This window comes from Scyliorhinus canicula, chromosome 13 (assembly GCF_902713615.1).
Source record: "Scyliorhinus canicula chromosome 13, sScyCan1.1, whole genome shotgun sequence".
In the NCBI taxonomy this organism is placed as follows: Eukaryota; Metazoa; Chordata; class Chondrichthyes; order Carcharhiniformes; family Scyliorhinidae; genus Scyliorhinus; species Scyliorhinus canicula.
Window position 1 is genome coordinate 144,486,067 of NC_052158.1, and position 121,758 is coordinate 144,607,824.

The 121,758-nt window shown below is 48.8% G+C and overlaps 2 protein-coding genes across 3 annotated transcripts; one reads left to right on the forward strand and one right to left on the reverse strand.

The window, feature by feature from the left end:
- Positions 1-6,905: 6,905 nt before the first annotated feature.
- Positions 6,906-83,043, reverse strand: LOC119975655 (glutathione hydrolase-like YwrD proenzyme). Its single transcript, XM_038815437.1, has 13 exons — positions 82,971-83,043; positions 79,988-80,067; positions 73,872-74,005; positions 63,307-63,459; positions 44,020-44,023; positions 35,550-35,702; positions 32,819-32,911; positions 27,354-27,366; positions 23,764-23,928; positions 20,531-20,703; positions 14,392-14,488; positions 11,718-11,958; positions 6,906-6,909 (listed from the first exon to the last, which is right to left on the reverse strand). The coding sequence occupies exons 2-13, from the start codon at positions 80,030-80,032 to the stop codon at positions 6,906-6,908; spliced, it is 1,275 nt and encodes a 424-aa protein (XP_038671365.1). The 5' UTR covers positions 80,033-80,067; positions 82,971-83,043.
- Positions 83,044-83,284: 241 nt separating this feature from the next.
- Positions 83,285-117,186, forward strand: LOC119976777 (transmembrane 4 L6 family member 4-like). 2 transcript variants are annotated; one of them, XM_038817545.1, is made up of 5 exons: positions 83,285-83,656; positions 95,786-96,637; positions 107,316-107,452; positions 107,719-107,899; positions 116,941-117,186. In XM_038817545.1, the coding sequence occupies exons 1-5, from the start codon at positions 83,477-83,479 to the stop codon at positions 116,956-116,958; spliced, it is 1,368 nt and encodes a 455-aa protein (XP_038673473.1). In that variant the 5' UTR covers positions 83,285-83,476; the 3' UTR covers positions 116,959-117,186. The 2 variants fall into 2 exon arrangements, with proteins under 2 accessions (XP_038673473.1, XP_038673474.1); XM_038817546.1 differs by lacking the exon at positions 95,786-96,637 and having other exon boundaries at positions 83,287-83,656.
- Positions 117,187-121,758: the final 4,572 nt, after the last annotated feature.

The following is a 121,758-nucleotide window of genomic DNA, read 5'->3' on the forward strand; positions in this document are numbered from 1 at the left end:
GATGAAATTAAATTAAATTAAAATCACTTATTGTCACGAGTAGGCTTCAATGAAGTTACTGTGAAAAGCCCCTAGTCACCACATTCCGGCGCCTGTCCGGGGAGGCTGGTACGGGAATCGAACCGTGCTGCTGGCCTGCTTGGTCTGATTTAAAAGTCAGCAATTTAGCCCAGTGAGCTAAACCAGCCCCTATTACTGTGAAAAGCCCCTAGTCGCCACATCCCGGCGCCTGTTCGGGGAGGCTGGTACGGGAATCGAACCATGCTGCTGGCCTGCCTTGGTCTGCTTTAAAAGCCAGCGATTTAGCCCGGTGTGCTAAACCAGCCCCTGGAGATGTTGCAGCCTTCGCCTCGTTCATCGCCCGAAGGCGGATACTGTTGGGATGGAGAACAACCTCTCCACCCTGTGCCCTGGCGTGTTGGGGGGACCTGTTGGAATTCTTAACTCTTGAGAAGGTTAAGTTTGAACTGAGGAACGATGGAAGGGTTCTACAATTCATAGGCATTATTCATTATGCACTTTCAAGAATTGGATTACATTGAACATTAGGGGTGGGATAGGGGCGGTTGGGGGGAAGGGGGACTGTATGCGTTAATGGTGACTATGGGTGTTTCCTGATTCCTTCTTGTTTTTTGTGTTTATGTTAACATGTGGAATGTTGTTTGGGGGAAGTGTGGGAGGATGGGATTGTTGTTGTTGATAAGGAGGTTGGCAATGTATTCGTTACTGATTATTGTTCGTTGGTGGGTGTAAATTTGAAAGAAAATGTGAAAAAGGGGAGTATAAAAATATTTTTTTTAAAAGAAAGGAATATGGGATACTTGCCTTTATTGGCCAAGGCATAGAATACAAGAATAGGGAGGTTATGATGGTGCTCATTAGGCCATAGCTGGAGTACTGTGTACAGTTCTGGTCGCTACACTATAGGAAGGATGTGATTGCACTAGAGAGGGTGCAGAGGAGATTGACCTGGATGTTGCCTGGGCTGGAGCGTTTCAGCTATGAAGAGAGGCTGGTTAGGCTGTGATTGTTCTCCTTAGAGAAGAGAAGGCCGAGGGGGGGAACCTAATTGAGGTGTATAAAATTATGCGGGACAGAATTATGAGGGTGGACAGGAGGATACCTATCCCCTTAGCAGAGGGGTCAATGACCAGGGGGCGTGGATTTAAGGTTCTACAATTAGCAGGAGATTTAGAGGTGATTTGAGGAAAAACTTTTTCACCCAAAGGATGGTGAGAATCTGGAACTCATTGCCTGAAAGGTCGGTAGAGACAGGAACCCTCACTTAAGAAGCATTCTGAGGGAGTACATAAAATGCCAGAGCAAACAAGGCTATGGACCAAGTGCTGGAAAATGGGAATAGGTTTCCTCCCATAGTCCAGAGATGTGGAGGTTCGGTGGATTGGCCTTGCTAAATTGCCTCTTAGTGTCCAAAGGATAGGTAGGGTTATAGGGTTAGGGCAGCAGGACAGTGGGCCTAGGCGGGGGTGATCTTTCCGAGGGTTGGAGCAGACTCGATGGTCAAATAGCCTCCTTCTGCACTAAGGGGATTCTGTTCTATTCCATCCTTGGTGCTTGACGGCTGGCACAAATACAATGGGCAGAAGTGCCTCTTGCTGTGCTGTAAAACCCTATTACCGGGATTCTCCCTTTTGGGGGCTAAGTCACCACGCCCGCCGGAAAACGGGCGAGAATCACTCTGGAATTTTTCCTCGAAAGTCCAGGGTGATTCTCCGTTTTCCAGGGGGCTGGCAGGGCCCCAGCATGTGTCTCGCGGTCTGGCTGCCGGCGGGGCCCTGCTGTCCTGACCGCGCGTCCGCACATCCGCGCTTGTGCACAACAGCTGCAAGCGGGTCCGCAGGTGCGCGCGGTGGCCTACCTCGGCGCGGGCGGCTCCGACATAGCGAAGCCACACAGCGGGCCTGCGTGGAGTAAGGTAGGTCCTCCCCAGAATGCGATGGCCCGCCGATCGGTGGCCCCCGATCGCGGGCCTGGCCACCGCTGAGAACTTCCCCTGGAGTCAGAATTCCCCCCCCCCCCCCACCACCACCACCAGCACCAGGACCGCCACCGTGGCCGCGGGTCCCAGCTCCCACCAGGTGGTATCAGATGTAAACTACACCGGCGGGAGTTCAGCCTGTCGCAGATTTTGGCTTCATACGACAACAACTTGCAAGTAGACCAAAGCATTTCACGGGAGCGTAATCTGTCAAATTTTGAAACTAAGCTATCTTGGGGAATATTGCGATACATTACTAAAATCTTGGCCAGGGAAGTGGGCCTTAACACATGTCTCAAAGCAGGAGAAAACGAGAGAAAGGGGCAGAGAGAAAGAGAGATAGAGAAATTCAGAATTAAATTCCAGGGAAAAGCGCTGAACTCACGGTCATCCATGGTGGAGCGATGGAAATCAGGAATGCACAAGAAGTCGGAATTAAAGGAGCGCAGAGATGCTGGGACAATAGAGGAAGTCGTGTGGATTCACTAGAATTCTGTCTGGAATGCGGAAATGTACATGTGAAAAGTGACCTGGAGTTTTTCATTAGACAAGAGGACATTGAAGGATATTTTGATAGAGGTGTTTAAAATTATATAGAGGCGGGACAAAGTATAGCGACCAGCTGCCTTCAGCGACTAAGAGTTCCAGAACATGATGGCATCGATATAAAAACAGAAAGCAGGAGGAACTGCTTTTGATAGAGCTCTCATGCTAAAAAAATGCACTACTTGAGGTAGAGATTGAAGCAATAACAAAGTCAACATTCATAAATTGGTTGAAAAAAGTGGGAATAAAGGCTCAACAAATGGAATCGGACAGCTACTAATGTGAAAATTAAATACCAACTCGGTCATTTAGACTGAAGAATCTTTTACCATATAGTAATTTTGATATAATTCTATATGAGCTATGCTAACAAAACCATCAAGCTGTAGGGGATTGAAACTGTAGAGGACTACATCACTGTCAATTCTGTGATCTCTGAAAAGCCAATAGTTAAATAATTAATGGACTGTAGCCAGATTCTTCGCAGAATAGGCTTTTTCTTTTAATTTGCTTCATCGGGATTGGTTTAACGTAGGACAATTTGAATCATTGCTGTGTATTGGGACTTCTCCTCACTGAGGACACTTCCTTAGTGAGTAATGTGATAGCCACTTTACAGTGAAGATTAGGTCAGATGGATCACAAGTAACTCCGAATGAACTACTCCACCAAGATAACTCAGGACCTTATAATTAGACTCTTATTGTCTGTCACATGATATAATCTAATTAATTTATTTCCTGAACCACTTATGCAGCACTCTGGAGCTTATTTATAGTTATTGAAAGACTGCAGTGTGTAGAATATTTACTAAGCTGCTGATAACTCGTGCTTTGTTCAGTGCCGTGGACCCTTCGCAAAAGTGTTAATGTCACATGATAGAGTAGTGCTGAAGGCTATCAAACTGATTGTTCTCACTCGCTGTCTATTCTTGTCAATAGTCAGATTTTTTTTGTTGGGATTGCCTTCCTGTGCGAGCTCGGTAAGGAAACGGCCATCAAACAACATTCTTACTGTACTGAACGTATTATTCTTACCATTCTCATTAGAACAAAAAACATTACAGCATAGGAACTGGACTGTCTGCTCCCCAAGCCTGCTTCGATCCAGATTCCTTATTTGGACCTATTACTTATTGCCTAACCGATTTATATCCTCCATTCCCCGCCCACTCATGTGTCTATCAAGATACATTTTAAACGTTGCTATCGTGCCTGCCTCCACCACTGGCAATGCGTTCCGGGCACCCGCCACCCTCTGTGTGAAAAACTTTCCCCGCACATCTCCCCTAAACGTTCCCCCTCTCACCTTGAAACTGTGCCCCCTTGTAATTGAGTCTTCCACCCTGGGAAAAAGCTTCTGGCTACTCACCCTGTAATTTTGTAGACCTCTATCAGGTCTCCCTTCAGCCTCTATCTTTCCAACTAAAACAATTTGAGTTTATTCCACTTCTCCTCATAGCTAACACCCTCCAGACCAGGCAACGTCCTGACAAACATTCTTTGCTCTCCCTCCAAAGCATCCACGTCCTTCTGGTAATGTGGTGACCAGAACTGCACAAAATATTCCAAATGTGGCCTAACTAAAGTTTTATAGAACTGTAACATTACCTTGCCAACTCTTGCACTCAATGCCCTGGCCGATGAAGGCAAGCATGCTGTATGTCTTCTAGGCCACATTATCCATCTGCATTGCCACTTTCATGGAACTATGGAGATGAATGCCCAGACATTCTATATTCTTCAAAAGCTTTGTATGTTTTTAATTGCCTAGACCTTATGTATGCTTCCTTTTTCTTTTTGACTAGTCTCACAATCCACATTCTCTAGCTCTTGCCAAATTCTGTTGTAGTTAGCTTTTCCACAATTTAGCACCCTCACTCAAGGACCACACTTGTCCTTATCCACGAGTATTCGAAAATTTATAGAATTATGATCACTATTCCAAAAATGTGCCTCGCCTGAAACTTTTGTCACTGGGTCAGGCTGAATCCCCAATACTAGGTCCAGTAATACCCCCTCCCTGATTGGACTATGAACATACTGTTTCAAAAAACCCTCTTGGACACACCTAACAAATTGCTTTCCATCCGAACCTCTCTCACTATGGGATTCCCAGTCAATATCGGGGAAATTAAAATCACCCACCACAACAACTCTGCTATTTTCTCATCTTTCTAGAATCTGACTACACATCTGTTCCTCTGTATCCCACTGGTTGTTGGAAGGCCTGGAGTACAACCCCAAAAATTGTGATTACATCCCTTCCTATTTGTCAGCTCTACCCATAATGCCTCATTGCAGGATCCCTCCAAGATATCCTCCCTTATGTTCCCTAACCAGTAATGCAACTCTCCCACCCTTTCTGCTACCACCTCTCTCTCGTCTAAAACACTGATATCCCAGAACGTAAGCGGCCAGTCCTGTCCCTCCTTTAACCATGTTTCTGTAATAGTAACACTATCGTAATACCCACATTAATCCAAGCTCTAAGTTCATCTGTTTTACCTGTTAATCTTCTTGCGTTGAAGCAAATGCACTCCAGACTCCTGTGATCAGTGACTTCCCTCTTAGCTATATTTGTCTTAGTCTCAAGCTCTTCCCCAGTCTCTACACTTGCTGGCCTGCTGCTCCGGTTCCCAGCCCCTTGCCATATGTGTTTAAACCCTCCGGAAACACATTAGCAAATCTCCTGGCCAAGTCATTGGTGCCCCTCCAGTTTAGGTGCAGCCCCCCCCCCCCCCCCCCCCTGCTTGTTTCGGTCCCACCTTTCTTGGAAGACATCCCGATGATCCACATATCTGAAGCCCCCTCCCCCCCCCACCCCCCACCAGCTCTTTAGCCACATGTTCAAGTGTAGCATCTCTCTGTTCCTAACCTCACTAGTGCATGGCGCGGGGAGTAACGCTAAAATGACTACCCAGGAGGTCCTGCTTTGTAGCTAGCTACCTAACTCCCTGTAATGTCTTTGCAGGACCTTGCTGCTCTTCCTGCCTATGTCATTTGTAATCAGGTGGACAATGACATCTGCCTGTTTGCCCTCCCTTTTCAGGATATACTGTAGCCACTCAGATTGATGATTGTGTGTGGGGGCAAATAATTCACGATTTATATCATATATTTCATGATGAACTGTGTTGTGGTGCTAAAGAATGATTACATTTGTGTCTACATCATTTTTACCTAATTGAAAACCTGAGAACAACCAGAAAACAGTCCATTCAGTTAATGAAATACAAAACGGTTGCTTTGGTAGAAATTATTTATTTTATGTCAAAAAAGCTTCAATGTACAGAATAAACCATCAAGTAGCATAGTGAAGGCAATAACGCCAGCTAATCATGCTTTCATGGGGAATGGGATGTTTGGATAACTCTGGGTGGATGAATTAAAATGGGCTGCATGGCATTCCAGATGAAAATCGCTTATTGTCACAAGTAGGCTGCAAATGAAGTTACTGTGAGAAGCCCCTAGTCACCACATTTCGGCACCTGTTCGGGGAGGCTGGTACGGGAATTGAACCATGCTGCTGGCTTGCCTTGGTCTGCTTTCAAAGCCAGCGATTTAGCCCTGTGCTAAACAGCCCGGAACATTGTTACAATCCCTGTGGAAAGTGATAACTTCTAAGAGATTTGAATTCCCCACCGACCGATGTAAAAAAAAAATCACATGACAAGAGTTCATGGTTTAAGACTTTTACTGTAACAAGCAATCTAAAATCAACAGAGGCTAAACAATACTTAGCTGTCAACTAATATATAAAACTAATGAAAAGATACTTCCCAACTAATCAATTCAATCAAAAATACCTTTTGAACCATTTGAACATTACATATCTGCTGAGACTGTGGTGTAGCTATGTAAGCTAAGTCCCACACTCCTCTTGGATTTTCTGCAGGCTCCCTCCTCCCTGTTACACCTAGGCCAGTCTTCCAGTGTCCTTTGAAAATCCATTCACTCAGTCTTGAGTATCCCTGAACTGACTTCCAGCAGCAAGGCCCACACCAGTGACCCCTCGGTCCTTAAATCTCCACAAGTCCCCAAGTCTTTGAAAGGAAAATCGGTTCTGCTTGGCATCCTACTAGATAGCGAACCCAAGAAAGCATTTTCTCTGCTCTGCACAACAGAAGCTGTTTTTATTCTCGCTGTCTCCCTCTCTCCTTTGAATCTGATGTCCAGAAAGACCAGGACAAAGGGAGACACAGAGAAAGAAACAGCTTTTCTGTCTAGGTGCGAAAACTGCCATTTGATTGTCTCGAGATTTCAGGCTGGGCCTCTTTCCCCATGGCAACTAAATCACATGGACCTGTCTCTAGGCAAAATTAGTAGATCACACCATCCCCCATCCAGAACATTCCGTTCTACCTAAAATTAAAAGAAAAAGTTTACAACATAACCATCTTACAAAGCCTCTCATTTTTAACTATGCTAATGAATTTGAAAACAAAAAGCTTTGACAAAGAGTCATCCAGATCTCTCTACAGATGCTGTCAGACCTGCTGAAATTATCCAGTATTTTCTGCTTTTGCTGCTGAAGAATTTGTACTGACTCTTAGTAACACTGATATCAAACCTACATTATGTTTTATGCAGTGTATCTATATTTGTGTACGTGTGTGCTGTGTATATTCTGATCAATGAAATTAACCACTGCAGCCAAAAATGGATAAGATTAAAAATGGCTTTTTTGCACTTAAATGTGCTGTTTGATTTCCAATGAAAAGGAGCTTAAGATCAAGATTTGTGTGTATATATTGTGCTTCACTAAACAATTGTTTAATCTCACATCGTTTGCGGATTAGTCACTATCCCAGTATGCGATTTGTGATACAAACAAAATTCCAACCTTATTGTGTCAAATTATCTTGGAGACAACATTTGTATGTTTTTTAAGCCACATAAGTGCTTTATAGGTAAACATTTACCACATATTGTAATCTGCTTTTTTATTAGTCTTGCACAACACTGCGCCCATTACAGGCTCTTTGTAAAGGCTTTGAGGACAGAGGGATGGAATTTTCCTTTGTGCTCTTTTCATACCTTTAGTTTTTATTTATGGTGGTGGCAGCTGAAAATATAGCTCTGTGCAACACAGAGTGAACTGTAACAAAGGAGGTTAACCTCGAGATCAAACCTTTCTCTAACATGCTAACACTGACAGAAAATGTGTTTTTCTTTTCAATCTTCTCAGATTGTTGAGTGGGTAAATCCATTATTTCACACAATATGTAGTCATGGAAGACCCCCTGCCGGGTCGGAGAATTGCCGGTGGGCAGCGTGAATCCCACCTCCGCCGGCTGCCGAATTCTCCGACGCCGGAGATTTGGCAGGGGCGGGAATCGCGTCAGTCGGCGGGCCCCCCACCCCAGCGATTCTCCAGCCCGTGATGCAGGTCCCGCCGGCGTAAATTGGAGTTGGCCCCTTAGCAGCGGGACCCAGCGGCGCAGGCGGGCTCCGGGGTCCTGGGGGGGGCGCGGGGCGATCTGGCCCCGGGGGGGGGGGGGGGGAGGGGGGTCTGGCCTGCCATCGGGGCCCACCGATCCGCGGGCGGGCCTATGCCGTGGGGGCACTCCATTCATCCGCGCCAGCCGTGTAAGCCTCCGCAATGGCCGACACGAAGGTGAACCCCCCCCTGCACATGGGCGGGGATCACGTCATCAGCCGCTGACCCTCCCTCGCGGAGTCCCTTCAGACGCGGCGCCAAAGACCTCCCATGCCGGCCGGCAGAGCGCAAACCACTCCGGCCTAGCCCCTGAAGGTGTGAAGGATTCCGCACCTTTGGGGAAGCCCGATGCCGGAGTGGTTCCCGCCACTCCACTGCGCCATTCCCGCCCCTCATATTCCATCTTCAGTCCATGCTGAGTTAAACAACCTCATCCAACTTCAAGTTTGGGAAAATAGGCTCCATAGGCTGTGAAAATGTAGAAGTGCCAGCTCAGTCCCCAACTTCAACTTGATCGTCTACCACAAGGTACCTCAGCAATTATGCCCCCTTTAGGCAACTCCCAGTTCAAAGGGCAGTACATTGACCATGGTTGTCGATTGTATATTAATTGTTCTTAATCCTGTGTAGGCAGTGTGCATTGACTGAGCATTCACTTTAGCCCACATAAAGGGACACAGACTAAACATTGGCTGCTGGATTAGGAGGCATATCCTTATAATAAATATAAAAGTACGTAAAGATTGGTTCCAGTTCTCTCCACCAAAAGATTTGCTGGAGTCAAATAATGGTTAAAGAGAATGGTTGCCCAGAGATGAAGGTTGGAAGCTAAGAAAAAGATTTTTGTAAAAAAATAATAATTTCTGGTGAGCCATGAGTTTACAATGACAACATAAAAATAATGAAAACAGCATTTAGCAGATTCAATTTGGCACAGTTGGAAATTCATCTAACTATCTTAAAAATACTAAGAATATCGAACTATCAGTCCACATGATGTGATTATATTACCATCATGAGGACTATCTATTGTCATCAGCGGATAGTCTGACATGACACATGAACCTTACACATCCCCTCCCGCACACAGGTTCCAGTACTGACAGACCGGAATGTAAGGGCAAACTGGATAAAATGAGCAAGGTGATAGTGCCGTACAACACGATGAAGGGTATCCTCAATGTGAAGATGGGACTTTGCCTCCAGAAGGACTGTGAGGCGGTGGTCACTTCTACCGATAGTGTCATGGACAGATGCACCTGCAGCAGGCAGGTTGGTGAGGATGAAGTTAAGTACGTTTTTTCCCTCTTATTGGTTCTCTCACCACTGCAGTCCCAGTCTCACAGCTATGTCCTTTAGGACAGCTCGGTCTGTGGTGGTACCACCGAGCCACTCTTGGTGATGGACATTGAAGTCCCCACCCAGAGTACATTTTACGCCTTTGCCACCCTCAGTACTTCCTCCAAGTGGTGTTCACCATGGAGGAGTACCGATTCATCAATTGACAGTATGTGGCAATCAGCAGGAGGTTGCCCCACTTTGGTGCAAGCCCCCAGATGTTAGTAAGGAGGACTTTGCAGGGTCGACAGGGCTGGGTTTGCCATTGTTGTGTCCGATACCAGGGTTGATGCCGGTGGTCCATCCACCCTATTTTGTGTTTTAGTAGCGGTTGAATCCAACTTTGTGGCTTGCAAGGCCGTTTCAGAAGGCGCTTGAGAGTCTGGAGTCACATGTAGGCCTGACCAGGTAAGGATGACAGATTTCCTTCCCTTATTAGTGAACCAGATGGGTTTTTGCGACAATTGACAATGGTTATGATTAGTCTTTTAAGTCCAGATATTTTATTGAGTTTAAATTCCACCTCCTACCCTGGTGGGATTCGAAGCCGGGTACCTTACCCTGGGTCTCTGGACAATACCACTGTGCCATCTCATCTCCCAAAAGTAAATGGTTTGTTTTGGATAAATTGACCTCCGCTTTCCATACCTGTTATTTGCCAGCAATCTTTAAAAAGGCTACTAGATCGCTGCTAATATTGACAATCACTATCAATGCTGCGTTACGTTGCAATGTTTGTAAAGACCACAGCAAAAAAAGAAAATGTTCACGAAATTACTGAACTCAAAAGTGAATGGCTCGTTGCCGAAAACTGAAATCTGTCTTGCCAAGGAGGGGAAAGGACTTAAATTTTGCTGAAAAATGCAAAACTGAACCTCAGGAATTCTAATATTGCAGTAGGTTAGCTGCAGTCAAAGCTAATGAATGCAAGATAGTAAAGCAAACATTGATCAGGATTTTATGGGCAGCGGCGTAGGAAAGCGCTCGCTGTTCATTATAGAACATAGATCAGTACAGCACAGAACAGGCCCTTCGGCCCTCGATGTTGTGCCGACTTTTGAGTGGCAACATGCTGTCATCGGACATCTGATCTGATCCAACGCAGAGCCCTCTACTGTGGCATGGCAAGCCACAGCTTTGCACGTCACTTGATCAGATTGAAATATCCGCACTGATACATGCAGAGTCTAAACCAGGATAAATTAGATTTAATTCATTGTAAAATCATCTCGAGAAACAAAGAAAGGGAAGGATAGACTAGAGAAAGTTAAGAAACTGCAAAACAATATTTTTAATTTTTATTTTCATAAAATCTCCAACATTAATTTAATTCTAAAGGACTGAGAGTTGTATGGCAATAATCATCACTGATAACACTGATAAAAATTCACAACTTTTCCTCGTGTATATATATATATCTTGGGCAACCAGAGGGCAACTTCACATCCTTATGCGGATTTCAATCCCTCTTCTACCAGCGAGGTTCTGATATAGGGCTGAGTGTGGAGGAACAGAGCAGCATCTTCCAGATGTCCAAGTTTAACTGCGCATGTACAGACTCCGGAACTTTCTGTTCAACTTGCACCACACCAACAGTGAGCACAGCTAGCCTCACCATTATTATCAATGCAAGAAATCTAGCCCAGTATCTATCAGAACATAAGGCTCACACAGCATGATTACATTTGATTCTCCAGTGCCTGTGACTGGGAAGGTACTGAAGTCAAGGCTCTGTGCACCGTCTCCATCCCACTCGAGCTCATTCTTTCTGAAGACCTTAGAACTCCTCGCCTCTTCACCCTTACCAGCCTTTTCGAACGAAAGTTGATATCACGTAAGCACTCCTTCTCCATATACTTCTTCTCAAACCAGCATTCTTCTGAATAGTTCTCGGGCTTTCAACCTCAGCTTTTCACTAAATTAATTTGTTCTGAGTGCTCTTTGCTGTATTCGTAGCTGGAGCCTCTCTTCACAATAGTCCTTGGGCTTCTATTTTGAAAATCAAAACATATTCTGGATCATAACATTTAAAATCAAATCAGAAATATTAAATACAATCTTGAGTGTTTTGTGCTGAAACTACCTTATTTTGTTTCTTAAATACCCTAAGTGCCAAAAATGGCTGCTGCGTTTTAGCAGTTACATCACTTTAAAGCAATTCATTCAAGGCAATGCACTTTGAGATGTTTCTTTGAGACACAATAAAGAGCTATGCCATTGTTATGCTCACTCTCTTTCTTCCCAAAGCTTAATTCCACATTATGCACAACTTTGAAGATAGTGAGGAGCACACAAACAATAACATTTCATGAGGTAAACCTGGGACCGGTTGTCTAAACATTACAATACCAATCCTAAATTCATCCTAAATCTTGTTTGCAGAATAACCTACAATCCAATTGCACAACCATCTGCTCGAGGATCAGATCCAGCCCATAATACTGCCTGGTTATCCTGAGCAATAAGGGCACGCTGTGAATTCCACCATGTTCCCTTAGTAATAATCTGGCCCCGTCCAAACAGAGACCTGTCATGGCCACTAACTGGCCAATGGACATTGTGACCTCTTGTTATCAGGTCTTGCATAGCAGGCTGGGAGATCCCCTCTTCCAACAAGAGCTTCCAGGTACGATCTGCATAGAAACAGACATTCTTTTACCTCTTGATTTTTATGATTTGCGTGTAACTGCGTACTTTCTTCAACCCTTATGGATGATTAGCACAATATTCACTTCATGCATTATATGGGCGACACCATAGCATAGTGGTTAGCATTGTTGCTTCACAGTGCCAGGAACCCGGGTTCGATTCCCGGCTTGGGTCACTGTCTGCACGTTCTCCCTTTGTCTGCGTGGGTTTCCTCCGGGTGCTCCGGTTTCCTCCCACAGGTCCCGAAAGGAATGCTCGTTAGGTGAATTGGACATTCTGAATTCTCCCTTTGTGTACCCGAATGTGGCGACTAGGGGATTTTCGCAGTAACTTCATTGCAATGTTAATGTCAGCCTATTTGTGGCACTAATAAACATGATGATGATGTGTATGTTATGCATCTATTTGGAGGGGCACTGATTGTTTGAGAAAGCTCATGAAATGGCAAAATATAACTACAACTAACTGACATTGGGGGCGATTCCTGGACTGGACATGTTGAAGAGTATCTGAAAGTTGTTACATGATTGAAATATACTCAGCTGCCTGGGGAAGAAAGAGAGGCACCTGTAAGCAAAGATTTCCTTTTTAACAAATAATTTGTTCATGAAATGTGGATATCGCAGGCAAGGCCAGCATTTGAAAAGCTTTTTTACCCAGAGGGTGCTGATGGTCTGGAATGCACTGCCCGAGAGGATGGTAGAGGCGGATTGCCTCACATCCTTTAAAAAGTACCCGTACCAGCCTCCCCGAACAGGCGCCGGAATGTGGCGACTAGGGGCTTTTCACAGTAACTTCATTTGAAGCCTACTCGTGACAATAAGTGATTTTCATTTCATTTCATTTTCAAGTACCTGGATGAGAGCAGCACGGTGGGCGCAGTGGGTTAGCACTGCTGTCTCACGGCACCCAGGTCCCAGGTTCGATCCCGGCTCTGGGTCACTGCCCATGTGGAGTTTACATATTCTCCCCGTGTTTGCATGGGTTTCGCCCCCACAACCCAAAGATGTGCAGCGTAGGTGGGTTGGCCATGCTAAATCGCCCCTTAATTGGAAAAAACAAATTGGGTACTCTAAATTAATTTTTTTAAAGTACCTGGATGAGCACTTGGCATGCCGTAACATTCAAGGCTATGGGCCGGATGCTGGCAAATGGGATTAGATAGGCAGGTCAGATGTTCTTCATGCATCGGTGCAGACTCGATGGGCTGAAGGGCCTCTTCTGCACTCTATTATTCTGTGATTCTGATTCTCCCAGCCCTCAGTTGCCCTCGAGAAGGTGGTGTTGGGAGCCACCATCTTGAACTTCTGCGTGGTTTAGGTACACCGCCGCACTTTTGGGGAGGGAGTCCCAGGATTTCGACTCACCATCAGTGTAGAAGTAGCGATATAATTCCACGCCTGGACAGTGTGTGGCCTAGCTGCTGAACCTATTTGTTAAATTGAAAATTTAAGGCAAGTTGAAGAGTATAACCTCCATGTTGAAGAATCCTCTCTGTTACTTACATTCCCTTACAGCCTGCTGCTCCTTTCAAGTTGTAAGGCCTCTGATTAGCTCTCCAGTTTCACGAGACCGCTGTCCTTAATTGGGCAGCGTGCCTACTGCCTGGCCGCTAAGTGGGAAAATCACAAGTGAGTGACATAGAATCATCATGGAATTGTAGTAGGAGGCCATTCGGCCCACTGAGTCTGCACCGACCCTCGGAAAGAGCACCCTACCTAGGCTCACCCCCCCCCCCCCCCCCCTCCCATCTATCCCCGTAAACCCACCTAACGTTTTGGATACTAATGGGACAATTTAGCTCGGCCAATCCACCTAATCTGCACACCTTTGGACCGTGGGAGGAAACCGGAGCAGCCGGAGGAAACACACGCAGACACGGGTAGAAAATGCAAACTCCACACAGACAGTCACCCAAAGCCAGAATTGAACCCGGATCCCTGGTGCAGTGAGGCAACAGTGCTAACCACTGCTCCACTCTGCCATCCTGCGGCATATTATCTGGTCATTATCAGATCGTTGTGTGTAGGATCTTACGATGTGTAAATTAGCTGCCACCTTTCATACGTTGCAACAGTAGCTCCACTTCCAAAAATTATTTCATTGGCAGTGAAGTGCTTTGAGACGTCCCGAGGAAAGGTGGTAAACCAATATTGACGAGGTGCTTTTCTTTCATTGGGAGGGCATATTGAAACCTGAAATTGGCTCTCCTGGCAGCCAATCAGAGAGAGGTGAAAATAGGCAGGTGGCAGTCGACCTCCTCTGTCCATTCAAATGGCACCAAATAAAAAGTTGGTGGAGGTCGGACTGAAGATCACGCTCCCCTCTGCCTCAGGAGGAGGCCAGGGCAATCAGCTCAAACAAAAACAGGTTGAAGATTTTGTTTTTATTGGCATTTATGCATTTCAGAGACACACCGTTGTCTCCCATGTAAATGTCAGATTCTGAAAGGTATTTCTCAACTTGTCTTGTTCCTACTGAGTCTGCCGGATGCCACAGATAGTGAATCAGACTCTGGACAGTCAACAACACACCTACACTCAGAAACACAACAGTTTAGTATAACAGGCGCAGTCGCTAGCACTCTCACGTCTTGGCTAGGAGGTTGTGGATTAAAATCCCACTCCAGGGACTTGAGCACAAAAATCAAAGCCAGCAGTCCAATATAATAGTCAGGGAATGCAAGCATTGCTGGAGGCGCAGTCATTCACAAGAGATGTTAAACCATCGCCCTCCCTCTCTGCCCTCAGGTGGGGGCAATAGGTTCGATTGAACTATTTCAAAGAAGGAGCAGGGAATTATCCTGGCCAATACTGATCCTCAATCAACGTGACAAAAAAACATTGTCAGATGGCTGCTTGTGGGATCTTCCTGTGCAGCATTTCCTGCATTACAACAGTGACCACATTTCAAAAGTACTTCGCTAGCGGTCAAGTGATTTGGGACGTGCTGCGATTGGGAAAGGCGCCACATAAATGCAAATCTTTCTTCTTTCAAAGTTTTTATTATTTTCTGTCCTGCAAGGAACAATAACCAAGGCTGTGAGGTCCGCCTGTGACATTGCTGCCAATCATTTATCTGTTCATTTGTACAGCAGATGCTAGTCCAAGTCTGGCAGAGTGCTTATCCTACATGTGCTCGAATCAGGATTGTTCTGTGTGGTATTATCATTACTGTAAGAACTGCAAAGGTTAATGAAATGTCTAGAGTAGCCACAAGAGGGAGCTACAGAGACAACTACATAAGGCATTGATGCTCAACCGTCTGGGGGACAGAGTAGTCCAGGAGGTGGCTGGAGACTGACAGGTATTGATAGTGTGTGTAAAAGCAGATAATAGTGTATAACAGATTAGTTGTAGATGAGTGTAGTTTATATGTTAACAATAAACTGTGTATTATTTAGAAGTATGTGTCGAATCCATATTAGTAGTGTTAAATTCATGGGCGAAAATCCCGCCCCCGCTGTGGCAGAAATTCTCTGCCACCCGGGAATTGACGGGGGCGGGAATCGCGCCACGCTGAGGTTTGAACCACCTCTGGTGGCGGCGGGATCGGCGGCGCGAGCGGACCCCTGGGGTCCTGGGGGGGCGCGGGGCGATCGGACCCCAGGGGATGCCCCCACAGTGGCCAGGCCCGCGATCGGGGCCCACCGATCGGCGGGCGGGCCAGTGCCGTAGGGGCACTCTTTTCTTCCACCGCCGCCACGGCGGAGGTGGAAGAGAATCCCCCAGTGCGCATGCGCCGGTGGTGACGTCAGCGGCTCCACCCAGTAGGCAGAGTATAAATGTGTGTGCTCTCCGAACTGCAGCCATTTCGGCAGCAGCTGTAGGAGGCTACACATCTCAGTGTAATAAAGCCTCGATTACATTCTACTCTGGTCTCGTCGTAATTGATAGTGCACCACAATGTCAGGCCTGCTGGCGTTGCCCAGGCCTGGGGCAGTAGCGGGGAACAACTTGGTGCCAAGACTTGGGGTGTCCTCCTGGGGATTGGCGTGACCTAGCTCAGATTACTATTGCTGTAGTATATGTTTTAAACGCTCTCCCACTGGTGCTACTTACAGGCTCCTGGCCGCTCACACTGCTCAGTGCTGCCTGTGTCTTTTGAATGCTCAGAGACCCCCTGGTCATCTGGGGGCCCATCTAGGCCGCCTCTCAATTCGCGCCGGCAGAGTGCTGGCACATTTGCATGTCCTGACAAGCTTACCGAATAGCGTCCCCAACGGAAGTGCGAACCAAAAGCAATTCCGTTCCAGCGGTAACACTTATGTTGGAAGAATGGTTATTGATGAAGCAGCTGAAGATGTTTGGGCCTAGGACTGTAGCCATGCTGGCCACGCAAAATGGACACTGAGCCAAAGTAAAATGGAAGACAGAAGGAAAAAGCCTGTTTAGTGAGAGCAGACAGTCTGCTCTCAGCTAATTAGCATTTTGCAAGCAGCAAACCAGTTTCTGGCCAGGTGCAAGATCTCCAAGCCAAAGGTGTTAATGGCAAAGCGCTTAGCATTCTGATGAGGCAGCCCAGATCCAGGCACGAACAATGGCAACATTTCCATCTCAATGTAACACTTAATTGGTTGAGCAGACAGGATGGCACCAGAGTAAAGAATATCGAAACCACCCCCCAACATCGAGGAAGGCCCTCGCATTGGAGGATTTCGAAGGTAGCCGTTTGGAAACGCTCCAATCGGTACCGAAAGGTAGAGCCCGCCCAGAAGGGGGCAAGGACATTAGAGAGGGGTATAAAGGCAAATTCCCCACGTAGCCCGGTCTGTTAAACCCGTGCTCCGGCTCTGACTGATATCTTGCATCCTGACTCCAGCCGTTGAGCACCAGCCGCCGAAACCGTAAGTTCAACGCTCGCTACGCGATCCAAGCCCACTAGACCCCCAGTACCAGAACGCTTGCTGAAGGCTGCAGTACAAGACCAGGACGAAGGCCTCGTTCTCTGACCTTGCCTGTTCCTGTTAGATAAGTATTCTGTTCGCTTAAGTTTAGTTATAGCTTAGTCTCTTAGTGTGTGCATGAGTATTTATTATAACTGTATAATAAATATTGATCGTTTGAACCTAACTAATCGGTGTATCGTCTTTATTACTTTGAACTTGACCTTGGAATACTTGTGACGGTGTCTATACGGCACCTGGCGACTCCAGAGCTGAATAAATACATAGAACAGAGCCTAGTAGTGTTAAGCACACGTCGAATTCGGAGGCGTGTTAATACACTCCAATAAACGCGTTTTACAACCACAGTAAAACGTGCAACAGGACACTACCCTGAGGAACTCCTGCAGTGATGTCCTGGAGTTGAGATGATTGACCTCCAACCACCACAACCATCTTCCTTTCTGCCAGGTATGGCTCCATCCAGCAGAGAGTTTTCCCCTTGATTCTCATTGACTCCAGTTAGCTGTGGCTCCTTGATGCCACACTCGGTCAAATGTCGCCTTGATGTCAAGTGCAAGGTTGTCACGGTGATGCAGTGGGTTAGCCCTGCAGCATTAGGTGGTGAGGACCCGGGGTCGATCCCAGCCCTGGGTCACTGTCCGCGTGGAGTTTGCACATTCTCCCCGTGTCTGAGTGAGTTTCACCCCCACAACCTAAAGATGTGCAGGTTAGGTGGATTGACCATGCTAAATGGCCACTTAATTGGAAAAAAATAATTGGGTACTCTAAATTTAATAAATAAATTGATGTCAAGGGCAGTCATTCTCACCTCACCTCTGGCATTCAGCTCTTTTGTCCATGCTTGAACCAAGGCTGTAATGAGGTTAAGAGCTAAGTGACCCTGGCAGAACCCAAACTGAGCATCCGTGAGCAGGTTATTGGTCGGCAAGTTTTGCTAGATAGCACTGCTGATGACCCCTTCCATCACTTTACTGATGACTGAGAATAGACTGGTAGGACGGTAATTGGCTGGGTTGGATTTGTCCTGTTTCTTGTGTCGTGGACACACCTGGGCAATTTTCCACATTGTGGGGTAGGTACCAGTGTTGTAGCTGTACTGGAACAGCTGGGTTTGAGTCGCAGCAAATTAGAATCATAGAATTTGCAGTGCAGAAGGAGGCCATTCGGCCATCGAGTCTGCACCGGCCCTTGGAAAGAGCACCCCATGTAAGCCCACCCCTCAACCCAATAACCCCGCAACCCCACCTACCCTATTTGGACACTAAGGGCAATTTATCATGGCCTATCCAACTAAACTGCACATCTTTGGACTGTGGGAGGAAACCGGAGCACCCGGAGGAAACCCACAGACACGGGGAGAACGTGAGGACTCCGTACAGACAGGGACCCAAGCCGGGAATTGAACCTGGGTCCCTGGAGCTGTGAAGCAACAATGCTAACCACTGTGCTACCTTGCTGCCCTGGAAATTCTGGAGAACAGGTCTTCAGGACTATTGCTGGAATATTGTCAGGGCCCATAGCTTTTACAGAATCCAGTGCCTTCAATGGAGTGAATCTAATTGGCTGAAGATTGGCATCAATGATGCTGGGGACCTCTGGAGGAGACCAAATTGGATCATCCACTCGGTAATTCTGGTTGTTTGAAATACTTCAATCTTCCTTATCTTTTGCTCTGATGTGCTGGCTCCTCCATCATTGTGGTCGGGGTTATTTGTGGAGTTTCCTCCTCCAGTGAGTTGTTTAATTGTCCAACTTAATGAACAAATTAAGGTTTTGCCGAATTAAACTGGTTTAGTTGTGTTCTGTCTTTCTGTTTATTATACAATTCTTAAATTCCATTAAACCTGGCTGATAAGGAAAGCTGATGTCTTTGTCAAGAGAAATGATTGACGTTGGTGCGCAATCCATCAATCCAACAAGGTTCAAATCCAATGCAATCCCTCTCCGGGGCAGATTTACAATGAAATACACTGTGCATAGGCACAGGACACCATTAATTAAATCTGTCTCAGATCCCTCTGACATCTCCTTTGAACCACGTGTGGCAATTGCAAAACTGAAGTGGCAAACCCCTGATTTCACCAGCAGATGGAGCTGTGTACCATTTGTTTCCTCCTACTGACCGAACATGAGTGGAAGTTCTCTCTCGGTGCATAAATGACCTAATCTGGGCGGAAAGTACAGTGTTCAGTCAGATTTCTATGTTTTAAAACATTTGTGATTGATCAACCTTTGAGACAGTCAACACCAACATCAAGGGATGTATAGTACAGGCAGCTAAATGCAATTGAGGGAAAGATCTGTCATGGTGGAACTGACTGGCAGAGATGGTTACTTGCCACTTGCAGGTGGGACGTCCTGCCGCCCACCCATCCCCCCCTCTGGGGAAAAAGGGCTGGGTGCGGAGATGACACCTGGAAGCTGGCAAAGCTGGCCTGAAGCGGAAAATCTACGCACTTGCCCACCTCCATGCCCCCATTGGGCCCCAACACCACAGCCCCACAGCCTCCAACTTCCCTTCCCAAGTCACACACCATCCTCAATTGGAATTATATCAGCCGTTCCTTCACTGTTGCTGGGTGAAAATTCTGAACTCCCTCGCTAACGGGTGTGATAATAATCTTTATTGGCTTACATTAACAGTGCAATGAAGTTACTGTGAAAATCCCCTAGCCGTCACACTCCAGCGCCCTGTTGGGGTACACGGAGGGAGACTTATAATGTCCAATTCACCTAACAAGCACGTCTTTCGAGACTTGTGGGAGGAAACCGGAGCACCCGGAGGAAACCCACGCAGCCACAGGGAGAACGTGCAGACTCTGCACAGACGGTGACCCAAGTGGGAATCGAACCTGGGACCATAGTGCTGTGAAGCAACAGTGCTAACCACTGTGCTACCGTGCCGCCCACATACACATCAACCACAGAACCTCAGGAAGGCACCTTATCATCACCTTCTCAAGGGCAATTAGGAATGGGAAAATGCCTTGCCGACAAAAACGACTTATATTTATTCAGCACGTTAATGAAACATCTCATTGACACACAGGAGCATTGTAAAACAAAGTATTGGGGGGCCGGTTTAGCTCACTTGGCCAGACAGCTGGTTCATGATGCAGAGCGAGGCCAGCAGCGTGGGCTCAATCCCCTTCCTGGCTGAGGTTATTCATGAAGGCCCCGCCTTCTCAAACTTGCCCCTTACCTGAGGTGTGGTGATCCTCAGGTTAAATCACCACCAGTCAGCTCTCCCCCTCAAAGGGGAAAGCAGCGTGTAGTCATCTGGGACTATAGCGACTATACACACAAAGGATGACACCGAGCTGCATAAAGAGATATTAGGACAGATGATTAAAAGGGAGGCATTCTTAAGTGTCTTACAGGTTTAACATGAGGCAGAGGCAAAGAGGTGTCTGAAGATAATTCCAGAGTTAGGGGGAAGACAACTGAAGACATGGCCACTAATGATAGAGCAATGTCAACTGAGAATGCAAAAGATGCCAGAATTAGAGGATCACCGATATCTCAGGGGTTTGCAGAGATAGGGAGGAACATGAAATAGTGCCACCTAAAGTAATGCTAGACAAAGCAAGTCACATAAAAGTAGAGCGACAAGTACCGATCACAGCACGGTATAAACTGGCCTTTACCTGCACAAGACCTTGAGGTTGCATGAACCCACCCATCACTCCAAAGCTACACAGAAGTTGTCCAGTGGCAGCAGATGTGGCAAGAGCGCGGATGATGGTGTGGTAGGGCCGCTTTCCTGATGCTAGGCAGTTTGGGTGCTCTGAGCTCAGTGGCAAATTGGCGCCTCTGTTCTAAAACAATGAGTGAAAATAGAACAATGTACCAATTCTAAAAGAGAAATTATATGGCGCCATTCACAAATCTTAAGATTTTCAGCCAGTGAGGTACATTTTGACCGTGCAGCCATGCAGTGGCCATTTTATGCACAGCAAGATCCCCACAAACTGCAATGGGACATTAATCAGATCACCTGTTTCTTTATGCATGCTGATTGAGGGACAGATGTCAGCCAGGACACCGTGGAGAACTTCTTTGGCTTTTCTTCGGATTATGGCCATGAGATTTTTTACACCCCCTTGAGGGGGTGGGGGGGGGGGGGGGGGGTCACAGAGAGACTTGATTTAATACAAGGTTGTAGCCCCTCAGTGCGGCTTTGGGAGCACCCTACCTGAATAAGGCTCTGCACACCCAATTGTCTGAATTGTGTGTGCGCTATAAATCCTGTGTGATTATTGCGAATAAAAGCAGCCGCCAAGAGATGCAAGCGTGTGAAAGAAACATTTGCTGGCCAATAAATATTTGATATCGGTTCCACAACCCTCCTCTGGTTTAGATAACTCTGGTATCGCCAACCCCTTACTGTGCAATCCTGCTTCTGCTGCCAAGGTTCAATAGAATAACAAGCCAAATAAAATAGATTAAGGAGTGATCATTAGGCAATAATAGGTGTAGCACAGGAAGGAAAAGTAGATAATGAAGTCCATGGCTTTATGGTCTTGAGGGGCAAACTCACATACACAGAGGTTACCATGATCAGTGGATATCTTAAAGCACTCTACAGACAACGGGGTACCTTTTGAAATGTAGTCACTGTTGCAATGTATCAGATGTGGAAGCCAATTGGCCAGAGAAAGCTGCCACAAGCGGTAATGTGACAATAGCCAGATAAATCCATTTTTGTGATGTTTACTGCGGGATGGATGTTGGCCAGGACATCGCTGACAGTGCAACCCTCCCTCCGCACTCTGTGAGACTCCAGTCCTGGAGTGGGAACTGAACATCATGTTTTTAGATTTGGAGGCAATAGCGCTACCAACTGAGCCGCAGCGAACACAAATTGGTTTAGCACACTGGGCTAAATCGCTGGCTTTTAAAGCAGAACAAGGCAGGCCAGCAGCACGGTTCAATTCCCGTACCAGCCTCCCCAAACAGGCGCCGGAATGTGGCGACTAGGGGCTTTTCACAGTCACTTCATCGAAGCCTACTCGTGACAATAAGCGATTTCCCCCCCCCCCCCCCCCCATTAACCCTTTCATGAATCTGGGCTGTTCTCTCGGTGTGGAGTCAGTAACTATACAGGATGGGCTTCCATTGGGACCTCCACCATGAAATGGCCGCCTGTCACTACCATGCAGGAACCTAAAGAAAAGGTGACTGTTTAATTGGGATGAAAGAGGCCCGAAGACCATGAGAGAGAGGTTTTTTATTTGTCTTTAGATCTCAGATTGTGCCAAGCCTGAGAAAGGATATGTGTTTGTGGCTTGAAGTGAGGCACCAGTAGCTTCACTATCACTGCTCCAGCCTCCTCCACCCACCCCCCCCCCCCCCTCACCCTCCTCCTTCTAATCCTTCTCCTGAGGCTCTGGTATCAATAAAGAAAGACAGGAAAATGGGTCAGTTCACTGGCCCCAACTGGGACACCGGGGGCGGGATTCTCCGACCTCCCCCCCAACCGGGTCGGAGAATCCACGGGTGGCGGCGTGAATCCCGCCCCACCCCTCCGATGCCAGCTGCCGTATTCTCCGCCGCCAGTTTTCGGGCGGTGGCGGGGACCACGCCGTGGCCGGTCGGGGGCCGTTGGCAATGCCCCCCCCCCCCCCCAGCAATTCTCCGGGCCCCAATGGGCTGAGCGGATGTCGGTTACTGGCCAGTCCTGCTGGCGTGAAATGGACATGGCCCCACACGGCAGGACCTGCGGTCCTCGGGGGGGGGGGGGGGGTATCCGGCCCCGGTTTGGGGGGGGGGGGTATCCGGCCCCGGGAGGGGGCCCATGGTGGCCTGGCCCACAATCGGGGCCCACCAATTTGCAGGTGGGCCTGTGTCGTGGGGGCACTCCTTCCTTCCGCGCCGGCCTCTGTAGGGCTCTGCCATGGCCGGCACGGAGAAGACACCCCCGTGCATGCACCAGAACACGCCGACCAGTCCGCGCATGCGTGGGACCACGACGGCCTTTCGGCGCCGGCCTAGCCCCGGAAGTGCTGAGGATTCCACAACTTCCAGATTGACGCCGGAGTGGTTGGCGCCATTTATCTACGCCGGCATCGGACCATCGGGGGATTCGGGAGAATCCCGCCCCGGGAATAATTCCCCTGCCCTTCTTCCTGATGGAGCCATGGGATCTTTCACATCCACCCAAGCAGGCAGATGGGGCCTCCGTTTTAAATTCTCACCTGAAAGATGGTGCCTCTGTCAGTGCAGCACTCTGTCAGTGTCGGCCTTGACTGCAGGCCCCTTTGTCAGCTCGCTCCCTGCATTTTGAACCCCGCTGATTTAGTGTCAAATAATGAAAGGAAAATCAAACCTTCAGAATAGAAATGAGGACGGTGCACCAAACTGATGTTTCCATGACTGGGAAGGGCTGGGGGTGGGGGTGGTGGTGGTGTACTAAACGCTGTGAATATAAATAGTCACAACTAAATCCAACAAGGCACTCAGTGGAAACTTTCAATTTGGAACGTGCTACCAGCTGATGTAGTTGAGGCGAATAGTATAGTTGTATTTATGTAGAAGTTAAATAAACATATGATAAGAATGGAATGGAAGAAATGTTGATAGAATGTGAGGAGGCTTGCGTGGAGCTTAAACTCTGACAGTGGGCCAAATAGTCAGCTAGTGTAATGTAATTTCTATGTAATATTGGGATTTCTACTCAAGCACCATCGGTCACACCCATTAACACCGTCTGTGAGTTATCAGGCTCACTGTTACTGTATGGGCCATTTAGTTCCCTGGGCCGCTATTCCCTAGAATGCTCTCCATGTATAGTCTAAGCAGGACCTCATGTTAGAGTATAACTTCCCGTTGCTAAGTGAAAAGTGTGTGCGCGCTGTTTGATTTTTGTTTTTGCTCATAGGTAAGGCAAATCCGCAGCCTTCTGGTACAAGTCCAGTGCCAAAGTCCGAGTCGTTGCTATTGGTGAAAGAGCTGGCATTTCCCTCCGTATCCACTGCTGTAAAGTAAACAGTGTCACCACCAGCCCCGCAGGGGTTGCCATGGATACCCTGACTGTTTCTCCTAACTATCCACAAGGGGCAAAGGAAACAAAAAAAAAAGCAAGAAGATGGCACACCATGAGCCCTGAAGCGAAAAATTCATTATCTATTTATTTTTGAAGATTGTTACCAGTAAACTAAAAACAAGAGCACATCCAGTCATTTGGAAAAAAACAGTGAATCATGTTTAAGCCAAGAGAAACCCAAGTAGTAAGCAATCCGATTAGGACCTGAAGCAGACCCAAAGTTCAACATTATTTACAATTAGTTTCTATTGGACCATCGCATCATTTCCACTGCATATCTCTTTGACTTGGCATCAGTATTGTCACCCCTCCAGGTAGTAAGGCTTTGAACTAATTTAAGTGCATACACTCTTATCTAAGGCAAGCAAAGGACCCTGGCATTCGCCAGCACCTCATCGAAATACCCAGCTGCAGAAAGATTAGTCCGTAAATAACCTCTTTTTGTAAAATGAGGTCGTGGTTTAATTTTGATCCAAATATTTGAAAATGGGACACAAGCAGAGGGATTTGCGGGGGGTTCTCTCGGATGTACAGGAACAGGAGTAGGCCACTCAGTCCCTGTTCTGCCATTCGAGTGGCTGATTCGGATCGTGCTTTGACCAGCTTTGCTCCACATCCCGTACACCCTTTACTTTACTTCACAAAATGTCTATCGATGGCAGTCTGGAAATGTTCTCACCCTCAGTGTCCCCACACTTTAAAGGAGGGAGGTCCAGATTTTCTAAAACTTATTCTTCCCTCCTTTTATTCTTCCACGGGCTGTGGATGGTGCTGGCAAAAACCTGCATTTGCTGCCCATCCCTATAGGTGTGAACTGAGTGGCTTTTCTGGGCCATTTCAGAGGGCAAGTCATCCACACTACCACAGATCTGGACAAGGTATGGAAGGCGAACCCGGATGAGTTTTTTAAAAATATTTTTATTAAGGTATTTGAAAATCCTTATAAAAATAACATAGACAATGACATCAACATGGTATAATAAACATTTCCCCCCCCCCCATATCAATCTTCACACACCCCAACCACACACCAAAATCCGGCCCTCTCCCCACACCCCCCCCCCCCCCCCTTTGGAATACTGCATCTGCTGACATTTTAATTTTCCCCGAGAAAGTCGACGAACTCCCGCAACCTACAGGTGAACCCGACCATGGACTCTTTTAAGGCGCACATTATTTTCTCAAGACTGAGAAACCCAGCCATTAACCCAGGTCTCTACACTCGGGGGCTTTGTGTCCCTCCACATTAACAAGATCCGTCTCCAGGCTGCCAGGGAGGCAAAGGCCAAGATGTCAGCCTCTTTTGCCCTCTGAACTCCCGGCTCTTCCGACACTCCAAAGATCGCTACCTCCGGACTCAGCACCCCCACCCGTGTTTTTAGCACCGTGGACATTGCCTCAGCAAAACCCTGCCAAAACCCTCTGTGCTTCGGGCATGCCCAAAACATGTGGACATGATTTGCTGGGCTTCCCGCGCACCTCGCACACCTGTCCTCTACCCCGAAAAACCCGCTCATCCTAGCCGCTGTCATGTGTGCCCGTTGGACTACCTTGAATTGTATCAGGCTGAGCCTGGCACATGAGGATGTATTAACCCTGCTTAGGGCATCCGCCCATAGACCCGCCTCTCCTCCTAGCTCGTCCTCCCAGTTGCCCTGAAGCTCCTCCACCGGAGTTTCCTCCGCCCCCAAAAGCTCCTGGTAAATATCTGATACCTTCCCCTCTCCCACCCAGGTACTGGAGACCACTCTGTCCTGTATCCCCCATGGCGGCAGCAGCGGGAAGGCCAGAACCTGTTTTCTCAGGAAGTCTCGCACCTGCAAATACCTAAACCCGTTGCCTGCTGGGAATTCAAATTTATCCTCCAAAGCTTTCAAGCTGGGAAAGCTCCCATCGATAAATAGATCCCCCATCCTCCTAATTCCTGCCCTTTGCCATCTCCGGAACCCACCATCCAGCATTCCCGGTACAAACCGATGATTATTATAAATCGGGGTCCAAACCGATGCTCCCTTCACTCTCTTCTATCTCCTCCATTGCCCCCAGATTCTCAGAGCCGCCACCACCACCGGACTTGTGGAGTGTCGGGCCAACGAGAATGGAAGAGGCGCCGATATCAGTGCTCCCAAACTGGTGTCTTTACATGACGCTGCCTCCATCCGCTCCGATGCCAACCCCTGCCCAATACCCACTTCCTGATCATGGCTATATTAGCCGCCCAGTAGTAATTGCAGAAGTTCGGCAGCGCCAACCCACCGTCCCCCCGACTGCGCTCCAGCAACATTTTCTTCACTTGCGGGGTTTTACCCGCCCACACAAAGCCAAAAATAATCTTATTCACATGCTTTAAACAGGCCTTTGGGATGAAGGCGGGGAGGCACTGAAAGACAAACAAATATCAGGGGAGGACCGTCATTTTCACGGTCTGTACCCTCCCCGCCAGTGATAGCGGGAGCATGTCCCATCTCTTAAAGTCCCCTTCCATTTGTTCTACGAACTGGGATAGGTTTAATTTGTGTAGTGCCTCCCATTCCCGGGCCACCTGGATTCCCAGATACCGAAAGCTCCTCCCTACCATTCTAAGCGGCAGCTCTCCCAGTCTCCTCTCCTGCCCTCTTGCCTGGATCGCGAACATCTCGCTTTTCCCCATGTTCAATTTATACCCCGAAAAATTGCCAAATTCCACCACGGTTCATATTACTTCCCCCATCCCCTCCAATGGGTAGAGAAATCGGCCTGTATGACCCGCATTGCTCCGGATCCTTCTCCCGTTTCAGCATCAATGAAATCGAGGCCTGCGACATTGTTGAGGGGAGGACTCCCTTCTCTCTTGCTTCGTTAAATGTCCTCACCAGCAGTGGGCTCAATACCTCTGAAAACGTCTTATAGAATTCAACCGGGTAGCTGTCAGGCCTCGGACTACACGCCCTCCAGCCCCTTGATTATTCACTCAATCTTAATTGGGACTCCCAGCCCTTCCACCAGATCCTCATCTACCCTCAGGAGCCTCAACTGATCCAAAAACAGCCTCAGCCCCTCCAGCCCAGCCGGGGGTTCTGACTCATATAATTTACTATAGGAGTTTACTATAAACACCTCGTTCACCCCCGCTGGGTCCAGGACGTATTCCCGCCTCTACTCGTTACTTTACTTATCTCCCTGGCCGCTTCCCTTTTCCTGCGCTGGTGTGCTAACATTCTGCTAGCGTTTTCCCCATACTCATAAATTACCCCACTTGCCTTCCTCAACTGTTCTACCACTTTCCCTGTGGTCAACGGCCCAAACTCTACTTGTCAGCCCAAACTCCACCCGGCGCTCCCTCAGTAGCCCCGTTTCCAGGGCCTCCGAGTATCTCCTGTCCACCTGGAGTATCTCCTCCACTAGTCTATCCCTCTCAGCCCGTTCCGCCTTTTCTCTGTGGGCACGTATCGAGATTAATTCCGCTCTGACCACTGCCTTCAAAGCTTCCCAAACCGTCGCTGCGCAGACCTCCCTGTATCATTTGTTTCCAGGTAGTTCCGGATGGACTTGTTAACCCGCCCACAGATCGCTTTGTCTGCTAGCAACCCCACATCCAGTCTCCACAGCGGGCATTGTCCTCTCTCCACACTAACCCGTAGATCCACCCAATGAAGGGCATGATCCGACACTGCAGTTGCCGAGTACTCAGTATCCACCACCTCCGGTATTAGCGCCCTGTTCAGAACAAAAAAGTTGTTGCAAGAGTATACCTTGTGGATATGTGAGAAAAAGGATAACCCCTTTGCCCTTGACCCTGCAAACCTCCATGGGTCTACTTCCCCATCTGTTCCATAAAATCCTTCAATTCCTTTGCCGTAGCCGGCCTCCTTCCTGTCCTGGATTTTGACCGGTCCAATTCCGGATCAATGACTGTGTTAATGTCTCCTCCCATGATCAGGTTATGTGACTCTAAGTCAGGGATCTTACCTAAAACCCACCTCATAAATTCCACATTGTCCCAATTCAGAGCATATATGTTCATAAGTACCACCCGCACCCCCTCCAGCTTCCCACTCACCATTATGTACCTATCCCCCATGTCTGACATGATTCTCCCTGCCTCGAATGCCACTCGTTTATTGATCAAGATCGCTACCCCCCTGGTCTTTGAATACAGCCCTTAGTGGAACACTTGGCTGACCCACCCCTTTCTCAATCTCGTCTGGCCTGTAACCTTTAGGTGTGTCTCTTGTAGCATTGCCACGTCTGCCTTCAGCCCCCTCAAAAGCGCAAACACACGAGCCCTTTTGACTGGCCCATTCAACCCTCTGATGTTCCATGCAATCAGCCTGGTCAGGGGGCTTCCAACTTTCCCCCCACTCCCGCCGGCTAGCCATCCCCCTTTTTAGGCCAGCCTCTAACTCGTGCCCGCCGCCTCCTTGAGACCCCATCGGGCAGTCACCATTCCCGACCTCCCATTTGTCTCCTAGTAACAGTTCCTCCTCTGTCAGCAAAGCAGCTCCCCCCCCCCCCCCCCCAGCAACAACACTAGAAATCCAACCCCACAAGTTAAGCACCAGCTTATCACCTGCTCACCCCCCATTGCGCTTCCGAGAGTCAGCTGACCCATGCTGACTTGATAGCGCCCGCCCCTGGCACCAAGCAGTCTGTCTCCCCATTGCCCAGATGAGTTTTTAACAACACTCGATGATAGATGTCTGGAAAAAAAGAAAAAGAATACAACATAATGTTGTATACTTTGTCTTTTCTACCAGAATAACCTGATGTAGTGTGGACAAAGAATATACCTATCAAAAGATTGAAACAAAACTAATTTATCATTACACTACTAATTAAATGAAGTTCACACACTCTACTGAGTTATAGATGATAACAAATGATATTGCATTTGTATTACAGTATTCAATATTCTATCAATACACTATGACTTGACCTTGTGCTATATATCTCTAACTAACTTCACTTTGCTGTCCATGTTCACTTCAGCTTCTCCTCTCAGCTTCTCCCAGAATTCCCTTGAGAGGCTGTCTTAAAAACAGTGAATTAGTGACGCTCTCTAGTGTTTGATTTACACATAGATGTGATTATTAACCCTTCACTATCCTGACAATATACATATCATTGCAGAGGGGACACGAGGAAGAATGGTTTTACACAGAGGGTAGTGGGTGTCTGGAAATCGCTGCCCGGGTTGGTGGTGGAGGCAGAGGACCTAAACGCTTTTCAAAAGTACTGGACCTGCACCTTAAGTTCCCTAAGCTACAGGACTATGGGCCGGGTGCAGGAAGGTGGGATTATAAAGGCACCGGGGCGTTCACGGGCTGGCATGGACAAGATGTGCCAAATGGCCTCGGTCTGTGCTGTAGCGTTTCTATACTCGTATAATACTGAGTTTCATAACAAGAGGCATATATTATTAAAAAATTGACATGTAATGGTGAATCTATATAGCGCTTCAGTGAAACCCCACCAGTTCTGGAAGGCAAGAGAAAATACAAATTAAAACTTGGAAAACTGGGGCTGTTTTTATTAGGACGGGGTAAAGGGATGATTTATTTGAGGTCTTTAAAATTGTGAAAGGGGTGGGACAGAGGAAATAGTTGATATGCAGCTGAGAGTCTAGAAGAAGCAAACCCTAATACATGAGTTGAAATGATTAAATAATATAGAATGCGTAATGTCAGGCTGGTCCTTGCAGGCAGATTAGGGGTAAAGGCCTGTCACTGGGGTGCAACCAGAGAGGTGAAATGGTTGTGTTGTAAAGAGTTTCAGAATTTTCATGTGATGACCTTCAGATTAAAAGAAGCACAGCTACCTGCACAGTGGCACAGCGGTTAGCACAGCTGCCTCACCGTGCCAGAGACCCAGGCTTGATTCCAACCTGGGCTGGTTTAGCTCAGTGGGCTAGACAGCTGGTTTGTAATGCAGAACAAGGCCAGCACCGCGGGTTCAATTCCCGGGCCAGCTTACCTGAACAGGCGCTGGAAAGTGGTGACTAGGGGCTCTTCACAGTAACTTCATACTTGTGACAATAAAATATTATTATTATTAACCTTGGGTGACTATCTGTGTGGAGTTTGTACGTTCTCCCTGTCATAATATACACCAGTATATCATGGTGCAGACACACACTGATGGACACACACAGGGACCAATCAACATGTACAAACATCGCAGCCAATCACCAGTTAGAATACACACACTATAAAGGCAGAGGGCACCACGGTTCCCGTTCATTCTGGGTGCTGCCTCTGAGTGTAACAAGAACTCATCCAGCCCAGCACAGACTCACGCCACGTGCTGAGAGAATCAACTGGTTCGGACAAGGCTAAGGTCTCTAGTTTAAGTTAGCATCATTTAGACCCACAGTCATCGTGTGTTAGTTAGTTAGAAGTAACTAATAAAATTGAGTTGAACCTTCATCAGTGTTGGAAGTGTCTGTTCATCTCTCAAGTCTACAGTAGCCAACACTTCAATAACCTGCACAACCCTGGACACTTTGGAGGATATTTAACATGGCCAATCCACCTAATCTTCTCATCTGTGGACATCTTTGATTCTTGAAGACGATACGAAGATTGGTGGAGTTGTGGATAGTGAGGAGGGCTGTTGTCAGCTGCAAAGAGACATAGATAGGATTCAGAGCTGGGCTGAGAAGTGGCAGATGGAGTTTAACCCTGAAAAGTGTGAGGTTGTCCATTTTGGAAGGACAAATATGAATGTGGAATACAGGGTTAAAGGTAGGGTTCTTGCAATGTGGAGGAGCAGAGAGATCTTGGGGTCTATCTTCATAGATCTTTGAAAGTTGCCACTCAAGTGGGTAGAGCTGAGAAGAAGGCCTGTGGTCTGCTAGTGTTCATTAGCAGAGGGATTGAATTTATGTGCCGTGAGGTGATGATGCAGCTGTACAAAACCTTGGTAAGGCCGCATTTGGAGTACTGTGTGCAGTTCTGGTCGCCTCATTTCAGGAAGGATGTGGAATCTTTGGAAAATGTGCAAAGGAGATTTACCAAGATGTCGCCTGGAATGGAGAGCAGGTCTTACGAGGAAAGGTTGAGGGTGCTAGGCCTTTTCTCATTAGAACGGAGAAGGATGAGGGGAGACTTGATAGAGGTTTATAACATGATCAGGGGAATAGATAGAGTAGACAGTCAGAGACTTTTTCCCCAGGTGGAACAAACCATTACAAATTTAAGGTGAATGGTGGAAGATATAGGGGGGATGTCAGAGGGTAGGTTCTTGTAGCCACCTGGGGTGACCACTGCCCAACACAAAATGGAAGATTGCAAGGAATGCAGGGAAAATGGACATGTTGTAAAAGCAAGCAGCTTGCAAAGCGCTTGTATATACAAACTACTGCAGAAACCAGTTTTGACTGCTGCAGAAACCAGACAGCACTGGAAACAAGTTAAACACAAATCGATACATTGAATGGAAGGCCAGACTTTTCGGCGCCAAAGAAGTCCAAACCAATAAGTCCCAAGAACCGCCCCAGTGATCGAGCGACTGCCCCGTTATTGGGGAATTCAAATCAATCGATTGGGAAGAGACCCAATTGATTGCGAGAGTATAGAGGGTCCGCCCAGGTGGGCGCAAGACCCTGAGAGGAGTATAAGACAGAGACCGCGACGCCAGCTCTCTCTCTCTGCCAGCCTCTCCTTGACCAGCCAGCCCTCCCAGCAGAACACCGTTGCAGCAGAAGAACCGTGAGGAGGAGAGGTCTGGACAGCAGCCGCCAAAAAGTAAGTCACAACGCACGCTACGAGAGTAGACACTCCTGACCCCCTGTAGTCCATAACTACTGGAAGCCTGCAGACCCAGGACAAAGCTAGAGGCTGTTGTTCCCTGATCCGGCAGTCCCCTTATCCAGAAAAGTATTTGGCCTATTAGTGGTAGGATTAGCCTAGTCTTATAGTTGTATATGCATGATTAGTAGATTACTGTAATATAATAAACATGTCTTGTTTGAACTTACTAATTGGTGTATGGATTTATTGCTTTGAACTTGACCTTGAAACTTGTGGCGGTATCTTAACGATACCTGGCGACTCCAAAGCTAAGGAACGAAACAGAGCCAAATTGAGTGTTAAGCACACTCACCCAGAACGAGCAACATTCTTTACCCAGAGAGTAGTGGGGGCATGGAATGCTCGGCCTGTGGAAGTAGTTGAGTCGGAAACATTAGGGACCTTCAAGCAGCTATTGGATAGGTACATGGATTATGGTAGAATAATGGAGTGTAGATTAATTAGTTCTTAAGGGCAGCACGGTAGCATTGTGGATAGCACAATTGCTTCACAGCTCCAGGGTCCCAGGTTCGATTCCGGCTTGGGTCACTGTCTGTGCGGAGTATGCACATCCGTGGGTTTCCTCCGGGTGCTCCGGTTTCCTCCCACAGTCCAAAGATGTGCAGGTTAGGTGGATTGGCCATGATAAATTGCCCTTAGTGTCCAAAATTGCCCTTAGTGTTGGGTGGGGTTACTGGGTTATGGAGATGGGGTGAAGGTGTTGACCTTGGGTAGGGTGTTCTTTCCAAGAGTCGGTGCAGACTCGATGGGCCGAATGGCCTCCTTCTGCATTGTAAATTCTATGATAATCTATGATTAATCTAGGACAAAGGTTCGGCACAACATCGTGGGCTGAAGGACCTGCTCTGTGCTGTATTTTTCTATGTTCTATGTTCTATGTTCAGGTACTAACTTCTTCCAAATCCAAACCCCTTTCTGCATCATAGTCTCCTAGACACCACTTGCTCTCCATTTCATATCACATAATAATATTTCATTGTGAACATTTTAAGATTTATTTTGCAACTGGGTGCAGGCAAAGAGGATTAGTTCTGGCAGAGAGATCAGGTCACCAGCATCTGCAGGCTTCGGGCCTCAGTCACTCTCAAAGTCCTTTAGTTTCTATCTTTGATGTTAAAGTTCTCCAGTATGTTTAAGACCATCAGAGCAGTGAACCCCTTTCCATTTGGAGGAAGCTCCCAGGCCATTAAACCCTGAAAGTCAGAGGGAAAGCAGTCGAGGATAATAACCTTTTGCAGCTTATCTTTTTAAAAAAACAATTCCAATTAAGGGGCAACTTACCGTGACCAATCCACCTACCCTACACATCTTTGGGTTGTGGGGGTGAGACCCACACAGACACGGGGAGAATGTGCAAACTCCACGCGGACAGTAACCCGGGGTTGGGGACGAACCCGGGTCCTCGGTGCTGTGAAGCACCAGTGCTGACTACTGCGCCACTGTGCCACCCTAACTTACCATCTTTTCTTGTTAATCATCCAAGTAAAATCTCTTAACACAGCCAATAAAGCTTTTTTTCTTAAAACTACAAAATTATAGAATAATAGAGCACAAAGAAGGCCACTTTGTTTTCGCATATTTTCACATCTGTACCCCTTTTTTGAGATTAGAGATTAGTGAGGGGTATTTGGGGGGGGGGGGGGGGGGGGGGGGGGGGGAGGTGGCAGAATTCCCGAACTGAGTTTAAGCCTGTTGTTCCACATAATGAACATTCCTTCCTTGGTCAACAAGTCCTGGGATTGGAATTGAACCCAAAGCTTCTTGTCCAATGGTAGAACAAGGCTATAGGGCCTCCTGGAGACCAACTGGCTCATTCTTCCGAGCCCCAGAGAACACGGACCCAATTTACTCAGCTTCTCTTCATATTACAACCCGACTAGGGACTTTCACAATGACATCATTGCAGTGTTAAGTAAGCCTACTTGTGGCAATAATAAAGATTAGATTAGAATGAGAGGTGATCACACAGGAACACGCACGTTTATGAAGGACTTGGCAGGATAGATACTGAGATGGTGTTTCCCATGACTGGAGAATCTAAAACGATGCAGCAGCATTTCAGGATAAGGGGGTGATCAATAAGGACTGAGATGAGGAACAATTACTTCACTCGAAGGGTCATCGAACCTTGGAATGCTCTAATCCCCCATCATTGAATATATTGAAGGCTGAGACGGATAAATGTTTGGTCTCTCAGGAAATCGGGGGATATGGGGAGCAGGTTTCAACTTGGGCTGAACCCAAGATCAGTGTTCCGAAGGTGTATTTTGTTTTTAGATATTAGTGAACGTTTGCAGGAACAGTGAGAACTCAAATCTCTCTTTCATTGATAAAAACTTTTTACGTTTCGTTTAAGGTAGAAGAAATTAAATACGACAAAGAACTATCTTATACTTCAGCAAATTAACAATAAGCCCTTAGTCCCTCAAAAACTGGAAACCCAGAAGCATCTGATTCCCCTGTAATCCTGAACTTTACCGAGGCCTGTTTCCCAAATAACACCCATAAACCTGCTGGTCAAAGCTAGCCAGTGACGACCACACCATGGTCTTTGGTTCAGCGAGGAAAAATGATCTTTTCAGGAACAGGCTTCAGCCTTCAGCTCATGCATGTCGAACATGAGGTGTTTCGAGGATGACTGCCCCTCTCTCTTCTGCTGTTGCCTCTTTAGCACCTCATCTGGGTCTGTCACCTGTCTCTCAGCTCAGAGCCCTCTATGACTACTGAAATTTTTCAATTGTGAGGAACACCCGGTTTCTTCGCTTTGCTCTTAATTGCGGCCCAGACATGGTTACAAAATGCATGGCAGTTTGATTTTATTTGTGCAAAAAGCAATGGGCTGGATTCTCCACCCTCACAGCCATGTGTTTCTTGGTGGCGGGAGTGATGTGCCGGACGTTTGCGATGGGATTCTCTTCTCCCGCCGCTGTCAATGGGAATTTCCCCAGCCAACATGGCTTACACAAACAATGCCATCTTCCCTAGCCCCCCTTCCTCTGGTTCTCCTGCCCATACTCGCCACCCCCTTTGGCTCCATTTCTCCCCCTGCTGACAGCCCAATTTTGCTCGAAGAAGTTGATGAACGGCTGCCACCTCCGGGCAAAGCCCTGCAGCGATCCCCTCAAGACGAATTTAATTTTCTCGAGTCTGAGAAAACCCGCCATATCGCTAACCCATACCCCCGACCTCGGAGGTTCCGTGTAACCTCCAACCCAGTAAGATCTGTCTCCGGGCCAACAGAGGGGCAAAGGCCAGGCCATCGGCCACTCTCACCTCCTGGGCTCCCGGATCTTCCGACACACAAAGATCGCTCCCTATGGACTCGGCACCACCCTCAGCTTTAATACCTCTGACATGATGTCACATGGTTCGCAGGACCCCCCCCCCCCCCCCACCCCCCCCCCTGCAGAGTGCCCACACCTATCCTCCACCCCCTCAAAGAACTTGCTCCTCTGGGCCACCGTCATGTGGACCCTGTGGACCACCTTGAATTGTCGGCCGGAAAATTCTGACTAACATATTCATTTTACTATCATCTAGCATTTTAGGACACCAGCTATGGTTGTGCTGAATAGCAGAATGGCTCATCGGGCAGTTTGGTCTTCACCGACTCTTACTTCTTTACATTCTAAAATGGTTTCTCTCTCTCTAGATGCTGCCTGACCCGCACAGTATTTACAGCATTCTCTGTTTATATATTAACTTTCTGTTTGATCTGTGCTAATGTGCTAAGCCACCCTGAGCACAGTTCACCACAGAAACTCTCCAGTTATTCCTCGACTTGATTATCATTAAATGAGCAGATCATCAAACATAAATTGAGACACTTACTTTATAGTCTGTGAAGGATGGTGTAACCTGAGTGATGGTGTGCTCCTTTAGATCATCAAGATGCATCACCCCACCTTTCTGCTGAATGCCGTCTACGATGGCTCTTGCCGAGCGCCCCTCGTAGAACCCTCTCTTGCCAGACTGAGCAAGTTCCTTCATGAGAAACACAATGCACACCTACTTCAGAAATCTTCCGCAGTCCATAAAGTAGAGAGGTTCCTGACTGAGTGGGAAGGCCATCAACATTGCCAACACTGCATCCAAGGACTGTCGCTCAAATGGATGCCTGGCTTGAAAGCATCTCTCAGAAACAATGCAACAAGGATTTAGGGCAGCACTGTAGCACAAGCGGATAGCACTGTGGCTTCACAACACCAGGGTCCCAGGTTCGATTCCCCGCTGGATCACTGTCTGTGCGGAGTCAGCACGTTCTCCCAGTGTCTGCGTGGGTTTCCTCCGGGTGCTCCGGTTTCCTCCCACAGTCCAAAGACGTGCAGGTTAGGTGGATTAACCATGATAAATTGCCCCTAGTGACCAAAATGGTCAGGAGGGGTTATTGGGTTACAGAGATAGGGTGGAAGTGAGGGCTTATGTGGGTCGGTGCAGACTCGATGGGCCGAATAGCCTCTTTCTGCACCGTATGTTCTATGCATGCATGTTCAATGATATGACAATCAACCATGGGTCAAACCTGATGATGCTCCATATGGTGAGTTTCTGACATCAATCATAAGAAACAGGATCATGATTAGGTCATTTGGTCCCTTCAGAATTCTCTGCCAGTCAGTAAAGATGATGGCTGCTCTGAGAGTGGCCATAACTCTAATTTTATTTAAACATTCTTCATAGGGTGCGGACATCACTGGCAAGGCCAGCATTTGTGCCAATCCCTAATTGCCTTTGAATTGACTGGCTTCTTCAGCTGGTTGAGAGGGAAATTAAGAGTCAATACCATTGCTGTGGGTGTGGAGTCACAATATAGGCCAGACCAGGTAAGTGTAGCAGATTTCCATCCTTAAAGGACAAACATTTTGCAACGATTGATGATAGATTAATGATCACCATTATACTCTGAATTTATCAATTGAATTTTAATTCCAGCAGCTGTCAAGGTGGATTTAAACCTATTTCCCCAGGACATTATCCCAGGCTCTGGAGTACTAGTCAATATTACCAATACACCACCATCTTCACTTGCCTGCCTCTCTAGCCCAGGGGTGGGCAAACTTTTCCGTGCAAGGGCCACATTCAGAAATTCACAATTTTAAAGGGCCGCATAGTATATTAAGTAAAATAATTAATATTTTAAATAGCCAAAGTAAAAGGTCTTTAAAGAAAAAAAAGCACATTTATTTGAAAAACAAAGTAACTCAGTAAGTAACAGAACAATGTCAATGAGAATGATGCATCTGACTGCAGTCATTTACCAGTTTGTTGAAATCAGGTGTCAAGTTGCTTGTGCTGATCCTTAACACTGACAGAAACACAGCCTAGCCGAGTCAACAATAAAAACGCACGTAGTGGGGTGGATGAGTGGGGCTGCCTTATTGGTCGGTTTAGTTGGGTGTGCGACCAATAGGAGTCCAGGTTACAAACAATAATAAGGCTTATTGTTTGTAACCTGGACTCCTATTGGTCGCACACCCAACTAAACCGACCAATGAGACAGCCCCACTCATCCACCCCACTACGCGCGTTTTTATGCGGCCCGCCAATGAGGTGCCCGGAATCATAACCGGCATTTTTGAAAAGCCGCCGAGGAAAAGCTGCTGAAGTAAATGCGCTTATTCAATAAGCGCATTTACTTCAGCAGCTTTTCCTCGGCGGCTTTTCAAAAATGCCGGTTATGATTCCGGGCACCTCATTGGCGGGCCGCATAAAAACCTTTGTCGGATCGCATGCGGCCCGCGGGCCGTAGTTTGCCCACCCCTGCTCTAGCCTGTGACTCCTTTGTAGATCAAAAATCTACCTATCTTAGCCGTGAATATATTCAATGGCGCAGCCTCCACTGCGCTCTGGAGAAGACCATAATGTCCATAAGAGCAGAAGTAGGCCATTCAGCCCTTGAAGTCTGTTCCGCCATTCAATGAGATCATGACTGATATGATAATCCCGAAATCCACTTTCCCGCCTTATCCTATAACCCTTGATTTCTGATTTTAAAGAGAATTCCAAAGTCTAACAATCCTCGGAGGAAGAAAATAGAGTAGGCAAGAAGAAACATTTCCCCCTGGTGGAGGGATCAATGACCAAAAGGCAGAGATTTAAGGTAAGGGGCAGGAGGTTTAGAGGGGATGTGAGGGGAAACTTTTTTTACCCAGAAGTAGATGTGAGTTTGGAACTCGCTGCCTGAAAGGGTGGTGGAGGGAGAGAACCTTATAACATTTAAGAAGTATTTAGATGTGCACTTGCGATCCCAGGGCAAACAAGGCTATGGGCCAAGTGCTAGAAAGTGGGATTAGAATAGTTAGGTGGTTGGGCCAAGTGCTAGAAAGCGGGATTAGAATAGTTAGGTGGTTGTTCCTGACCAGCGCAGACTAGATGGGCCAAAGGGCCTTTTCTGCGCTGAATGATTCCATGACTAATCTTTCTCTTTTTTAATTTAATTATGGCAAATGAGAGCAGAGAAGATGGTGGTGAGCCACCTCCTTAATTCACTGCAGTCCATGTGGTGTAGGTACACCCACAGTGCTGTTAGGAAGGGAGTTCCAGGATTTTGACCCAGTGACAGTGTTCCAAGTCAGGATGGTGAGTGACTTGGAAGAGAACGTGTACTTGGTGGTGTTCCAATGTGTCTACTTGTTCTTCCATTGGTTGCTGTTTTGGAAGGCGCAGTCGAAGAGGATTGGCAAGTGATTGTAGTCAACCTTTTCTCCATGTTTCGACCATTTTGTAATGAGGCCCAAAGTCCAAGTGGCCCAAACAGAACCCAACTGAGCTTTGGTGAGCAGAATGCCACTGTTGACAACGCCTTGCATTAGTTTGCTGATGAGAGTGATGGGGTGGTCACTGGCTGGATGGATTTGTCCTGCTTGTTATCTGCGCCATTTTCCACATGTTGTATAGATGCCAGTCTTGTAGCTCTCCTGGAACAGCTTGACTAATTCTGGGACACAAGTTTAATATTAAATGGAATGAATGGAATTGGCTGAAGACTGGCATTAGTAATGCTGGGGACCTTGTCGTCTCTTTGAAGTGGTTGATGGTTGTAAACATTGTGGTTACAGCACTTTTAATAAAAATTTTTATTATTATCACAAGTAGGCTTGCATTAACACTGCAATGACGTTACTGTGAAAATCCCCTAGTCGCCACACTCCGGCGCCCGTTCGGGTACACAGAGGGAGAATTCAGAATGTCCAATTCACCTAACCAGCACGTCTTTCGGGACTTGTGGGAGGAAACCGGAGCACCCGGGGGAAACCCACGCAGACACGGGGAGAACGTGCAGACTCGGCACAGACAGTGACCCAAGCCGGGAATCGAACCTGGGACCCTGGCACTGCAAAGCAACAGTGCTAACCACTGTGCTACCGTGCCGCCCCAACTTAAAGTTATTCATCCATGAAGGAAGATTAATGAAGCAAGGCTGACACCTGTGTTTGTGGAAGCTGTCAATCACAGCCCACTAAGAGAAATGAATGAATGGATTGCAGCTAAAGGACCTGAGGGGTTTAAACGGAGGTCGGTGCTTTTCTCTTTCCAGGAATGGACACGTGGTGCTCCGTCTGGCTGAGCCAGCAGGTGTGTGCCCAGGTGAGTGCTACAACAATGATTTTTTTTTCACTGCCCCTGTCTGGACTGCTCTCTCGCTTCCAGACGGGGGTCTCTTTTTTGGAGGGGTCTGTGGGGGGGTTCCTTTGTTAAGGGGTCTCTAAAGGGCAACCCTTTAGTTTGGGGATCTCTGTGGGGGGTCCCTTTAATTATGGGATCTCTTGGGGGGATCCCTTTAATTAAAGGGGTCCCTCTACCCAGGGTATCTATGGGGAGCCCCCTATTCAGGAGGTCTTGGGAGGAGCCCCTATCTAGGGGGTCTCTGCGGGTGTCTCCCATTTTAGGAGGTTTCTGGGGGGCGGGTGGTGGGGGGGGGGTGGCCTGATTGTGCATTATAGAGGGGTGGGTAGGACCCAGATCGTCTTTGGGGGAAACTCCCTTAAGGGGTTACCCTCTTGGCTCACCGCAAGGTCTACCACATTGGGGCCAGGCTGGTAAATATCAGTAGTAATCTGATTCCCGGCCCAGAGGATGGGAGAATTAAGAGGGTTCCGAAGACTTTGGTGCCCGCCCACAAAGTGGATGCAAATGGGTCATTAGGCCCCATTTGCATCCATTAGTAGCCTCCTGCTGCCGCCCAGGCGCGAACTCTGATTCCACTGGCAGCGGGTGTCCGGAGCATAGCGGTCGGTTCGGTGCCCGGAGCAAACCGCGATTTCGGCCGGGGATGCCCGATTCTCCACCCAATCGCGATCTGCACTGTCGGTGTCGCGGGTGGAGAATCCAGCCCTATATAAATAGAAAGTTGTTATTCAATTTAACGAACTTAGTAATTAATGTATTCAAATAATTTGTCAACACTACTCCAGTCCTATCACCGCACTGCTACCCCACCCAAGTACAAAAGATGTGCCAGATCCCCAAAATAAACTCTCTTTACTCATCTTAACATGATTATTGTCTGTCTCATTCATTCTGAACTTTCTTTTTCCTGTCTTGTGGGCCTTGTCAATCCTCCAATGGAGGAGGCAGTGGCGTAGCAGTATTCTCACTGGACTAGTAATCACAGAGAACCAAGGTATTGACCTGGGGACCAGGGTTTGAATCCCACCACAGGAAATTTGAATTAAATCAAATAAAAATCTAGAATGAAAGAAGTCTAATGTGAACCATGAAGTTTGAGTATCAAGTCGTGGATGACTCTCTCCTCTGGGGCTCACATTCATAATCAAAACTGGGTAGGATTGTTTCATTTAGAACTCTCACAATCTGCAGATATGGGGCGAAATTCTCTGCAGACCGTCGTAACGCCGATTTCCGGCGAGCAAAATTGGAGTAGATGACTCCGGCGTGGGGGCCTTCTTTTAGGCGGCGATTTTCCGTTCCCGGAGGGGCCAGCAGCTGACTAGTTTCACCAGCTGCGGAAGTGGTGAGACCCGGCGTTTTTTGGAGGAGGAGGAGGAGAGAGACTGACCCGGCGTTTGGGGGGGGGGGGGGGGGGGTTGCGGCATCGGGGGTGGGTTGCGGCATCGGGGGGTGGGTTCCGGCATCGGGGGGGCATCGGGGGGGGGGTTGCGGCATCGGGGGGGTTGCGGCATCGGGGGGTGGGTTGCGGCATCGGGGGGTGGGTTGCGGCATCGGGGGGTGGGTTGCGGCATCGGGGGTGGGTTGCGGCATCGGGGGGTGGGTTGCGGCATCCGGGGGGGGTTGCGGCATCCGGGGGGGGTTTGCAGCATCCGGGGGGGGTTGCGGCATCCGGGGGGGTTGCGGCATCGGGGGGTGGGTTGCGGCATCCGGGGGGGGGTTGCGGCATCCGGGGGGGGTTGCGGCATCGGGGGGGGTTGCGGCATTGGGGGGGGGGGGTTTGCGGCATCGGGGGGGGGTTTGGGGGCAGCGGCGTGCAGAAAGGGGGGGGCGACGGATGCCCGGGGCCAACGCACCGTCGCCCCCCCCCTCTGTACGCCGCTGCCCCCTGCCGCAAACCCCCCCCCGATGCCGCAAACCCCCCCCCCCCAATGCCGCAACCCCCCCCGATGCCGCAACCCCCCCCGGATGCCGCAACCCCCCCCGGATGCCGGATCTCTTGGGGGATCCCTTTAATTAAAGGGGTCCCTCTACCCAGGGCATCTATGGGGAGCCCCCTATTCAGGAGGTCTTGGGAGGAGCCCCTATCTAGGGGGTCTCTGCGGGTGTCTCCCATTTTAAGAGGTTTCTGGGGGGCGGGCGGTGTGGGGGGGGGGGCCTGATTGTGCATTATAGAGGGGTGGGTAGGACCCAGATCGTCTTTGGGGGAAACTCCCTTAAGGGGTTACCCTCTTGGCTCACCACAAGGTCTACCACAATGGGGCCAGGCTGGTAAATATCAGTCGTAATCTGATTCCCGGCCCAGAGGATGGGAGAATTAAGAGGGTTCCAAAGACTTTGGTGCCCGCCCACAAAGTGGATGCAAATGGGTCATTAGGCCCCATTTGCATCCATTAGTAGCCTCCTGCTGGCGCCCAGGCGCGAACTCTGATTCCACCGGCAGCGGCTGCCCCCTACCCCAACCACCCCCCCTCACCACCCCTACCCCCTTCACCACCCCTACCCCCCTCCAACGCCGCACCCCCCCACCTCCCACCCCCCACCCCCCACTAACGCCGCACCCCCCCCCCACTAACGGAGGAAGGAAGGGGGGGAGGAGGAAGGAGGGGAGACGGAGGAAGGAAGGGGGGAGGAGGAAGAAGGGGGGGAGGAGGAAGGAAGGGGGGGAGGAGGAGAGAGGGGCGGGTGTGTGGGTACCGGCCTTCAGAGGGAGGGGGACGGAGTGTGGGTACCGGCGTTGAGGGGGGGGGGACCCGGCGTTGAGGGGGGGGACCCGGCGTTGAGAGGGGGGGGACCCGGCGTTGAGAGGGGGGGGACCCGGCGTTGAGAGGGGGGGGGGACCCGGCGTTGAGAGGGGGGGGAACCCGGCGTTGAGAGGGGGGGGGACCCGGCGTTGAGAAGGGGGGGACCCGGCGTTGAGAGGGGGGGGACACGGCGTTGAGAGGGGGGGGACCCGGCGTTGAGAGGGGGGACCCGGCGTTGAGAGGGGGGGGTTGCGGCGATGAGGGGGTTTCCCCCGATGCCGCAACCCACCCCCGATGCCGGAACCCCCCCCCGACACTGAACGGCGTCAACCATCATCAATGGTTGACGCCGTTTTAAAGCAACTGTGATTTTCGCCGCCGTGACCCGTGGCCACGTCGGCGGGACTTCGGCCCATCTGGGCCGGAGATTTGTGGCAACTAAAAAAAAAATGAAATCCCGCCGGCGCCAGCTGTTTTCAGAGGCTGCCGGCGGGATTTGCACAGCGCCGGTTTTTGGCCGGTCAGAGATTTAAAAACCCTGCGGGAGCGGGAATAACGCCGCTGCCGGCCGATTCTCCGACCCTGCGTGGGGTCGGAGAATTTCGCCCATGATGTGGAGATGCTGGGGTGAGCACAGTAAGATGTCTTACAATATCAGGTTAAAGTCCAACATGTTTGTTTCAAACACTAGCTTTCGGAGCACTTGAAACAAACATGTTGGACTTTAACCTGGTGTTGTAAGACTTCTTAATCTGCAGATATGAAGGGGATTTCCAACCCCTTCGGTCTGGTTTTGGCTGTTAGTATCTCCAGTGACGAAAGGCTGGTACATATTCTCACTGCTACGCCCAGATCTGAAATATGTTTCTAATTAGCTGTTACAATAATGAAGCAAGAACAATGAGGTGTAATTCGACACAGGTTGACACAAACACACCTTAAGAGACAAGTTACAGGCTGGTACTACCCCTGTAAAAAGGTTAATCATTGTCAAATTACACAGAGGGAAACTAATTGGACATAGTTTCAGTTTTTTCATTGTAAATGATTTATCAAGTTCAATATGACAATAAAAAGCTCATTCAGATAATATACCTTCACTGCTAAAGGTTCCCTTTATTTTCTGTAATTATTGGAACTGGAATGTTTTGGGTTGTGCATTTCAACCTCCGGGAAACACATTCGCAGTTTAAGTGTTGCCAAAGTGACAGTGAAAGGTCACTGAGTTACAGAAAGGAACAATCTTCCCATTGATTAGACTTCAAAAATGAACTGACACGACAGTTGGGCCAATCACCCATGTGAGAACCAGAAAACGGAGCAGAATCTGGTTCCACCAGTTTGCACATTTGTTCATTTTTCACTCAAACATCATCAGTAAAACAGATGATCTGGCCTTGGTCACCTTGCTGTTTGCGGGTGCTGGCTGGGTGTAAAGGGGCCCGTTTCCCACATTACAAGAGTGACTACCCATCACAGGTACTTAATTGGTTGTAAAGTGCTTTGGGGTGTTCTAATCTAAAGTCTTGAAAAGTGCCAAATGAATGAAAGTTCATTCTGCTCTTCAATTCGGTCCAGGCAGTATGGAAACAATTCAAAGTAAAATACTTAAAGGCATTTTACAAGGAGACTGGTTGATATGCCATCAATGAACACACGACGAGTGGTGAACGTAACTGAGGCTTTAATAAACTAAACAGAAAGCCTTCTGGCCTCGGATCCCGAACTGAGGCAGCGGCGGAGACTAGCCACCTTTTTACCGAGCCCGAGGGGAGGCTGAGCCAGCAGGCAGTGGGTTTACCATATTACATATAATACAGTGTCAGTTTACTACAATACACATATTATATACTACAGTGGTTCGGACCCAGCAGGGACAAGCCCAGGCATGTAACAGTGCAACAGTACAATACGATACAGTGGTTTACCACACTGGTGGAATAGAAACAAAACTTGAGATAGAGTTGACAAACAGCATGGTCAAGGTGGCAAGGCCTGAGAAAGTATGCTAATGAAGGGGAGCAAAGTAGCAAGCGGCTTGGCGAGAGAGCTCGGGAATGCAGGAATGTAGGTGTAAGATCCAAGCAAGCAACCACAAGTGAACGACGTTGGATTGGAACAAAAAGTTTAATAAGACTTAGGACTTAATAAGCCGAAGGGTCTCCCCTGCCCGGCCTACCGAGGTGTTTATTCGCAGGGCCCTCCTGGTTAAGGTTTTCACCCCACTCTCTTCATCGGGGAAGATCGTATTCAGGTGCAGCCATGGGAGCCTAATGGTCCAAACCCCATGGCGTCTGGTGGGTTATACCCCCCCGCACCCTGCCCCAAGTCTGACACGTCGTCCATTTTGACGGCTGGAGGAGCCTGGTCCTGAGACCATTTTGCCCTGGGCTGCCTTTCCGATGTCCACTGTGCTGGGTCTGGAAGCACATGACGCCCTGGAGAGCGATGTTTTGGTGCCGAGCTGCGGAGTAGCAACGCCCCTCTGGGACCAGTCACTGCCACTGGATCCGCGCTGATTTTGGTCGGCTGTGTCTCCATGTCGGATTCCGGGTCCGAGGAATCGACTTCCTGTATCTCCAAGTCGTGGGGTATGCACACCGCAGGAGGTGGTAACTGTTGCTGTGTCGGAGGAGGAGACACCACTGGCCTCGGAACCTCCGGGTGACGTTCAAGTGTCACTTGGGCGCCGCCTTGGAGGTGGTCCACGTGCCTGTTTGATTCTTGCCCCGGTGCTCGCACCGAGAGCAGTCCGCACTGTTTCACCACAATCCCCAGGATCCATAGGGCACATTCAGCAAAACTTTGCACGTAGACCGTATTGCCCGCCGCGAATTCCCGGACAGGCCTGGTTCGTCTCGAGTCCGACCTACATTCCTACGGTGGATTTTTTTACGCCAATATCAGGCAGTACGAGGCTCAGTCTAGTGCGCAGCCGTTGCCCCATCAGCCGCACGGAAGGTGCTACCCCAGGGGTGGCATGCGGGCGTGGTACTGTAATAAAACAATAACGGGCCAAATGGGTCTGCGGAGAACCGAAGGGCTGCTTCCGAAAACCCGACTTGAAAGTTGGTACCGCCCGCTCGGCCAACCCACCCGAGGCCTTTTCGAAGTGGACCAAATCCTGAGGAATTAGCATCTCTTGCAGCGCCCAGTGTAAGATCCAGGCAAGCGGCCATGAAGGAGCGATGTTGGATTAGAACAAAAGGGTTAATAAGACTTTCTTAACTACACATACTACTCCCCAAAGGGTCTCCCACACCCGGACACAGTCGGACTGGAGTGTTTATTCCCAGGGACCTCCTGGTTAAAGGCTTCACACCCTCCTCAACGGGGAAGATCGTGTTCAGATGGGGCCACGGGGGAACCTAATGATCCAAACCCCATGGCCTCCAGTTAGGTTATGAGAATAGGGATTGAATGGCCTAATACCCAATGGTGAGACATAAAAGCAGAGGGAGAGGGACCGTCAGCCAGAATCAGAAGATTGTACGGGCTGGCCTGTAGTATTGGATGAGATTCCAGAGGTAGGGAGGAGAAGAATTTGATTAAGAAAGATGAGAACTTCAGAACCAATATTTTGGTCAGCAGGGAGACAATGTCAGCTCGTGAAGGCAGGCGTGGCAAGTGAGGAAATAATTGCGTGGGGTATTCAGAGCGTTCTGGATGATTTGTTTAGAATAGTGCTGGAAGAAACTGAGTCATGAGGTGACTCAGTGCTAAAGGAAACAATTACCCTATTTTTTGAACTGATTTAGAATAGACGGATCTAATTTATTGTTGTTCAATATGATTCACGTGGAAATGATCGACAACATTAATTACCTTGCATTTTAACAACAGCATTGATCTAAGGAACAACGGCCTTTTTTTACTGTTAGCGTAACAGCTCTTTGATAAGAAGAATTTTATTATCCAGCAACAAATCTGACGGTAAATCCTCCATGGAGTCTTTCTGTGCTCCAGTGCCACTGAACATTGCAGTTCTCATTTTTTTCAGATTTCCGTGTTGCCAGGACTCCACTATACGCCCATCTCTCCCCCAGCCCTCTGTACATCTCACACCCAGCCCTCTATACACCCAGTCCACTATACGCCCATCTCTCCCCCAGCCCTCTGAGATATACCCATCTCACACCCAGTCCACTATCCGCCCATCTCTCCCCCAGCCCTCTCTGTACATCTCACACCCAGTCCACTATACACCCATCTCTCCCCCAGCCCTCTGTACATCTCACACCCAGCCCTCTATACACCCAGTCCACTATACACCCATCTCTCCCCCAGCCCTCTGAGATATACCCATCTCACACCCAGCCCTCTATACACCCAGTCCACTATACACCCATCTCTCCCCAGCCCTCTGAGATATACCCATCTCACACCCAGCCCTCTATACGCCCATCTCTCCCCCAGCCCTCTGTACATCTCACACCCAGCCCTCTATACACCAGTCCACTATACGCCCATCTCTCCCCCAGCCCTCTGAGATATACCCATCTCACACCCAGCCCTCTATACACCCATCTCTCCCCCAACCCTCTGTACATCTCACACCCAGCCCTCTATACACCCAGCGACCTATACACCCAGTCCACTATCCGCCCATCTCTCCCCCAGGCCTCTGTACATCTCACACCCAGCCCTCTATACACCCAGACCTCTATACACCCATCTCTCCCCCAGCCCTCTGTACATCTCACACCCAGCCCTCTATACAACAGTCCACTATACACCCATCTCTCCCCCAGCCCTCTGTACATCTCATACCCAGTCCTCTACACACCCATCTCACACCCAACCTTCTATATAAACAGTCCTCTATACACCCATCTCACACCCAGCCCTCTGTACATCTCACACCCAGCCCTCTATCCACCCATCTCACACCCAACCCTCTATACACCCATCTCACACCCAGCCCTCTATGCACCCAGTCCACTACACACCCATCTCACACCCAGCCTTCTATATACCCAGAACTCTACACACCCATCTCACACCCAGCCCTCTATACACCCAGCCCTCTGTACACCCTCTCACACCCAGCCCTCTGTACACCCATCTCACACCCAGCCCTCTGTACACCCATCTCACACCCAGCCCTCAATACACCCAGTCCTCTACACACCCATCTCACACCCAGCCCTCAATATACCCAGTCCACTACACACCCATCTCACACCCAGCCCTCTGTACACCCATCTCACACCCAGTCCACTATACACCCAACCCTCTATACACCCATCTCACACCCAGCCCTCTATAGACCCAGCCCTCTATACACCCAGCCCTCTATAGACCCAGCCCTCTATACACCCAGCCCTCTATAGACCCAGCCCTCTATAGACCCAGCCCTCTATACACCCAGCCCTCTATACACCCAGCCCTCTATACACCCAGCCCTCTGTACATCTCACACCCAGCCCTCTATACAACAGTCCACTATACACCCATCTCTCCCCCAGCCCTCTGTACATCTCATACCCAGTCCTCTACACACCCATCTCACACCCAACCTTCTATATAAACAGTCCTCTATACACCCATCTCACACCCAGCCCTCTGTACATCTCACACCCAGCCCTCTATCCACCCATCTCACACCCAACCCTCTATACACCCATCTCACACCCAGCCCTCTATGCACCCAGTCCACTACACACCCATCTCACACCCAGCCTTCTATATACCCAGAACTCTACACACCCATCTCACACCCAGCCCTCTATAAACCCAGCCCTCTGTACACCCATCTCACACCCAGCCCTCTGTACACCCATCTCACACCCAGCCCTCTGTACACCCATCTCACACCCAGCCCTCAATACACCCAGTCCTCTACACACCCATCTCACACCCAGCCCTCAATATACCCAGTCCACTACACACCCATCTCACACCCAGCCCTCTGTACACCCATCTCACACCCAGTCCACTATACACCCAACCCTCTATACACCCATCTCACACCCAGCCCTCTATAGACCCAGCCCTCTATACACCCAGCCCTCTATAGACCCAGCCCTCTATACACCCAGCCCTCTATAGACCCAGCCCTCTATAGACCCAGCCCTCTATACACCCAGCCCTCTATACACCCAGCCCTCTATACACCCAGCCCTCTATACACCCAGCCCTCTGTACACCCAGCCCTCTATAGACCCAGCCCTCTATACACCCAACCCTCTATAGACCCAGCCCTCTATACATCCAGCCCTCTATAGACCCAGCCCTCTATAGACCCAGCCCTCTATACACCCAGCCCTCTATATACCCAGCCCTCTATAGACCCAGTCCTCTATACACCCAGCCCTCTATACACCCAGCCCTCTATACACCCAACCCTCTATACACCCAACCCTCTATAGACCGAGCCCTCTATACACCCAGCCCTCTATACATCCAGCCCTCTATACATCCAGCCCTCTATAGACCCAACCCTCTATAGACCCAGCCCTCTATACACCCAGCCCTCTATACACCCAGCCCTCTATACACCCAGCCCTCTATACACGCAGCCCCCTATAGACCCAGCCCTCTATAGACCCAGCCCTCTATACACCCAGCCCTCTATAGACCCAGCCCTCTATATACCCAGCCCTCTATACACCCAGCCCTCTATAGACCCAGCCCTCTATAGACCCAGCCCTCTATATACCCAGCCCCCTTTTCACCCAGCCCTCTATACACGCAGCCCTCTATACACCCAGCCCTCTATACACCCAGCCCTCTATACACCCAGCCCTCTGTACACCCAGCCCTCTGTACACCCAGCCCTCTGTACACCCAGCCCTCCATACACCCAGCCCTCTATACACCCAGCCCTCTGTACACCCAGCCCTCTATAGACCCAGCCCTCTATATACCCAGCCCTCTATACACCCAGCCCTCTATAGACCCAGCCCTCTATACACCCAGCCCTCTATATACCCAGCCCTCTATCCACCCATCTCACACCCAGCCCTCTACACACCCATCTCACACCCAGCCCTCTATAGACCCAGACGTCTATACACCCATCTCACACCCAGCCCTCTGTACATCTCACATCCAGCCCTCTATATACCGAGCCCTCTATATACCCAGCCCTATATATACCCAGCCCTCTATATACCCAGCCCTCTATAGACCCAGCCCTCCATAGACCGAGCCCTCCATAGACCGAGCCCTCTATAGACCCAGCCCTCTATATACCCAGCCCTCTATACACCCAGCCCTCTATACACCCAGCCGTCTATACCCCAACACTCTATACACCCAGCCCTCTATAGACCCAGCCCTCTATAGACCCAGCCCTCTATACACCCAGCCCTCTATACACCCAGCCCTCTATAGACCCAGCCCTCTATACATCCAGCCCTCTATACACCCAGCCCTCTATACACGCAGCCCTCGATTGACCCAGCCCTCTATAGACCCAGCCCTCTATACACCCAGCCCTCTATAGACCCAGCCCTCTATAGACCCATCTCACATCCATCCCTCTGTACACCCATCTCACACCCAGCCCTCTGTACACCCATCTCACACCCAGCCCTCTATATACCCAGCTATCTATATACCCAGCCCTACATAGACCCAGCCCTCTATATACCCAGCCCTCTATACACCCAGCCCTCTATACACCCAGCCCTCTATAGACCCAGCCCTCTATACACCCAGCCCTCTATAGACCCAGCCCTCTATACACCCAGCCCGCTATATACCCAGCCCTCTATTGACCCATACACCCAGCCTTCTAGAGACCCAGTCCTCTATATAGCAGTCCTCTATAGACCCAGCCCTCTATAGACCCAGCCCTCTATATACCCAGCCCTCTATACACCCAGCCCTCTATAGACCCAACCCTCTGTATACCCAGCCCTCTATACACCCAGCCCTCTATACACACAGCCCTCTATACACCCAGCCCTCTGTACACCCAGCCCTCTATACACCCAGCCCTCTATACACCCAGCCCTCTGTACACCCAGCCCTCTATAGACCCAGCCCTCTATACACCCAGCCCTCTGTACACCCAGCCCTCTATAGACCCAGCCCTCTATACACCCAGCCCTCTATATACCCAGCCCTCTATCCACCCATCTCACACCCAGCCCTCTACACACCCATCTCACACCCAGCCTATAGACCCAGACCTCTATACACCCATCTCACACCCAGCCCTCTGTACATCTCACATCCAGCCCTCTATATACCGAGCCCTCTATAGACCCAGCCCTCTATATACCCAGCCCTCTATATACCCAGCCTTCTATATACCCAGCCCTCTATAGACCCAGCCCTCCAAAGACCGAGCCCTCTATAGACCCAGCCCTCTATATACCCAGCCCTATATACACCCAGCCCTCTATACACCCAGCCCTCTATACACCCAGCCCTCTATACACCCAGCCCTCTATAGACCCAGCCCTCTATACACCCAGCCCTCTATACCCCAACACTCTATACACCCAGCCCTCTATACACCCAACACTCTATACAACCAGCCCTCTATAGACCCAGCCCTCTGTACACCCAGCCCTCTATACATCCAGCCCTCTATACACCCAGCCCTCTATACACCCAGCCCTCGATTGACCCAGCCCTCCATAGACCCAGCCCTCTATACACCCAGCCCTCTATAGACCCATCTCACATCCATCCCTCTGTACACCCATCTCACACCCAGCCCTCTGTACACCCATCTCACACCAGCCCTCTATAGACCCAGCCCTCTATAGACCCATCTCACATCCATCCCTCTGTACACCCATCTCACACCCAGCCCTCTGTACACCCATCTCACACCCAGGCCTCTATATACCCAGCTATCTATATACCCAGCCCTACATAGACCCAGCCCTCTATATACCCAGCCCTCTATACACCCAGCCCTCTATACACCCGGCCCTCTATAGACCCAGCCCTCTATACACCCAGCCCTCTATAGACCCAACCCTCTATACACCCAGCCCTCTATAGACCCAGCCCTCTATACACCCAGCCCTCTATAGACCCAGCCCTCTATACACCCAGCCCTCTATACACCCAGCCCTCTATAGACCCAACCCTCTATACACCCAGCCCTCGATACACCCAGCCCTCTATAGACCCAGCCCTCTATACACCCAGCCCTCTATACACCCAGCCCTCTATACAACTAGCCCTCTATAGACCCAGCCCTTTATACACCCAGCCCGCTATATACCCAGCCCTCTATAGACCCAGCCCGCTATAGACCCAGCCATCTCTAGACCCAGCCATCTATACACCCAGCCCTCCATAGACTCAGCCCTCTACACACCCAGCCCTCTGTACACTCAACCCTCTATACACCCATCTCACACCCAGCCCTCTATACACCCAGCCCTCTATACACCCAGCCCTCTGTACACCCAGCCCTCTATACACCCAGCCCTCTATAGACCCAGTCCTCTATAGACCCAGCCCTCTATAGACCCAGCCCTCTATAGACCCAGCCCTCTATAGACCCAGCCCTCTATAGACCCATCTCACATCCATCCCTCTGTACACCCATATCACACCCAGCCCTCTGTACACCCATCTCACACCCAGCCCTCTATATACCCAGCTATCTATATACCCAGCCCTACATAGACCCAGCCCTCTATATACCCAGCCCTCTATACACCCAGCCCTCTATACACCCAGCCCTCTATAGACCCAGCCCTCTATACACCCAGCCAACTATACACTCAGCCCTCTATACACCCAGCCCTCTATATACCCAGCCCTCTATAGACCCATACACCCAGCCTTCTAGAGACCCAGTCCTCTATATAGCAGTCCTCTATAGACCCAGCCCTCTATAGACCCAGCCATCTATACACCCAGCCCTCTATATACCCAGCCCTCTATATACCCAGCCCTCTATACACCCAACCCTCTACACACCCAGCCCTCTATAGACCCAGCCCTCGATAGACCCAGCCCTCTATACACCCAGCCCTCTATAGACCCAGCCCTCTAGAGACCCAGCCCTCTATACACCCAACCCTCTATACACCCAGCCCTCTATATACCCAGCCCTTTATACACCCAGCCCTCTATAGACCCAACCCTCTACACACCCAGCCCTCTATAGACCCAGCCCTCTATACACCCAGTCCTCTATAGACCCAGCCCTCTATAGACCCAGCCCTCAAAAACCCAGCCCTCTATACACCCAGCCCTCTATACACCCAGCCCTCTATGCACCCAGCCCTCTGTCCACCCAGCCCTCTATACACCCAGCCCTCTATACACCCAGCCCTCTGTACACCCAGCCCTCTATACACCCAGCCTTCTATACACCCAGCCCTCTGTACACCCAGCCCTCTATAGACCCAGCCCTCTATAGACCCAGCCCTCGATAGACCCAGCCCTCTATACACCCAGCCCTCTATAGACCCAGCCCTCTAGAGACCCAGCCCTCTATACACCCAACCCTCTATACACCCAGCCCTCTATATACCCAGCCCTTTATACACCCAGCCCTCTATAGACCCAACCCTCTACACACCCAGCCCTCTATAGACCCAGCCCTCTATACACCCAGTCCTCTATAGACCCAGCCCTCTATAGACCCAGCCCTCAAAAACCCAGCCCTCTATACACCCAGCCCTCTATACACCCAGCCCTCTATGCACCCAGCCCTCTGTCCACCCAGCCCTCTATACACCCAGCCCTCTATACACCCAGCCCTCTGTACACCCAGCCCTCTATACACCCAGCCTTCTATACACCCAGCCCTCTGTACACCCAGCCCTCTATAGACCCAGCCCTCTATACACCCAGCCCTCTATACACCCAGCCCTCTATAGACCCAGCCCTCTATACACCCAGCCCTCTGTACACCCATCTCACACCCAGCCCTCTACACACCCATCTCACACCCAGCCCTCTATAGACCCAGACCTCTATACACCCATCTCACACCCAGCCCTCTGTACATCTCACATCCAGCCCTCTATATACCGAGCCCTCTATAGACCCAGCCCTCTATATACCCAGCCCTCTATATACCCAGCCGTCTATAGACCCAGCCCTCCAAAGACCGAGCCCTCTATAGACCCAGCCCTCTATATACCCAGCCCTATATACACCCAGCCCTCTATACACCCAGCCCTCTATACACCTAGCCCTCTATACACCCAGCCCTCTATAGACCCAGCCCTCTATACACCCAGCCGTCTATACCCCAACACTCTATACACCCAGCCCTCTATACACCCAACACTCTATACAACCAGCCCTCTATAGACCCAGCCCTCTGTACACCCAGCCCTCTATAGACCCAGTCCTCTATACATCCAGCCCTCTATACACCCAGCCCTCTATACACCCAGCCCTCGATTGACCCAGCCCTCTATAGACCCAGCCCTCTATACACCCAGCCCTCTATAGACCCAGCCCTCTATAGACCCATCTCACATCCATCCCTCTGTACACCCATCTCACACCCAGCCCTCTGTACACCCATCTCACACCCAGCCCTCTATATACCCAGCTATCTATTTACCCAACCCTACATAGACCCAGCCCTCTATATACCCAGCCCTCTATACACCCAGCCCTCTATACACCCAGCCCTCTATAGACCCAGCCCTCTATACACCCAGCCAACTATACACTCAGCCCTCTATACACCCAGCCCTCTATATACCCAGCCCTCTATAGACCCATACACCCAGCCTTCTAGAGACCCAGTCCTCTATATAGCAGTCCTCTTTAGACCCAGCCCTCTATAGACCCAGCCATCTATACACCCAGCCCTCTATATACCCAGCCCTCTATATACCCAGCCCTCTATACACCCAACCCTCTACACACCCAGCCCTCTATAGACCCAGCCCTCGATAGACCCAGCCCTCTATACACCCAGCCCGCTATATACCCAGCCCTCTATACACCCAGCCCGCTATATACCCAGCCCTCTATAGACCCATACACCCAGCCTTCTAGAGACCCAGTCCTCTATATAGCAGTCCTCTATAGACCCAGCCCTCTATAGACCCAGCCCTCTATACACCCAGCCCTCTATAGACCCAGCCCTCTATAGACCCAGCCCTCTATACACCCAGCCCTCTATAGACCCAGCCCTCTATACACCCAGCCCTCTATACACCCATCTCACACCCAGCCCTCTATAGACCCAGCCCTCTATACACCCAGCCCTCTATAGACCCAGCCCTCTATACACCCAGCCCTCTATAGACCAAGCCCTCTATACACCCAGCCCTCTATACACCCATCTCACACCCAGCCCTCTATACACCCAGCCCTCTATACACCCAGCCCTCTATATACCCAGCCCTCTATAGACCCAGCCCTCTATACACCCATCCCTCTATAGACCCAGCCCTCTATACACCCATCCCTCTATAGACCCAGCCCTCTATACACCCATCTCATACCCAGCCCTCTATACACCCAGCTCTCTATACACCCAGCCCGCTATAGACCCAGCCCTCTATAGACCCAGCCCTCTATAGACCCAGCTATCTATACACCCATCCCTCTATACACCCAGTCCTCTACACACCCATCCCTCTATAGACCCAGCCCTCTATACACCCATCTCATACCCAGCCCTCTATACACCCAGCCCTCTATAGACCCAGCCCTCTATACACCCAGTCCTCAATACACCCAACCCTCTACACATCCATCTCATACCCAGCCCTCTATACACCCAGCCCTCTATACACCCAGCCCTCTATACACCCAGCCCTCTATAGACCCAGCCCTCTATAGACCCAACCCTCTATACACCCAGCCCTCTATACACCCAGCCCTCTATACACCCAGCCCTCTATAGACCCAGCCCTCTATACACCCAGCCCTCTATATACCCATCTCATACCCAGCCCTCTATACACGCAGCCCTCTATAGACCCAGCCCTCTATAGACCCAGCCCTCTATACACCCAGTCCTCATTACACCCAACCCTCTACACATCCATCTCATACCCAGCCCTCTATACACCCAGCCCTCTATACACCAAGCCCTCTATATACCCAGCCCTCTATAGACCCAGCCCTCTATACACCCATCCCTCTATAGACCCAGCCCTCTATACACCCATCCCTCTATAGACCCAGCCCTCTATACACCCATCTCATACCCAGCCCTCTATACACCCAGCTCTCTATACACCCAGCCCTCTATAGACCCAGCCCTCTATAGACCCAGCCCTCTATAGACCTAGCTATCTATACACCCAGCCCTCTATACACCCAGTCCTCTACACACCCATCCCTCTATAGACCCAGCCCTCTATACACCCATCTCATACCCAGCCCTCTATACACCAAGCCCTCTATAGACCCAGCCCTCTATACACCCAGTCCTCAATACACCCAACCCTCTACACATCCATCTCATACCCAGCCCTCTATACACCCAGCCCTCTATACACCCAGCCCTCTATACACCCAGCCCTCTATAGACCCAGCCCTCTATAGACCCAACCCTCTATACACCCAGCCCTCTATACACCCAGCCCTCTATACACCCAGCCCTCTATACACCCAGCCCTCTATAGACCCAGCCCTCTATACACCCAGCCCTCTATATACCCATCTCATACCCAGCCCTCTATACACCCAGCCCTCTATAGACCCAGCCCTCTATAGACCCAGCCCTCTATACACCCAGTCCTCAATACACCCAACCCTCTACACATCCATCTCATACCCAGCCCTCTATACACCCAGCCCTCTATAGACCCAACCCTTTATACACCCAGCCCTCTATACACCCAGCCCTCTATAGACCCAGCCCTCTATACACCCAGCCCTCTATACACCCAGCCCTCTATATACCCAGCCCTCTATACACCCAGCCTCTATAGACCCAGCCCTCTATACACCCAGCCCTCTATACACCCAGCCCTCTATACACCCAGCCCTCTATACACCCAGCCCTCTATACACCCAGCCCTCTATACACCCAGCCTCTGGTGACAGACTAGCAATCTGTTGCAGGAATAACTAACTATGGAAACCAGTGCCAAGAAAAGTGACAAAAACACCATGGCAGGAATTCTCCGGATTTTGGGATTCTCTTTTCTCGCTTGCAGCGCTCCGCCGCCCATGAGTTTCCCGGCGGGGTGGGGTGGCTCCAATGGGAAATCCCATGGACAAGCGGCGGGAGTAGAGAATCCCCACTGCCAGTGAACAGGACACCGCCAAAATACACATGGGCTGGGGAATCGGAGAATCCCACCCCATTTCTCTCTCCTTTCTTCAACCATTAACCGTGGCGCATTCAAGACAGTAACTCCTATTTCACTGTTCTCAGTATAACTGATTTGATTATTCCCATTCTTTAAATAGCAACAATGGGAAATAAAAACTGAGGTATTAAGGTTCATCAAACACAAAACCCACAGGATTAGGTGGAAGTTTGGGTTTTACAGACCACTTAATGTCACTGCCCATTGGCTTGACTTGGAAAAGGCGTGAAGCTAGCAAGCCACCCTGATCTATCAGTTTTCCAATGGGCAAGGCAAAGCAGGTTAAAATTGCCCCAAAACCTTTGATAAACGTTGCTTCATTCCCTATTCATCTTATCAGAAAGTCAACTGAATAATTACAGAATGTTTAATGGGTTTCTAATAAATCCTGTGAGTCCAATCCCTCTAGGATTCGAAAGATTGAAATTATTGCAAATTGTATAATTTTGCAAATGTGTGCTCATATCAAATCCACCATTTTAGATGTAAAGGGCCCACTTATTTTACACAGGATAACACTATTAAATAGTCAGGTGATGTTATTACACACATGCTTTTGTACAAGAACACTGCTGACACAATTAATGGGCTGGTTTAGCACACTGGGCTAAATCGCTGGCTTTTAAAGCAGACTAAGGCAGGCCAGCAGCACGGTTCAATTACTGTACCAGCTTCCCTGAACAGGCGCCGGAATGTGGCGACTAGGGGTTTTTCACAGTAACTTCATTGAAGCCTACTTGTGACAATAAGCCATTTTCATTCCATTTTATGTCTTTCCTCCCATAATAAAATTTATATCTCCTGCAGAAGTTCCAGCTGTGGCAACAACAATAGCTTGCATCCATATAGCAGCTTTAATGTGTAAAGCATCCCAAGGCGCATTGCCACGGGGAACGAGGGCAGCGGGAGCCATTTATGAGATCAGGTTAAAGACTTCCCTGCAAATTAATATCACAATTATTATGGGGCAGCACGGTAGCATGGTGGTTAGCATAAATGCTTCACAGCTCCAGGGTCCCAGGTTCGATTCCCGGCTGGGTCACTGTCTGTGTGGAGTCTGCACGTCCTCCCTGTGTGTGCGTGGGTTTCCTCCGGGTGCTCCGGTTTCCTCCCACAGTCCAAAGATGTGTGGGTTAGGTGGATTGGCCATGCTAAATTGCCCGTAGTGTCCTAAAGAGTAAGGTTAAGGGGGGGTTGTTGGGTTATGGGTATAGGGTGGATACGTGGGCTTGAGTAGGGTGATCATTGCTTGGCACAACATCGAGGCCCCCCCCCACTATTTCCCAAACGGTAAAAATCATTAAAAAGAAAATGACTATCACAGACAGACAGCAGTTTTGTTTGGACAACAAGGAAAAGAGGTTGCTTGGCTTTGTAAACTATCACAGCTTGGGGGATATGGGACGGAGGGAGGGTGTCTCTAGTTGAAGAGATGCATCCCACAGATACCTAAGGATTCTGAGAGATTCATCCCAGCATGACCAGAGAGAAAGTCTCATCGGAACAGGATTTACTGCTGGAAGTGAATTTAAGAAATTCTCTATAAGTGAAAGGAAGCGCCTGGAGATAGTTCCCCGAAATTACTGTGTGGCAAAATGGGGAAACATGAACTCACTGGAAGCAATTGTGGAATGTTGGTTAGAAGGACTATGGCTCCATGGAGAGTGTGACGTGTGATAAGCATAAAAGGGGAAATGTTCCTTTCTGCAGTTTATAGTGTACAGTCCAAAAAGAACAGAGGCTTTAGCCATTTTTTTCAGTCATTTGTCCCAGTAAAAGTTTTAAAACATGAAATCTGGTTGTGTCATTGTTTTTCATAGAATCACAGAATTTACAGTGCAGAAGGAGGCCATTCGGCCCATCAAGTCCGCACTGGCCCTTGGAAAGAGCTATGGATCCACCTATTGTGTGGGTTTTGCAATCTTTTTTTGAAAAATCAATTGATCCCCATGGAGATTGTAACATTAAGATTGGCCAGGACACTGGAAATAACCATTCTGCCTTTCTCCCAAACAAGCAGAGGAGGCCTCAGTTGTAAATGTCACCTGAAAGACTTCACCTCTGACAGTGCAGTGCTGCCTCAGTACTGTACCACTGGAGTGTCGACTTGAATTTTGTCCTCAAGCTCCGAAGTGGGACTGCACGCGGGGCCTTATGGTTTAAGAGGCAGGTGTGCCACCAGCTGACCACTGCTAACACAAAAGGCCAACAAGGACTTTGGTAACAAGGGTGACTTACTGGAGAGGAACAAATGCAAGTCAGCAAACAACGGCATTATTGCACTGCGATCTTCAGTGTTGTCCAGTTTGTATTCAAAGCATTTTGAAGCGCAAGAGATGGCCTTCTGCCCTCTATGCTAATCTTTAGTGAAAGAAGGAGACACACCATAGAGAGAAGAACACTGCGGGAAGTTTGCTAAAGCCGTTACTTCACCTTCTTACTATCAAAGAGATGGACTGTGTCGCACCTGTCATGTGAGAGTACCTTTAGTAAATGGGTGTTTATAAATGAGTGTGTATATAAATATCTGTAGTGAGAGTATCGTTAAGAAATGGGTGTTTATTACTGCAGTGATGTCAGAGAGTGGGTGGAGCTGGGCTGTCTGCCAGTTTTTTTACTTTCGTTTTAGGCTGTTTGCTGCAGGGTGTGTTTTAGTTTTGTTTTTGAAGAATAAAGGGATTAAGGGTTATGGTGTTCGGGCCGGAAAGTGGAGCTGAGTCCACAAAAGATCAGCCAGGATCTCATTGAATGGTGGAGCAGGCTCGGGGGGCCATATGGCCTACTCCTGCTCCTAGTTCTTATGTTCTTATGATAGGTGCAGTCACAGCCAGAATGTGTAGCAGAGTCTCCTTCTGTAATCTAAAGAATGTAAATCGATCCTTTGGTGATTTAAAACTAATAACTGCTCACAGTAGTGACTTTAACCTGATGTGCTTCTGTTAAAAGGTATTTTTTTTAAGTATTCTGGATGTTAAAAGGACAGCTAACGGAATACTTAGTGTTGTATTCTTTGGGAGTTGTATTTGAATTGATGGTTGCTAAGATGTTCACTGTATGTTTTAAAAAGGTTAACTTGAGTTCATGGAATAAACATTGTTTTGCTATAAATAATCCTTTTCCATTTCTGCTATACCACACCTGTAGAGTGGGCCCTGTGCTCCCCATACGGAAAGGTTGTACGTCAATGATCCATTCTGGATGCTGACATTTGCAACATCTAAAATCATTCAAAATGTGAATTATTATACCGTCCTCTACTACATTTTCAAAGCTTTTGTACATGGGATGCACCCAAGTCTCTCACAAAGACAAAGTGCTTGGATATTCATGCTCCAAATGATCTTTGCATCTTGTAAAAAGTAACTCGCAACGGGACATCCGGTGGTGGCCATGGAGTGAGTGGTCGCACACAGAGCAGCTCCAGCTCAAAGGTGGAGAATTGAGCTCTTTTTACCTGAAAACAGGAGAATTTTGACAGGCAAGTGCAGTTGAAGGTGTGGAGGAGAAGTCTCTCCCGGGAGTGGCATGTCTGCTGGTTATCAGATCCGACAGAAGAAGATGAAAGACCTGCCCAAAGGAACTGGAGGAGACCTGTGGCACAGCAGCAATTGGAAAGGTGGCGGAGGGGGAAGGGTTGTTGCATGTTGGAAAACCCGAGGTGGAGCAGTTGGTGGCTTTTATTAGAGAGGTGTTTCATCAACAAAGAAAGAAAATGCAGGAGGGCCTTTCCCGTACCAGCCTCCCCGAACAGGTGCCGGAATGTGGCGACTAGGGGCTTTTCACAGTAACTTCATTTGAAGCCTACTTGTGACAATAAGCAATTTTCATTTTTCATTTCATTTTTAGGAATGGTTGCACCCATGAGAGGCTCAATGGAAAGGGTCGATAAGTGTTTGGAGGCACAGTGGCTGCAGGTCTGGAAGATGGAGAGGGTGATGTCAGGAATCAGTGATCGGGTGATGGCATTGGAGGTGGGCAATTGCACCCCCCCCCCTCCCTCCCCACACCCCCCACCCCACCCTCCGCCACCTGCGGGGGTGTTTATTTTTTGGAGGAGGCGACCTGAGGTTTTGTATAAGTCTTTGTTTGGGTGGGAGAGGGGGAGGCCCACGAGGAGCCATTTGCATAGATGAAGGAGGGGGTAGGTGAGGGGTGGAGGGGTAGATAGGAGGAGCGTTCACATAGGAGCTGGCAGGAAATGATGGTGAACAGAAGTGAGGTGGGGGAGATGGCCGCGAGGGTTGGCCGAGGGGGAGTGGGGGGGGGGGGCGGGGGGGGGGCGACATGGCAGGGTTGAAGAAGAAACGTGGTCATGTGCGTAGAAGGGGGCCATTTTAGATGGGCCCAGTATAAGGAGACATTCAAGGGGGCAGAATCGGTGGAGGAGCTTTGACAGACAATAGAGGGGAATGGAAGCGCAAGCCCCCGGTAAGGCTGATAACATGGAGCGTGCGGGGGCCCAAAGGGCCGTTGAAGAGATCTCGGACGTTTGCGCATTTAAGGAGTCTGAAGGGGGGGAGGTGGTCTTTCTACAGGAGACGCACCTTCGTGTGAGGGATCAGGTTAGGCTGAGAAAGGGATGGGTGGGTCAGGTATTTCACTCGAGGCTTGACTCGAGTGGTCATTTTGCTGAGTAAAAAAATGAGGTTTGTGAGTGCGAAGGAAGTGAGGGACCCGGGTTGGAGATATGTGATGATGAGCGGGTTGTTGAGGGGACGCCAGTGGTGCTGGTGAACGTATATGCACCGAATTTGGGACGATGTGGGGTTCCTGAGGGAATGATCCCAGACTTGGCTACATATCAGTTGATTATGGGAAGAAACTTTAATTGTGTGCTGGAACCGAGGGTGGACAGGTCGAGCCCCAGGTTAATTAGAAGGCTGCGGATGGCGAAGGAGCTGGGGGAGTTTGCACCGGTGATGGCCCAGCAGAGTGACAGAGGATTAGGAGGGTGAGTAGGGAGCATCTGGTGTTGCTGTACTTGGATGACCTGCTATAATATGTCAGACCTGCTGGGTAGTATGGGGAGCATTATGAGCCTATCAGAGAGGCTTGGGATTTCTCGGGTTATAAATTGAACGTGGGGAAATGTGAGATGTTCCTGGTGAATGAGTCGGGTTGGGGAGCTAATTTAGAGGTGTTGCCATTTAGAGTAGCCAGGGAAAGGTTTAAATACTTGGGGATCGAGGAGACGGGAGAGTGGACAACGCTGCATAAGTGGAACTTAACACCCAGCCCTCTATACACCCAACTTAACAAAGCTGGTGGAGGAGATAAGGGAGGACTTTAGGAGGTGGGATACACTGTATCTGACGCTGGCAGGGAGGATTCAAGTCGTGTAAATTAATGTCCGGCCAAGATTCCTATTTATATTCCAGACGCTCTCGAATTTTATTCCAAAGGCAATTTTTTGGAAGTTGGATTGTCATTTCGGAGTTTGTATGGGCGGGAAGGTGAAGAGGGCCCTGCTGCACAGGCAAAGGCATAAAGGGAGGGTTGGTGTTACTGAACCTGCTGCACTACTACTGGGCAGCGAATGTGGAGAAAGTGAGGCGGTGGTGGGAAGGAGAGGGGTCAGAATGGGTTAGGATGGAGGAAGAGGAGGGGTTCCAGTCTGAGGGCCATAGTGATGACGGCGCTGCCTCGGGCACCGAGTGGTACAATCCACGATTAGGATGTGGAACCAGCTGAGGAGACATTTCAGGATGGAGAGGATGTTGCTGTTAACACTGTTGTGTGAGAACCATGGGTTTAAGCCAGAGGAGACGGATGGTATGTACAGAAAGTGGAGAGTGGTGGGGCTGGTGAGGGCGAGAGAGTTGCATCTGGAGGAGAAGCTGGCAAGCTGAGAGGAGCTGAGGGAGAGGGTAGAACTCACAAAGGGAAGTGAATTTAGTGATTTACAAGTGAGGGACTTTCCACGGAAGGTGTGGAAAGAGTTTCCCAGGCTGCCAAAATAAGCCCAATAGGAACAGTTACTGCTTCCGGATGTGGAAAGGTGGGTAGGATTGGGGACATATATGGGTGGCTGGGAGAGATGGGGGTACGCAGGTAGTGAGGATCAAGGAGGAATGGGAGGAGTTGGATGGGGGGAGATAGGCTGGGGAGCATGGAGTGAGGTACTGCATTAGGTGATTTTGACCTTCTTGTGTGCGTGGGTGAGTTTGATTCACTTCAAGGTGGTACACAGGGTGCAGATGACTCGGGCGTGGATGAGTGGGTTCTTCCAGGGAGTGACAGACAAGTGTGAGAAGTGTGGGCGGGGACCAGCAAAACCACGCGCATATGGTCTGGGTGTGTGAGAGGTTAGAGAGATACTGGGCGGGAGAGTTTGGGACGATAGCAAAGATTGTGGGCATGGCGGCTGGGCCGTATTCGATGGCGATTTTTAGGACATCGGAAAAGCCGGAGCTGTTGGAGGGGAGGAAAGCCGATGTTGTGGCCTTCATCTCTCTGATTGCCTGGCAAAGAATTTTACTGGAATGGCGGTCGAATATGCCGCCGGGGGTGGCGGCCTGGTTAGGGGATTTATACAACTTCCCCGGTTGGGGAAAATTAGGTTTGAACTGAGGGGTTCAGTGGAGGGCTTTGATGCAGAGTGGGGACTGTTTGTAGCTGTGTTTGAGCAGTTGTTCATCGTGGGGGGGGGGGGGGCGCATGGTGAATAGGGGGGAAAATTTGTAGACTGTACAGCTGTGAGTTGGAGATTGTGTTCCCCGGATTATTTATGTCAATGTACTTTTTGAAGAAGTTTGGAATTAAATACATTTTAAAAAAAAGTAACTTGCAACTTTGATTGCAGAAGGCAAATATTATAACTATCATAATTCAGGGTGCAGTGGGATACACGTAGTTTAAAAGTAAAATAATTTGACCCCTCAAATTAACAGGTGGAAGAAGTCAGTGTTGGTCATTCGAGGGTTGGGGGGGGGGGGGCGGGGGGGGGGGGAATAACATGTATGACTATGAATTTGAAATACTGTTTCTTACCTTCCATTTAGTCCGTATACTTTCTTCGTCATAACATCGTAAAACATGCAATTGCACTCTCCACCAAGACCAGTACTGAATGGTTCAGTAAGACTCAAGACTGCTGCCATAGCAACTGCAGCATCTGCCGCATTCCCACCTTTTTCAGGGTACCTGCAAATTCAACCTTACCCATGAAATCTTACAGAGGTTAGCTGACCCGATACTCGAAGAGTGGCACTAATTTTCTGCACTCTGTAAATGATGTGATCTTTCTACACTCCAGTACTCTGCTTCTCATTATGAATATATATTTTCTTCAAAACTTTCATTATTATGAAGTGGAATGTTCCAGTTGAAGCAAGATCTGGACAACCTCTAGGCTTGGGTTAATAAGTGGCAAGAAGCATGCATGCCATAAAAATCCAGGCAATGACTGACTGTCTACGAAAAGAAAGCGTCTAACCATCCCTTTGTGGCATATCAATGGCGTTACCCATTGATCCATTGACAAGAAATTTATCCAACCACATAAATGCAACAGAGCCGAGAGCAAGTCAGAGACTTGGTATTGTGTGGCGGGTGACTTGTACTTAAAGACTCTCTACCACCTATAAGGTACAAGCCAGGAGTGTGATGGAATATTGTGGGTGACACGGTGCACAATGGTTAGCACAGGTGCTTCACAGCTCCAGGGTTCCAGGTTCGATTCCCGGCTTGGATCACTGTCCGTGAGGAGTCTGCACGTTCTCCTCGTGTCTTTCGTGGGCTTCCTCCGGGTGCTCCAGTTTCCTCCCACAGTCCAAAGATCTGCAGGTCAGGTGGGTTGGCCATGCTAAATTGCCCTTAGTGTCCCAAAAGGTTAGGTGAGGTTACTGGGTTACGGGGGATAGGGTGGAGGTGTGTGCTTAAGTATTGCCATTCCGTCATTGTCACTGGATCAAAGCCCTGGAAGACCCTATGTAGCAGCATTGTGGGAGCACTGTCCCCACATGGGCAGTTCAAGAAGGCCCACCCCACACCATCTCAAATGCAGCCATAAATAAGGCAAGATGGTGGCACAGTGGTAATGTCACTGCACCTGTAATCCCAAGGCCCAACCTATTTATTTAGACATCGGTTCAAATCCAACCACAGCAGCTGATAGACTTTAAATCCAGTTAATTAATCTGGTATATAATGCCATCATTGATTGTTGTAAAAAATCTATCTAGCTCATTAATGCCCATTTACTATTCTTACCGGGTCAGAACTGTAACGTGGTTGGCTCTTAAATGTGTACAATTCTGCATTGGGTAGTGGGCCAGAAGATTGGACAGAATTTAAAAACCCGCAAAGAATGACTAAGAACTTAATAAGGCGAGGGAAATGACAGTATGAGAGAAAGCTAGCTAAAAAACCAAAACAAGTAGCACGAGTTTCCACAAAGTATTTTTTAAAAAGAGCGACTAAAGTGAATGTGTAGGTCCTCCAGAGGATGAGGCTGCGGAATTGATAATGGGAAATAAGGAAACGATGGAAGCATTGAAGAGTTATTTTCGACGGGACTTTCCACCCCCTTGTAGCCATCTAAGATGGACACTGGGCTACAAAATGGAGAACTGCTAAGACTGCAGGGAAAAACAGTCATAGTGAGGACACACAGCTTGCAAAAGACTGTTTTGCATTTTGCACGTACAGAAACCAGTTTCAAGCCAGGTGCAGAGTTTCAGCCAAAGTGCAAATGGGAAACAGATCTGCATAGTAATGAGGTGATCCAGATCCAGACCCCGGACAATAGAAACATTTAGGTATCGATGGATACTTTTCCATAGACGCCCAGACAGAATGGCGCCAAAGCAACCAAACACAAAGAGCCGTAGGGACCCTAGGATTGGGGAGTTTGAAAGATATCGATTGGGAAAGACCCAATCGATGAGGGAGCCGCCCCAAGGGGGCCTGAACCTCCTGGGACCTATAAGAGTAGGTCCCGCACATGGTTCGGTCTGTTTTGCTCCGGCCCAGATCTGCTGTTGCTCCCAGATCTGTTTGCTCCAACTGTTTTGCTCCGGCCCAGATCTGTTACTTCGCATCCTGACTCCAGTTTCATCACCGGCCGATGAGCATCAGCCATCGAACTGTAAGTGCCAACACAACGATCGCTACGTGATCCAGACCTTGCTAGATCTTGACAACTTTGCCAATCAGAAAGTTACAGACCAAGAACGGGACGAAGGCCTTGCTCCCTGACCTTGCCTGTTCCTGTCTAGATAAGTATTTAGTTGTTTAGTATTAGAAGTAAGTTAGTCTCTTTAGCGTATGCATGTGTATTTATTATATTTGTTATAATGAACACCAATCGTTTGGACTTACTAATCGGTGTACGGATTTATTACTTTGAACCTGACCTTGATATACTTGTGACGGTGTCTCAATACGGCACCTGGTGACTCCGAGCATAATTACACATACAGAGCCATAGTAGTGTAAACCACACGGCCTTTAAACGGAGGCGTGTTAATCACACTCCAGTAAAACGAGCAACATTTAGTGGCGACATCCTGACGGGACGCGGTTACAAGTGGCACCCCCACTCCGTCGAGGACCCAGAAATTTGAATTAGAAATCTGATTGGAGAAAAAGGAAAAATCACAAGTAATCAAGGTGTTCAAACCAATAAAGATAAATCGGAAGTGTGTTTTGTGCATGCGTACTAACAGGGTTGTAAGGTTAACCTGAGAGCTTTTTTTTGTTGCGACAAACTGTTGGGAGTTTTGTGAGCGGAACATAGCAAAAACCTTACCCGTCTTGTAAAACATTACCTCAACACCCCCTGTCCTAAATTAAGAGAGAAAGAGAAAATGGCCATGCAGGCAATGGAACGCCTCATGAACCCAGAACGGTTTGTGGTCGCAGCGACCAGCAGTAGCCGAGTAGGTCAGTGTCCCGTGTGGGAGCTGGAACTCCGCAAATACCTGAAAGGAAAGGGATGGCCCCTTTGGAATGAGTTCTGTATGAATGAGGAGACAGGTTCCGGAAGTATAGGACATACTTGGTGGGAGAACCTCTCTCAAATTCATAAGAAAAATCTTTGTAAATCACGCAAGCCGATGGAAATCGTGTCCTGTTTGGCACAGTTGCGAGGCACTGAGGAGGTCGTTCAGACGCTCCGAGCAGAGTTAGAAGAGAGAAATAGGATGAGCAAAGTTGATGTCAGGGACATAGAAAAGGAAAACATGGAACTAAGAGGGAAGCTGGCAGAGAAGGGTAGAGAGGTGGATGATGCCAAGAGGGCACATCAGTCATGTCTAGCCCATCTGAGCAGTTCCCAGACCCAGTATGAAAAAGCCTATCAAGACGTGCAACGTGCCGTCCTGATAAGAGAGGAATCGGAAAAGCAGGTAGAGACATTGCAGAGGCAATGCTCTAACCTTAAGGCAGCGTTAAGAGCACTCCATGCTGCCACTACTGAGCAAAGACAAAGCACAGTGGATCATGCCAAGTGTAGGAAGCAGATTGCGGAGCTGCAATCTCTGCTTGCCGTACAGAATGGGTTCCAAAGTACCTTTGGAATACAGCTAGATGAGGAGAATGCCCCAGACTGGCAAGAATTAAGTGAGACAGCGCAGCGCTATGTTCAAGGAACATGTGCGCCAACAGCACAGCAGAAAAGGAAAGCACCCCAACCCCCCACAGATCAAATAGCTACCGCACCTATGAATCCAGTCACCACCCAAAGGAAAGCGACCACAGAAGGCGCACGCGATATCACCTTTACCACCCCCTTAACTGTAACCCAACTCAGGGACGCGTGTGAGAAGATCACTCCGTTTCTCCCCACCGCAGACCCCCATCAATTTTTCGCGAAAGTTAAACAACAGGCGACCATGTACGGCCTGGACGAGAGAGAGCAGGTTAAGCTCACGGTTCTGAGCTTAGACCCGTCTGTAGTAGCAGCCCTCCCCAACCCGCAGAACGTTGGCGGAGGCACCCTAGAAGAAATGAACACCGCCATTTTAGATGCAATAGGATACAATAGAGGAGACCCAGTCGAAGGACTAAATAAGTGCCGACAAAAGAGGACAGAGCATCCCACAGCATTTGCAGGAAGGCTGTGGATCCATTTCACCGCAGTTTTCGGCGAGTTAGATAGAGCGCATTTGAACCGTGACAATATGGTCAAATGGACGCGCACCATAATCTCCCATGCCACAGATGCAGGACAGAGTGCTTGCAATAGCTATGACCCCTCAGAAGAGGCCCATAACGAGAAATGGGTTCTGAAAAGATTGTCCCGCGCTTGGGAACAATCGGTTCAGGGCAAAAGTAAAATAAAGACCCCAGAGGAAGCTCAGGCTGCAGCGGACATTCAAGCAGTAAAAGCGCACCAAAGCCCCACATGGGTAAATGAAGGAAAGAACAGCCCTCCACAGAAGTCGCTCGAATGCTACAACTGTGGCCAATTAGGACATTTTGCTAAGGAATGCAATGCACCCCAAAGATCACAGAGAGGCCAGCAGACAGGCACTCTGAACAGAAATAGAGCGAAGCCTATCCATAGTATAGGAATACAGTCAGGACAGACCAATGTGGACGGAACGAACTGACGGTGTTCGGGCTCCCCCACTTGGGTCTGTGACACTCTTTGGGATCAATCCGGAAGACCGGTAGTCACAGCAAAGGTTAGAGGGAAGCCCATAGAGTTACTTTGGGACACAGGAGGGTCCCGCACCACAATTAATTCCACCACCATGGCACAGGCAGACACGTGGCCGACCACCTCCACCATCACACTTAGCGGTTTTACAGGGCACTCATAGCAAGGACACATTACAGCCCCCGTAGCAATCCAGCTAGGGAACATCTCTACCAAACACCCCGTCGTTTTAGTAAATCTTCCCCGTACAGCAGAACACATATTGGGAATAGACTTCATGAATGCCCGTAGCCTGTCGTTCAACCCAGTAAACCAGTGTGTCTGGCGAATGGCAAGGTCAGACAGAGCACCCGCTACTCTCACAGTAGGAGAGTATGCTAATCGGATTAGCGCAGTAGGCGATTATTCTTTCGACCTGACTACACTAAGCACGGACAAACAAGTGAGAGCAGTTTTAAATAAACACAGGACAGCATTTGCCAGTCACCGGCACGACTGCGGCAGAATGACTGGACAAGTTCAAGTTACCGGACCTGACCCCCGACCACAGAAACAATACAGATTTCCCCTAGAAGCAGAGGGAGAAATAGGGAAAGTAATAGATAGCTTATTGGAGCAAGGGGTACTTAGAACAGTAGCCTCGACCAATAATGCTCCTATTTGGCCAGTGAGAAAGCCCGACGGATCATGGCGTCTGACCATTGATTATCGGGAGCTCAACAAAGTAACCCCAGCAGTAGCCCCCACGGTAGCAACAAGTCCCGAGACCATGCTCAAACAGGGACTCCACTCCAAATATTTCACGGTATTGGACATTAGCAATGGCTTCTGGTCAATCCCATTGGCAAAGGCGTGCCAGTACAAATTTGCCTTCACATTCAAAGGACAGCAGTATACGTGGACATGCCTCCCACAAGGATTCCACAATTCCCCCTCCATTTTCCACCGACAGCTGGCGAATGGTTTAGTAAAATTTTCCCGCCCCGAATGTCTGGTACAGTATGTAGACGACCTATTACTGCAGACAGACACAAAGGCAGAGCACATTACGCTTCTGGCCGAGCTCCTGGAACTTTTAACCTCGATCGGATGTAAAGTTAACCCCAGAAAGGCCCAGATATTGGAAAATAAAGTGATGTATTTGGGTACAGTCATCACGCACGGCAAACGCGAGATCGAATTCAAAAGGATTGATTCGATTGTCAAATTGCCCCTTCCCCAGAATGTTTCAGCCCTCTGGTCGTTTTTAGGACTGGTTGGGTACTGTCGGAACCATATCGATGGCTTTGCGACAAAGGCAGCCCCACTCTCAGACCTCCTTAAGAAAGGGGCCCCATGGGAATGGCCTCCGCAGCATACAGAGGCTGTGGAAGATTTAAAGAAAGCCCTTAGCGCAGCACCCGCGCTACAAGTCCCAGACCAACTCTCCCCCTATGCAATAGAGGTAGCGAGCACTGATCTAACCCTCTCGGCCGTGTTACTTCAGGAACGGCACGAGCAGCTACGACCCGTGGCTTATGCCTCAAGACTTTTAGACCCAGTAGAACAAGGATTCTCAGCCTGCGAGAGGCACCTCCTAGCAGTTTTCTGGGCAGTTCAATACTTTTCCTACATTACCGGACTCAACCCCATCACCATTTTGACCGAGCACACCCCCACACAGTTACTCCTAGACGGTCGACTGAAGGACGGTTCAGTTAGCCAGATTAGGGCAGCTAGGTGGACACTACTCTTACAAGGACGGGAAATTATGGTTAAACGGACCCGCACACACACATTTTTAGCCGACAACCTCCAATATCCAGGACAGCCCCATGAATGCAAAATTGTTGCACCCCTACACAACACAGGACCCTTCATAGCAAAGACACCCCCCAGGAAGATAGGGAACCCAAGACAAAGCCCCCAACACACAGACACGTGTGGCCCACTAAAAGTATACGTGGACGGTTCATCCACAGTTTTAGATGGTGAGCGTATCACTGGATGCGGCATCTATGTCGAGGACGCGCAGGGTCGCACTTTAGAGGAGATTGCATTGAAATTGCCAGGTCACTTAGGCGCGCAGGCAGCAGAGCTCGCGGCCATAGCTTACATAGTGGACCACCCCGATTCTTTCCCCAGCCCGGCAGACATATATTCGGACAGTCTATATGTCTGCAACAGTTTAACGGATTTTCTACCCCTGTGGAGGACACGAGGTTTTGTCTCCGCAAACGGGAAACCCCTTCCATCAGCCCCTTTACTCCGCCACATCCTAGACAAAGCGAAGGATAGGACCTTTGGAATTATCAAAGTTAGAAGTCACCATAGGTCATCCCCCCTGGAAATGTAAAAGCCGACGCACTGGCTAAAGCAGGTCTCTTTAGCGTATGCATGTGTATTTATTATATTTGTTATAATAAACACCAATCGTTTGGACTTACTAATCGGTGTATGGATTTATTACTTTGAACCTGACCTTGATATACTTGTGACGGTGTCTCAATACGGCACCTGGCGACTCCGAGCATAATTACACATACAGAGCCATAGTAGTGTAAACCACACGGCCTTTAAACGGAGGCGTGTTAATCACACTCCAGTAAAACAAGCAACACCCTCCCCCCCACCCCGCACCCCCAACACCCTCCACCCCTTGCAGCCTGTTTTACAATGGCTGAGGCAGCCTGCCATTGGACGCTGGGTGGGATTTTCCAGTCCCACCACTGTCAGCGGGGTGGTTTCTCATTGTTCGCACCCTCTGCCACCAGGGAACCAGCAGCGGGGGAGGATCATCATCGGCAGGGCTGGAACATCCCACCAGCGGGAATTTCCATAAAATCCCACCGGTCGTGTCAATCTTCACTGTCGAAGACAAAAATAATGGGTGGGATTTACCGGCCAACTGGTCCTGCTGGTGTCAACGGGATTTCCCGTTGAATGCACCCCTCGTCACCGGGAAACCCCTGCGCCATCGTGGGACCGGATTATCCCACCTTTGTTTGTTCTTTTAGATTCTTGGAAAATAGGCGACAGGGTTTAGATAAAGGATCTGGATCGGCGCAGGCTGGGAGGGCCGAAGGGCCTGTTCCTGTGCTGTAATTTTCTTTGTTTGTTCACCAGCATGAACAGCCAGTAAATCCCACCCACGGCATCCAGGAAATATTCCTAAATGAAGATGTGAAAGGGGAGGGAGAAACATAAAACAATTACAAGCACCAGGAAAAGTGTACTGAGAAAACCATTCGGATTAAAGGTTGACAAGCCACCAGGACCTGATGGGTTTTGTCCTCGGCTGCTAAGAGAAGTAGCTGCTAAGATAGTAGATGAATTGCTTTTAATTTTCCAAAATTCACATGATTCTGGAAAGGACTCGATTGGAAAATAGCAAATGTAACTCTTCTGTACAAGAAATGAAGGAGACAGAAAGTAGATAACTGCAGGGCAGTTCGCCTAAGATCTGTCATTGACAGCATGCTGGAATCTATTAAGGAGACGGGTTCTTTGAAAATCTTAACACAATCAGGCATAATCCACATGATTTTGTGAAATCGTAATTGGCTAATTTATTAGAGTTCTTTCAGAAAGTAACAAGAATAAAAAGGGAACTTATATATGAAGTGTACTTGGATTTCCAAAAGGCATTTGATAAGATGCCACATCAAAGGTTAATGAGCAAAATAAGAGCTCATGTTGTAGGGGGTAACACAGTATCATAAATGGAGGATTGGTTGGCAAACAGGAAACAGAGTAAGGCTAAATGGGTCAGTTTCAGGCTTCCAAGCTGTAACCAATAGAGTGCCACAAGGGTCAGTATTATTTACAATCTATATCAATGACTTGGGTGAAGGAACCAAATGTATGGCTGGCATCCTTGAAGAATCTTAAGGAATTTTGGAAGATTATAACCACGAGAGGGATGTAAATTGTTTACAAAGGGACTTAGATAGGTTAAGTGAGGAGGCAGGATGTAGTAATCCGCGGGAGGCAGGAGTTCCGTCACCACACCAATATTTATTTACCATAACGATATTACAGGAGCAGCTACAAACAGTGCTGCTAGCAGTCCAGTCAACTTCAGACTGGCTCACAAAGCCTACACAGGTGATTATATGGGCCCCCTCAATGGACTATCATTGAGGGAGCTCATACTCCAATTGGCCAACCAATAAAGCCAATTGGAGTTCATTACACAGGAAAATGGCAGATGGAGTGTAATGTGAGAAAATGTGAACTTGTCCATTTTGGTAGGAAGGATAGAAAAGCAGCATATTGTTTAAAAGGAGAAAGATTGTAAAGCTTGGCAAAACAGATAGATTTGGGTTTCCTGTTATATGAATCACAAAACGTTAGTCTGCAGGTACAGCAAGTGATTAGGAAGACAGATGGAGTGTTGTTTTTTACAAGGGGAATGGAAAATGGAAGTAGGGAATTTAGCCACAAATACATAGCGATTGATGAGAACACATCCGGAGCACTGTGTACAGCTTTGATCTCCTTACTTGTGAAACAATATAATATCATTCGAAGCAATTCAGAGAAGGGTCACTCGACTGATTCCTCGGATGAGTTGGTTATCTGAGGAAAGTTTAGGCAGGTTTGGGCCTGCATCCATTGGAGTTTAGAAGAATGAGAAGTGATCTTATTGAAATACAAGAAGCTGAGGGGAATTAAGCAGGGGTGAGGTGCTGTGACGATGTTTCCCTTGTGGAAGAGACTGGAACTAGAGAGACACAGTTTGAGGGATCTCCCATTTGAGACAGAGGTGAGAAAAAATAATTTCTCTCTGAGGGTTGCTGGTCTACAGAACTCTCCTCTCCAGAGAGCAGTAGAGGTTGGCTTGATGGATATTTTTAAGGCTGAGTTAGAAAGATATTAGATCAACAAGATCAAGCGCATTGCAGCATGGTGGCACAGTGGTTAGCCTCACAGTGCCTCGGGACCCGGGTTCGACTCCGACATTGGGTGTCTGTCTGTGTGGAGTTTGCACGTTCTCCCCGTATCTGCGTGGGTTTCCTCCGGGTGCTCCGGTTTCCTCCCACAGTCCAAAGATGTGCAGGTTCGGTGGATTGGCCATGCTACATTACCCCTTAATTTGCACAGAACTTCCTGTACATCATCAGAGTTCCCACCTCTACCACCCTTACAGGCAGTGAGTTCCACATTCCAACTGCCTTCTGGGTGAAAAGGTTTTTCGCACATCCCCATTAAACCTCCTGCCCCTTATCTTAAATCTATGCCCCCTGGTTATGGCCCCCTCTGCTATCCACCCTATCTCTGTCCCTCATACTTTTACTTGCCTCATCAGTTCCCCCCTCTCAGCCTTTGATATTTTAATCCTTTACCCCTTGCATAATTGCTTGGATTCATAACCAATTTGCCCAAATTTATAAAGCGATTATGTTCAGTGCAAATGGAAACCAGACCAGGTTCCAATTCTCTTATTAAATTGAAATGTGTGTGCACTGGCAAATTAATCCATTCTCACTTTACAATGGTGGAACCAACTAATTGGCCTCTTGCGCAAAAATCACGTACTTGGACGTCTCCATTATCGCACACTAGGCTATCCCATGTACGCTTGTGTATCACTCTTAAAGCTCACCGGGTTGCCTTGTGTACTCCAATAATCTTTACAATATACTTAAAGAATGCCAATGCAGAACAGTAGCAGAAATTTATGGAAATCAAATTTGTACTTGGGGGTGAATTTCCTCAGAAATTCTCCCAATTCCCTGCTTTAAACCTCAGTGCAGGTTCTGCATAAATCCTGCGCAGGCACGTGATGGGGTTTCTGCGACCATCCTCCAAAGCTGCACCAGTACAACGTGAGGAGATCAAAGGGGCTTCACCACTCCCCCCTCCCCCCCAACTCCTCTGTGGTCACCGACTGACATGACAAAATGGTCACATCTCAAGGTTTCAGCAGAGTGCATACTGGTTATTTGCTCGACCAATAAAGGTAAACAAAACCTTACTGAGTCCTGCGTCTGTGGCCAATGGTTGGCTGGTTGCCGTACAACCTCTGGTGCGCACGACGGGCGAACGGCGAGAGGAAAACCGAAGCATTTCTATCCAGGGCATCCAACGGTGTCGCACAAGCTGTCGATAAAATAAGCGTCCAGTGGTTACTTTGCAAGCCGAGGGGGATGCCAATGATTTCTAATCCCACTTTGCAACTCTTTGGACGGCACAATAGCACAGTGGGTAGCACTGTTGCTTCACAGTGCCAGGGTCCCAGGTTCAATTCCCAGCTTGGGTCACTGTCTGTGCGGAGTCTGCTCGTTCTCCCCATGTGTTTCCTCCGGGTGCCCCAGCTTTCTCCCACAAGTCCCAAAAGACGTGCTTGTTGGGTAATTTGGACATTCTGAATTCTCCCTCTGTGTACCCGAACAGGCGCCAGAATGTGGCGACTAGGGACTTTTCACAGTAACTTCATTGCAGTGTTAATGTAAGCCTACTTGTGAGAATAATAAAGATTATTATTATTATTATATTATTATTCAGTAAGATTGCACAAGGTAGATTACTCTGGAAGCAATAAAATCCTTGGTCATGAATTACTGTCCATTAAAAGTGATGGTTTGAAAATTGTGACTTAATTTTCTTCATAAAATGTTGCCATTACTGGCAATTGCCTATGCAGTTTCCCTAAATGCAGGATATTCAGTCACACTGCATACAGATGTCACGATATTTGTAAAGGAGGTGCCCGGTCCAAGTAATTTTACCTCTCTTCTGGTCTTTCCTTTAAAGTAATGGGTAAAAATAAACTACTCACCCGTATCACATATATTGGTGTAAGTGTGATATTTATCAATCTAGGAATTATCCTCCCAAAATCTATCAAGAGACTTTCATACGTTGCATGGAGATCTCCAAGTAGAATTATAGAATCCCTACAGTGCAGAAGGAGGCCATTCGACCCATCGAGTCTGCACTGATCCGCTGAAAGTTCCAATCCCCCACCCTATCCCCGTAACCCCACCTAGAGACAATTTAGCATGGCCAATCCACCTAACCTGGACTGTGGGAGAAAATCCGGACACCTGGAGGGAACCCACGCAGGTACGAGAAGCACATGCAAACTCTACACAGACGAGAACCCAGGTCCCTGGCACTGTGAGGCATCAGTTCCAACCAATGTACCACTGTGTTGCCCCCACGGATCCATTTCACATGGTCACCTCCTGTGCTCTGCTTGTTGGAGGTGCCATTTTCAGAAGAGTCATTAAACTGAAGAATCAACCCTCCCCTTAAGTAGATATAAAAGATGCTATGACTAGGGTTGCCAACCCTCCAGAATTGGCCCGGAATCTCCAGGAATTGAAGACCGCGCTCCAAGACACTACAGCCAGCAACCCTGGGGGAATATCATTCGGACACTAAGCGAAAAGAGAGCTTTGTTTTTCATTTTCTTTTTACATTTCTCTTTACTGGATATAAAAATATCGAAAATAGAATGGAAAGGGGCTGTTGGCTGACAGTCAAGGTTCATCGATTAGGTAGTGAGTCGGGCCAGCATGGTGGCGCAGTGGTCAGCACTGCTGCCTCCGGTGCTGAGGACCCAGGTTCGATCCCGGCCATGGGTCACTGCCCCTGCAGAGTTTGCACTTTCAACCCGTGTGGTTTCACCCCCAAAGATGTGCCGGTCAGGTGGACTGGCTACGCTAAATTACCCCTTAATTGGAAAAAGTAATCGGATACTTTAAAAAAAATTAATAAAAAAAGGTAGTGAGTCTTTTTACTTTACAAATACAAAATCTTACTTTGAGCAACTGCTCTGGTCTGGTTTGTGCATTAACCTTATTAAAGGAACCCGTGTGCTCGAGGCAAAATTATTTTCATCACTGCCAAAGTTGCCCCCCTTGCTTCTGACGAACATAAACCCCTTTGTTTCTGGCAGTAAAACACTCGATTAAAATTCTGAAATAACAGTTGCATTGTGAATAGAACGGGAATGGTCTGGGAGCACAGCCAGTTCAAAATATAGGGTTCAAACACGCATGGCCAAGTGGAAATTTCGCAAAGTCCACATTTGTATCAAACATCAGTCAGGGCATCACTGTCCTACTCCTGCTGGAGAAATTCTCAAAGGAATTGACCCGGAGTGCTTAGGCTTTTAATATCCGATACAGTTCTTTTTTAAAAGACTGCGCGCCAAGCAGGTTTAAACAGATCAAGCCGGGTTTTTGGTTTGGAAATGTTGTACAATCCAGGATGTACTCACATTTCACTGAAACAATAGCAATCGGATTCAACAGCAAACTCCCAATGTAAAAAGGATCTAAAAACACTGTCTTGCGTGTCGTGTTATTCACCCTGGGGTAACACGGAATGCAACTGGATGCAGTTGTGCTTGAAAGTAGATACCAAACTTTGATGTAAGTTCAATATGCTTTATTGAACTTGCTGAGCAGTGCACACAGTTCGCTGTAGGTTGACACTCTACTAATCGAAGCGTGCTAACTATAACTAACTAGACCAGACTAGCTCTGAGCCACGTGCAGAAGGTGCTAACTGATATATACACCCTGAGTGTCACTACAGTTGTCATCAGTGGAACGAGGCAGAGTGCAGATACCTCGTGTGTTTTATAGTGGGAAACCCCCCTCTAGTGTTCTGCCTGGTGATTGGTTGTGTTCCGTCCTGTGTGTTGATTGGCTGTACTGGGTGCCTGTCACTGTCTGTCTGTATCTCATTATGCGCATGAGTGCATATCATGACATTGTGGGCGGGGCAAGTCGCTCTGCCTGTAAGATCGATGCCTTCAATTCAGGAAGTATTCTTTGTTGAACTGTTCCAGGTCAGGAGACACAGATTTCAAATACGTTGCACTGCTAATTTTTTTAATTAACCACTGATAATTAGAAGATCGTGTTTTTGATTAGTTTTGATACCTCCTCCAGAGAATGAGGTTAAATGAAACATTTGTGGAGTTTTAATTCTAACCAAAACAGATCTGCCTTTAGTCTGCACACACAGCAGAAAAACACTTCCCTACCAATTTGCACTTGAATTTTTCACACTGTAATCTTTCACCTATGAAGAGAGGCTGGTTAGGCTGGGGTTGTTTTCCTTAGAGTGGAGAAGGCTGATGGGGGGTTGAGGTGTACAAAATGATCAGGGACATGGATAGGAAGAAACCTTTCCCCTCAGAGGAGGGGTCAGTAACCAGGGGATATAGATTTAAGGTCAAAGGCAGGAGATTTGGAGGGAAATTGAAGACAAGCCTTTACACCCAGATGATGGTGGGAATCTGGAACTCACTTCCTGAAAGGATGGTAGACCTAGGAACCCTCACAACATTTAAGAAGTGTTTCGATGAGCACCTGAAACGCCAGAGCATACAAGGCTACGGACCAAGAGCTAGAAAATGGGATAGGTGCTTAATGGCCAATGTAGGCACGATGGGCCGAAGGGTCTCTTTCTGTGCTGTAAAAGTCTATGACCCTCCACCACACCTTGGAAAATGATTGATCCCACATGGTCCCAAATAGTTATTTGGAGTTGGCACCCCTTCCATGTAGTCCTGAAATTTTCCAGGAATTAAAGGTGACTCTGTTGCTGTCGCGAGGGAGGTGGACGGGAGACTCTATAAAGTATTTTTTCTTTGAACACTTTTGGTAGTTACAATAAAAAAGTAGCGATGGAGGAAAAGCACCTTACAAGCAGGTAACAAAAGTCTGGTGACTTGTCAATTGGTCAGGCTTGGATGGTGAGGGTGGAGGTAGTTGTGTTAGTGTGGGGTGAGGCTTGGATGGTGAGGGTGGAGGTAGTTGTGTTAGTGTGGGGTCAGGCATGGATGGTGAGGGTGGAGGTAGTTGTGTTAGTGTGGGGTGAAGCAGTTGGCAGTGGGAGGTTAGCTTCAATGATAAAGGCACCTGGAATACCGACAGAGTTGGCAAGTCTGAGTGGAGCTTGGAGGGTCCCTAAAGATTTCCCTCATCTTTATATTGAAATAAACTCGAAGGGCGATGAATATTCGTGTTAGTAAATAGTTGCCCTAAAACAACAGGCACACACACACACACACACAAAGAAATTCCGATTTTTGCATTTGAAAATAAAAAATGGTATTTGAAATCAATAAGTGAAAAATCAGAAAGAAGAAACAGCTTGCAGCTTTCATAACCTCAGGGTATCTCTGAGCATTTTACAGCCAATGACTCTTTGTTGGAATAAAAGCAAAAATACAGTAGATGCTGGAAGTAAAAGCAAAAACTACTGAATACTTAGCAGGTCAGGCAACATCTGTGGAGAGAAACAGGGTTAATGTTTCTTGTCCAAATGATCTTTCATCAGATCTTTTTTTTTAAGTGCGCTTGGTCACTATTATAAAGTAATTATTATTGTTGCCAACTTGCACTCAGATAGGTCCAGTGAACTGCAATGTGGTGGTGGTGATTGAGAGTTACCTGTAGATCAGGACAATGGAATGTCATCCCCTGTTTTTCTTCACAATGGATGGCACAGTGGTTAGCACTGCTGCCTCACAGCGCTAGGGACCCGGGTTCGATTCCGGCTTTGTGTGGCATTTGCACTTTCTCCCCACGTCGCCTGGGTTTCCTCTGAGTGCTTGGGTTTCCTCCCACAGTCCAAAGATGTGCAGGTTAGGTGGGGTTACAGACGGGGGATTGGGCCAAGGTAGGATGCTCTTTCAGAGGGGCGGTACAAACTCGATTTGCCGAATGGCCCCTCCTCTTCTGCACCGTGGGGATTTTATGGATTCCACCTGAATTTAATGTCCACCCAACAGGGCAGACAGGGCCTTGGTTTAACTTCACTTCCGAAAGATCCACAACGCAATGAGACATCAACGCCGAACCCTCTGACTTAAAGGCAAGAATAGCAGCTCTGAGCCAAAAGGAACATGCACAATTGAATAGTTCACCACTGAACGTGACTTCGGAATACACGTCCAAAACTACCACCTATAAATTGTGCAGATGTTCTTCATCAGCAACATCTTTCTTCGAGCCATGAATGTGAAAGTCAAATTTAAATTAACTTTGGACCTCCTTTACTGAAAAAGAAATTGAATCTTTATGCCACTTTATGATGTCAGAAGAGAACTGCATTGACATCAAGCCATTAATGACATGAAAATGCTGACGACCTTCCTATTGAGAATGAAATTTTAGTTTCTGATCGAAGAATGTAAATTCTCCTATAATCCCAATAGGGGGAATCTATTAAGCCAACCCTTTATCAAATGCCAATTGACCAGCTTGGTGATTGCTACACATTGAGAGAGATGAACAGCCTTCAGATGAAATGCTGAACAAAAAGTCTCATCCTCCTGTCACTGTATTTTGTGCAGATATTAAGAATCCCTAGGCATTGTTTAATGAAGAGCAAGGACTTCTCCCCATATCCCAGCCAATGTTCCTTTGTCAAACACAATCATTGAAAGGAGTAAGAGGTGTTTTTATCCTGGGCTACTTACAAGGCAGCCAGAAATGGAGGTGAAACTGATGTTCTCTAAGGCGATAATAATCCAAATAATACACCAAGAAAAAAAGACCTGTCTGAAAGGTTATACCTTGGATCCCCAAACCCAATGGATACCCTAGTCAACAGAAGGTTGCCAGCAGCCACAATGCTACCTGTTCTGGGAATCACTGCTGTGAATTGCGATGTGTAGTCACAGCCAATGAGGCAAGAGGCAATGAACGCCCTCCCCCGCAGCTTTGTCTGCAAAACTTCAATAAGCCAATGGCCTTGTCCATGCTTCAACCCTCCAGGAATCTTACCTTACCGGACAGAGCCCCAGTGAACTAGGCCTCTGCCCCCTTATTTCTTGACTGTCGCACACTGAAGGATGGGCATAATCCCAAGAAAAGTTCAGAATAATATACCCTGCATAATCAAAACAAGAACTTACAGTTATATACACCTTATTACATCTCTCAACTCCTTTACACACATTGGAATACTTTGTGTATAGTTACACTTGTTATATAGGCAAACACGATAGTCATTTTGTGCCCAGCAAGATCCCATACAACTCAATGACGTGAACAACCAGTTAATCTATTTTGTTTGCCTTTTTTACTTGCTCTGCAGCCCAGATGTACTCACATAAGAAGAATGCTCTGTGAGCTGGATTCCCCCATAGTGGCACATTCCTGGGGTTCCTCACATTTTTCAGCAAGAGGCTACTGCGCCAAACAGAATTTGAGTTAATTGCTGGTTCCCGCACAAACATCCATCACATTTTTTTTAAATGTCTATGTGCACACCCTGTCACCAAAGTTTTGCTTTTTGTTAATTGTTTTTTGTTTTTTTAATTGTTACCACAAGGAGCTCCTCTGTTCACATTTATGAATGAAACTGCCTATGTAAACTTGTCACACTGTAATTACACCCTCCTGCCAGTGGTGGCTGTGCAGAACCTCAATTTTGCAGTTTCTCAGCCTGACCTGCAGCCCAACACCCACGCAGCATCCAACTCTACTCTCCACACTAAGTTGCTGTGGGCCTTATTATTTAATTGTAAGTATGAGGCCCCACCATTCACAATGTCCGTGCTTATCCCATGCAGCCACCTATTTTGACAAATGGCATTCGCCCTTACCAAGGGAATTCATTACAAAGGCTGGCAAAAATGTACAGAGCTATGGAGAAAGAGCAAGGGGTGTGGGACTAATTGGATAGCATTTCAGATAACTGACATATGTGCAAAGGGCCAAATGGCCTACTTCTGTGCTGTATCATTCTATAATTCTATTCGCAAGATGTTAAGGGAGTCGGATGATGTATCATCTTTCAGAAGCAATGACAACAAGAACAGGAATGCGGAAGAAGACAAGTCATATCTCGGCACTTCTAGATAGCAAGATATAACGCATCAAGGCTGTTCACTGAGTCCCGAGCATTTCATTTTCATGCTTGTATTTAAATCCTTCCAGTGTCTATTCTGTGCCCCAGTTGGTTTGATCTCAAATTCTCATTGTTGATAATTGCCTGTTTTGAACAAGAACCTTACCCATGGTTCTGTTAACAGTTAAGAAATCCCATCCGCCCTGCTTGTTCCCAGCTCCCAGATCTTCACTCAGTATTGTGGGAACTTTGGATAAACTGTGTTTGAAATCCCAGACAAATCATCCGTTTATCTCTTGTTGCATTATATCTTGCTAACAAGAAGCATAGGAATAAAACTGGAATCCTATCGGCAACTTGTCTCCTTCTGCATTCCTGTTTTTATCATAGAATTATAGAATTTACAGTGCAGAAGGAGGCCATTCGGCCCATCGAGTCTGCACCGGCCCTTGGAAAGAGCACCCTACCCAAGCCCACACCATATCCCGGTAACCCTGTAATCCCATCCAACCTTCTTGGACACTAAGGGCAATTTAGCGTGGCCAATCCACCTAACCTGCCCATCTTTGGACTGTGGGAGGAAACCGGAGCATCCGGAGGAACCCCTCGCAGACACGGGGAAAACGTGCAGACACCACGCAGGCAGTGACCCAAGCTGGGAATTGAACCTGGAGCTATGAAGCAATTGTGCTAACCACTGTGCTACCGTTCTTGTTGGCATTGTCTCTGCAAGATAATAAATGGACTGCACGGTAGCGCAATGGTTAGGACACTTGCTTCACAGCTGCAGGTTCCCTGGTTCGATTTCCGATTTAGGTCACTGTCTGTGCGGAGTCTGCACGTTCTCGCTGTGTCTGCGTGGGTTTCCTTCGGGTGCTCCGGTTTCCTCCCACAAGTCCCGAAAGACGTACTTCTCAGGTGAATTGGACATTCTTTTTTTAAATAAATTTAGAGTACCCAATTCATTTTTTCCAATGAAGGGGCAATTTAGCGTGGCCAATCCACCTACCCTGCACATCTTTGGGTTGTGGGGGTGAAACCCAGGCAAACACGGGAGAATGTGCAAACCCCACATGGACAGTGACCCAGAGCCGGGGTTGAACCTGTGACCTCGACACCGTGAGGCAGCAGTGCTAACCACTGCTCCACCGTGCTGCCCGAGAATTGGAGATTTTCACAGTAACTTCATTGCAGTGTTAATATAAGCCTACTTGTAACACTGATAAAGGTTATTATTATTAAACCATTCAACACTCAGAGTTGCCAGTCGCATTAGAATTCTCTTCCCGATTTCACTCAGTATTTTATATTCATTCAGTATTTTATATTCCAGAATTATAGAATGATAATAATGATAGTATTAGTGGTACACTAACGCAGACTTTTTCCAAAGCTAGTAATTCTCGGAACAGGCCGCTAGTCTGTTGCCAGAGCCCTATAACTTGAGGGACACCACTCCACATCAAGGGTGATTGACCAGGAGTCCCTCCAGCTCTTTCCACCAGCCATTGACGTGTTTGGAAGCATTTTCAGAATGACACTCAACCGCGTTATGAATGCACCTTCCTTGACCATCAGGTTCTGGGGTGGGACCCAAACCCAGAACTTCTAACTTAGAGACAGGGACGTTACCCTTGCAGCCACTCAGGTACATTTGAAGAAGCAGTCACTGTTGCATTGTAGAAAATGCGGCGGCCAAATTACTCACACAAAACACTAGTGTGATAATCACGAGGTGATCTATTTTAATTATATTGGCTAAGGGATAAATATTGGCCTGCTCTTTTTGGAAATAGTGGCAAGGGATCTCTTTTGTACACCCGAGATAGCAGATATAGCCCTTGGTTTATCATCCCATGCTAAAGACAGCACCTCCAACAGGGCAGCACTTGCATTGTGTAATGGAATGTTTTGTATGTTCAGGTTCTATCAAAATCCTCTGTCCGCTATTTTAACTCATCATTGATTAACCCATTAGGTTGATATCTTTGTTGAACTGGCACAGGCTGACGCCTTGCAGAAAGAGGCCATTCAGCCCACTGCGCCTGTGCTCTCCTTTTGAGAGAGATCTCTAAATAGTACCACTTTCTTGCTCTTAACCCTTAAGCCCTGCAATTTTCTCCCCTTCACAGATGGAGGAATTCCATCTTCATTGGGGCTTAGCCTCAAGCTTATCCACTACATATTCTACAATTACAGGGGCCCCCGCCCCTCGTATAGAAAATAAAAGTGTTTGACAAACCTTTTTGTTTATTTGGGAAGGGAAGAGAAGCAGGAGATATGTGCACAGTTTTCATTGTGATGTCACATACAAGCTTAGCAGCGCAGTGTTCTGAGACAACTTGCATCAGCATGTCATTGGTAACTAACGGAGAAAAGATTGCCCAAATACTTTTGTGGAGACAGTGTTATCAGCAATGGCGTTCATCATATTAGCACTGATAACCACTGGAGACAGTTAGGCTTCTTTATGATGTCAAGGAGCTGCTATGACGTCGGAGCAGTTTCTGTGGTGTCATAAAGATATCAATGCTTTCACTGTGGCCAGCCCACCTCAGTTTATGCTTTACGGAGGTCACCACAGTCGCTATCATGGTGTGCAAAGAAGTCTTCTTTGGCTAGAGCTTGCATCATGACTGTCCATCCCGACACACACTTCAGCGTCAGAGGTTGAGAAGAAGTCTTTCAACACAGCAAGGACCACGGCCTGTGAGGTGGGAAATCCAGAACCGGAATTGACCGGAAACCATGTTTCTATGCTCTGGAACCACTGCAAGATGTCTCGGTGTAATACTTCTTGGACTAGCCATTCTCTGTTTCTGTGTGAATGTATTGCTCTTCTTCCCAAATGGTGACACACGATATGCTAAGAAGAACGTATCATCAACCGTGTGGTACTTAGGAGGAGTTATTGGTTCTGGAATTTTGGTAAGTAAAATTGGCGTCGAGTGATGGCCTTCCTGAAAGATGCATTTTTGTTTTTCCAAAAAGCAATACTTATAATTTTGGAAAGGTTTGAATATGTACGGCATATTTGTGATATGAAGACTTGCTGCAATATTTTTCCACATAATGATAGCAAATGCACTTTTAAAAAAGTAAAATGAAAACAGAGAATGCGGGAAATGCTCAAGCAGGTAGAACATACAGTGCAGAAGGAGGCCATTCAGCCCATCGAGTCTGCACCTACCCACTTAAGCCCTCACTTCCACCCTATCCCCATAACCCCTCCTATCCTTTTTGGTCACTAAGGGCAATTAATCATGGCCAATCCACCTAACCTGCACGTCTTTAGACTGTGGGAGGAAACGGGAGCAGACACGGGGAGAACGTGCAGACTCCGCACAGACAGTGACTCAGCTGGGTCACTTCATTGCAGTGTTGATGTCAGCCTGTGACAATAAAGATTATTATATTATAAGTTTACAGCTCTCTGAGAGAAGTGGGCCGGGATTCTCCCCTACCCGGCGGGGCGGGGGTCCCGGCGTACCGGAGTGGCGCCAACCACTCTGGCATCGGGCCTCCCCAAAGGTGCGGAATTCTCTGCACCTTTAGGGGCTAGGCCCACGCCGGAGTGGTTGGCGCCACGCCGACTGGTGTCAAAACCAGCGCCAACGGCCTTTGACGCCCGCCGCCCGGTGTCGGGGCTGGCCGAAAGGCCTTTGCCGGTTCACGCATGCGCCGGTGCGTCAGCGGCCGTTGACGTCACCACCGGCGCATGCGTGGTAGGGGGGTCTCTTCCGCCTCCGCCATGGTGGAGGCCACGGAAGAAAAAGAGTGCCCCCACGGCACTGGCCCACCCGCTGATCGGTGGGACCCGATCGCGGGCCAGGCCACCGTGGGGCACCCCCTGGGGTCCGATCGCCTCGCGCCTCCCCCAGGACACCGGGGGCCCGCTTGCGCTGCCAAACCCGCTGGCACCAGAGGTGCTCCAATTCCCGCCGGCGGGAGAGGCCTGTCAGCGGCAGGACTTCGGCCCATCGAGGGCCGGAGAATCGCCACGGGGGGCACGCCGATCGGCGCGGCGTGATTCCCGCTCCCGCCGATTCCCGGGTGGAAGAGAATTCCGGCCACGGCGGGGGCTGGATTTATGTCGGCCCTGGGCGATTCCCCGACCCTGCGGGGGTCGGAGAATTCCGCCCAAGGTTCTTCCTCATCTCAGTCCTGAATGGCTTGCCCCTTATCCTTAGGCTGTGAACCCTAGTTCTTGAGTCCCCAACATGGAGAACATTCTTCCCACATCTAACCTTTCAAGTCCCATCAGGGTTTTATATAATTCTATGTGATCCCCTCTCATTCTTCTAAACTCCAGACAAGCCCAGTCAATCCAGTCTTTTTTCATATGGTGGTCCTGCCATCCCGGGAATTAGTCTGGTGAACCTTCGCTGGACACCCTCAATAGCAAGAATGACCTTCCTGAAACTAGGAGACCAAAACTGCGCACAATACTCAAGGTGTGGCCTCACCAAGGCCCTGTATAACTGCAGCAAGACATCCCTACTCCGATACTCCAATCCTCTCGGTATGAAGGCCAGCATGCCATTGGCTTTCCTCACCGCCTGCTGTACCTGCATGCCAACCTTCAGCGACTGTTCCACCATGACACCCAGGTCTTGTTGCACTTCCCCTTTTCCTAAATTGCCACCATTCAGATAATATCTGCCCTCCTGTTTTTGCCACCCAAGTGGCTAACCTCACATTTACCCACATTAACCAGGGGCTGGTTTAGCACACTGGGCTAAATCGCTGGCTTTTTAAAGCAGACCAAGGCAGGCCAGCAGCACGGTTTGATTCCCATACCAGCCTCCGCGAACAGGTGCAGGAATGTGGCGACTAGGGACTTTTCACAGTAACTTAATTGAAGCCTACTCGTGACAATAAGCAATTTTCATTTCATTTCATTATATTGCATTTGCCAAGTATTTGCCCTCTCAGCCAGCCTGTCCAAGTCACGCTGAAGCTTCTTTACATCCTCCTCACAGCATACACTACCACCCAACATAGTGTTGCTTGCAAATTTAGAGATGTTGCATGCAGTTCCTTTGTCCAAATCACTAATGTATATTGTGAGCAGTTGGGGTCCCAGCACTGAACCCTGCGGTATCCCACTAGTCACTGCCTGCCACTCTGAAACGGACCAGTTTATTCCCACTCTCTGCTTCCTATCTGCCAACCAGTTCTCTATCCGCATCAATACATTGCCCCGAATACCATGAGCTTTGATCTTGCTTACGAATGTCTTGTGTGGGATCTTATCAAAAGCCTTTTGAAAGTCCAGATACACAACATCCACTGGTTCACCTTTCTCCACTCTATAGATCACATCCTCAAAAAATTCCAGAAGATTTGTCAAGCATGATTTTCCTTTAGTGAATCCATGCTGACTTGGACCGATCCTGTCCCCCATTTCCGAATGCTCAGTTATTTCATCCTTAATAATTGACTCCAGCATTTTCCCACCACCGTTGGCAGGCTGACTGGTCTATAATTCCCATTTTCTCTCTCTCTCCTTTTTTTTTAAAAAGTGGGGTTACGTTAGCTACCCTCCAGTCCATTGGAACTCTTCCAGAGGCCAGAGAATGCTGGAAAATGATTACCAATGCATCCACTATTTCTAGGGCCACTTCCTTAAGTGCTCTGAGATGCAGAGCATCCGGCCCTGGGAACTCTTCGGGTTTTAATCCTATCAATTTCCCCAATACGATTTCTTGACTAATAAGGATTTCCTTCAGTTCCTTCTTCATACTAGACCCTCTCTCCGCTAGTATGTTCGGGTTATTTGTGTCCTCCTTGGTAAAGACCGATCCAAAGTATTTGTTCAACTGGTCTGCCATCTCTTTGTTGCCCACTATGAATTCACCTGATTCTAACTGTAAGGGGCCTCCATTTGTCTTCACCAGTCTTTTTCTCTTCACATATCTATAGAAACTTTTGCCATCAGTTTTTATATTTTCTGCAAGGTTACTGTTGTATTCTATTTTCCCCTTCCACATTAAACCCTTTGTCCTCTGCTGAATTTTAAATTTTTCCCAGTCCTCAGGCTCGCTGCTTTTTCTGGCCAATTTATATGGCTCCTCTTTGGCTTTAACACTATCTCTGATTACCCTTGTTAGCCATGGTTGAGCCACCTTCCCCGCCTTACAATTGTGCCATTCCGAGATGTACATTTGTTGAAGTTCACCATGTGTCCTTTAAATGTCTGCCATTGCCTATCCACCATCAACCCCTTAAGTATCCTTTGCCAGCTTATTCCTCCCCACCAATAGCGGTAAGATTTTAATCACAATGATAGTATATGGTGGAGGAGTATTCTAGCAGGTTTGCTTCTATCATCCTGCTCAATAACATTTTTTTTTTAATAAATTTAGATTACCCAATTATTTTTTCCAATTAAGGGGCAATTTAGCATGTAGCCAATTCACCTACTCTGCACATTTTTGGGTTGTGGGGGCGAAACCCACGCAGACACAGGGAGAATGTGCAAACTCCACACGGACAGTGACCCAGAGCCGGGATCGAACCTGGGACCTCAGCACCGTGAGGCGGTTGTGCTAACCACTAGGCCACCGTGCTGCCCCCTGCTCAATAACATAAGAAACAATGTTATAGTTCCCCACACCCAACTGTCTCAGCCGATTCCATTTATATTTTTTTGGAGGCTTAGCCAATGATCATCACCTGTCTTTACCAATGCAATTAGTCTAACAATGCAATTGCCAAAGAACACGATTGCAGATACTTTGATGTAAGGGTCCAAAGCGAAATTAAGTCAGATAATCACACCCAATTGTCAATGAATATTTCTCCACAGCGTGAAATTGTTTAGAGGTTCCGATTGTTACCACACTCAGAGACCACCACAAAATTAACCAATTTAGGAAATGAAAAGGCCAAATCTCCACTCATAGTTGCTGTTTTAAAATGTTACAGGAATGATGGGCCGGACCATCTAAGGACCACCTAAAACTTGCCATTATAATAGCGCCTTTATGGCACTTCACAGAAGCAGACTCGACAAACACTAACACCAGGCAGAGGAAGGTTGGGGGGAACTAGCCATAAGCTTAATTAAAGAGGTGGGTTTTCAGGAGGGTCTTAAGTGGGGAAAAAAAGAGGGAGAGGCAGAGTCTCATATGGTGAGGTGAAGTGAGCGGCGGCTTGTACCAGAGACAAGAGGGAATGCCGAGTTCTCCGAACATTTAAAACTGGAGAAAATTACAAAGATACGGCAGAATGAGACCATGAAGGAACTAAAAGATGAGAATGAGAATTTGGGACTGGGAGACAATATAGAACTGCGAGGAGAGGCGTAATAGGTAAGAGGGATTTAGTACAAGATAAGAGGAAAAGGACAGCAGGTTTAGTAGGATGGGCGACTGATCAGGGATGGGCGACTGACCAGGGATGGGCGACTGACCAGGGAAGGGAGACTGACCAGGGAAGGGGGACTGACCAGGGATGGGCGACTGACCAGGGAAGGGACACTGACCAGGGAAGGGGGACTGACCAGGGAAGGGAGACTGACCAGGGATGGGGGACTTCCCTGACTGACCAGGGATGGGAGACTGACCAGGGAAGGGGGACTGACCAGGGAAGGGAGACTGACCAGGGAAGGGGGACTTCCCTGACTGACCAGGGATGGGCGACAGACCAGGGAAGGGAGACTGACCAGGGAAGGGGGACTGACCAGGGATGGGCGACTGACCAGGGAAGGGAGACTGACCAGGGAAGGGGGACTGACCAGGGAAGGGAGACTGACCAGGGAAGGGGGACTTCCCTGACTGACCAGGGATGGGCGACAGACCAGGGAAGGGAGACTGACCAGGGAAGGGGGACTGACCAGGGATGGGCGACTGACCAGGGATGGGGGCTGACCAGGGAAGGGACACTGACCAGGGATGGGCGACTGACCAGGGAAGGGGGACTGACCAGGGAAGGGAGACTGACCAGGGATGGGCGACTGACCAGGGATGGGGGACTGACCAGGGAAGGGGGGCTGACCAGGGACGGGATACTGACCAGGGATGGGCGACTGACCAGGGAAAGGACACTGACCAGGGAAGGGAGACTGACCAGGGATGGAAGACTGACCAGGGATGGGAGACTGACCAGGGATGGGAGACTGACCAGGGATGGGAGACTGACCAGGGACGGGATACTGACCAGGGAAGGGGGACTGACCAGGGATGGGCGACTGACCAGGGATGGGCGACTGACCAGGGACGGGATACTGACCAGGGAAGGGGGACTGACCAGGAAAGGAAGACTGACCAGGGATGGGATACTGACCAGGGAAGGGGGACTGACCAGGGATGGGCGACTGACCAGGGAAGGGAGACTGACCAGGGATGGGCGACTGACCAGGGAAGGGGGACTGACCAGGGAAGGGAGACTGACCAGGGAAGGGGGACTGACCAGGGAAGGGGGACTGACCAGGGATGGGATACTGACCAGGGATGGACGACTGACCAGGGAAGGGAGATTGACCAGGGATGGGCGACTGACCAGGGAAGGGGGACTGACCAGGGAAGGGGGACTGACCAGGGACGGGATACTGACCAGGGATGGGCGACTGACCAGGGATGGGCGACTGACCAGGGACGGGATACTGACCAGGGAAGGGGGACTGACCAGGAAAGGAAGACTGACCAGGGATGGGATACTGACCAGGGAAGGGGGACTGACCAGGGATGGGCGACTGACCAGGGAAGGGAGACTGACCAGGGATGGGCGACTGACCAGGGAAGGGGGACTGACCAGGGAAGGGAGACTGACCAGGGAAGGGGGACTGACCAGGGAAGGGGGACTGACCAGGGATGGGATACTGACCAGGGATGGACGACTGACCAGGGAAGGGAGATTGACCAGGGATGGGCGACTGACCAGGGAAGGGGGACTGACCAGGGAAGGGGGACTGACCAGGGACGGGATACTGACCAGGGATGGGCGACTGACCAGGGAAGGGGGACTGACCAGGGACGGGATACTGACCAGGGATGGGTGACTGACCAGGGAAGGGAGACTGACCAGGGATGGGTGACTGACCAGGGATGGGGGACTGACCAGGGAAGGGAGACTGACCAGGGAAGGGGGGCTGACCAGGGATGGGGGACTGACCAGGGATGGGGGACTGACCAGGGATGGACGACTGACCAGGGATGGGGGACTGACCAGGGAAGGGAGACTGACCAGGGATGGGTGACTGACCAGGGATGGGGGACTGACCAGGGAAGGGAGACTGACCAGGGATGGGCGACTGACCAGGGAAGGGAGACTGACCAGGGATGGGCGACTGACCAGGGATGGGGGACTGACCAGGGAAGGGAGACTGACCAGGGATGGGCGACTGACCAGGGAAGGGAGACTGACCAGGGATGGGCGACTGACCAGGGACGGGATACTGACCAGGGAAGGGGGACTGACCAGGGATGGGCGACTGACCAGGGATGGGTGACTGACCAGGGAAGGGAGACTGACCAGGGATGGGATACTGACCAGGGATGGGCGACTGACCAGGGACGGGGTACTGACCAGGGAAGGGGGACTGACCAGGGAAGGGACACTGACCAGGGAAGGGGGACTGACCAGGGATGGGCGACTGACCAGGGATGGGAGACTGACCAGGGAAGGGGGACTGACCAGGGAAGGGGGACTGACCAGGGAAGGGAGACTGACCAGGGATGGGAGACTGACCAGGGAAGGGGGACTGACCAGGGATGGGCGACAGACCAGGGATGGGAGACTGACCAGGGAAGGGGGACTGACCAGGGAAGGGGGACTGACCAGGGAAGTATTGAAATAGACAAAGCTGGAGGTGACAAAATTTGGATGAGGGTTTCAGCAGTAGATGAATGATATTTTGAGGTAGAAGTAGGTAAACTTTGCAGTCGATGGAAAATAGGGTCGAATGTTCAGCTTCAGAAGTGGACAATGATGGTGACACTACCATAAATGGCTTGCCCAAGTTGATTGTAACGGTGACAGGGAGGAATAGGCAATCAGATGAATAATCTCAAATCCTTTGACAATATCTTGCCGGAGACTGCCTTGTAACAGCCTTGAAGGACGTCTCAGAACAGTGTACATGGGAACGCATAACAATGGGACCTGAGTCGGCTAATTAGTTCTTTCAAGCCTGTTTCACTGTTCAATTAGATCATGACTGAACGGTCGCCCTAATCAGGAGAACGTAACACCCTTGTCTAACAAAAAACTATTTACCCACCTGCTCTCTCTGCCTTTGTATCTGCTGGAGGACATTCACAGCTTGGGAAGTTTAGGGGAATACAAAGAAAATAGCAGGATTAATATTTCATAAGAAATGTTTTATACAATAATGCGGTCAAAATTATTTAACTTGTTGATTCACCACAACTGTCCTGTCTTCATAACAATGTTTAACTTTACATTCGGATTCACTAATTGGTGAGAGTTAAGCTGTTATGAGAGACTTCTCCCATAAATTCAAAATCCTACCCAGTTTCAAATGATACATTTAGAGAATAAGCTCTCATTGTGCACAGTTAAAAGGGAGCTGAGTTAATGGATTATTTTTGCAAGCAGTTATGTTGGTCCTACTGAGCGACACTGCAAGTATGAAGGTGTTTGTGCATCCCTGATATTGTTCACACCAACATTGTTGGTTGGGCCTAACCTGCCAAGGCCCTGAGTTCTAGAATTCCTTCCTGAAGCCATCTCCCTCCTTCCTTGAAATCCTCTAAATCTTTGACAAAGCTTTTGGTCACCTGTCCTAATATCTTCTCCGTGGCTCCCTGTCCGATTTCTGTTCAGCCATGTTCCCTCGAAGATCCTCTGCCATTCGGCTATGTTAAATGTGCTGTATAAATGCACATTGTTGTTGTACAGATCAACAAGTCATTGTCAACACTGTCTTAATTCCAGGTGGCCTTGGGAAATTTGTTAAAGTGCTGAAGCACAATCGCTTCTTGGCCTTTTGGCTAAGATCAGCGTGAGGTCAGGTGTAATGCCTGGATCTGGTATGTCTCCCTTGTGGGGACCATGAACTGGATTCAATTTGAATTGGTTTTTGGAGCAGGCAAGAAGCTGGATTAGGGGTTGGCCCCTGTCCACACTCTGAGCCCTGGCTTTGTAACTCTGATGAAGTAATAAAGAGAAAGTACCGAATCACATTCTTATCCATCATGGGTAATTGTTGTTCAGGACCTCATTTGTCCACACGCCCAGTGTTACATCACGCTTTCTTGCTTTTTGTTAGGATTATCCTGTGAGAAACATTCAAATTAATTTTATACTAATTCAATATCATTTTACTTCTAACCTGATATATTTTTCTCTGGTTAGTTTCAATGAGGGATGTGTTACTTGAAAGAACTAATGTTCTCCTCACGGCACAGTGAGAGCAGATATGGGTACAAAGTCATGCAGGACATTTAATGTCGGGTTTGTGCTGGTTTAGCCCATCTCAGGCATTGAGATTTCCTGCTGTAGGGAAGGGGAAAGTCTCCTATTATACATCAGAAATCATTCACTCCTGCTAGAGAGTGCGTACGTATATAGACATTGGGTAGCGGTAGTAGCTGGTGTCATTGCACTGTCACTCCGCTGACAACAATTAAACATGAAAAATGGCCAATGAGGTAGCAGAGGGAAAGAGAAGCTGCAGGAATTATACCTCAGTAAGAGTTAGGGATTGAAATTGATCATCATCGCTTCCACAAAATGGTTCCATACACTGTACCTTATTTTCTATTCAATGGAAGTCAGTGGTATAGAAGATACGGCACAGAGTAATGTGGCCGACAATTTGTAATGAACCCCCTTTGTGCCACTGGCAAAGAACAGTTTAATTCCCAGGGCCTTCAGGAAAGGTGGAAAGATGGGGACTAGAAAATTCAGACTATTATTTTTAAATGTCCTTATACCTGCTTAAGAACATTTAATAGTCTAGGGTGGGCTTGGTTCATTGTTAACAATTTACAAATATAATGGTGATTATATTTTCCTCTTCCAAGTTATCGAATAAGAACATTTTATAAATTAAGAATAGAAGAATGGGGGACTATGAAGTTTAACTCATCATGTCCCTTTTCATAGTTCAGTGAATATCAGACATTTTAATTTCACCACACTTGTTAACCATGCCTTCAACTACCCAGGCTCTAAACTATGAAATTACCTTCCTCAATATTTCTTCCTCTCTTCCTACCTCTTTTTCCTTCAACACATTCAGTGAAGAGTACCTCTTTGACCAAACCTTTAGTCCAGGGGTGGGAAAACTACGGCCCGCGGGCCGCCAAAGGTCTTTATGCGGCCCACCAAGTCATTAAAAAAAAAAAATGTTAAAAATTTTTCTTTTTTTAAATTTAAATTTTTTTTAAGGTTAATGGGGGGGGGGCTGTTGGGTTACTTACTGGTATAGGGTGGATACGTTGACTTGAGTAGGGTGATCATTGCTCGGCACAACGTCGAGGGCCGAAGGGCCTGTTCTGTGCTGTACTGTTCTATGTTCTATATGAGGCGCCGAGAATCATAACCGGGTGAAGTAATTATTTTACTTAATATACTATGCGGCCCTTTAAAATTGTGAATTTCTGAATGTGGCCCTTGCACGGAAAAGTTTGCCCACCCCTGCTTTAGTCATTGGCCCTAATATCTCCTGTCTCTCGATGTCAAATTGTGTCTGGTCACATTCTAGTGGAGAGCATTGAGTTGTCTGATTATGTTAAACTTACTGTACGTTGTAAGTTGTTAGTAGTAGGAGGTTTCATATTGAGTTAGAACAAAAGCAAAGAAGATAGAATCACAGAATTGTTACAGAATGAGGCCATTTGGCCCTTCACATCTGCACCAGCTCTCTGAATGAACACCTCACCTATTGCCGTTCCCCTGCCTTCTCCCGGTAACCATGGAATTCTTGCTTTTTATATAACCGTCTAATTCCTTTTGGAAGCCTCGATTGAACCTGCCTTCACCACTCTCTCAGGCAATACATTCCAAACTCCACCCACTTGCTGTGTAAAAATGTTTCTCCTCATCTGACTCCTCCTTCTTCTACTAATTATTTCAAATCTATGCCCTCTCATTCACAAATGTTCACTAAGTGGGAACAGTTACTCCTATTTGCTCTCGACCGAACACTCTTGATTTTGTTTCTTTTATAAATTTGGAGTACACAATTATTTTTTTCCAATTAAGGGGCAATTTCGTGTGGCCAATCCACCCAACTACTGCGCCACCCCCCTCTTGATTTTGAATACCTCTATTAATTCTCCTTAGAAACTTATTTTCTCCAAGAAAAACAGTCCTTACTTCTCCAATCTATGTTCATAACCGAAGTTCCTCATCCATGGAACCACTTGTGAATCTTTTCTGCATCCCCTCCAATGCCTTCCCAGAACTAGATGCAATATTCTAGCTGAGGATAAACTAGTGACTTGTACAAATTCAACGGGCAGCACGGTAGCATGGTGGTTAGCATCAATGCTTCACAGCTCCAGGGTCCCAGGTTCGATTCCCGGCTGGGTCACTGTCTGTGCGGAGTCTGCACGTCCTCCCCGTGTGTGCGTGGGTTTCCTCCGGGTGCTCCGGTTTCCTCCCACAGTCCAAAGATGTGCGGGTTAGGTGGATTGCCCTTAGTGTCCTAAAAGATAAGGTTAGTGGGGGTTGTTGGGTTGCTGGTGTGGGGTGGATACGTGGGCTGGAATGGGGTGGTCATTGCTCGGCACAGCGTCGAGGGCCGAGGGGCCTGTTCTGTGCTGTACTGTTCTAATAATTGCCTTGCTGTAATATTCCATGTCCCTATTAATAAAGCCCATGATACTGTATGCTTGGGCAGCATGGTGGCACAGTGGTTAGCATTGTTGCCTACGGCGCTGAGGACCCGGGTTCGAATCCCGGCCCTGGGTCACTGTCCGTGTGGAGTTTGCACATTCTCCCCGTGTCTGCATGGGTTTCACCCCCACAACCCAAAAAGATGTGCAGGGTAGGTGGATTGACCACACTAAATTTTGCCTTAATTGGAAAAAATAATTGGGTACTCTAAATTTATTTCAAAAAAGATACTGTATACTTTATTAACTTCTCTCCAGACCAGTCCTGCTGCTTTCAATGCAGGTCCCTCAGCTCTTGCACTCCCTTTCATGTTATACCCTGAACTTTATATTGTTCCTCCATGTTCATCCCACCAAAATGAGTGACTTCATATTCCTCTACATTGAACTTCATCTGCCACCTGTCTGCACATCTCACCAACTTGTCCATGAGCTTTTGAAGTTCTACACTGTCCTTCACTGAGTTCACAATGCTTCCAAGTGTGGTACCATCTACAAATTCCGAAATCGTGTGAAGGATACCAAGGTCCAGTTCATTGTTATATACCAGGAAAGGCAATGGTCGCTAAGCCGACCTCTGGGGAATTTCACTACAAACCTTCCCCCAAAAGATCCACTAGCCACGACTCTAATTCCTCTCACTCAGTCAAATCTGTATCCATGTTGCTACTGTTCCCCTTGTTCCATGAGCCATAACTTTACTCATAAGTCTGTTGTGCGACACTGTATCAAAGGTCTTTTGGAAGTCCATGTGCGTCACATCAACAACATTGCCCTCAATAACCCTCTCCAATACCTCGTCAAAAAACTTCAGCAAGTTAGTTGAACTTTGATTTTCTCTTCAGAAATCGCTGCTGGTATTCCTTTAATTAACCCTTTGTCCATGTGACTTAATGTTTTTCCATAATTATTGTCTCTAAGAGTTTCCCTGCCACTGAAGTTAAACTGACTGGCCTGTAATTGCTGGGTTTATCTTTCAGTTGATAATTATAATTTATCTTAACCATAGGAAGGAGATTGCTCTGGTGTTGCTCTGGTGAACAGCCAGGTGAGGGGCTTCATTGGTAAAGACCTTTGGCGCCAGCCACTCACCCTCCTTACACCTTCAGCAATGAATTGTGTTTAGCAAAAGGAGGGTAAATTCTTCAAGTTCTCAGCAATAAACTACAAAGAAAAGAGTGGAGATGAATAATTGATAATGTGTAATGTAATGCAATGTTATTGTCTCTTTTTTTTACACCAATAGATGATCTTCCCTGCATGGGTATTCTTGGAATTTTGGGATACAAATGATTGCACGGACTGCTGTGACTCCTGCCAATGCCCACCACTGTGCTGCCAATCCTGCCAATGCCAGCAATGCCCCGAATGTTTCTCCTGCGGTCCTTGCCCAACCTGCGACTGTCCATACTGCCGGGAATGCCAGACGTGTGAACCTTGCCCCGCCTGCGACTGCAGACCCTGCCGTGACTGCCCTCCATGCCAAGCCTGTGCCAACTGCGAGTGCCCGCGTTGCCGCGATTGCCAGATATGCAAACCCTGCACCACCTGCGAGTGCCCGAAATGCCGTGCCTGCGAGCAGTGCACGCCCTGCGAGTCCTGCGATTGCAAGCGCCTCTGTGAATGCCCGCCGTGCAAACCCTGTGAGACCTGTAACTGCCAAAACTGCCGCGAGTGCCCAACCTGCAGACGCTGCCCCGCCTGTGAATGCAAACGGTGCAACTGCTGTCCCGACTGTAAATGCAGACCCTGCTGTGAATGCCCACCCTGCAGCTGCTCTCCTGACTGTAAATGCCCACCCTGCAGCTGCCCTCCCGACTGTAAATGCCCACCCTGCTGTAAATGCCCACCCTGCAGCTGCCCTCCCGCCTGTAAATGCCCACCCTGCAGCTGCCCTCCCGCCTGTAAATGCCCACCCTGCAGCTGCCCACCCTGCTGTGAATGCCCACCCTGCAGCTGCTGCCCCAACTGCGATTGCAAGACCTGCTGTGAGAACTTTTGGAAATGCTCACTCCTGTGTCAGTGCCTGGGTGCTGTTGGTGAAGCCTGTAAATGCCCAGAATCCTGTAGGTGCAAACCATGTATCAGAAATTTTCCGGTAAGGAAGACAAGCAGAAAGTTTTATATTGCAATTGTTTAATGATAATTTGTATTTATTTCCATCCATCTTTATTATTATCTGCTGAGATTGTGGGGAATTGACTGAGACTTTGACCCCTTCCAGTAGAATCTGTCAATGGATATTAAGATGTGCACTTGGAAGCCGATATTCAATTTTCCCTTCCTCCCTGTGGAGAAGCATTTAGCTCTCCCCCTCACCATCATACAGTTGAGGCTGAGGGGATCTATGAGTTTCAGTACATCATCTTGGGGTTTCTATGGACCACGTTGATGTCCCTCTGGGTCTATTTCTGGTAATCATAGAACCAAACACTAACCATATAAGTTATGGCGCAAAGGTACCATTTGAACCATCGTCCCGATGTCCACATTTTGCTGTAGTTATAACACACTCCATTGCCTCAATCCCACCATATCCTTTCCTCAAATGTTAAATTACTCTTCTCTTCAAAGGTACATGGCCTCTACTACTCCCAGAGGCAAAAGCATTCCATGAGGTACCACGTCACAGAATCGCAGTGATGGGCGACCTAGGTTAGTGAGTGGGCCGCATGAGTGACTCTCCTTCATCTCAGTGGGCCGCAAAACTGATATCAGGCTTTTACACTAACCACAACACCATGAATAAGATCAAATACATGTAATGCACGCCAAATATTTCATAATGAGTTGTAGAAAATGCTTAATCATTCATATATTGGGGCAGCATGTGGCGCAGTGGTTAGCATTGGGACTACGGCGCCGAGCATCTGGGTTCGAATCCCGGCCCTGGGTCACTGTCTGTGTGGAGTTTGCGTGGGTTTCACCCCCACAACCCAAAGATGTGCAGGTTAGGCGGATTGACCATGTTAAAGTGCCCCTTAATTGGAAAAAAAAATAATTGGGTATTCTAAATTTATTACACGGCTCTCACAATTCAGTCAGCGTGCACCTCATTTCCTGTGCCCTTGCTTTTTGTGTGTCATACTTCAGTCATACTGGTAGGAAAAAAACTAGACTGACGGAAATCAGCGGAATGTGGCAACCCTTTGCATGGGTAACGGTCAACAAAATGTCTCGTGGGCCGCACTCAGAGCCCAGCTGGGTCCCCTCAGGCTATAGGTTGCCCACCACTGGACATTTTCCTAATGCCCTGTCGACTCTAACGTGTGACAATTTTTAATTGGAGATCGTTTGTCACAAATTCCCAGCCAGAGAAAATTTTAATTTTTTAATTTTACATAAATTTAGAGAACCCAATTCATTTTTTTCCAATTAAGGGGCAATTCAACGTGGCCAATCCACCCACCCTGCACATCTGTGGGTTGTGGGGGCAAAACCCACGCAAACATGGGGAGAATGTGCAAACTCCACACGGACAGTGACCCAGAGCCGAGATCGAATCTGGGACCTCGGCGCCGTGAGGCAGCAGTGCTATCCAGTGCTGCCCTCCAGCCTGAGAAAATAACCTATCCCTATTCACCTTATCAACGTCCTTTGAATTTTAACAAATCCTACTTATTCTCCTCTTAACCTTCTCTGCTCCTGTGGAAATAATTCTAATTGAAGTCTGTCGATACAAGCAGATTTTAGGCCTGGAATCAGCTGAGTGAAATCTTTAATGTTCTCTGTATAAGGGAATGCTCAAAATTGGAAAAATTGCTCAAACTGTGGCCTTGCAAAGTAATTATCATATCATAACTTTTTACACAGTGCCCCATTCAGGAAATACAAATTTCCTTTGTCCTTTTTGTGAATTACATATTTGCACACCCACCTATTCATATGTATTCACATCCTTCAGCAACTTTACTCACACCTCTCCACATTAAATTGTGTCCGCTACCTCTTTAATTATCTTGTTGACCTTTTTTTATGTCCTCCTGAAGTTATTTAAAGTTCTCCTGGCTATTTGCCATTTTTGTCATTCACACAAGGACATAGAAATTTGGAGCAGGAATTAAACCATTCAGCCCCTCAAGCCAACTCCGCTAGTCAATGAGGTCATGGTTGATCTGATGTGACCTTTAGTCCACTTTCCTCCCTGACCCCAGTAAAGCTTGACTTACTTGCCAATGAAAAATCTGTCTAACTCAGCCTTGAGTATATTCAAAGATCACATCTAATTTGTCTAAACATCAGTGAGTATAGGCCCAACCTGCTCAACCTTTCCTCATCTGGCAACCTCTTCATGCCACGAATCAGCCTTGTGCATCTTCTCAAAACTGCTTCCAACATCGGTAAGTCCCTCCTTAAGAAAGGTGGTTTAGTGGCATTGTCACTGGGGTAGTAATCCAGAAACCCAGGGTGAAGACCAAGAAATAAGTCACAGAAAAGACTGATAGGTACGGGAGTTGGTTTCCAAAGATCTTGGTGAGCGTTCTGAATGAGGGATCTTTACCCAGAATTGTACTGTGAAAATATTTGCTGCAGAGATCAAGCAAAGCAAGAAAAGAGATCCAAACTCATAAGGGGAGTGGTGAGAAAGGCAAAGAGAGAGATGCACAAGGGACGGGGGTATAATAATATGGTGGTTCTGCTGCTGGACTCATGGTCCGGATGCCTGAGGTAATGATTCAGAGATACAAGTCAAATCTCCACTGTAGCAACAAGTGAATTTAAATTCAATTACTGGATTACCGTTAAATCACCATCTGGTTCACTAATGTCCTTTAGAGAAGGATATTTGTCATCCTTACCTAGTCTGTCTCGAGCAAACAGCCACTCTTAACTGAAGTGGCCTCGAAGGTATTCAGTGCTATTCTAGACGGTGACTCGTCAGCACTTTCTCAAGGGATGGCCATAAATATTGGCTTTGCTGGCAAAAGAAGCATAGAACTGTAGAACCACTGTGGGTCGGAGAATCGCCGGGGGGGGACGGGGACGGCATGAATCCCGCCCCGCCGCTCCGACGCCGGCTGCCGAATTCTCCGGCGCCGGATTTTGGGCAGGGTCGGGGATTGCGCCGCACCGGTCGGGGGCCGTTGGCAGCGGCCTCCCCGGCAACTCTCCACTCGGGGAAACAAGTGACAATGTCGACCATGTCTCGGCCCCTCACAGTTAGGTGGACCTCAATCCAGTCACCCCTCAGCCACCTCTGTTGTAAAGAGAACAGCCCATGCTCTGTGAATGAACAGAAATGATGAACTGAAAAGAGCGCATTGAATATACCTTAAGTAGAAGGATTGACCACTCAGCCCTCAATTGCGTTATGGCTGCTCTGCATTCTAAACATGGACCTGTTTTGGTTCCAATAACCTTGCTGAACAAAAGTCTATCTACCCAGTTTAACAATTTCTTTTTTTTAATACTAAATTTAGAGTACCCAATTATTTTTTTCCAATTAAGGGGAAATTTAGTGTGGGCAATCCACCTAACCTGCGCATCTTTGGGTTTTGGGGGTGAAACCCACGCAGACGCAGGGAGAATGTGCAAACTCTACAGGGACAGTGACCTGGGCCCGATTTCGAACCTGGGTATTCAGCGCCGTGAGGCAGCAGTGATAACCACTGCGCCACCGTGCCGTCCTGGCTTCACCCTTGAATGACCCGTCTCTAGTTTTAACCTCATAAAATGTTTACCTTTGCTGTAACCAAGTGATGGTAAAGGCTGAGACAAACAGAAATAGAGCATTAGAAATGCTGCACCAACGAAAGGTGTGATAAGATAAAAAAAACAAATCGGAAAATTGTGTTAAAAGTGCGGAAATATTATGAAAGAGTCACCTCCAAGTTCTCATGACAAGCCGCTTGCCTAGTGGTTTCAGTCAACTTCATTCTGTGACTCCTTGCCCCCTTCACTTATTTTATTCATGGCAATGCCTCTACCAATTAGAGTCCATTTGCCAATCAATCAACACTCTATTTTCATGCAACACAAAGTTGAGGGCGGGTTTCTCCGTCCCGCCGCGCCAGATTTCTGGTTCAGCACGCCATCGGGATTCTCCGTTTCGCTGGCTGGTCAATGGGGTTTCCCATTGTATGACATCTCCACACCCTCGGAAACCTGTGAGCTGCAGGCAAAACGGAACATCTTGACGGCGGAGAATTCAGCCCGTTGTTTCCCTGGACACTGGTATTCTTGTGATCGTCCTGATGAGTGTATGATGAAAAGCTTCGACAAAATTTTTTTTTTCAGCGATACTCACCGTGCTACCATATGGCCATTTATTTCTTCTTTTATTAATTCATGGAAAGGCCAGCATTCATTGTCCATCCCTAATAGCCCTTGAGAATTTGGTGTTGAGTCACCAAGTATCATGTTTGACCATTTCAGAGGACAGTTAAGGGCCAACCTCCTTGCTGTGGGTCTGGAGTCACATGAAGACCAGGTCAGGTAAGGATGGCAGATTTCCTTCCCTGCAGGATGAACCAGATGGGCTTTGCAACCGCCCATTGGTTTCATGGTCTTTATGGGCGGAATCTTCTATTTTGAAGTCAAGGTTTGATGGTGGACGTGGAGTCAGAATGATTTCTGCAGGGGGTGGTGGGGAGGGCTGGGGGGGTACACCAGCTGACCATGTGTAATCTTGTGCAGCTCAGCTTATTGCCTGCACCTCCATGCCGAGCACAGCGAATCTCATGATGGTGGCGGGCAGGCATTCGCCGTCCCTGCCCTTACCTCATGGAGTCCAAGGTCCGGGCGCCATCTTGAAAGGGCAGCGGGATGGCTCTTCCCTGACTCCAGGTCAGGACCTCCTGATTCTGCCACAGTCTGGATGTTCCAGGAAAGAAAGCAGCATGTGGGCCCTCGGTCCAGCGAAGGCTCCCTGGAGATTCTCTTCCTGGAAATCCAGGAAGGCAAGTGGTGATTTCCCAGGAATAGCAGGGGGAAGGCCTCCTATCTGACCTGGTGGCTAGGAAGGCGGTCACAGCAGAGGTCTGCACCCATGGGGCCCAGCATAGAAGGGCGGGATTCTGCTGGAATCGGCGGGGCGGGCACTCCGGCGTGAAGTAGTTGCGTGAACCACTCCGCGTCAGGCCGCCCCAAAGGTGCGGAATCCTCCGCACCTTCAGGGGCTAGGCCGGCGCCGGAGTGGTTTGTGCCCCACCGGCGGGTGCGGAAGGGGCTTGGCGCCATGCCAACCGGTCTTGAAAGGCCTCCTGCCGGCCGGCGTGAGTTGGCGCATGCGCGGGAGCGCCAGCATTTGCTGGCGTCATCCCAGTGAACACGCAGGGGGGGGTTCATCTCCGTGTCGGCCATCGCAGAGGACCCCAGCGGCCGTCGCAGAAGAATAGAGTGCCCCCACAGCACAGGCCTGTCCGTGGATTGGTGGGCCCCGATCGCTGGCTAGGCCACCATGGGGGCACCTCCCGGGGCCAGATCCGCCCGCGCCCCCCCCCCCCCCCCCCCCCCGAGGACCCCGGGGGCCGCCCGTGCAGCCAGGCCTCGCCGGCAAATACCTGGTGTAATATACGCCAGCGGGACTGGCCGAAAATGGGCAGCCACTCGGCACATCGCGGGCCGGAGAATCGCCGGGGCGAGGGGGGGGGGCTGCCTGCGGCCGCTGACCGGCGCGGCGCAATTCCCTCCCCACCAAATCCCCGGCGGCGGAGAACATGGCAGCCGGGGGGGGCGGGATTCATGCCGTCCCCCCCGACGATTCTCCAACCCGGCAGGGGTCGGAGAATCCCGCCCCAGACGTCCAACAGCATCGCAAGAGGATGACTGATCTGCTGCACTCCAGGAGGGTCCATCTGCACCTGAGCTGGATCCAAATCTCAAAACCTCACCTTTAGGAGGCCTATTATCTGTTCAATCACAGACCTGGCAAAGACATGTGCATCATTGTAGCACTTCTCAGAAGCACCCTGCAGATGATTAACTAGCATCAACAGCCATGTTTCATTTGTTTGCAATCCCTGCAATCACTGAGATCCTTCAAAAGGCTGTGGCACCAGGAAATGGGTCAGAATGTAGGCATTGTGTGGGTTTGCTGGGAATCGAGCAAAACATACAGGACTTTATCATCTGGGATCACAAATCAGCTACACATTCAAAGGATGGCATCCTTTTCTATTGATCGATGTTACTGACTGCTGCCTGGGAGCTCTCAGGGCCACACGTGTACAGTCAATTGCACCTTGCACTTGGAGGGAACCTGAGATTGCTACAAATCCAAACACCCTTTCAGCCTGCCTTTCAGGATCCAGACGGAATTGATCAAATTGGTGTGCTGTCCTAAACAGGGCATCTGTCACCTTCCATAGGCACTTGTGTGTCACTATCTGGGAGACGGTGCACAGTTCCCTCGGGATCCCCAGATATAACCTATGTCACAGGAACAGGGTTCCCTCCAAGTCTTTACGCCCACAGGCCATCATGGAGAGGTTGGCAGAAGTGAGCAACCACATTCAGGACATTCAAATGCTCCCCTGGCATCGTCTTTAACTCATCTGTAGATAACTCCAGCGCCGGCAATAGATTCAAGGTCGGGCCATTGCTAGCTGTTGACACAGACACTGTTTGCCAGCATCCTGACCTTCTAAAGGCCTTGCTGCCTCTAGCTACACAGGCCCTTGCTCCTCCTGGCCTTGTGCCAACCTGTAACTAACCCTCCTTCTCCTCCTGTGGGTGAGAACCGGTACAAAGACAGGGTTGTCCAGAGCCTGCACCATCTACATCTCAGTGGATCTGTGAACAAATTAAATAATACATCTAGTGAGCATATATTTTACAGGTTTGCCTCCATCTCAGAACCACCAAGCCAGAGCCAAATCCTGTGCCTGGCCTTTGTCTAGACATGGTGCCCCCACCCTTTCCAGATGAAGGACATCTCCAAGGACCAGAAATGGATGTTTCTCTCATCGAAGACTGCACATGGAGACATTGCTCCTTGACCAGGGTGATGAGAGCCATGTGTGGGTAACCTTCAAGAGTCTATCGAGAGGCCATTCCCTTGGCACCATAGAAAGACTAACCACATGGGCTCTGGCAAGTCGTGATCATTCATCCAGGAGGATGGAGGTCTCATTTTATTTGGCCAATTATGCTGACCATTCCTCCACCCATCTGAAAAGACACTTCTCCCACTTCAAGGTATCGCAATTTTAAATCAATTTTCATGCCTTGTTGTTACCGGACCAATGGTGTGTGTCAGTTCTAAGACTTGCTTCACCACCTTCTAGCATCTCCCTGTCACCCACCAACCTCCCCCCCCCCCCCCCCCCCCCCCATCATCCTGGACCCACCCAGTATTCCTCTCCCCTCTGTCACCTTTGAACTTCCCCCGTTACCCTGACCCCTATCACGATCCACTTCCACATGTCTTCTCTTCCCTCAGTGCCGACGCGTGTACCGTTCCCATGGCCATCCTGACCCCTCCATTATCCTAGTCACCTGTGGAGCCTGCTTCTGTGAGCCCCCCCCCCCCCCCCACCAAATATTCAGCTATCTGACTATCATCCTGGACCTGCCATCCGACCACATCCAACTAGCCCCTCTGCCTGTGAATATTCCCTCCTTTGTCCAGCATCTTCAGTTCAACAACCAGGACCCAACATTGCTGACAACACGGACCCCACCATCCAGGGTCATCTCTCTCCAACCAAACATGCCCACAATCTCCTCACCTCATCCAGCCACAGGGCTCCCAGACCCAACAATTGAGGGGGGGGGGGGGGGGGGGGGGACGAGCGGGGGTTGGTTCACGGAAGCCTCAACAAGGTTGGGGGAGTGAGGGGGAGGCGATAAGGCTGGGGGGGCCTGGAAGGGGGAGTGCTGAAAGGCAGAGTGGGGCGGAGACTGGAGCTGCTGACCACAATGGCCCTTCCCTCTATCCCATGATGGGATTAAACACCTGTCTTTGATGGAAAAAATAAAAGATTTTCATTTATATAGCAACTTTCACAGCCACACAATATCTCAATGAGTTACTTTTGAAGCAAAATCGCTCTTGTAATGTATATTTTTTAAAGGGCAATTTAGCTTGGCCAATGGGCATCTTTTTGGGTTGTGGGGGTGAGTCCGCACAGACATGCGGGGAATGTGCAAACTCCACATGGGAATTGACCCGGGATTGGGATAGAACCTGGGTCCTCAGCTAACCACTGCGCCACCAAGGTGCCCCCACTGTTGTAATGTAATGCAGAAGCCAATGTGTTCACAGCAAGGTCCCACAATCAGCAAGGTAATAATGAGACAAGAAGCATTTTTTGTGATGTTGATTGAGCTATAAATATTGATCAGAGAACATAATAAGAACATAAGAACTAGGAGCAGGAGTCGGCCATCTGGCCCTTCGAGCCTGCTCCGCCATTCAATGAGATCATGGCTGATCTTTTGTGGACTCAGCTCCACTTTGCCACCTGAACGCTATAACCCTTTATTTCTTTCTTCTTCAAAAAACTATCTATCTTTATCTTGAAAACGTTGAATGAAGGAGCCTCAACTGCTTCACTGGGCAAGGAATTCCATAGATTCACAACCCTTTGAGTGAAGAAATTCCTCCTAAACTGAGTCCTAAATCTACTTCCCCTTATTTTGAGGCAATGCCCCCTAGTTCTGCTTTCACCCGCCAGTGAAAACAACTTGCCCGCATCTATCCTATCTAGTCCCTTCATAATTTATATGGTTCTATAAGATCCCCCCCACCCCCCCACCCCCCCTGCATCCTTCTAAATTCCAACGAGTACAGTCCTAGTCTACTCAACCTCTCCTCGTAACCCAACCCCCTCAACTCTGGGATTAACCTAGTGAATCTCCTCTGCGCACCCTCCTGCGCCAATACGTCCTTTCTCAGGTAAGGAGACCATCAATACTCCAGGTGTGGCCTCACTAACACCTTATACAGTTGCAGCATAACATCCCTAGTCTTAAACTCCATCCCTCTAGCAATGAAGGACAAAACCCCTTTCGCCTTCTTAATCAACTGTTGCACCTGCAAACCAACTTTTTGCGACTCATGCACTAGCACACCCAGGTCTCTCTGCACAGCAGCATGTTTTAGTATTTTATCATTTAGATAATAATCCCTTTTGCTGTTATTCCTACCGAAATGGATAACCTCACATTTGTCAACATTGTATTCCATCTGCCATACCCTAGCCCATTCACTTAACCTATCCAAATCCCTCTGCAGACTTCCAGTATCCTCTGCACTTTTTGCTTTACCACTCATCTTAGTGTCGTCTGCAACTTTGGACACATTGTACTTGGTCCCTGACTCCAAATCTGGGTCCAACACTGATCCCTGAGGGACACCACTAGCTCTTGATTGCCAACCAGAGAAACACCCATTAATCCCCACCCTTCGCTTTCTATTAACTAACCAATCCTCTATCCATGCTACTACTTTTCCCAGCAGCACGGTAGCACAAGTGGATAGCACTGTGGCTTCACAGCGCCAGGGTCCGAGGTTCGATTCCCAGCTGGGTCACGTCTGTGCGGAGTCTGCACGTTCTCCCCGTGTGTGCGTGGGTTTCCTCCGGGTGCTCCGGTTTCCTCCCACAGTTCAAATGCGTGCAGGTTAGGTGGATTGGCCATGCTAAATTGCCCTACGTGTCAAAATAGGTTCGGAGGGGTTATTGGGTTACGGGGATATGGTGGAAGTGAGGGCTTAAGTGGGTCGGTGCAGACTCAATGGGTCGAATGGCCTCCTTCTGCACTGTATGTTCGATGTTAACTCCCCTGCTCACCTTTAAGTCATGGGCGTGATTCAGCAACCCTATTGCGCCTGGCACGGGTGAATCATGTGAGAGCCCCAAATCGGGCTGCATGCTGGGCGCCAAGCCAATCGCGAGCCACCCGACTCACTCCGCCTGGAGCACCCAGGCTCAACAGCTGCGCCTGTGAGACCTCAAACATGGACCAGGCGTAATGGCAACTCGAGGGGTCTCACAGGGCTTTAGAGATCCCCGGGTGATCAGGGAGAGGGCAGGATGGTAGCCTGACACACGTGCTGCACCTGGGCATCTTGGCACCTTGGCACTACCAGCCTAGCAACCTGGTAGTGCCACCCAGGGCCCAGGTGCTAGGTGGGCACTGCCAGGGATTGGGCCGGGGGAGGGGGGTTTGCCAATTGGAGGGGAGATGAGGGGCGGTTTCACTGGGGCCTCGACAAGGTTGGGGAAGTGAGGGGGTGTGATAAAGCGGGGGGGGGGGGGGGGGGGAGATCGGGGCTACTGGTCCTACTGTTCCTGCTGGCGAGATCAACTCACCAGCAGGAAATAAGTGCGGCGTCGGGTCTCCCCGCGGCCAAACAAAAGGGCAAAATGCCGTTGAATAACGGGGTGTCTGTCAGTGCTGCAGTCGTGACAAACACCCCCACTAAATGTGCCAAAAGTGGACTTGAACATTTGTCCGCTGAATCGCGTCCCATGTCTTAGAAGATTTTCAGTCCACTTGGAAGAGAAGAGAGGACCCTGGTTTAACGTCTCCTCCAAAAGTCAGCGCTTCGGAACGTGCAGCTTTCCCTCGGCACCACAGAAGAGTGTTCGCCTGGATTTTTGTGGCCTGGATTGGACTTAACCCCATAACCTTCAAACTCATTGATGCGAGCACGACCAACTCATTTCGGTCTCTGACTTACGGGTCCAGTGACATATCCACACCGTCCTTGTTTGCTTCTCTACCCATGAAATTTTCCTTTTAAGCGCATTTCCAGTGAGCATGTTAACTACATTTGTTTCATTCCACGCTTAGAGGTTAAATTTGTTTTCTTTCCTGTCTCGTTCTAGCTCTGCACATTAATTTTCACTGTGCTTGGAGTGATTGGATCTGCATATGGTTTCATTGTGTCATCTGTAGCGTTAGATGTTGGTCCATTATGCCGTGTGACACAGTTGGGAGAGTGGAGACATCCATTTTACAAGGGGTAAGAGCTCTGCTTCAGGTTAGGTTTGTGGTAAACGAGTAACTTGGCTCCAATTGAGAATGAATGCATGAGATTTGATTTACAAAAGCCATCATAACGTAACATTATAAGTTTCCATTATCCGAGTTTTGAATGGTAAATCTTCAGGATTGGGAATTATTGCTGAATTTCCTTTTTCAAAAATGTTCTTTTGACCAGCGTATTTTAACCGTCGTGGCGTCTTTATGTATAGATTTGCTACCTTATTCAATTTGTTTCTTTGACAGGAATTACCTGAGTGATCCCAATTTATGGATCAAGTGTCTGGAGCCTGAAAATGTGATCCCTTGGCATGTCAGGTTATTCTCCATCTTGCTGGTGACCAGTGCCGTTCAGTTCATTATTTGTGTCGCCCTACTGGTCAACATCCTGTTTGGAATGTTCTGCAGAGATTGTAACTGTTTCAAGGTATCCAGCGCATGTTCTAACTCTCTTTAAAAGTGTATCTGAACATGCCTTAATGGCGTTAAGACTCGCGTATTGACCATGGGCTTAGAGTAACGATTCAGGCTTGAACCTGTGGCAGATCAGATATAATTGGCGGGAAGGCGGGGGGCGGCGTGAATCCCGCCCCTGCCGGCTGCCGAATTCTCCAGCGCCGGAGATTTGGCAGGGGCGGGAATCACGCTGCGCCGGTCGGCGGCCGCTAGCAGCGGCCCCCCCGGCGATTCTCCGGTCCCGCCGGCGTAAAATACACCAGGTATTTGCTGGCGGGAACTGGCTGCGCGGGCAGCCTCAGGGGTCCTCGGGGGGGCGCGGGGGGATTAGGCCCCGGGAGGTGCCCCCACAGTGGCCTGGCCCGCGATCGGGGGCCACTGATCCGCGGGCGGGCTTGTGCCGTAGGGGCACTCTATTCTTCCACACCGGCAGCTGTACCAGTCTGCCATGGCCGGTGCAGAGACGAACCCCTCTGCGCTTGCACTGCGATAACGCCAGCGCACGCTGGCGCTCCCACGCATGCGCCAACTCGTGCCGGCCGGCGGAGGCCCTTCGGCACCGGTTGGCGTGGCGCGAAGCCCCTTCCCCGCCGGTCAGCGCGACGCAAACCACTCTGGGGCCGGCCTAGCCCCTGACGTGCGGAGGATTCCGCACCTTTGGGGCGGCCCGACGCCAGAGTGGTTCACGCCACTCCTCGACGCTGGGGCCCCTCGCCCCACTGGGTAGAGGAGAATCCCGCCTAATATCATTTGTGGTAAATCACTGAGCAATGGCACGAAGCAGATTAGTTTCTATTTATACCTGTGGACATAAGAATTGCTCAATGTTCTGCACTGTCACACTTTAACCGTGGCTACCCTGCTTAGCGGGCGGGTGAGAGACTTTCCCAAGGTTAATGCCCCTGGAGCTTAGCTGTGTTTTTAAATACATACATCTATATTCTTGGGATATGTGGCACTGTTATATTTATTGTCCATCCTCATCTGCTCTGAGAAAGCATGATGGTCCTTTTTTTTTGCTTGAAGTGTTGCAGTCCTGTCATGATAGCCCTCCACTGAGGAAATGCCAGGGTATTGGCCCAACCTTTCTTTGTTTGTTCTTTATTAACATCATTTAAGAGGCATCTGAATGCGAACACGAATAGGGAGGAAATGGAGGGATACGGACCGAGTAAGGACAGAAGGTTTCGTTTTTAGTTAGGGCATCATGAACAGCATAGGCTTGGAGGGCCGAATGGCCTGTTCCTGTGCTGTGCCTTTCTTTGTTCTTTGTTCTTTGTTTACTCACGATGAAGAAACAGTGATCTACGTCTGAGTCAGGAGATTGTGTGATTTGCAGCTCACTCCTATTCTGTTTCATTTCTGGCCTCTTGCACATCTTGTCATATTCTCTTTGCTCCTCCATTGTTAGTCATACCTTCAGTTTCCCAGACACTAAACTCTGGAAGGGCTCCTCAAGCCCCTTTTAAGATAATTCTTCTTTTTTTAAAAATAATTTTTATTGAAAAATGTTGTATTTATACAACAACAAACAGTAATGAAAATAGCAACGGTCTCTAACAATAACAGTCATAACACCCCAGAACCGTAACAGCTCGTACACCGAACCCTCCCCACCCCCCCAAACCCCAATGACCAACAGAATAAATTAACAACAAATTAAGTTAACAAATTAAATTGAATAACCGTAGAACAAATAGATAACACTCCCCCTCTCCTCCCCCCCCCCCCCGGGTTGCTGCTGCTATTGACCCATTTCCCTATCTCTGAGCCAGAAAGTCCAAGAAAGGCTGCCACAGTTTATAGAACCCTTGTACTGACCCTCTCAGGGCGAATTTGACCCTTTCCAATTTTATAAATCCCGCCATGTCACTGATCCAGGTCTCCACACTCGGAGGTCTCGCATCCTTCCACTGCAGCAAGATCCTCCGCCGGGCTACTAGGGACGCAAAGGCCAGGACACCGGCCTCTTTCGCCTCCTGCACTCCCGGCTCTACCCCAACCCCAAATATCGCGAGTCCCCACCCCGGTTTGACCCTGGATCCAACCACCCTCGACACCATCCTCGCTACCCCCTTCCAAAATTCCTCCAGTGCCGGGCATGCCCAGAACATATGGGCATGGTTCGCTGGACTCCCCGAACACCTGACACACCTATCTTCGCCCCCAAAGAACCTACTCATCCGAGTCCCGGACATGTGAGCCCGATGCAGCACCTTAAATTGAATGAGACTAAGCCTCGCACATGAAGAGGAAGAGTTAACCCTCTCCAAGGCATCCGCCCAAGTCCCGTCCTCGATCTGCTCCCCGAATTCCCCTTCCCACTTAGCCTTCAGCTCCTCCACTGACGCCTCCTCCCCCTCCAGCATTACCTTATAAATGTCAGACACCTTCCCATCCCCGACCCACACCCCCGAAAGCACCCTGTCCCTTGCCCCCTGCGAGGGCAGCAAAGGAAATCCCTCCACCTGCCGCCTAGCAAACGCCTTTACCTGCAAGTACCTGAACGTGTTCCCTGGGGGGAGCCCGAACTTCTCTTCCAATTCCCCCAGGCTCGCAAACCTCCCGCCCATAAACAGGTCCCCCAACTTCCTAATGCCCACCCTGTACCACCCCCTAAATCCCCCGTCGATGTTACCCGGGACGAACCGATGATTTCCCCTTAATGGAGCCTCCACCAAGCCATCCACTTCCCCTCTGTGCCGCCTCCACTGCCCCCATATTTTTAGGGTCGCCGCCACCACCGGGCTAGTGGTATACCTCGTTGGAGGGAGCGGCAACGGCGCCATTACCAGGGCCCCCAGGTTCGTGCCTCCACAGGACTCCATCTCCATCCTTTTCCATGCTGCCCCCCCCTCATCACCCATTTACACACCATTGACACATTGGCCGCCCAATAATAACTAGAAAGGTTGGGCAGCGCCAGCCACCCCCCCCCCCCCCCCCCCCCCCCCTCACCCCCCATCTCTACCTCGCTCCAGAAAGACCCTCTTCACTCTCGGAGTCCCACGCGCCCACACAAAGCTCAAAATGCTACTAGTCACCCTCCTGAAAAGGCCCTGGTGATGAAGATGAGCAGGCACTGAAACAGGAACAAGAACCTTGGGAGCACCGTCATTTTGACGGACTGCACCCTCCCCGCCAACGACAGTGGCAGCATATCCCACCTTTTCAATTCCTCCTCCATCTGCTCCACAAGCCTGGTGAAATTGAGCTTGTGAAGAGTCCCCCAGCTCCTGGCCACCTGCACCCCCAGATACCTGAAACTCTTCTCGGCCCTCTTAAATGGGAGCCTTCCAATTCCCTCCTCTTGGTCCCCCGGGTGCACCACAAACACCTCACTCTTGCCCAGATTCAGTTTAGATACATACTTCTTAAAACCAATCTCTTTGGCCCATCCTGTTTGGTCACTTAACTTGGTATCTCCCTATTGAGCTCAGTGTTGTATTTGCCTTCATTACTGATAGAACCATCAATTCACCAGACACGTGTTTATGATGTGAACCTAGGCTTTAATCGACTTACTTCAGAGCCAGCCTGTTACCTGTCGATGAACTCGTAGTGACCCAGGCTGACTCTGGACATGGGTATTTATACAACTGCACTAGGGGGAGGAGTTGTGGGCAGAGCCAAGGGTGGCGCCCAGTACAAGTTCCTGAGTGCTCCCAGTGCTACTTCCCCCAGTGGTAGGATAGCGCTACTGCGCTTACAAAGACAGTGTGAATTAACATATATACATCTATATTACATTCACCACAATTACACTAACATTTGCCCATAAATCCTCTATGGGATCTTGTCATGATCCATTTTGGCCTCGACATTAGACCTGGGAGAGGTGTAAACAGGGCAAGCAACTGTGCATTTCATTAACTGATCAGATTGAAGAATGCTCAAGGAGACTTGCAGATTCCAAAATAGGAAGTGTTAGTAAATTCAACACCAAATCATGTACAGAAAGGGACAGGGAAAGATGCGAGTAAGAGAGAGTGAGAAAAAAGATATAGAAAGATAAAGTAAAAAGTAATTATTTATTTTTTTAAATCTCAGACAATGACTAAATTCCTTTTTTTAAATGTTTTTATTAAGGCATTTATATATACATATATATATATATATCATACACACCCAAACCAAAAAGAAGACAAACAGGAAATCACATAACAAATAAATAACTAACACCCCAGTCCATTTATTCTTTGTATAGCTCTGACACTCCGGCGTCACCAACCCCTGTTTTCGACACCACCTTGACCTATAACCCTGGTCAGGTCAGGAAAGGATGGCACCTATTTCCTCACATAATTTCTCACCAGTAAGTACCGGAACCCATTCCCGCTGAGTCGCTCATATTCCTCTGCCAGTCCCTAGAAGCTCGGGAAGGTGGCCCCCACAATAGGTCTCCCTGCCGCTCAAACCCCACCCGTCGGAACTCCCAGAATCCCGCATCCAGCCAGCCACAGAACAAGCCTGTGATTCCCGTAAATCGGAGCCCAAACCGAGGCACCTTCCAGCCTCGGGTGCTGCCGTCACTGTCCCCACACCCTCAGGGCCACCACCATTACCGGACTTGTGGAATGCCTGGCCGGCGAGAACGGCAGAGGCACCATCAACAATGCCCCTAAACTAGAGTCCTTACAAGAGGCTACCTCCATCCGCTCCCACACCTACCCTCTCCCCCACTATCCACTTCCTGACCGTGGCTATATTTGCTGCCCAGTAGTAGTTCATCAAATTTGGCAGGGCCAACCCGCCCCCCCCCCCCCCCTCACTCACCTCACGTCCTCGCTCCAGCAGCATCACCTTCACCTGTGGGATTTCCCCTCCCACACAAACCCGAGATTAATACATTCATCTCCCTAAAGAAGGCCTTTGGAATAATAGTGGGGAGGTTCTGGAACACGAATAGAAACCTCGGGAGTAGCGCCATCCTCACAGACTGCACCCGCCCGCCAGCAACAATGGGAGCACATTCTACCTCTTGAAATCACCCTTCATCGGCTCCACCAAGCAAGCCAGATTCAATTCATGTAGCTGCTCCAAGGTGGCAGCAGGGTAGCAGGGTGGTTAGCATAAATGCTTCACAGCTCCAGGGTCCCAGGTTCGATTCCCAGCTGGGTCACTGTCTGTGTGGAGTCTGCACGTCCTCCCCCTGTGTGCGAGGGTTTCCTCCGGGTGCTCCGGTTTCCTCCCACAGTCCAAAGATGTGCGGGTTAGGTGGATTGGCCATGCTAAATTGCCCGTAGTGTCCTAATAAAAGTAAGGTTAAGGGGAGGGTTGTTGGGTTACGGGTATAGGGTGGATACGTGGGTTTGAGTAGGGTGATCATGGCTCGGCACAACATTGAGGGCCGAAGGGCCTGTTCTGTGCTGTACTGTTCTATGTTCTATGTTCTATGTACCTGAAACTCAGCCCATTACCTTAACGGCAGCTTGCCCAAACTCCTCTCCAGCCCCCTCGCCTAGATCAGAAAGACCTCACTCTTCCCCATGTTGGACTTATATCCAAAAAGGGCAGCACGATGGCGGAGTGGTTAGCATTGCTACCTCACAGCGCCGAGGACCCAGGTTCGATCCCGGCCCTGAGTCACTGTCCGTGTGGAGTTCGCACACTCTTGCCATGTTTGCGTGGGTTTCACCCCCCACAACCCAAAGATGTGCGGAATAGGTGGATTGGCCACACTAAATTGCCCCTTAATTGAAAAAATGAATTGAAAGAATGAAATGAATGAAAAAATTAGGGTTAGGGTTAGGGTTATTAATTAGGGTTCGAGTTAGGGTTAGTAATTAGGGTTAGGGTTAGGAGAATACCCGGGGTGGGGGGGGGGGGGGGGGCGCAAGAATCGCATCCCGACACCGGCTTCCCGATTCTCCCCATCCAATTCTCGGGCGTCTGCAGGATTCCTTCTTCAAAATGAAAGATATTTGAATGGAAGACTTGTCCTACCCACCCTTTCCTTAACCTTGTCTGATCCCCGATCTTCATGTGTAGTGTGTTTCTTGAAAAAAGACCACAGCCACCTTCAAGCTCCTCAGATGTGTGAAAACACACAACCTTTTAACTGGCCCATTCAGCCCCCTCACATTCCATGTGACCAGCTGGTCGAGGGAACCTCCCCCCCCCCCCCCCCCCCCCCCGGCCCGGCGATCAATCTTACCCCTTCTTAGGCCAGCCCCCATTCATGCTACACGACCCTCGAGGCCAACCCTCGGGTTTCTACCATCCCCACTCCCTCCTATACTATACCACAGCAACAACAACTTTGTCAGCAACACCCCCTTCCCCTGAACAAAGCAACAATCCCATCCCCCTCTGCTTCACTAACCACCTGATCTCCCCCTCGTTGCGCTCCTGTTAACTAGCCCGCCCAGCTAGTCTTGCAGCCCCCGCCCAAGGTTCCTGAGCCTCCCATCCCCGCTGATTCCCGGTCGCCCCCCCGCTCGCATACCTCGAGGGGTTCGATCAAAGACCCTTCTCCCATCACCTTCTCCAGCATCTTGGCTACATACATGCCAGCGTCCGCTCCCTCATTGCCTTCTGGCATCCCCACAATTATTAAATTCCGTCTCTAGGAACGATTCTTCAGGTCCTCCACCTTCTCCTTTAACCGCTTCTGGGTCTCTCCCAACAGACCCACTTCAGCCACCAATGAGGTGAGCTGCTCCTCATGCTCCCACACCGCCTCCTCCACTTCCACCTGCCATATAAATGGTGGCTACAAAAGCAGATCAGCTAAACACGATAAACGATAGCCATATGTTGGTTTAGTCCTCAGTTCAATACCTTGATGAAACAGGGGCGGAATTCTCCGACCCCCCGCAGGGTCGGGGAATCGCCCAGGCCGGCGTAACTCCCGTCCTCGCCGTGGCCGGAATTCTCCGCCACCCGGGAATCGGCGGGAGCGGGAATCACGCCACGCCGATTCTCGTGCCCTCCACGGCGATTCTCCGGCTCGCGATGGGCCGAAGTCCCGCCGCTGACAGGCCTCTCCCGCCGGCGGGAATTGGAGCACCTCTGGTGCCGATGGGATTGGCGGCACGAGCGGGCCCCCGGGGTACTGGGGGGGGCGGGGAGCGATCGAACCCCGGGGGGTGCCCCCATGGTGGCCTGGCCCGCGATCGGGGCCCACCGATCGGGGCCGGCGGGCCAGTGCCGTGGGGGCACTCTTTTTCTTCCGCCGCCGCCAAGGCCTCCATCATGGCGGAGGCGGAAGAGACCTCCCTACCGTGCAAGCGCCGGTGGTGACGTCAGCGGCCGGTGACGCACCGGGGTATGCGCGAACCGGCAAAGGCCTTTAGGCCAGCCCCGATGCCGGACGGCGGCAGCCAAAGGCCGTTGGCGCCGGTTTTGGCACCAGTCGGCATGGCGCCAACCACTCCGACGTGGGCCTAGCCCCTAAAGGTGCGGAGCACCTTTGGGGAGGCCCGACGCCAGAGTGGTTGGCGCCACTCCGCTATGCCGGGACCTCCCACCCCGCCGGTTAGGGGAGAATCCCGGCCCAGAAGTCACGATGCCTGGTTTCATTTCAAATAATGCTTGGTAGTTAACTGTCAGGCACCATCAACTGGTGGCTTCTCCATGATAATGCCTTTACCGATCAGAGTCCACTTGCCGTCTACACAGCACTCTCTTCTGGTACAATATTAAGTTGTTGCCTCCCCGGCATTGGTATTCTTGTGATTATCCTGATGAGTGCAAATCGAAAAGCTTTCACAAAATGGGCGGGACGTTCCATCTCTTCACGCCGGCGCAATCTTCAGGTCTCGGCAATGCCCTGAGTGTCCAAGATTTCCCTTAGTGTTGGGAGGGGTTACTGGGTTATGGGGATAGGGTGGAGGTGTGGGCTTGGGTAGGATGCTCTTTCAAAGAGCCGGTGCAGATTCGATGGGCCGAATGACCTCCTTCTGCACTGGAAATTCTATGAAAATGATTCAGCTATTATTCTGAGACTGTATCCCTGGTCCAATACCTACCCCCCCCCCCCCCCACACACACACACACACGCACACACACACACACACACACAATTGCCTCCCATTCATCTAAACTCTGTACATACAGTAGCACAGTGGGTAGCACTGTTGCTTCACAGCGCCAGGGTCTCAGATTCGATTTCTGGCTCGGGTCACTGTCGGTGCGGAGTCTACACATTCTCCCCGTGTTTCTGTGGGTTTCCTCCGGGTGCTCTGATATCCTCCCAAAAGATGTGATGTTAGGTAATTTGGACATTCTGAATTCTCCCTCCGTGTACCCGAACAGGCGCCGGAATGTGGTGACTCGGGGCTTTTAACAGTAACTTCATTGCACTGTCGATGTAAGCCTACTTGTGACAATAAAGATTATTATTATTTGCTGTAGATGGTCATCTAACTGTGTTTGCCATTAGTTAGATTGTTCTTGCATGTTTAAATTTACACATTTTTTATGTGACAACTTGCTGAAACAAACCATCATGTGTTTGTAGAACATACAATGCAGAAGGAGGCCTTTCGGCCCATCGAGTCTGCACCGACCCACTTAAGCCCTCACTTCCACCCTATCCGCGTAACCCAATAACCTCTCCTAACCTTGGTCACTATGGGCTATTTATCATGGCCAATCCACCTAACCTGCACAGCTTTGGACTTGGGGGAGGAAACCGGAGCACCCGGAGGAAACCCACGCAGACACGGGGAGAACATGCAGACTCCGCACAGACAGTGACCCAGCAGGGAATCGAACCTGGGACCCTGGCGCTGTGAAGCCACAGTGCTATCCACTTGTGCTACCGTGCTGCACTTTATCTGGAGCTTTTGTAGTTAGATGGAAAAGTAGTTGGAGCAGTGTTAGTTCCACTGTGAAGTAGCTTTGTAAATATGACACCAAATCTGCAGATATGTGATTTTAATCTCCATCGGTGTGCAAGTAATTAGCATCTCAGCCACTGAAAGTGTGCTCTTTTATTTTTACTGTATACTGAGTAAGAATTTTTTTTAAATTTAATCTAATATTGCTACTCTTTTCTCTCCATAGGGCTATGGTCCCATGTAACTCCAGGCTGAAGTACATTCTATTTAAATGAACACACATATTTTTATCTTATTTTGAAAGGAATTAAGAATGGATTCACTGAGATTTCTATATCGTGCAGTCTTGCAATATTGAAGAGGTTAATGCATTGAAGTATTGTGCCTTTATAATTTCTACAGATCTATAATAATAAATCATGCCAATGGCATTATCTGACAAAAAAATAAAAAAAATCTGTGCAAAAGGAAATGTTAGTTCTCATGTGACTTTGACCCCCCCCAAAGTATGGGCGTGTAAAGTATGTTTAATATTCTGTGTTCATGGAAGCTACTTTGATTTTTTTTAACGTTGTTGCACCAAGTATGAAATGAAATGCTTTTATGTGAGAGATAAACTAAAGGGTGTTGCGGTTATTAGTATGCCTCAGGGTCGAGAAAACACAGGATTCTTGTTTGGGAGTGGCTTTAGGAGGATATTTTTAGCCATTGACCTAACCATTTGCTGCATGTGATTGAAGTACAAAACCATATTACGCCAACTCCGAGAAGCCTCAGGCACAATAACTTCACTATAAATCACATTGACTGTTTTGCATGTATGTGGTACAGGAGGTACCACTCCTAGCAGGAAGTGAGAGGGTTTCCATTTTAAGGAGACTCCCCTCGTATCCTAGTCTAGCGCAGAGCCGGCTGTGTTAGATATTCAAAGTATCGAGTGATGAGGCGTGGTGGCTCGTTCAGCCTATCCAGTTCGTGCCTATATTCCAAAGGCAGAGGAACCATCAAAAATGGAGCTATTTTATCCAGTGGCGGTTCTATAATTTTAGTATAACAGTCATTTCTGACTGTGAACATGAGAAATTGAGTGGTTACATTTGACCCCGATCTGAGCTTCTAACTCTGTGTTCCCATTGATCATGATTAAAAATTTAAAATGTGGTGGATGCTATCAGTTGACTGAGACCTATATTGATAAAACCTCCAAAAATATGAATAAACAAATTAGTCTGCGTCTCTGTCTAAAGGCCATTGAATAAAATGCAATAAGAGCTGAGTATTCTGGGACTGTTTTCAGGATGTACTGAAGCATCAACATTTTTGCTGATTTTATTTTAAAGCTACATGATGTTCTAATATGTGGTTGGTTGAATGTGCCATTGAAACTTTGTAATTTCTATACTGCATTTTTACAGGTGTATATAACCGTTAGCAATTTCACTGGCAGAAACGACAAATAAAGTAATGGAAAACAGTGACCTTAGCATCTACTATCTGAACTGCTTTGCGTAAAGGTGTGAATTGTGTTGGGCCTGGGTGCCTGACTCCACGATCTCACTGAAATTGCTTTCTGAAAGAGGGGAAATGAGACTATTTCTAAGAATGAATCATTGGTGACCAATCTTGACCAGATTTTCAAAACGATTGACCGGTTATAGGAGAATGGGGATGAGAAAATATCAGCCATGATTGAACTGCGGCGGGCAGCACGGTGGCCTAGTGGTTAGCACAACCGCCTCACGGCGCTGAGGTCCCAGGTTCGATCCCGGCTCTGGGTCACTGTCCGTGTGGAGTTTGCACATTCTCCCCGTGTCTGCGTGGGTTTCGCCCGCACAACCCAAAAATGTGCAGAATAGGTGGATTGGTCATGCTAAATTGCCCCTTAATTGGAAAAAATAATTGGGTAATCTAAATAAAAAAATTAAAAAATGAAAAAAATGATTGAACTGCGGAGCAGACTCGATGAGCTGAATGGCCTAATTCTGCTCCTATGTCTTATGGCCTCTTATGGTCTTATGATTGGGCGGCAAGCTGGCACAGTGGTTAGCAGTGCTGCCTCACAGCGCCAGGCATCCGGGTTCGGTTCCAACCTTGGGTGGCTGTCTGTGTGGAGATTGCACGTTCTCTACGTGGGTTTGCTCTGGGTGCTCTGGTTTCCTCCCACAGTCCAAAGATGTGCAGGGTAGGTGGATTGGCCATGCTAAATTCGAGTTTTCACATTCTCCCCGTGTCTATGTGGGTCTCACCTCCACATTCCAAAGATGTGCGGGGTAGGTGGATTGGTCATGCTAAATTGCCCTTAATTGGGGAAAATAACTTTCAAAAATTATTTTAAAAGAGGGGCAGCACGGTGGCGCACTGGGTTAGCCCTGCTGCCTCACGGCTCCGAGGTCCCAGGTTCGATCCCAGCTCTAGGTCACTGTCCGTGTGGAGTTTGCACATTCTCCCCGTGTTTGCATGGGTTTCGCCCCCACAACCCAAAGATGTGCAGGCTAGGTGGATTGGCCATGCTAAATTTCCCCTTAATTGGAAAAATGAATTGGGTACTCTAAATTTATTTTTTTTTTAAAGAAAAAAAAATTATTTAAAAATAACTGATATAGACAGCACGAATAGAGAAGGGAACTTCAAATTCAGTGAAGACTAAAGTCTTCTGATTCCCTCTTCTCAATATTTTCTGTTCCACACGGCTTGTTGACCCATTCCAGATGACAAACAAGGTTATGCCATCACTCAGCAAGAAGTTTGGCCTGCAGAGCCGACCCTCATATTCAAGCTTGGAGCTGTGGTTTCCTTCCATCTGTCTCTTGGGCAACCTCTGAGGAACATGAAGGAGGGGTGAAGCTCCCTAGGACTTCCTCTGTGTCATTGCTGTAACCTGTGGAGGTTCTGCGACATTCACAAGTCTAAATGAGGCTTCAGTCTAAATGAGGTTTAGCTCAGGTGGCTGGACAGCTGGTTTACGATGCAAAAGAATGCCAACAGCGCGGGTTCAATTCCCATACCAGCTGAGGTTATTTATGAAGGCTTAACCTTGACCCTCGCCTGAGGTTGAATCACCACCAATCAGCACTCCCCCTCAAAGGGGAAAGCAGCTTATGGTCATCTGGGACTATGGTGACTTTACTTACTTGTCAAAGTCAGATTTCAGAATGATATTACGATGGTGGAGGAGGCAAAGCTCCAAATCAGCCCCAATGGGTGAAGATTGCTGTTCTTACAGGACTCCATTAGACAATGAAAAGAAAAGAAAAACTACTTACCAGTCACTTACCAGGGTTAAAAAGCACCTCCTCACACTCTGCACCGAATTACCTCACTGCACCAAATTACCAACTAAATTGCAATCCCACTCTAGATGAGTCTCACTCAGGATGTGTCTCCTTGAAAAGCGCTAGCTTACTGAGTGCGCTCTCTGTCTGTCTTTTATGCAGACCTCAGCTAATCGATGACTCAAAAAATACCTAAACTTCAAAGAGAAGAATACAATGTGCCCCTAAACAGGCCTCAGGTGATTGACAGATAACTGCCACTCAGCAATTAGGGTGGGGGCAGCTTAAACCAATCAGACACTAAGCTACACACTGCACTTTTAACTGAAAAACAGCAGAATTTGATTTTCCACTTACCTTTCCTGATTACCTCACTGCACCAAATTACCAAGTAAGTTGCAATCCCACTCTAGATGAGTCTCACTCAGGATGTGTCTCCTTGAAAAGCGCTAGCTTTTGCTATGAATTTGCATTTACAACCCGGCGGAATTTTACAAGGAATTCGCGACGGACCTGGCACCACATCTGTTGTGGGCGCATAATGAAGCACTGGAGAAGGGGGAGTTGTCGGAGATGATGACGAAGGCAGTAATCACACTAATCACAAAAAATGGGAATGATCCAGTGGAATGTGGGTCGTATAGGCCCATATCACTATTGAACACGGAAGTGAAAGTATTGGCGAAGTTATTGACGGGGAGGATGGAGGACTGTGTCCGGGGGTAGTTGCAGAAGATCAGACAGGCTTCGTGAAGGACAGGCAGCTCGCGGGTAATATAAGAAGGCCGTTGAATATGGTGATGAATCCGTTGGGGGCTCTGGTGGTGGTGTCCATGGACACGGAGAAGGCATTTGATCGGGTGAAGTGGCGGTACTTATTCAAGGTTTTGGGAAGGTTTGGGTTTGGGCTGTGATTTGTGGCATGGATATGGTTGCTGTATGTGGCACCAAGGGCGAGGGTGAGGATGTATGATATGAGCTACAAAGCTTTGACTTACACAGGGGTATGAAACAGTGGTACCCAATGTCACCGTTGCTGTGTGCGCTGGCCATAGAGCCATTGGCTCTCAGAGGGTCAGCGGAGTGGCGGGGGATTATGAGGGTGCAGAGGGATTTTGGGTGTCGCTCTAAGCTGATGACCTCTTGCTGTATGTTTTGGATATGTTGGAGACCATGGGAAGGATTATGGGCCTGCTGGGGAGATTTGGAGGACGGCGGGATACAAACTGAATGTAGGGAAAAGCGAGATATTCCCGGTGAATGAGCGGGGACAGCAGGCTAATTTAGCGGGATGCCATTTACGGTAGCGAGGGATAGGTTTAGGTATTTGGGGATTCAGGTCACGAGGGAATGGATGGGGCTCCATAAGTGGAACTTAACAAAGCTGGTGGAGGAGGCCAGGGAGGATCTTAGGAGGTGGGATACACTGCACTTAACGCTGGTGGGGAGGGTCCAAGTGGTGAAAATGAATATTCTGCTGAGGTTCTTATTTATCTTTCAGGCTCTCCCGATCTTTATACCAAAGATCTTTCTTCGGAAAGTGGACATGATCATCTCGGACTTTGTATGGGCGGGTGTTGTTCGTTATGGTCTCTCCTTAATTGGCTCTGTTTATGGCGGTTAATATGGTCGCCGTCCTTAATTCTAATTATGTTTGCTCAAGAGTCGCCAGGTATCTTTCGATACCGCCACAAGGTTCAAAACGGAATACTGATCAAAGACTCGATACACCAGTTAGTAAGTTCAAAATCAATGCTCATTTATTTACACAC

Coding starts and splice junctions, on each gene's coding strand:
- LOC119975655 (XM_038815437.1), bottom strand. CDS start 80,032: ATGTGCCACTATGGGGGAATCCAGCTCACAGAGCATTCTTCTTAT. Junction 20,704..23,763: donor AGGCTGCGGATTTGCCTTAC/CTATGAGCAAAA, acceptor ACTCATTGTTTT/AGAACAGAGGCGCCAATTTG. Junction 11,959..14,391: donor CATTTACATGGGAGACAACG/GTGTGTCTCTGA, acceptor GTTTCTATGCAG/ATCGTACCTGGAAGCTCTTG.
- LOC119976777 (XM_038817545.1), top strand. CDS start 83,477: ATGTTTCTATGCTCTGGAACCACTGCAAGATGTCTCGGTGTAATACTT. Junction 96,638..107,315: donor CATGTATCAGAAATTTTCCG/GTAAGGAAGACA, acceptor GTCTCGTTCTAG/CTCTGCACATTAATTTTCAC. Junction 107,453..107,718: donor AGACATCCATTTTACAAGGG/GTAAGAGCTCTG, acceptor TTTCTTTGACAG/GAATTACCTGAGTGATCCCA.